The following is a 143639-nucleotide window of genomic DNA, read 5'->3' on the forward strand; positions in this document are numbered from 1 at the left end:
ACAGCAAAGTTTGCATAAATGACAACACCTGAAAACCTTCTATGTTATTACAAAAATGCAACCCAGAAAAGTCCTTGCTTTGCCCAGTGACCATTTCAGAGCATAAAGCACCACTTCAAGCTTGTTAATCATTCCCCCTACACAGTCAAAACTGACATGATCATTTGATGCATTACTGTGTAATGCTCCAGTAATTATTCTTTCCTTTAACAAGGCAGGCGAGTGAAGGCAGGCTGCCCTCCTTCCATCCCATGTATCAGTCATTTATTTCTTCATTTTCTCTCAGCTTAGCACAATCTCAGTTGTACTGGAGCATTGAGAAAATGTGACCAAGGGAATGGTGCTCTTTAGCCTATGTAGGCTAATCAAACTTCCAGCAGCCAGCTATATTTTACTAATACACCTAATTGTTTTTACTGTTCATATGTTCAGGTAAACTCGAGATGGCACCATTCTTGTTCTGGGCAAACAGTTCTGTATTCAAACATACACCCACATGTGTGAGCTGTCAAGTCAAAAATATCTCTTACTGTTGCTCCACAGGTAAAGGTAGGGGTTAAGGGGCCTGGTAGCTTTTGACAAAGGTCAGAGAGTTATGCATTCACTTCCTAAGCAGCTTTTTTTTCCTGGAAACCTGGGGATTCGAACTAGATGACCTCAAGGTTGCACGTTAGTTTTTATTTCTGTGATCTCAGGTTCCCTCAGAGATTAACTGTAGACTTACAGGTTAAAGCATAAGATTCATAAGTGCAGTGTGTTAACATTTGATTGTTAGATTTTGGTAAGCTCTTAGCGCCTTAACCATCTGATTTCCTTACTTTCCAGTACTTGTATTGGTACTCACTTCTGCTGTGCTACCAGGTTTATTTGGGGTAAGATTTCTGAAAATAACAGTCCAATAGTAGGAGAAGTCCTGTTTATTGTTGTCCTGTTTATTGTCTGCATAGTTCATATTGGGTGGCAACAGCTGGAACACTTTCCTAACTGTGGATAGACACAAAACACTCCCGACTGATTCACCAGAAGTAAAGATTAGCAACTGCATTTTAAATATTCTGGTTTCTTCATAAAAAGTCAAAAGTACAAGCTTGTGTATGTAAAAAAAGGTAAGTCAACTACAACTTCCACAGTGCACTTCAATAAGAAACATCCAATCACTGTCGCTGAAATACTGCTGCGTGTGTGTGTGCTACTAATGGCAACCACAAGCAAAAGATCAGGCTTTGAAGAAACATTCTGCAGCTTCAATTAGTCCACTAAGTAGTTTTGCATTATGGGCAAGATTAGCCAGAATATTGGACATACTGAATTCAGGGCCACAAAACACAAAGCAAAGTCTCTAAAATAAATGAATTACTTGGACTTGTATTATTTTTTTCAGTTACCTGCTTACCCCTGAATGCCTGGGTTCTAAAACATTCCTACACACCTCTTATCCTCAGCAACCCAGCACTTATATAATAGCTTTAGGGTATGTATTATATAGCACACACATTAGTTTTGACTGCGATTTTTTTCCTTGGCCACACTGGTGCACCCAACTTTTTTGGCATGTTTGTCTATGTGTCTTGTCTATGTCTTTTAACCCCAGAAAAAAAAGGGCAGGTTCTCGCCTCTGATTGGTTCTGATCTTGTGATTCCTCTGTTCCATGTTCAAGGGCTAGGCAACCTGAAGGGACAAATCAAACGTGGTGCTAAGCGAAGCAAAGACAGAGAAGTAAGCCTATAGAAAATGTTTTCATTCCCATCTCCCCCAGACCGTGATAAAGTGACAGATAATAGATCATAGAGATGAATAACCTGCATAGCCTGCACTTCTTATTTCTTTTCACAATCAATTACAAAACTATCAATGGGCATGAGAAATGACAAAGACGTACCACATTGATTGTATTTATGTTAATGTTTTTGATCTACCTAAATTTGTGCTAGTGCACCTAAATGGAAAAAATGTGGCACGCCACTGCAACCAAAACAAAAAGTTAGTCTGGACCCCTGGAATAACAGCCACTCAATGTCACGATAGCATCCAAAATGAACAGTTATAAGATTCTCATTAGCAACAAAGGCAGTAAAACCAATAATGAGCATCAACAGCAGGTGATCATGTTTGGATTGTCACAATAAATACAGAGCCTCTGGTGTGTGTACATGTGTGCTCTTGAGAGATTAAGAAAGGGCGAAAGTCAGTGAAAAATAAAGAGGGAGGAACAAGTATAAATGAAGTAGAGGAGGTGAGCCATCGAGAAACACATCCTACATGGTTCAGGAGACTAATTATACAAGAAGGCCAAGCTAAGTCGACCACTTCAGAGAGTCTGCAGGCTACACAGGGACCAAGCGACATGGATACCCCATTCAGAAGAGGGAACAGCTTCTCATGCATGCCTTATTACCCCAAAGACCTACGTCTGTGGCAGATAAGTCACCTACTCCTTCTACCCTTGCTCCTCCACGGACACAGATCCAGTAATGATACATTTCACTTCTGGCAATTTCCAGTTTGATAGGTAGAAATGTGAAAACAAAAAAATGAAAACGTGTGCAATATGGGACATCATCTCTGACCCCCATCAAATAGTTCTCTCTTCACATCGCGTGGTAACACGACACAGTGCCAACCCCTCATTTTCCTGTAGTCCATCTCTAATGGGATTTGGGTTTTATATTAAGTCCAGCTTCTCCTTCCCACTCTCCCCTTGTCCTTACACTGTGGTGTGAGTGATTTGAATTTAAAAAGTGGATAAAATCCACAGAGCAGACTTCAAATAGGATTGTGTGCCGCTTTCACTGTTAAGCATGGCCTTCCAGGTAAACCTGTCCTGTAAAATGACAGAAAAGGTGAAGGGTGCTCTTATGTAGGTCATCACTTATGCACATGCTCACTCATAAGAGGAAGCCCTCGTTGGATCAACCTGTACAACTTGGCAAGGCAGATTTTCTGTCTCTGAAATAAAACAAGCAGGATGTGACTAGAGATGTTCCATTGTGTGCATTGTGCACTGTTTGTGTACATGGCTTCCACTATCTTCCACTATCCACAATAATCAAGGGGGACAAGACTTTATAAAAATAAAAAGAAAAAAAAAGGACTAAAGGTGAGTACTAACTAACATGCTGATATATAGTAGGTAAAACTCACCATGAACACATTTTAGTTTGGTGTTATCATGTTAAACCATCCAATGATTGTCGAAGACGTTAAAAGCCCACACTGTCAAGTCAAAATGTTACACAGCATCTCAACACACAAAGTGGCAACAGGCTGCAGGCTTAGTTAGACTAGAATGATTGGCTTTTGTGTTCTTTACAACAGGGAGCTACTACAAATATTTACCCATTTATAATAAATTATTACCTCCTAACAGTCTGATAGAAAAACCTATTAAACTTAAATTCAGGCTAACTGATTTTAGACTAATCTCTGCAGATAACTAAACCCACACTAGAATATCAGATAAATATATATTAATTTATAATTAAACAGAAATAATACCAAAAATGAAACAATTTAAGTCCCTTTAACACAAACACTGATCATGCCTAAGACTTGTTCTGAACTCCTCTGGAGCCAGGAGATAATGGCGGTATGGGCTCATATGAAAGTTCCCCTTAGTCATCATATAGTCTATACAGATATTCAGTAGGCCTGCACCTATCGATCATTTTTGGAGTCGAGTATTCTACTGAATATTTCAGCGATTACTCGAGTAATCGGATAAATACACTATTGCATTTTTATTGCATAACAGAACCGACAGGTTACCTTTAAATGACCTTACCTTGTGTCGGTTCCACTCGGTGAGCTGGTCTGGTTCACCACTGCAGTCAGCTTATTTGGTGCATTGCTTACTTGTAGTTTAACACGAATTATTCCTTTAGTTCACCACTTCGTTTCCAACCGGATGTCTTCTGTTCAGATGTTGAATCATTGACAAAGTGCTGCTGTGGTTCTCCCGTTCTACTTTATAATTCACGCATTGCACCGTGTCGTCATCTTTTTTAAGTTTGAAATGATCCCAGACTTTGGACATTTCCTGCCTTTTACAGACAATTTCGCTCTCTGCCATAGCGCCAACTTTGTATACTGAAATGGATTGCGCAACAGTGATTACGGTCCGTATGGAACAATGGTCACTAGGCGGAGCAGGTCCGATAACGCAAGTGAAAGTTATTAAGCAAACTCTTAAGGCAAAGAATTTGCTTTCAGGATTTTTTTTGTAATCGATTTCCTCGATTTATTTGAGTAATCACTGCAGCCGTAATATTCAGTAGTCGATCTTAACTGCAGTGTCACAGCTGGTGAATCCATAAAAAATAGTGAGAATTGTTGCCATCACTCCTATAAAATACTCGGAGGTTTGTTGAATGTTCTAGTAAACGGAGATAAAGCTGAAATCTGCAGCTGTGAGTACAGAAAAGGATGCAACACAAAAACAAAAAGTCTTTGGAGGTGGACAGTTCAAAGTGCACAAAAATAATGGAGGTCTTGAAGCAATCTAACATTTGAAAGGACAGGCGCATCAGAGTGGCGGCTAAAGCTTTGACGGGTACATTCTGATCTGGCCTTAGCCTAAATATCAATGTCTGTTATTCACAATTATTCTATGTATAAAATGGCCTAGACCTGCAAGCATCGTCTTTCCAGCTGAGCGTTTTCAACAACTCTACAGATTAGTCTGTAATGTTTAATGATTAATATCCTAATTACGCTTATCCAAAATTGCCTATTTACATCCTGCGTTTAGTTCAGTTGCTTCAGTTTTATTGCTCTAAAACAATCCTTCTCTAGCATTAAGTCCATGACAAAAAAATCAGTGTTCCATTTAAAACTGTTGTTTTTAATGTTCATATGTTCAGGTAAGCTTAACATGGTACAAAGATTCTTGTTTTGGGCAAACAGTTCTGTATTCAAACATACACCCACATGTGTGAACTGTCAAGTCAAAAATATCTCTTACTGTTGCTCCACAGGTAAAGGTAGGGGTTAAAGGGCCTGGTAGCTTTTGACAAAGGTCAGAGAGTTATGCATTCACTTCCTAAGCAGCTTTTTTTTCCTGGCAACCTGGGGATTCGAACTAGATGACCTCAAGGTTGCATGTTAGTTTTCATTTCTCTGCTCTCAGGTGCCTTCAGAGATTAACTGTAGACTCGTAGAAAAGGTTAAAGCATAAGATTCATAAGTGCAGTGTGTTAACATTTGATTGTTAGATTTTGGTAAGCTCTTAGCACCTTAACCATCTGATTTCCTTACCTTCCAGTACTTGTATTGGTACTCACTTCTGCTGTGCTACCAGGTTTATTTGGGGTAAGATTTCTGAAAATAACAGTCCAATAGTAGGAGAAGTTCTGTTTATTGTCTGCGTAGTCCGTATTGGGTGGCAACAACTAGAGCAAAAATAACAGAGCTCTTTAAGCAATCTGACATTTGAAAAAGCAGGCACATCAGAGAGGAGAAGCCAGGGAGCAGGTGGTGTGTTGCTGGTAGGCTTTTTATACGTTTGATTATTTTAGAGCTACTTGACCTACCATTGTCTTAATCACAGTGTAGTCAGTGCAGGAACATTTCAAGAAGGTTTAGGGTAATGCTACATTTCTGCAAAGAAAATCCAAAAAAATTGACTTTGCTCAACTGTAAATGGGTCAAAAACACTAGAAATTTTTCATATCCCCTTTATGAAAAAATAAGAAGGGGCTGCTGATTTCTCTCTCAGCACATTTTAAACACATTAATTTCTTTCAAAACACTCTATATAGCCTAAGAGGCAAAATCATACTCTGCCATCTATAGCCAGTTCAGCAGTAAAAATGATGTCTGGTAAGACTGTAAACATACAAGTGAACATTGCACTGAAAAAGAGGCAAAAGATGGAGGAGACAGGAGAAAGATCCAGCAAGATGGTGAAGTGAATCAGAGGTTCAGTAATGAATGTTAGTATGTGAATAAAGCAAATGAATGCATTATCAATGAATGAATGTGTTCAATGAATATGATTAAGCTGGGCTGCTCTTTAAAACTGCTCAACTGTTCATATTTTTTTTCAAGTGTGACTGTAATATAGCATTCAACTCTGACCAAGAAAAACAGTCTGTCCCTGATTTGCTGGCGCATATCTGTCAGTGTTCAGTCATTGACATGCATTTAATCTTACTGTGGTTGACATGTTCAGTGTTACAGCTAATTACAGAAGTAATACATCGCTCAATTAGTAGCTTTAGATTCATTTCTACAATAATTAGTTGAGACATACAAAATGTGTAGAACCATGATTTCAGGCAAGAATGCTTTCAGGTTTTCCTTGGAATTTGTGCTTTTTCAGTGTTCAGACCAGTATTATGAAACTGTAAACACTATTGAGATTCCTATCTGCCTTCTCCCTGCCCACTCAGTTTAGGAATTTTGTATGTGGTGGGCAGATCAAAACAGTGCCAGAAGTGATGATGATTTTCATGAAAAATCTTTTTTTCTTTTTTTTTTTTTGATACTATTAAAATATGAACACTGCAGTGTCGTTGTTTTGTGTTGCGCACAGAATACGGCATATTGCAACCACACCACAACGTCATTGCCAAAAAATTGATTAACTTGGCTCCAATCCCCATTCTTCAGTGCCCACAATGTTTTGGTGGAACATTCCAGTATTCTCAGGAAAGATCTCCATATTTGAGTTCTGCAGCTCATATTTAAGTCTAATGCTAATATTCACTGGCAATGCAGAAGTAAAGTGCCATATATCTAGCAAGGTGGATAATTAATGATGTAGAAGTCAGGGTGGTGGATGGGTGTATAGCGAGTCTTTCATGCAAGAGATAAAGGTTCACCATCCATCAAAGACATGCAACCAAGGTTTGTTAGGTTTATTAACCTAAACTGTGAAATTTACCTAAACTTAAACCTACCCTAGATTTAAAACGATGGCATTGCACTTAAAATTTTCATTACTATCTTGCAATAGAAGGAGAAATTACAATCTTTACTGTTTTAATAAAAGTACATTCAAATTTTACTTACACTGAAAAAGTTTAATATTAATGATAACTGTATACATATATGGCACACATCAGACATAAACCTACCCTTCTACCCTCCAATCTCTCTTTAGAGTGTAATCACACCTGCCTCATCGTGACAGAATGTAACATGTAGTGCTGGTCATGATGGTGTGGTTTCTGTTTTGGTGAGAGAACTGCACAAACAGATGAAGTTGTGTCCTTCCGTATAAACCATAAAATCCTCCTCCTCACCTACAAAGCCCTCCACTCTATTGCCCCACCATACATCACTGATCTACTTCATATCTATTCTCCGCCTCGTACTCTCCGCTCCTCCAGGTCCACTCTCCTCTGCACCCCTACAGTGCGCCTGGCCACCATGGGCGCTAGATCCTTCAGCCACACTGCGCCCCGCCTTTGGAACATTCTCCCTCATCGCATCCGGTCGTCTCCGGACTTATCAACTTTTAAATCATCACTCAAAACGTATCTGTTCCGTATAGCGTTTTCCACCTAACTCTCTTAACTTCTCAAAGCAGCCCGTGATGTCCTACCACCCTCTGCCTATTTCATATTGTCTCATATTGTTTCATATTTGTTGTTCTGTCATCTGGGTTTTTGTGTTTCAGTTTGCTTTTGCTGTACATCGCCCACTTCCTGGATGCTCTGCACTTTTGCCTTTACATTCTGGCCCTCTGTTTATGTATTGTTGTTATTGTTGTTTTAATGCACTCTATGTATTTCATGCTGTATGCTTCCTTTTTCTCTCTGTAAGGTGACCTTGAGAGTTTGAAAGGCGCCATGAAATAAAATTTATTATTATTATTATTATTATTATTATTATTAAGTTAGTTAGTAGTTGAAGATGAAGCTGATAGTGCCACTGAAGAGACTGCTCCTCATAATTCCTCAGAGGTAACCTTGTCTTGCAGCATTGAGCACTCCAGTGTATCTTGTGTTTAACATGCCTGGTTAAGCACCTAAAGAAATCTATGTGGGTTATGACACACACAAGGAATTGCTGCCACTAGCTTACCAATGAAATGTGGTGAAAGTCTCTTTGAGGTTCTCCCATCACTTCTTTGACAATCCCTAAATCAGACTGAACAATCATATCAACCAATTTACTAAAACTGGGATAGAATCAGAAGAGACACATTACACAGGCTGACCACATGAACAAAATTATTTTTATTTAGAGTTAGGGTTACTTACATTTGCATTCAACATTTTTAAACCTTAACGTATTAAAATTAAAGATGCAGTGAATTCTGTGTTGCACATTAACAAACATTGCTGTAACATTCCACAGTGACTTAGATATTTATTTTTCTGTGGTGTTTCATCGTTCATGGAGAGATGGAACAATGTCCCCCATACAATCACATTTATAACATCATGTAGTATATACAATGTATGATTAAATGTTCGTATCTTCTACAATGCACACCATTTTTTTGTCCTATTTGTTAAATAAATTATAAAACCAGCCCATTCTTCTTTTCCTGATTTTCAAAAAGGTATTAAACTACAAGTCTTTGCCACCATATTCAAGGTCCAACATCTCAGTAAAAAGACCTTACTTTTGCTTGAATCCCTGTAAAGGGTGTTTGCATCTAAGGTCGTAAACAGTGGCAGTTCTGGTCCATTTACAGGGGTCAGACTGGAGCCAGCTTTTCTTTTTAAGAGCCTCTAACTCTAAGAGCTACACACCTGTTTTGTCAGTGAGGCGAGTTAGAAAAACCAGTTTAATCATTTTTAAGATATTCACATCAAAAAAAAAACTGATATAATAATAAAGCATTTATGCACAAAGACATTGCACACAGAACTATTCCAACTATTACAAAGCTTATACTCTGATACAGAAAACTAGTATTAGATACTAAAATGTTGCACAGTCAAACATTCACAAATACAAAAGCTTTAATGTCTCAGAACGTTTAGATGCCTGTATCAAATACGTGACTTATGTACGCTTTCAGGCTAATCAATCATGCAGTACAGTTTGAAAACAATACACAAATGAAGAAATTCTCAGATAGCAGCAGACACTCTGCATAGGCTCATTCACAAATCAGTCAACATAGGGCCTGTAATACCCTGAAGGCTTTGTCCTTATGATTATGTCCATGTAGACAGCACACACTGTTTAAGTGTATATTTGTTTGACTTCAGTCCTGCTTTCTTGCTGTGTTAACACAGACATGCACATGGGAACATTTAACCATTAGGAAAAATACAAAAATACACACACACACACACACACACACACACACACACACACATTATTTCAGGCAGTTCTCCTTTCTTTCATGTACGTCAAGTATAACCATATAGTGCCAAACTGTCTCTCTAACTGTGACAAATCCTAAAATCTGAAATGAAATACAAAATCTGCCAGCAAGTCAGATTGAATTGCTCCAACCTCAAAACCTTCACAGTTTATACTTGCCTGCATTTTCAGCCTAAAAATTGAGCTCTCAAAAAAATACTCTGTCTATGGTATATCTTTTAACAGAAGTATGACAGTTATCAAAGAGTAAGAAGAAGCACATTTAAATTCTACTAGAAGGTCAGCTTTAAATCACAGTCTGTTAACATTATATGGTTGTTTGTAGTATAAAGGCTATGCATAAAAGCATATAAAATGCACAAAAACATTTAATTAAAAGCAAAATAATGTATCAGAAAAGATAGTGTTCCCTGTAGAAGGAAACTACTTTTACTAGGGGCATCTTTTGGAAAGGAGAGGGGCAGATCAAAGTTGAGGTTCAGAAGCACAGAGCAGGGGGGTCTCTTTGGGATCCATGAATGCCCTCTCCCGTCTTTACCATAGGTAAGTTTGGTTTTATTGGTAGCAGTGAGAAAAAGGAGAGATTTTTTTCACAAAAAAAAAAAACAAAAACAAAAAAAACAATACCAGCCCACCAGGGCCAAAAACATCCTTAACTGCCAGCTGAGTTTATGTCCCACCCTCTAGTTGGTTCCAACTTTCAACTTTCATGAAAAAACTTTCTGGATTTATGGTGAGATCTGACAGTTTGATCTTTTGCAAGATGTCCTCCATGTGAATGAGGGCTCTTGCCATGAGTTTCTGAAAATGACAGCATCAGCCAGGAAAGCTGCTGTAATTGATTCTGTGCTTGGAAGAACTTTGTCTATCAAGGTTGTCGAAACACTTTGGCCCTTCCTGAGACAGGTGTGGTGGTATGATGGCCTGTAACTGTGGTGTGTCAGTGAAATCCTCTGGAGGGATGTTATTTTTCTCACCCAACCCTAAACTGTTTAGGGGTGGGGTAAGGTTGAGGTCAGGTGAAACATCATAAGGCATGACTAAAAAGGGTTAGGATGATGGAAATAGGCTTCGCTTCCCTAGAATCTACTCCTGAATCTTTCAATCAATGTTTGAATGGTTTCTTATACAATTTTTGGAAAATCCAAGTTCTCAGAAAGTAACACATCGACCCATTTTGCTAACCAGCAGCTTGCCATGATAGCAAATATAGGGAGATCTGGGAACACAGCATACCTGAAATGACACTACATTATCTTAACAATGGTAAATGACATTATAAAGTTAGCTAGATTACCGTAATTCCTACTCCAAACTACAGCCCACACAGGTCAGCACCTACGCAGATGAATAATCGTCTTTACATGAAATACCGAGACCTGTTCCTTTATCAATGCGCACGTACAAAGAGCTCGTTTTGTTCCACCTAACCTGAATCTGAAATACACTCTTAGGGCCTCAAGACTTTACTCTGACTCCATTGAGTTTCAATTGGGTCTTAGAGAGGAAAATCTTTGTTTCATGTTCTGCTTCTGTCTGTGCCAGTTTGTGTTTTGTGAGCCATTTCCTGTTCCTTGACCCATATTCTGACCTCTGAGAGCAAGTAGCAGAAATGTTCAACAATGACAATCCTACCAACCTCCTCTGTGGTTCTGCTTGGTCACTTCTACTTGTGGAGGAATTCCTTTTATGACAGATCTCCCAGGGGGTCTCATCCTTGGTGTCAAGAAATGTGTGAAGATTGATAAATGTGCTTCTAATTTTGAATTCTACTCTTCTTTTACACATGTGCATTGGTGGTGCGCTTGCTGAGCTGCTTAGGAGTGACCACTGTTACCTGCGATTCTTGTGTATTTTAAATGTTTCATGTTTCTGTGTTTGCAGACCCTTTACCTCAAACTGCTCCTTGAGGCACAAATAAAGTCAGCCACCTAGAATTGAAGTGAACTAAATAGAAAAACAATTGTGGGCCTCAGTCTGCAGAGCTCTAAAGTGATTTCACACTTGGTTAACTGGGCTGTGCAACATATAGAATATATAACATTTTTCCTAAATTACAAAGTGTGACTATATGTGGTGGTATTTGGCATTTTTCCCCAAATAACACTAATGTGATGTCATTTTCTGTATTTCCTTGGAATAAAACCAACGACAGCATGAGAAAAATACAACCATAGTGCAAAATGATCATCAACATACTGTACCTCATGTTTCCAACACTGAAGATAAGGATGGATTATTTCAACTTTTAGCAGTCAAGGTGTCCTAAAAAGCCATGCCAACTTGTGGTGTTGTGAGGCCTTTTCAACGGAGAAATGTGGGGAAATTGAAAATGGTGATTAACTTTACTTAAAGTTGCCCATAAGGTAATGGTAAGTGTAACTGAAAAATCAAGGTATTTAAGTGAAAAACAAAAAACAACTAATGCATGAAGTAAATCTGACATATTGGTCACTTCTGTGTGATAGTCTTAGATTGCTGTTGGTATGTGGCACAATATCTAAGAGTTAGCCAAGTAATTAGCAAATGAAATAACTATAAATTTTATTTCTAGGTCACTGTAGTATTCCTGGGAACTCCATTCATACGTCAAGATTCTGCATGCCACTATTTATATTACAATTACACCAAACTTCAGTGCTAATGCAGGGAATAATGTGCCATATAGGACGTAGTGAGGCAGAAAATGCTGGTGTGGAAGTCAGGCTGATAGATGAACATGAAGTATATCTTGGAGATTTTAATATTCATGTGTGTTGCCCTGATAAACCCTTGGTGAAGGACTTCTTAAATATTGCTGATTCTTTTAATTTGGTGCAGTCTGTTATTGGCCCTACACACAAACAAGGCCACACGTTGGACCTTGTTTTTTCTTTTGGCCTGCCCGTACTCAACTTGGAGATTGGCGACCCAGCATTTTCCGATCATATGCCGGTTTTATTTGAGGTGGGGTTTTCCACCCGCACCGTCAAAATCCCTGCTCCTGCTCGACGCTGCCGGGCATTGAACTCCTCTTCTGCTGGTTGCTTTTCTGCTGCTTTCGAGTGCCTTGGTCCCCCACCTGCCTCCATCTCAGCTCACTGTGACGACTTAACTACCTGGTTTTATTCTTCCTGTCTCTCTGTCCTGGATTCTGTGGCCCCATTTATGACCAAGCGGCCAAAAGCAAAATCTGACCCGTGGCTCAACGATGGAACCCGAGCTCTCAGGCGGCAGTGTCGCAAGGCTGAGCGTACGTGGAGAAGGGACAAACTGCAAGTTTCTCTCCAAATATGGAAGGACTGCTGGAATAATTACCAGAACACTGTTAAAGAGGCCAGAAGGCTACATTTCTCAAATCTCATTTCCTCAAACTGTCACAACTTACGAGTGCTTTTTAACACTATTGATTCTGTTTTTCATGTTCCACAGTCTACTTGCTTAGAAGCTTCTGTTGAGTTGTGTAATGACTTCCTTCAGTTTTTTGTGGATAAGGTTGCCACTATTAGGTCTCTTATCTCATTGCCTGTTTCTGCTCCTTCGGTGTCTGTTCCTTGTTGTGCTGTCTTTTTTGTTCAATTCCAACCAATATCTATGTCACAACTAAAGGATGTGGTTGGCTCTCTGAATCCCTCAGGCTCCCCACATGATCCAGCTCCCCCGTGGTTTTTTAAAGAAGTTTTTCCCTGTGTAGGCAAATTGGTCCTTAACATTATTAACAGTAGTTTATCGTTTGGTGTTGTTCCTTCTAATTTTAAGCATGCGGTAGTGCAACCGCTTATAAAGAAACCTAGTCTGGATCCATCTGTGTTGGCAAATTATAGACCTATTTCCAGACTACCGTTTTTTTCAAAGGTTTTAGAAAAAGTTGTTTATGCTCAACTGAAAGCGTTTTTGGATGAGCATGAGATTCTAGAGATCTTTCAGTCCGGTTTTAAACCACACCACAGCACAGAGTCAGCTTTAATTAAAGTTTTTAATGATATTTTTACTTGTTCTGATACTGGCGATTTCGTGGTTCTTATTCTTCTTGACTTATCTGCTGCCTTTGACACAGTTGACCACAATATTTTGATTTCCCGCCTGCATGACGTTGTGGGAATCCGTGGTCTTGCATTGGAGTGGTTTAGATCCTATCTGGTAGCTAGAACTTTCTCTGTGGGTCTTGCCAGCTTTGAATCCTCCTCTGCTCCCCTGTCCTCCGGGGTTCCCCAGGGTTCCGTTTTGGGTCCTTTACTTTTTTCCCTCTACTTGCTTCCTCTGGGTCACATCTTTAGACAACATGGCATATCATTCCATTTTTATGCAGATGATACCCAGGTCTATTTTCCATTGAAGAAAAAGGAGGGTTTCTCAATTGCACGTTTGCTCGCATGTCTTGATGACATTAAAGCCTGGATGGCGTTAAATTTTCTTCATTTTAATGAGGCAAAGACAGAAGTAATGTTGGTTGGCTCTAGTGCCTCTAGTGTATCTTCCGGTGTTAATCTAGGTCCCTTGACATCATATCTTACACCACTGGTCACTAATTTAGGTTTCAAAATGGATAGGGATCTTAAATTCGATAAGCAAATCGGTGCAGTGGTAAAATCCGGTTTTTTTCACTTAAGGCGTTTGGCAAAACTACGACCTCTAGTGTCAAAGCAGCACTTTGAGCTAGTAATTCATGCCTTTGTTACATCACGCCTTGATTACTGTAATGCTCTGTATCTTGGGGTCAGTCAGGCATCCCTTTTACGTCTCCAGCTGGTCCAAAATGCGGCGGCGCGTCTTTTAACTGGAACGCGAAAATACAAGCACATCACACCAATCCTGGCTGCACTCCACTGGCTGCCAGTGTCTTTTAGGGTTCATTTTAAGGTTTTATTATTTGTTTTTAAATCTTTAAATGGTCTTGCCCCTCCTTATCTTACTGAACTCCTTCACCCTTATACTCCTAGCCGCTCCCTTAGATCAGCCGACCTCCAGCTTCTTGAGGTACCAAAAACGAGGAGGAAGCTCCGTGGAGATAGATCTTTCTCTGTTGCTGCCCCAAGGCTGTGGAACAATTTGCCTTTGAACATAAGACAAGCCCCTACATTAGCTATGTTCAAAGTACAACTTAAAACCTATTTGTATACTCAAGCCTTTCGACCGGCGTGATGGAATGATCATGGACTGTTTTTATTGTTTTTATTTTTTTAAAAACTTTTAACTTACTCTTAAAATTCTTATTCATGTATGTGTGTGTAAGTGTGTATATATGTATGTATATATATATATATATATATGTAAATTCTTTGTTTTGGTGTACGGCACTTTGTGTCAGCTCTTGCTGTTCTTAAAGCGCCTTATAAATAAAAAGTATTATTATTATTATTATTATTACTTTACTGAGGTAGAGCAGTGTTTGTATTTTATCAAAAATCTGCAATAAAGATTATCTAAACACAATCATTCTCTAATCTTAGCTGTGTTAAAATTGTCCAAAAAAAAAAAAGAAAAGAAAAAATATTGTGTACAAATGCTTACCTTATGACCAGAAATGTGTCCGGAAATGAGTAATGATTAGCTCCATAAATGCTGGATGTGGAAGTAAAAACATTGTTAAATAACAGTAATAATAATAACAAGACCATTATAATAATAATAATAATAATAATTCTTATTATTATTATTACATTTGCCATACCAATATAAACTGCCTGAAAATGGCCAAAAACATAAACTTGCCATGATGACATCTATGGGTGTGTTTATTATATTTTTATAGTTTAAATTGTAGAGTCAGCAGACACTTTGAGCTAAATTCTTGGCTTACGTGTTGTTAATACAATGTGAGCGTGTGTGTGTGTGTGTGTGTGTGTGTGTGTGTGTGTGTGTGTGTGTGCGTGTGTGTGACAGAAAGAGGAGAGAAGTTGAGGTTGTTTTGAGTGACAGTGCCTTTGAGTTCACAGAGGTACAGATGAGCAGAGAATAAATGACAGCCTGCAGAGAAGGAAATGAAGAAAATGGCACCTTAATTTACTTAATACCACAGTGATAGGGGGCATGAGATGATGTGACATGAAATGATGATGACAACCAGCCTTCCTCTACCTGGCTGCTGCTCAGCTAAACAAAGCTAAAGCATAGGTCTGCCTTGCATCCATAGCACTGGACAACAGAGTTTGCTTCTTGAAGAGTTTATCTCACAAAATTTTAGCTGCTGATCACGAAAACCACTTAAATTTACATATCACACAGTCATTTATTAAAATCTTCTATTTTTTCAGTTTCTCTCTTATTTTACATTTAATAATTTCACTACACATAGTATGGTGATTTTTTCATGATAACATAAAACAAATGTTTTGTCCTATAGAATCTAGTGTTTTTTTAAATATCCACAAACACATCCCTTAGAAAGAAATAGATTCACAGCACCACCTTCAAGTCGAAGTCAGTGGGTGAGTGCATGAACTGGTGCCATATTGCTGTCAGTATGGACAGCCCTCGTGCAATATCAAATGCTTCAAAGCAATTTCCCACTTTTGTAGGACATTTTTACTTGTTTGAACACATGCCTCATCTACTGATATTACCTGAGGTATATCTGCATGCAGCTCCAACACTATTATTAGGAATCTATAATGCCTAATTTGCTTTCAGTTTAAACAATCACATTTCATATTCCGCTATTGTTCCACATACCTTACAGCAAAACGAGGATTTACTTTCCCTGGACTGCAAACTTTAAAATGAATAAATTTGTGCAGACAGTAGTCAAATATTTTTTGAAACTGCTAAGGCTCATGCGAAAACAGTATGAACACTTGGAGGAAATTTATATTTAAATACTTACATATCAATTGGATATGTGTCAACACTGGACATCTTATTAAGAAACCAGTTTACAAGCGTTACATTAAGTTCAGCCTTAAGTATGTGGACCGAGTTTTGCTTTTCACAGTCTTTCCATTTTAACTGATCTACTAAGCAATGGCATCAGCTCGTGCCAGTTTGGAAAGCCTGAATCTGTGTGATGAGCAGAGTGGCTGAATAACAACCAGCATGAAAGCTGCAATTAATCTTAAAGCATAAAGCAAGCACCATTATGAGAATATTTAGTCTAACACCAACACACTATCTTTTTCAATCGTGTTGCCCCATGAGGATGAATTGTTTAATACAAAGGTATTTTAGAAGTATAGAGTCATAAACTATATGAAAGAAAGATTTCAGGTCTGTTATTGGGATATTCTACGATAAAACTGACTAACATATGAGCACAGTTCACATTTTAAGTAACTTACCAATCTTTTTTAGAGCCTTTTAGCATATTTGTAATTGTCATATATTGTATCTGTTATATTCAGGCTTTTTTATCTTATTTTATTATTGGACATTTTAATCTATTTTATTTTCAATGGATACAGTTTTTGCCTGATATTATTTTAATGTAGCACTCATCTTGATTTACCTCTGTGAAGCATTTTCTAATTTGGCTTTGAGAGTTGCTGCATAAAATAAAGTTTATCACTGTTATTATTTATATGCTACTGTAAAAATCATTGTAACATTAGAGAAATATTATGAATATATTATCATAAGACCACTAAAATTAGGACCACAGCCAAACTGCACCAACTTATAGATAACTGCATTTCAATATAAATTAAAAAAATCACAGCAAGAGAAATTGTCATCCCAGCTTCATCAGGCCAGCAAATATGACAACAGCCTACCAGCATCCTTTTCATTAGCTGAGATGAGACATGATCATTCTTGAAGTGTGAGGACATGTCGGCACTGGTGAATTAATTGTTATAAGGCTGGCTGGGACATACGTTGGCAATGACAGCCATGGGGTTCTCTTCTGAAGCCAGTGTGGATTTTCAGCCGTCAGGCCATTACGCTCCAGAGACTTGCTCTGGCACTCACCTAGATTCACATCTGCTCTGATTAATCGCCTACTTCACCCAGTGCATACATTTCATTATCAGCTTTAAGTGGGCGAAAACAACAGGGATCAGGGCATCGAGCAGAGCTGTGACAAGAGGAAAGATGAAAGGGAGAAATATGAGTGGAATATACAGTGAAAGAAGGGGATTTTATAATCGCCCTCCTATTTTTCCTCTGTGACATTAAATACTGTTTGACCTTTATCAGCCTCTATTGACAACCAGTTGCAACTGCAATAGTGTTGCTCTTATCTGCCCATACACAAGTCCCTCAACCCTTTTATCTGCCTGAGCTACGGTGCCTTGCTTTTATCTTAATAATCAATAGAGCAACAAAAACATTGAGTAAAAAAACATAAACATTGCTTAGCCATGTGAACTTATTATCATCTGTGGGGGAAATCTTTGATGGTACAGGTTGCTCCCTGTGTGATCTATAGTGGACAGGGGTCTTGTTAGCACCAAGCAAAGTGATGGTAGAGCCACAAGTAAGATCAAACTCCCTATAAAGCACCTACTGATGTATTCACTGCAGCAGCTCAGGGTTAAGAGTGTTGCTCAAGGGCAACTTGAAATAAGGTTTTGGTTTTGAATGCTACACACTACAAGTCTTCAAAGGTGGGAAAATGGCATTCCGCAGTTGAAAGCAGTTTAGATGAGATTCCTTTACCCTTTGCTACATACCTGATGAATGATGAACACTTACACAGGCTACAGCCAAAAGTAATTCATAAAGATTCTCTTGTCCATCTACTCCTTCATTGATTTTATGATTGTTTGTGTCCTTGCTTGCCAAGACCAAAGCTCATATGAGTTTGGTTTCAAAATGTAAGAAATCATTCTTATTCAGACAGACTTTGTGTAGCTTGTCGAGTCTTTTCACAAATTTAACACAGAGCGATACTGCCATCCCTTGGCAGCCTCTGTCCATTACCCTGGCTTGTACCTCACACAGACTGTGCTGCAGAGGGCACAAAACGTGGAAGAAAGAGCAGAAATATGCAGGCTGGACACCCACCCTTCATTGTGCAATGGAACTTGTAATGAAATGGGTCAAGGAGATTTAGATCTAGGCCATTATTGTCAAAGAGAACAATGAGCAAAGACTTGGGAGTAATTGGTAGAAAAGGGTAAGCATTTGTCATATGAGATCAGACTAGGTGTTGTGAATACCTAATGACTTTTCATATAATTTACAAAGTTCTGTTTTCTTTATTACAGCTGCCATATTTCCTTTCCCCATGTGAAATGAATATGTGTCACATTTCAGATTCTTGATAAAATGCCACACACTGTAACTATACTATACAGTAACACATGAGTAATGCATTATACCAAAATGTGAATTATATTATGTAATCAGATTTTTACTGTAACAGTGGTGGTTTTATATATAACAGCATGACTCTGTATCTTTTAAATAGAATGATTTGTACATTGATTCAGTTAAACCTCAAACTGTGAAGCGAGATACTGTGAAATGAAACATGTTCCAGTATTTTAGAAAAGCTAAAAACAAACTAAAGTAAATCTAAAATGTAAATAGCAGCATTTCATTTCATTACATCACGTTAAAGTGATTGACATTTCAATTCAATTACAGCTAGTCTGACACTCTACAAACACACCCCCATGGCTTTGTGAGGCTTTTCATAGTCACAGAAGTAGCTTTAGCTAAATGCTAACAGGTTGAAATATTGACTTGTTAATGGTGTTATTGAGAAAGTTAAGAAATCACCCAAGTTCTTATAGTTCGTCCTGAGGAAGACACTGATGTTTGTACTGGATAGCAGTCTATCCAATAATTGTTGAGACAAATGTCAGTCTCATTGTGGTAGGAAAATCAGCGGATCAACAATACAATTAGTCTTCATCCTAATGGGTAATGGAAATCTATTTCAGAGTTGCTGAGGCATCCCAGTCTGGACCAAACCAGTGAACTATCAGACTGACACTGCCATTCCTGGAGCCATGCCACCAGCATGACAAACATAATAATAAAAGTAATAATAATAATAATAATAATAATAATACTAACAGCAGCATTGTTAATGTTCCCATATTTGTAGCAGTGATTGCTAGTCAAAGTTGAAAACGTTACAAAAATGAAACCAAAATCACATTAAATGCAGCTACAGTTATATGAAGAGTTTCAGATACATCACTTCTGTGTGATGATCAATGTAGGACAGTACAGAGAGAAACTCCCTGTGATTCAGGAGCTCAGATAAGGATGATGTAAAAAGACACAGATGACCGGAGATTGTCCTTCTGTGTCTCTGTCTGCCTCACTATCTGGTGGACTGCCTGTCAGTTTGTCTTCATCTATTTCTTTCATTCACTTTGTTAACTCTCAAAGACACACACACACACACACACACACACACACACACACACACACACACACACACACACACACACACACACACACACACACACACACACACACACACACACACACACACACACACACACACAGACTCCTTTTCAGAATAGATAAAACTCTAAATTGGATGAATTTGCTACACGGTCAGACACTGCAGATTGACCTTATTGCAGGAGTTTTTCTGGAGGCAGAAACAATCATATATTTGAGTTAAACCTCACTGACTAAAGCCCAAGATCTTCAAGTTTTTGTCTGTCTGTCTACATAGCAAAGGACTGAAGCTCCAGGGAAGAGGCTAGAGTTCAGAGAGCAGGTAGCTAAAATTATAAACCAAATGCAGGATTCGTTCATGAGACTTGTCATCTCATGAATGAAACAAAATAAAAGGGTTCCTTGCCTTACACTACTTTCATTTTGTTTCCAGGGCATCTTCTATTATTCATTTCTTTGTTAAGGTAGTGTCAACATCTATAAACATTTCTTCTTTCATTACCCATTTTACACAACAAAACAATGAGCATAAATATAAAAAAACAAGAAGCACAAAGCACAATGGTATACCGATGGTAGGTATACTGATGTGATTGTGATTATTAGAATTACAGTAATTTTTGCTAGATTCCATTTACCTATATAGCAGCTTTATTACCCCCTAATGTCACTCATGACTATAGTGGCAACTGTTCAATAAATAGTTAGACAATCTTACTTTAATGTTTAACTCTAATAGGCCTTTTTCACTAAAGACATCACAGAATGTCACATTAGGAAAAGTACAGGTATAAATAATAAAATTCAGGATACACTCTGGACAGATCATCAATCACAGAGATGTGACAGAGACAACCACTAACACCTATGGACTTACAGACAAATTAGAGTCACCAGCAAACCACAAACTGCATGTCTTTGGACTGTGGGAGGAGGTGGAGTACCTGACGAAAACCCACAAGGGGGAGCATGTAGACTCCACGCAGAAAGGTCGAATGGGGTTCAAACCCAGAACCATCTTTCTGCGACAGTGTTAACTACTTTACCACTGGGTAAATATGAACCTACAGCCAGAAAACAGCTAGTTTATCATACACTAACTCTGCCCCTGTGTAACAAAATTTCTAAAATTACCAGCACATTTTAAAATTCACTTATCAACAATAAATGTTTTGTTTAATTTGTACAAAAGCAATAAAAATTATAAAGTCAGATCTATTTCCTGGCTAGTAGAACTTATATCATCCATCCATCCATCATCTGCCACTTATCTTGGAACATCCAGGAACTGGAGCCAGTTCCAGCTGATGTTGGGGGAGAGGTGGGATATAACCTGGGTTAATTAATGAGTGTTAAAAGTGTTAGGTGACAGATTTTGTTGCATTTGCACTCCCTCAAAAGATGTAAATAGAAATTCAAGATTTAACCAAAGAAACAAAGAAATGTACGTCAGAATTAGACGTTCCCTTTTCAGTTTGTTTTGCAGTTTTTCCTGCTGGTTTCGAGCAGGCAGTTCACGAGATAGACCCTGGAAGAAAAACATATATTACAATAAAACTCAAACCAGCTGGTTCGTCATGATCTGGCTGGGAGCTATTAAACCAGTTCACTCATTTGGTATTACACTGATTCCAAAAAGAAGTGATGATACAATATTCTTGGCTTGCCTCTATGCTTCCACACTATGTGCCATTATAAACACAGGCATGCAAACGCATTGCTTCAGGCAGGCCTCCAACTTTGTTCATGTATCTGTGTGAGGTTCATATTTCTTCACTCTGTACGTAGGTCACAGAAATAGCCTCCAGTGGACATACACAGCCCAGTGTGGTTACTGCCCTGCATTGTATCATCGTCTGCTTCATGCTGGCAAGTGGGATCCATTCCTCTGTGTGTGGATCGAAGTGTTAATCAAAGCTGGTCTGGCCCGCTACCAGGTACAGACTGCAGTTCAAAGAAACCAGCCACATCCATTTCCCTGCAGGGAGCAACAACATGACAATATCTAGAAACACATTCAAACATTTTATGTAAATACAGATTTATTGATTTATAATGGCAAAATTGGAAAGATCAGATTTGACATCTGCATCTACAATAATGTTTTTATTTAGGCCTTAAGAAGCAGTTTTTAAATCCCTGGTTATTTTAATCATCAGATCTGATGTCAGAGCAACACAGATGAGGGTGAGTTGTTAGAATACTCCAATTTTTTAGATTCTTAATTAGATGAGAAGATTGATGCCACTTATAGTTGCCCAGTGAGTAAAAGGCTGTAAACAATCATAAACATATGAAAACAGCTAGTCTGGCTCCATCCAAAGGTAAAAAAAAAAAAAAAATCAGCTTATCAGCACCTCTACAGCTGTTCTTCAAGCTGTACATAAACAGGCGTGTTAAAATGACAAGTTGTTGACAGGTTTATAGGGATAATTTTGTGGGCACATTTTGGGGCAACTCCCTGGAGTCTTGTCATTGTTAGACAGAGCAGCCTAGCTGTTGTCTTTATGCTAAGGTATGAGAGTGGTATTGATCTTCTTACCCAAAATCTTGGCAGCAAAGAAAATAAATCAATTTCCTAAGATGCTGAACTATTCCTTTGATTTTGTTTGGCTTTTTTAAACCATTTCTATTGTGACATTTGGCATCAAAAGTCATTCAAAGTCAAATCTCAAATAGTAATTGGGGTATTTTTGGACTTGGACAGTATTAACTGCAAACACTAGTGTAACAACTAGATATCAAATGTACATAAAACATGATGTGGTTATAAAAGTAAAGTGACACTCCTGTAGAAAGACACCTTCCACTATGCATTAAAGAGTTGAGTTTGTGGCATTGCTCAGCCAATTTGACTGTTGTCATGCTATTAAATAATAGCTTCCCAGCCACATCAGGCCAGAAACAGTGGTAATACCTGCAGGGAGGTCATTATGATTATTACCATTTTATTAATCATAGTGAAACATTTTTAAGTAAGAGCCAAGCTTTTTGTCTGCATACATTAACTCATGTAAAATCCTTTATAGTCTTACCTTAAATGACTGGCACTGGAAAAATACTCACTGACATGAAAAGCAAATGTGAAAGTATCAATCCAAGGACTACCTAGCTGAGAAGGAACCCTCCCTTTCCTCACTGCTAGACCATGTCAAATTTGAATGGGATTAATGTGGATTTAAGATGCGAGACTGACAGGTGATGTAACAAGTGCATGAAAGGAACATCTGCCAGCAGCAGTTACAGCAGCCTATATTAAAAATTCTCTAGAACCTTTTGTACATTGACTCAATGACTCAAGTGTAATTGGTATTTTCAGAAATGTTAACAATTTAGCCAGACCTGCATGCATTTTGATATTTTGATTTGATTTTTGAGACGTGAACAATACAACACGCAAATCTTTCCATTGATAATTTCATAATATAAGCATACACATATCATACAGGGTGTCCTACGGTATTTTGTTAAAAAAAATCTGTAAATGGCTTCCACACATATAAGGGCCATCAACAACACAATACACTTGCATCACATGTATTTGTTTATTTGATTTCACCAATCATATTAACAAAGGAAATTATCAGACACTTACGGTGCTCTGTTTATTTTTTTTTCATTGGTTATCAGTCATGCACCCACTTCTCAGGAAACTTTGCCCCTTCACCTTTTCCATTTTAATAAACTTTAGACTTACCTCCAAATCATAAATTTTAAGAAAAGCTTTAGAGAAGACTGTTGATTTAAAGTTGTTGTTTTAAAGGCTCCATCATTTGCACTTTCCTGTTTAGTATACACATACAACTATTGAAACCTATCATTCATACACACAGTATTCAATATACTGATGGCACACAAATGTATGTCCCATTAAAGATAAGTGAAAAGGCAAATTTCAATAATTATTAATAATCTGCCATGAACAAAGGTGTTCACTTGAACTGTTCTCCATTGAGAAACAAATGTCAGTAAGATGTGTATGACGCTATAAGCTGCAACATGAACCTGTACACTCCTGTCTATGCTGTTATTGTTTTGTTATGATTACATATTTTTTATTCACACATTTAACACTACCTTAAGTTCTCTGTAGCCAGTCACCTGCATAAATCTGCATGCAAGAGTGTCCTTTAATATTTAGTATTGCTTACACAATGTGATGAGGCACTTGACTGGTCCTTGATTAGACTGATGCTGATGCACAAAGTGAGTCAAAGCTGATTGCCTAGAGATGGCTGTGGGGCATCGACTACAAATGCTCTAGTTTCTTAAATTGGCATAATTTATCTATGATGACCCCTTCATCCCCTTTTCTCTCACATACTCATACATACCTGACAATGTTATTGGTCCTCTTCATCGTAGTTAAGGGTTTGGATTGCTATTAGCATTTTCATAATGACAAATTAAATTTAAAATTGCAATTATTCTACATGTAAAATACAATGAGGACATCTTTGGGGAATTCTGTGATATCATTTTGTGTTTTGGAAAATGCATAATGCATCAGAAAAGAGGGATGTAAATTATTGTTGTGTCATATAAGATCTCTTACCCCATTCTTCAGCTTTGTGTGCAAATGAGACAACTCCATGCTGAAATCCACTATTGCTCCTTTAAATATTTATCAACAATTCATGCATAAAAAATGGTGTTATGGTGATATAATACATACACATGCACCATTTGTAGTGTTAAATTGTGATGTTTCTCCTATAGGTCTGCTTTCCATCAAGTAGCTCCTACTGTAACACAAATGGCAAAGATATATTAAAAAAATATGAATATAACTTTAGGTAAGCTCTAAAGTCACCCTCACTACACTGTCTACTAAAATTACACTATTGCCACTTGTATTTTGATAGCTAGTGTAGCTATTTCTTCCTGTTAATAAACTGAATATGTGGTAAAATTCAACCTGATGTAAAAGAGCTCACTTTTTTTTTTTTTTTTTTTTAAAAAGTGTATTTTCTTTTGTTCTAATAATTACACTATAAAAAGGTCAAATAATATCACTTACTTGCTTAGTTACTACTTACAGGGTGACTTTGCAAAAGTTTTATACACAAAATATTTGATTTGTTATTAAAATGTGTTGGTTGAAGGACAAAATGTACATACATAAAGAAAATGATAATTATATCCACCTGGACCAATTACAACATCAAGTACTGCTTAGTAATGCATCAATAATAATGGCCATATTATATGATAATATAACAGTGATGGAGCAATTTAAACTGGATTTGATTAGCAAAAACTGTTGCAGGTTATTTTTTTCTTTTGGACTAATTAACAAGCAGCCAGTAATCCTTTCTGAAAACTACAGTGATCTATTGCACACAGTTGAGCCACATAAAGCAAACTATTGTAGATGCTCTATTATATATTTTAAATGCTGTATTCTAACTTTAAACAATCTTGTGAGAATGTGGAGAAAATGTGATGTTTTGCACTCAGCTTTTGTTTGGTAACTAACCCAAACTTTGAAGACTTGTATCCCAGTTTGTCAGCCTTAGTGTTGAGCCTGGCTGTTACCTATGCAACTAAGCATCTTCTTTTAATGCAGCAAGCGTCATCTAAACCTTCTTCCCACTGAAAAGAGAATACAGAATGTCAACAAAGCCTGCTGAGTTTTGGCCCATAATACCAGGTTGGATCATATAAGAGCAAGAGCTGTTTCAGTGAGTTGTTGGCCTTCATTCCTCTCTAAAGCTCTTTTCAAATCCCTATCCACATGTGCCCATCTAGTGATGTGTTGTGGTTTTTTTTTTCCTGTCAGTGCTGGGAAGGAATATCTTTGCATCGTCACATAGCCACCTGAACAAAGGACACCACTTGAAGTTTGGATGACAACAGCATACAAATAATTTAAAGCAATAATGAAGCTTCAATAACCTTTGCTGTTTCATATATTTTTCATTTCTCAGAATTTTCACAGGATTAAGTGCACTGTTGTAATCCCTTGAACTGTTCTTTAGATCATATGTGGTATACATTTTCACTATTGTAAATTAGATAATATTATTATATATTATATTATTATGTTATAATTGTCCTTGTTAACATGCAGATGGTTGTATTTAGGTGAAGGTACAGCCTCAGAGAGCCACTAGCATAGTTGCAGACTCACTTTACATGTTAATTGTAGCAGTGTATTTCAAAACAGTTATATATTTTTTCTATTTGCCAACTCCAGTTATAGCCTGCTCACATACAAACAGATAAAATATCTTACAATATTATGCAATGCAACTGGTCACTCAGCAGAGAGGGAAAAAAAATGGTTTTAATTGCATTACCAGAATTAAAAGAATACACAAATAATATTTTAGCATGTTGCATTAGGCCATGGTCATCAAAAAAAGTTCTCTGTAAACATTTATGTTTTCCTGTAAAGTTTTGTCATTGAAGTTGCACAACACTCATCCCTGGTAATATATATACTGGCTATTAGAAACCTGGGCAAAATCCTAGGACTATATCAATATTATCTTGAAGAGGCAGACAGAAAAACAGCAATTTTGAGTTTGAATGTATGTCTGGATCTCTTTATTGGGAAAGTTATCTATATAACTCAGTAAACCAGGGAGGTAATGTAGAAAAATTACATTTGTTCATTTAGCTTAAACGATCGCGTGAAGTTAAAGCCATTCAACAGCTCTCTGTGTAATGCAGCACAATTCAACAGCAGCACAAATTACATCTTCCAGCTCATACAGCTGAATCAATACTTATACTAAATGGTTTTTTAAAAAAACTGAACATTACTACCTTCATGGAGGAGGGTTTATAGTATTAGACTGCAATAACTTTAGCATAATGTAGCTAATAAACTGAGTGTATGGCTTAAAACCTCAGATCTGAGATGTAAACCAGATAAAATCACTGCGCACAGTGATGTTCACACCTACACAGCAGTGAATATTACATACACTATATAAAGAACAAAACTTTAATAGACTAATAAATTCAAATAAATCAATGTGCAGTTAATATGTAACTAGCTAAATATGTTTGTTGGGTGCATGGTCTTAAAATCAAGAATATCAGCAGTGTGGAACATGTGTTTCCACAGCTTCAGTGGTAGGACTGTTACAACTGGCATATTATGAACAATTTAGATTTTATAGATTTTTCTAAAGGCTAGAAAAATGTTCCCACTGTGAAAATAACGTTTATTTCTTTAATCTTAATTAGCCTATAGAAACAATAATCACATGAAAAACATTAGCTACATCCTTGATCTAAAACGGCCTGTAATGCCACAGGAGGAAAATGAATGAATGATGGTGATTTTCCATCTAACAGACCTCTTATTGTGTATGCTGGCTTACTGTCACACTGTCATGGCTTACTGGAAAACTTGTATAGGACAAAGAAACTGTTACTGTTATTAGTATCACAATTCAAAATGTCTGTTCTTACAATTAATCATCACAATATACCAGTTATACATAAATAAATTGTATGTGGATGTTTTATAGTGTTTTAAAAGTGTGTAAATGTTTTGTTACATAAAGCACCTTTTGTCATGCACTACCCACATGCTACTCTGAATCAAAGAGAAATCCTTGATTATAACTGAGAATCCTACATTTTTTCAGGTTGAGGTTGCTGTTTTTAAAGATTAAGAAAAAACTTTCAGTAGATAAATCATCCACTTAAAGGATTTCAACATGAAAACAGTTTATCATCAAAATTGTGCTTTAAAAATGATAAATATTTTCTTGAAAATGTGACAAAAATGTTAACATTTATAGAGAGCAGTAAGTGCCCCCTCCAGTGCAGACTCAATATTTGCCATAAGTGCAATGTTTCAGCTACAACTGAGAAGTCAATCAAGTGTGGTATTCCATGGGCCCTGGCTACAGCTGCAAACTTGCTTTCAGCTCCTGGAGGATGTCAGTGCCGCTGCTCCAGGCAAGGACTCTAGCTCTGAAAGAAGTGCTATTATCTTCCTGACCTTCCACTTTGGCCAGCAGTTTCTCCAGGGTGTACCCCTTCCGGGGCATTACAACATCATTCCCTCTCAGACAGAAAGTAGGACAGAGATCATTCCCACCGTCTCCCACATAAAATATACGCTCATACTCCACACCTCTGTCAGACTGCTCTGACAGGTAAAGCTCAAGCACCTTTTTCTTACAGAGGTTGATGGGGCATTGATTACAATCATGAGAGTGGTAGCACTGTACCTCCATGTACCCAAGGCCATTGAACTTTGCAGGGTTGGTGAAAACCTGGTCAACAGCTTCTTGGAGCCCAGCAGCACGGAGGATCCATTCTATGAACATGGTGTTGGAGTCAGAAATGACTATGCAGTCAATAGTTCTTTTATTCTCTGATATGAATGTCAGCAGGTCTGTCATTCCATCTGTGAAGGGGATGGTCTCCATCACGCTTTGGACCCTGTCAGGACTAACCTCCTGGCCTCCTGAACAATCAGACAGAAAAGAGTCACAGGACTGAGGCATGAGCAGGTTGTAAGTAAGCAATAAAATGTTAAGCTACAACTATTGTGTGCAGCACAGGTATGAATGAAGGCTTCAGGATACAGGATAATTCATCCTCACCTATGTAGTTCATCACTCTGCCCATGAACTCTGTCCAGTGGCCTTTTCTGTAGGTATTCTTCACAGAGTCAGGAAGAGTCTGACCTGGAAGACATCTGAGAACACAGAAAATGAAAAGATCCACTGTGGATAAAACAATGATGTAGTTTCTAATTAACATGTATACAACTTTCCTACACCTACCTTAAAAATCTATTGGCCTATATTACTTACAGCTTGCACCTGATTTTATACTGACTAATTAATTGATTCAATCAATATGTTATTTACCTGACCACCCAGGTATCACTGTTGGCATCGACCACTGTGTGGTCAAAATCAAACACCATTAGAGTCTTCATTTCTCACCTGGAACAAACAGTTTCAAATCAAACAGAATGTACAGCAAGAACTATTTTTATTTTGGACACAAACTATAAAAAAGATATATATATATATATATATATATATATATATATATATATTCTCTAAATAAAGTTGTATCATGTTTTAGGTTTCTATAAAATTATGCATAATCAGTTTATCGGTCAACCAACTTTAACATGCACACCGCTCACTTCCACAAGCTACAGTATATTAAACAACCTATGTTTAAAAAAAATCACTTTCTTTATATGCCGATTATATCATAATATTTGAATTCATCCTGGAAAAGATAAAGTGATTTTCTGTCCAACATGACGTTTAAGTTTAAGCTGTCAATGTTTTAAACTACGTTGTTTTTCTAAAGACTCTGGTGTAGCTTCGTCTTCTTACAAATAAACAACCCACACCGGCAAATACTTCCATACTAATCCTGCTTCAACGGCTCAAAAGAAAGAACAACACATATTTTAGCCATTTGTACCTAAACTATACCCCAAACTGAAAAGACAATAAATGCATGACATTTTATAAAACTGCGATAAAAGAGAAACTAACCCCAGTTGGCTTCACGTCAACACCCCGGTCTTTTCTTCTTCTTCTTCTTCTTTGTCTTTTTTATGTTACAACAGATGCAACAACTCCCGAGCCCTACCGCCACCTGCTGTTTGTATTTGTGATAAACAGCACATTTAGTAACACTAATTAAAGTTACAGTGGTCATCAAATGCCCCACATAAACACACACTTCACAGACATGACATGTTTGATAGACTATGAGTAGTTTGTTATAGTTGATATTCTTAAAATAACATATATTGATATTTTATGAGACTGACAATCTATGGCACCCAGCGCAACCTGAAGGCATCATTCAGGTTTGATCGCTGGGTGGCACTAAAGCAACCCAAGCTACACAAAAGTGACGAGGGAAGAAGAAATCTATCGCTGTAGTTCCTGGTTACATAAAATTAAGACTGTTCAGGTTGTTATTTTCATCTTTAAGCTGAACGACCATTTTCTTTTAGCAGCATGTTCAAAGGTTTAGGGACGTGGTTGGGTTTGGAGAACCCGACGCACACAAAGACGTCGGGTGACAACGAAGACGTGACCGTGGAGCAGGAAGAAAAGGTGGTGGCAGCACAAAACGAGGTAAACAAACAGCAAACAGCTGAGCGGGATGGAGAGCCAGAAGAAAACCCCGAGAAGAGCAAAGGGCTGGGTGGTGAGAAAGTCTTTCCTATAACTCTGCATGCTGCTCTGCTTCAATTTACATGTTAACTCCCCATGCACACATCCAGTCAGCTGGATGCACCGTGGCTTAGTTGTTGGTGAAGTGTTTTCACAGCTTTTGAAATGTGTTGTTGTAGCAGTGTTTTAACAACCCCAGGGTGTGAAGCTGTTGTTAACCTCAGCATCGTCTCCTCAATCTGCAGATTACATCTTCAGTTTTGCCTCCAGTGCCACCAAGAAGATCTCAGAGTCCGTGGTGGAGACGGCCCAGACCATCAAGAAGAGTGTGGAAGAAGGAAAAATCGACGGGATCATAGATAAGGCATGTTTCTCCTTTGACTTGTTGGACTGTGTTTATAAAACACGTGGAAGTGCAGAGCAATTTGGTTAACATGACATAACACTGACATCACAATAAAACACTGTCAACTTTTGTCACCTGCCCGATAAGTTTTCTCCTCCATATAACTTATAGTGTGTGTGTGTGTGTGTGTGTCTGTGTGTGTGTCACATTTATGTACTTGCAGACCTTTATAGGAGACTTCCAGAAGGAGCAGGAGAAATTTGTCCAGGAGAAGAAATCAAAGAAATCAGGTAAAGTAAGAATGTAACAAAAATCTTGTTACAGTGAAAAAAAAAAGAAAAAAAAAAGAAATAATCTTTAGTCCATTCATCACTTGTTTTTATTGTGGGAAAAGCTACTGAGTATTCCAAATGTGTCAGTACTGTAGTTTTTTCAGTTGTTTCAGTGTCTTGGAGAATTTGCCACAGTTCTTCTGTGGATTTAATCCGTCTCAGTGCCTCTTCGTGTAATCCAAGACTGTCTCCATGATGTTGGGATCAGGGCTGTGTGGGGGGCCCCTTTTTCTTGTCTCTGAAAATAGTCCTCTCTGATTGTGTGTTTGGGACTGAATTTGGGACTTAGCAGACTTAAAAAATATTTCCAATATGAATGCATTGTAAAATCTGTTGAAGAGTGCAGTGCTAAAGTTAATAGTGTGCATATTTATGGCAAAATAAATATGTACAAAGTGTTTCTGTGAGAAGTAAACTCACAACAGAAGGATAATATCAGGATTCTATCAGATCATATTACTAAGTGGCCAAAGAGCTTAAATTACTGTGTGTGTGTGCGTGCGTGTGCACATGCACATGCTCATGTCTGTGTTCAGAAGCAGCAGTGCCTCCCTGGGTCGGCTACAATGAGGAGGAGACAATCCAGCAACAGATCCTTGCTCTATCAGCAGTAAGCAAACACGTCATAAACTATATACATGTGTCAACATGATTGTGACTTCATTGCCTGTTGTTCAATAAAAACTCCTCCTAAAATAATTGGCTCTTTTTTTGGAAACTAAGCTGCTCAATTTCTGCCTGATGAATCTAGGACAAGAGAAACTTCTTGCGTGACCCTCCCGCTGGTGTTCAGTTCCAGTTTGACATGGAGCAGATGTATCCTCTGGCTGCAGTGATGCTGGAGGAAGACCACCTCCTTAACCGCATGCGCTTTGATCTGGTTCCCAAACAGTCAGTAATCCTCCAGCATTGTGTGTGTGGTTGTTTGTCAAAGCTGTAATTGTTAGAACATTTCAGCATGATGACAGCATTTTAGTGGGTCCTCACACCTTCAAAAGGCTATTGAGGGTTTAGACTTGGATTTAGGTTTAAGGTTAGAATTAGTTTAAGTTAGAGTCAGTGTCAGGGTTAGACATTTAGTTGTAAAGGGGAACATTAGTGTGAGAGGCTAGGGAAAAGGTGTCCTCACAACTATAGTAAAACGGATCACTTTGTGTGCATGTATGTACACTATGCATTTTATGCTCTATCCCTGATGATGCTTGACAGTGTGAAAGAGGAGGTGTTTTGGAGGAATTACTTCTACCGGGTGTCTCTGATCAAGCAGTCAGCTCAGCTCACAGCACTTGCAGCCCAGCAGCAGAAGGGCGGAGAGGACAGAGGGGCCAGTGTTTTGTCTCAAGATGTCGTCTCAACAGGTCAGACTTTTATCTGTGCATCAATAACAGCACACGTGCTGTGCAGGGCAATTTCACCTGTTGCTCACATCAACACTGAGGCGACAGTATTTGTTTCATTCCTGTTCCTCAAAATTGTGTATACTTGTATTCCAGCTGGGGAACTTCAGCGTCCAGATGCATAAAACAGTCATAGAAGACACAACCTTAAGTACATTTTTGCATGTCAGTAGCTCTGCCTACTCCACAATTTGTTAGACCTGTCTGTGTTTACAGCACATGTACCTGTAAATACCGACCCACTGCTCAGTCTCGTTGTCCGCCATTAATGGTGGTGGTACTGCAGTCATCATTGGTTGATGTTGGAAAGATAATAATAATAATAATCATGTTTGAAATGTGCTTCACAATTGAGGATAGAATGAAGTAGAATGATGAAAATTTCAGTTGCCCTGCTCTTCAAGTTTTGAAGACCTGGATTGGACAATTTATCTCATTCTTCCTGCCAGATGCTTTGTCTGATTGGATGGGAAGTAGCTGAGAACTGTCATAAAGGCCTGATTGATGGTCATTCTTTCAGCAGGTTCCACTTCTCTGTAGAGCACTAGTAAGGCTCTGTTTCACAGTGACCACTGGGTTCTTGATCACCTGCTTGGATGTAGAAGAACTTGCAGTTGAATTTGGGGTATGACTGTGTGTATGGTGTAGAATCGAAGGCTATCCATTATGAAAGGATGTTAGTAAGTTTTTTTCTTTGCTGTTAAAAAGTAACAAGAATCAAGTGTTTAGCTCTTGTTAGCCACCTCATTATTATTCAGCTTGCCAATAGGGTTAACGAAACTTCTATGAACTGCTCATAAGCTTTAATACAAACCAAAGACCTAGATTGCATCGGAGGTTGAGGTTCTGGAGGGAATCAGTGGGTCAGCATGCAAACATCACCTTGTGATAATTACATATGTAAAACTAACAGCATTGTATTACTTCTTTATAGACAATGTCAGACCAAAAACTCCACCAGTTTCCATCAGCAACATACAGAAAGTAAGGGTTTGTAGGTTTTATTTGCATATCTTGATTTCATACTTCATCTCAATTTTTTCATAGCACATAGCATAAGACTTTAGAAAGAGTCATGCCGTGAATTGACTTTTCAATCCTGTGTCATTGGCAGCCACCTCAGGAGGAAGAGGAGGACATGTCAACAAGTCCAGGAGTGTCCGAATTTGTGAGCGATGCTTTCGACTCAACAGCCATCAACCATGAGGACCTGAGGAAAGAGATGGAGCAGCTGGTGCTGGATAAGAAGGAGGGTGTCTCATCTCCTGATGGTTAGTTTAATGGCAGCATTCCTTGATTGTATTCTGTATTACTGAATTGCATTTGCAATTGTAATTGTCCGACTCATAACCTTCTCTCCTTTACATCCAGATGAATCAGCAGACTGGGAGAAGGAGCTGCAGCAGGAACTTCAAGAGTATGAAGTGGTGACTGAGGCAGACAACAAAGATGATCAGTGGGATCAAGAGATCGAGAAGATGCTCCAGGCAGATGACAGCTAGGCAGCAACTGCGTGTCTGTGTCCTGTACAGGCAGTGATCTGGCCCCAGCTGAATGAATACCGACCCGTAATGCACAAAATGAATGAACTTCCACATCCTCTGCTCCACCCAACTATGATTACTGTCTTATAAACATTATCCTGTGCCTGATGAATAATAGCAAGATTTTGTCACTTATGTTATATTCAGGCATATTAATGAAGTATTACTTCATTGATCCTTCCCAAATTATTATCTACTTGGTTTCCGTTTTCTCTTTTTTTTTGATGATGAAAGGCCAATAGAGGGCGCTCCAATACAAATACCATGAATTTGTAATAGAGGGGACCTGTTTAAAATGACAGATCGGCATCAAATTGTAACTTACTTTCTACTGCTGCTTTCTGGTGGGCTGTACAGTAAAGTCTTAGTATAGTTATAGTACAGTAATGTTAAGTGTAAAATTACACAAATGTAAATAAAGATTCTAACACTATAGTTAACTTCAAGTTGCATTCCTGATATATTACATCTTTTTCCTCGTCCGATTACATTTTGTACCATGCTATGACTTCTTGACTCTGGTGTACATATGTATCTGGGGTTATGGACAAAAGATATCATGTTTGGACCTCATAGTCCATGGGAGCCAGATTTACAAGCAATAATGTTTAAAGATTGCTTTAAAACCTTTTTGTGAACCTATAACACATGGCACATTTTTCAAAATACCAGACTTGCATCCAAGTAGAATGAATACAGCGTTTTACATAATACATATAAATGTGAGGATTTGTTTTATGTTTCACCCAAATCAAAATGATAAAAGCTGTATTTTACAAAGAAATGTAATATGGGTTGCCTACAGTTACAAAAGGGATGTGAGCTATGTTCTGAGAAAGAAATCAGCAGCAATTGACATAATGTACCTGTTTGTTTTAGCATATCAAGACACTGGTCTAGCAGGAAGGACCATGATATACAGTAAGGACAAAGACATGCAAGAGGAATTATACCATCAAGATACAAAGCTTTTCAAAGCGCAAACATAAGCTCCAAGTTTAAACCCATCACATTTGCATTAGACTATCAGCGCTGTAGAATAATCTGACTATACATATGAATACATTATTCCTGTGTACGTTTTATAATATATGCTTTCACAGGTGTAGTTATTTTGCTTATTGAATGTATTTCACACCATTGACCATAAATAAGGAAACACCAAAAAATGGGCAGTCCCAATTTTTTCATTCATCCATCCAAAAAAACAACCACACACACTCACACTCACTCATATGGGCAATTTAGAGTCACCAATCAACCTGACATACATGTTTTTGGACTGTGGGAGGAAACCGGAGTACCCACAGTAAACCCACGCAAGCACAGGGAGAACATGCAAACTCCACACAGAAAGGAATTCATATACTCCAAGTTGGCAGTCAACCACCTAAGTTTTCCTCTAGGTGTTCACCACAGGTGAAGAACTACACCTGTGTCAGTGTCATCCAACTATGCAGCTTCTCCCACTAAACACCATGGATTGGATTTTAATCAAGATGAGTAATTCAGCTGCAGGATCACTCGCTGCTCTACAGAGCAGGTTGACACGGTGTTCCTCACTTCAGGGGCCACATCCTTTAAAGGATGTGGTCCCGCTACAAAGGAACAATGTTTGTAAGTGTTATAAATCTCATAAGCTGAACATGCGGTGACTCGCAATGAGTGTCAAAAATAAATCAAAATCAGGTGCCAAAATTAATACTAGTTGGAACAAGATATTACATTACTTTTTTAAAAACACATGGGAACAAGATTGTATTTTATGGCCACACACTGATAACATGTGGGAACTTTTTGGAAACAGATGTATTCAAGTTTATAGTAGTTATTCAATAGTTTTGTATTTGTTTGGACTGCAGTGTATTTGTGAACACCATAAGTGACCAACAAGTTATAACAGAAATTTGTAAATCTCACTTCCATTTGTCCATCATGTGTGGTGACAAATGTGTAGCACACATAGTGAGACTAAATTCTCTCCATACAAACATGAGGTTGAATGAAGGCATAGGTGGGAGAGAGTGAGTAATTAGGTGCAGAATAATTGATGGATGTTTTGGTTGCAGAAAGTCTATAATCATGTTATGTGAGACAGATGCATAGTTTTGTTTGTACAAGTCAGATAGCCAGGCTTGTCTGTGCATGCTCCTTACATTTCTGTTGGAGAGTGGTGGAAGACACAGTACACTGTCAAAACTATTCCCACCATAATGCAGGTACAACAATTCACTGGAGAATTAATACTCATTTGCAAGTGGCAATCAATACCAGAATCAATATGCTAATGTCTGCTAATGTGCTTTCTTTCACTTTCATAGGCTGCAGGTGTTCGTCCAGGCATGTAAAAAACAGACATCTAGTCCTCAGTGCTGCTCTCTTTGTTTTGTCTCTCTTTCTCATTTACAACATCCTAGCCAGGGTCCACCAGCTGGTCTCTAGCAGGACACAGTTGTCACCATGGTGACAAAGCCTGGCAGATGAGGACCCATGTGTGTGGTTTATTGTTTGTGTGTGATGTTGGTTTAACAATCTTTTAATAATGCATAAAGGAGTAAGTGTGTGTGTGTGTGTGTGTGTGTGTGTGTGTGTGTGTGTGTGGAGGGGGTGTGAATGTCTAGCCCACGTAGTAGATTTCCATGTCTGTATCACAGACAAAGACAGAATAAACAGGAAGGAGAGAAAATTCAGACTGTCTGACATAAAGAGGCAAATTTTTTTTAAAAAAGTGTTAATATGCTTTTAGGCACAAATTCTCAGTAAATAATCAACCAGCTGCTTTCACATTTTTAGCATTTTATTCTGACAGTCAATACAGTAATACAATACAACACCGTTCAGCAAGGAAAATAAAAGGAAAGAATGTTCCCAAAATGGGGGAGTTTTAAAGAAATGTGGGAATAAAGGGTGAAAAAGAAAAACAGAACAGACAAAAGGTATTAGACTGGAGGAGTGAGGGATTAAAAAAGAGAGAAGGGAGGAGTCGAGGCTTAAAAGAAGCCGCATGGTTGCTCAGACTATACCTGCCATTCACACCACTGCCTCATTTAAAATCTGATTTGACCAGTAAACCTGAGGAAAAAAACTCAAAAAAATCCCCTAACCTTTCAGCACTGTTACGGTATTTTTCACAATACCAGGTGAAATGCATTAGTATTGATATAAAATTCTATATAAAAAGAGACATCAAGTAAGATGCCCTACTTCCAAGAGTAGAGCTTACATAAACTATGAGGTTATTGCTCACTGTCATGTTTGCATGTTTGCATTTCTTCTACTGAGTGGAAAGAAAGATTTGTACCAAATCCAGGACAAACATAATAAATGGGTAAGCCAAGAGAGACCATGATCATGTGAATTTTATAAGCACTTTAATTCCTGCTTGTATTTCCAGTCTCTCTCTTGGATGACATAACTCACCTAATGAGACTGAGGTCTAATGGATCCATTCAGGACTGACTGCTTATCAGCCTAGATACTCAAGTTAGTATTCATATCATATTTCATATTTTAATTACTATATTTTAGTAGTTCCATGTAAACAATAACATTTCATTTTACATGAGTTGACTTTTAAATTTGAAAATAATAAATAATAATCAATCCTCCACTATAGCAGCTGATGTAGGAATTTGGTGAAGTGCAGCCAGCACACAGACATTATATGAATTTGTTTACTGAATGTATGTCAAAACAATGAAGATTAGTTATTGACGTTATAAGGCCAAAAGGGAACTATGTGGCTAATTCTTAGCCAACACAGAGAACATCAACTGTGACTAATTCTACATGCAACTAGTCATGTTACTCTTTTCAGTTTTCAGAATGGCAAAACATGAAGCATGTGAATAGAAACTTAAAAGACGGGAAGTGAAATCACATAAATTCAGATGGATTGGATTGTAAGTGTTAGTGGTATTTGTATTACATTTTCTGACTATATTTCACAATAGGTATTCATTTTCTTATAAGATTCAAGATCTAATGGCCTGTCTCTGCTTCAGTGATAAACCGACGTCATGAACTTATGTGCTAAACTTGGTGAACTGCCTACTAAACAAACCCACTCTGGGACTCTGCGACACCCACGGGACTTCAGTGGTTAGGCGTACTTCTTTTTTTGCCAACTGAAGGGTTTCTTTTCAGTCATCAGCTTCAGAACATACAGTCACTCTTTCTACAAAGTTTGAGTTGATTACTAATGTCTCTCTACATTTGTATGAATCATAGGAAGCACTTAGCTTGGAATATCACATTTTATTGTTCTGTTCTGGAGTTTAAAATTGGTTCTGTATGGTTTCAGATGTTTGTGACTCAATTCACTACCTGCCCAAAACCAGATAATACAACCTTTATACTGACACTTGAAATAAAAGTACAACACAAAAACTTACAGATAGAAAATGTTCATATGTGTCAGAAAATAATGTGAATAATATAACAAGTGAAGGCACATTATCTTTAGAGTGATGTTTACAACATTACTATGTGAAATCTACATAAATACAGATGAATGGCTGAACCCATGAAAGGTGTACAACTGATTCACCTCCTGTTTCATAGAGAATGCTTTTACTGGATTACTGGATTTTTATGACAATACTATAAAGACATTTAATCAAGATGAGTAATTCAGCCATAAAAACAAAGGCATGTGTGTTTAGAAAAGTCCTCAGTAAAAAGTTTTCTACTTTTGGGGGTCGAAGGTTTGAGAATATTACATGAGAATGTGGATTATGGTAAAAGGTAAAAATACCTTTGTTGTATTATTCTATGAAGGCGCATACTGCCTCCACACTGTGGCTTGTTCTGGGTACACTGAAAGCAGAGAACCTTTCATTTAAATTAATCCCAAATTAGACATGTGACTTTGGCAGGTTTGCTTTTGGATATTGTCCTTTCATGGTTGCTGGTGGGAAACATCATAACAGCACATCAGCTACTAGTCGGCTGAATCGGAGAGTGTAGTGTTTTGTTTCCTGCCAAGGTGACATTCATGCATCTTGATTGCTGATAGACCACAGAAATATTTTTAAGTAGAATCTAACCTCACCTAATAGCTGATCTATTAAGGAGGAACCTCAGTTACCTGCAGAGTCTGCTATGGTTTTTACACAGAGATGGATGACAAGATAATAATCTTGTATATGGACTTAAGATTGTCTGTTGTCGCCCACTCTGTCTTATGCCGCTTTCATCTGCTTTTTCCTTCGCTCTGTTCTCGGTCTCTCAACTTTTCATCAACCTGGGTCACGAATGTATCGTCACTTTTGTCTCCGATCTTAGTCATTGTGTGTGAGTGTACTTCTTAGCGCAGCTGTCAGCGCAGAAACAGTGAACCCTTTATTACCCAAACCCACGCAGTGACAAATGTACAGACATGCTCCTGCTCCAGACATACACACACACACACACGCACACACACACACACACACACACACACATGCACACACGCACGTGCGCACACACACTCACACTCAACCACTCACGTACAGTTGACAGTTAAAACAAAAGAGAAGCACCAGGTGTTGAATCTAGCCAGTTTTTTGTTCCTTCTCCTTCTTCACTGCCTCTCTCTGCAGTTGTTTTTTTTTTCCCATCAGAAGAAGAAGAAGCAATAAACATAAGCCCAAACTTGTGTGGTAATGGTTAGGTCTTTACTTCGAAAAATGCACTTTACATTGTCACCTAGGCATGAAAAATGAGATCAGATAATGCTGCAGGTTTAAACATTAACCAACATTAACACACATATTTGTGCACAGCAGCACAACATTTAGAGGTGAAACTTTATGTCAGGTCTAATGTCAAACTCTGTGTAAAGTGCAAACCTCCTGAAAAAGTTGCCATGGTGAAGGGTGGCCTTGTTTGATCGGTTTGTAACAAAGAAACTCACAAGTTTTGCATCTACAGTAAAAGGAAATGTTTGCCATACTGACTTGGTGGTGGTTAGAGAGTTTCATGATAGGAACAAAAAGCAAGGTGTGCAACTTCTTCTGGTTTAGGGTGATGAATCCTCCCAAAATGCAAACATTTTAAGAAGGAGAAGTAGATGTGAATGATTTACAGTATTGGGTGGGGGTGGGGGTGGGGGGTGATCCACCGTATATCTTTGTGTTTTCAGACAATTCATATTATACAGAAGCAGTTTTTATCAAATTTTTTGTTTGTTTGTTTTTCCCCCAAGGTTCAAAGCCTCCTCGTGGTGCAGCTGCGGTCTGTGGTAACATTTGAAACCTGTGAGTGTACCAGCTGCCTGTGAAATTAAGCTGGTGCTGTTCTAACACTACCTAACTTGTTGACCTCAGTGTCACAGAAAAATATAAAATACATTGAATTTAGCTCTAATTTAACCCAAGGTCTTATGGAAGAAACCTTCCCAATATAAATAATCCAGTGATGCATTTTAGATTAGGAAAAACCTAATATAATGAAGGATAATAGGGAAATAGGCAGCATGGTGGCTGAGTGGTTAGCACTGTTGCCTCACAGCAAGAAGGTCCTAGGTTTGCAACCCGGCCTTTCTGTGTGGAGTTTGCATGTTCTCCCTGTGCTTGCGCGGGTTTACTGTGGGTACTCTGGTTTCCTCCCACAGTCCATAAACATGTATGTCAGGTTGATTGGTGAATCTAAATTGCCCATAGGAGTGAGTGTGAGTGTGTGTGGTTGTTTGTCTTTGTTTGTCTCTATGTGGCCCTGAGATGGACTGGTGACCTGTCCAGGGTGTACCCCTTCCTTTCATCCAAAGAGAGCTGGGATAGGCTCCAGCAGATCCCTGGGACCCTGGTTAGGAATGAGTGGGTATAGAAAATGGATGGATGGATAATGGGGAAATAACAATGAGATTAGTAAACACTAAGTGATATGTAATCTAGATGTTTGTCTACTTGTTGACCTGTGAGTGGTTTTGGAAAGCGGAAAGACAGATTGTACTCTCACCCCCAGTAGCTCCTCTGTTTTCCCAGACACAGCTTCCTTGTCTGGCTTCTCCGTTTAACACCTGGCTGATCTGACAGCTGTCAAGTCAGACACAGACAGTGGAATAAAATACGAAAATAAATCTGCCTTCAAAATAAAAGCAAAAAAAAAAAGTGTCGGAAAAGACTTCACTGAGTAGCATAGTGAAGGCGTGATTAGCATTATTTCTTCACAGCAAAAAGGTTCCATGTTCGAATCCTTATTAAAACTGAGAACATTACATTGTTAATAACAACAATACAAATGCTACTACTACTACTAGTAATAATAATAAAAACAACAACAACAACAATAATAATAACTATTATCGTTATAATTATTACTATTGTAAAAATAAAAGTATAACAGCACAAATGAGTCTAGTAAACAAATGGACTGCGGGAATGGAAAGAAAGAAAAACAGCAGCAGAGGTGTTGTATTGTGAAAGTCCTGTGCGGAAAAAGCCTCGTCACAGTGACTGACTGTCCGGTAGACGCTGCATGTGAGGGCGCACTTAACGCTGCGGCGTCGTCTCCTGCGTCTTCATCAGACTTTCCTTTTTAAAAAATATATTCACCGTCTCTGGTGTGTTGAAGCGGACTGAAATAATCTGGACAACAGCAAAAGAACACGACTGAAGTTTTTTTCTCCGTCTGGTCAATGTGAATCGTCTTACAGTGCGTGACTGAATTTGGAAGTGGCACTGGGCTACTTTCTCATTTCTTACTGGGACCAGTTTGTGTGGAGCACCGGGTGGAAGTTTTCGCTGGAGGCTTTGAGCATCAGAATTTGAGCAGACAGGAGAACTACTAAAGGTAAGAGAAACCTGCTGGGTTAAATAACTAAATAAGCTGTTAGGCCATATAGTGTCTGAAACGTGTTGGCACCTCTTTGCACTTTTAAAACGTGTCTTATGCTGGCACTGTCAAAATCTACTGTTGTTTACATCGTTTCATTTGAAATGTAAATATCGTTGAAAGATTTTATTTTAGCATCTTCAGCAGAATAATGCGATAGAAAAAATAAAAACATCTGTTTGGTCTTTTCGTCATGTTAAATTACACCATCGCATGGTTATTTAGTTTACACATACTCTTCCTGTGTGATGTTTGCGGTTTTCTTCAGTGCAATCTTATCTTCATTTACAATGACAAGAGTCCTGTAAAGCCATATGTGTTATTTCTGTCAGCCTGCCAAGCTACCTTGCATTAAGGGATGTGTAGAGTCAAACTGGTGCTGGAGCACACCAAACGCAGTGAGCAGCAGCTTTACAGCTCTCAGATGCTCCTTACACAGCTGTACAGTGTGGTTTCCTGACTGTGCTTAGCAAAATCAAAAGATTTCACTCTGTAAAAAAAAAAAAAAAAAAAAAAAAGAAAAGCAAAACAAAAGTGGGTATTGCCCCAGTTTTAACATTTGTGCGGCGGCACAGGTGGATCAGAGAAGCATATGATGTTTGAAACTGAAAATGAAGAAATGACAAACGAGGAGGGATTTTTTTTTTTTCATGCTCCATCCTTTAAAATGCAAATATCACATTGGATCTGTGAGTCATTGCAGACCTCATTCTCCTTTGTGCTGACTTCATTTTTTTATAATGAGAAAAAGAAACCTCCTGATGGCAAACTGAACCTCGTGACCAACACCTAGGGCCCCGCTGGGGGGTGATTTAGGCTTAATAATATGCTGCTTTTTGTCTGTGTGTGTGTTGTTTTATTGATTTTATTCATAGCCCCGAAGGAGATATCTGCAGCATTCCACCTGCTACTCCTATTTCCTCACCAAGCACGTCAAGATCCAGATAAAAGAACACATAAACACACACACGCTTGTGGAAATGCACACCAAATCACTATGGTGCTAGCACAAAGAATGCAAGGTCCTAATACAAATGTAGCCTAGGGAGAATTCCACGTCAGCCATATTAGGACACATCTTGACCTCCACTTCAGCGTGAGAAACGCTTCTGTGCAGAGGAGTTTGAGGTTTTGTCACCACTTTGACTTTCACTTCAGTTGTTGTTGGACATAATGAGACAAAGAAAGTCAAGTTGTTATAAGCGCTTTCAGTTAGTTCTCGAGTCTCACTTTCAGACGCTTCCTCTCTAGCTGTGCAATGTATGACTAACTGAACTGCTTGTACTAAGTGCTGTAAATCAACATGCCAAAAATCACCTATAGCATGCCAGCTGCTTTTTGTGTTGTGACAGAGAAAAACAAACCCACATTTTATCTGTAACCATGTCCGCAGCAGTGCACAACATTGTAGCACCTTGCTGTTTTCTCACAAGAGCACATTTGTCAAAAAGCCAAATGAACAACAAAAATGAGCTCAGTGTAAGTTAGGTTTACTCTGGAAAACAGAAGCTATGTCCTAAACAGCTTTCTGAGTGTGTGTGTGTGTGTTTATGTGTCTGTTGTGCCTTCCTCTATCAAAAAAAGTTAAACTCTGGGAAATAAACCCTGCAGAATCAACATGCAGACCTTTTCACCTCCGTGCACTCGTGTCAAAAAACAGTCTTAAGAACTGTACTTTTCTTCTCTTTTGGCTGAATGTTGTGTTACAGGGAGCAAGAGCTGGTTGCGTGTGTGTGCATGTCTTTTACCCACTGCTTTAAACAGCCTTCGAAACAGCCAGTGATCTCTGACCCTTATTCACACTCACTGTCATTTCAGCTCTAAAGCTTGACAACAAAGAGCAGCTTTTGTTCCCCGAATTACTCTTCCATGCACATTCTTTGCGCCTTCACTCTCCTGCTTGTAGGGGAGTGGAGTAAATGCAGTCTGAGATGCTTGAAGGGCAAAATCCAAACTGAAAATTCAGTCTACTGTAAATGCAGGTGCAAGATAGTGATTTCAACTTTCCATTGTGCCAAACTTTGGTCTAAGCTGTACATAAAATGTGCCGCAGTTCTTATTCCGTGAGAAAACTAAGACTCAGACAGTAAATCAAATTTTAATTATATATCTCAATAAATCATATATTAGCCTCCAGGAGGTTAGTCGCAAATTACTGATACAACTGATAATATTCTGAGAAAACTGATGATGAAGTGAAATTTCTCATTCAGGTGAATGCAGCAACATAGAAGGGCACACATGAAAAGGTGTTGCAGAAGATATGACATTCAGAAGAAGGAGAGAAGAAAAGGAAGTGGTATTTTCAAGATACCTTACTGCATTACAGTTCCTCAATATCAAACAGTTTGAAATGAAGGTCTGAGGTGTGACTCTAGCTTTAAAGCCATATCTGATACTTATTGTGTGCAGTAAAACACAAGTTTGGCCAAGTACAGCTCGCAACATCGTATGAGAAAACGTGCCATGCCAGCAGTTCTGTTCTCTCAGCTAAATGCTAATATCAGCATCCCAACATGTGCATAATGACAAATACCAACATACTGATCTTCAGCAGGTGTTATGTTTACCATGTTCACCATTAACCACGTATTAATGTTATCCAGGTTTTTGGTCATACTAACTCATACTTTAACTCAGTGATGATGATCACCCAATGTGTGGGCACGAATGAATGTGTGGGCACAATGGAAACTAAATGTCATGGTAATCTGTCCAGTAACTGTTCATGTTAGGTGCCAGAAGTGTTTGTAATGGATTTGTCTCAATACATCCAATAGTTAGTAAGGTATTTTTGGAGCAATGTATTATAGCAACACAGCTGCTAGAATGGCTAAAGATGAAGATAAAAGACACTTAAGAAAGGAATTGATTTGTTGCCTCCCCTATCTCTTGAAGTCTTCTTTATCAGATATCTGCAACAAACAAGACTTGTGTAGACACTACATTTAGGTATGTGAGTCAGACCCGTATATGATGCAGGGAGGGGAAAACACAGGGAAATTGACTGGAAAGCACAAAGTGCCAGCCTAGGGGACAGGGGGTGTTATTGGGCCTTTCTCATTCACTCATGCGTGGATTGGTCGAAGATACGCACACATTCATGCATAAGCAAATGATGAACTGCGTTAGTATATCTTTATTCATGTGTGGGAGCAGTAAAGCGAACTAGGTTTCATGATGACTAATGATGACTATAATGTATTTTTGTAGTTCATAGGTGTGAAATGTTAAATCTACAGTCTAATACTTGTGTAACCTTACACTTAACACGTCATCTCTTTAAAATTCAGTGAATTACATGCTGGGGACCAGGATTTGGTCCCCAGCACTTGGTCCCCAAGTGTAAACAGGTTTCAGCCCCCACAATGCAGTAAAAACCTGTACATCATTTTCATTGTTAAGTGCCTCCTGTTCACATGCACACACATGTAAGAAATCTAGGAAGTGAAAGACAAAGGGAAGTTTCTGTGTTCAATTGATGCCTGAGCACTGTGCAGGAACAATAGAAAGGGTGTGGAGGTAGAGAGGGAGTTAGTTTACGTGTCATGCTAATTCAGTCAATTGAAACACTGTGTTAGAGTTTGAGCTGAGAAAGAGTAAATAATTGTGCATTAACATTATGCAGAATATTTCTGCATAGTGTTAATGTATTGACAATGTTACATTGCAGACATGCAAATTTCCACTCATGCACAGGACTTGTTTTGATGGTTGGGGCCATTTTTGCCTCCTCTCAAGCATTTCTAGAGAACTAAGCCTTCCACTGTGTGTTCACACTTGTAGCTAAATGCATGTGGGTGGGTGACACTGGTTTACTGTTTCTCCCAGTCCAAGTGGAGGCCTTCTTTATCAATATACCATCTATAGTGAATGGAGTCTGGTCGAGGTTGACGTGAGTCACACATTAATGTCGAATGACTTGTTGAGTTCTAGCGAATTACGTGTCATCACATCGTCCCAAAATACAGCCATTACTACCATATGGATGCTTGACTCTGTACTCTGACTAGACCTAACTACAGCCATGTGTGATATTATATATATGTATATGTATATATGTGTGTATATATATATATATATATATATATATATATATATAATATAGAATATGCATATAGAATATCTGCAAATTCTATATGCAGGGCATATAGAAATTTGCTGTGGTTGCAGTTTGGTCTACACAAATTAGCCCTAGCCTTCTCATTGTGTAAAAGTGGGCAGTGTTGATTTATTCATATTGTGAGTAGTGTTATAGTGCCGTTTCAATAGTTATGGCCTGATAAAAAAAAAAGTGCAGTTTATTTGAGTTTATTCTTGAACTAGGAAATAGGTATTTAACCAAATTTTAAAAAAAAATTATTTTGGGCAGATATATATATATATCTGCCCAAAATAATTTTTTTTTTTAATTTGGTTAAATACCTATTACCAAAAATTATTTTGGGCAGATATATATATATATATATATATATATTTCCTATATATATATATATATCTGCCCAAAATAATTTTTTTTTTAAATTTGGTTAAATACCTATTTCCTAGTTCAAGAATAAACTCGAATAAACTGCACTTTTTTTTTTATCAGGCCATAACTATTGAAACGGCACTATAACACTACTCACAATATGAATAAATCAACACTGCCCACTTTTACACAATGAGAAGGCTAGGGCTAATTTGTGTAGACCAAACTGCAACCACAGCAAATTTCTATATGCCCTGGGATGGACTGGTGACCTTACGTCAGTCACATTTTAAATCACTGATCACATTTGAAAACCTTTCACCTTTTCAGAAACATGACGTACCAAGTTTAAAGATTACAGGTAAAGTCAATAGTACTGTAGCTTGCTAAACCATATGACAATACTGGGGCTCTCTGCAAGAGGTTCTGTGTCTGTGAGTATATATGTCATATTAGTGATTATCAGAAACCACTGACTTCACACATTTACGCCTTTTCCTCAAACGTCACACTAACATCTTCAAAAAGGCAAAACCACAAAGGTATGTTATGTAAAATATATTGTAGTTGCAGTTTCACATGATCTTTGTGCACTTAGACTTAAGTGAAAGCTTTGTTGTAGAATAGTACATTATAGTAGAGTAGTATAGTTAAGACTTAACGTGCCCAGAATACATACAGTCATATTTCTGAGCTCAGTTGTACTGGTTTGCTCTAAACAAGTCATAAATAAGTATTAATGAAAAATATAAAAATAATAGAAAAAGCAATATTTCAGCTGGAGATATCTGAGAGAAAACAGTTAGTAAAACCCTAGTATACAATTACTTTGATACTTTGGAGCAACTGTGAGATCAGACTTGACTTGTCATAACAAAGAACTCACCCTTATTATTGCTGTCTGCTTTTCCTTTTAGTGTAAATACAAAATGCACCTTCTGGAGAAAAGCAAATGAATAAATGGAGCTCAATCCAAACTAGCTTTTCACTAATCAAAGGGCGTACTTATCAGGAAATCAGAAAGCTGGGTTTTAAGTTATCTATTTTTGATAATTGAATTATTGAAAGAGACTAAAAATTGCCAGCTGATGGACGAAATGCGGCTATTGTCAAACCCTGGCGTCAATGGGCCTGACAAATTGGATCAATGCTGAAATAGAATTTATTTATTTATTTATTCTCAACCAGAAACAGACCAATGTAAGCCTGGTTTAAAAACTCCATGTTTAAAATGCACATTAAATCATAAAATGAAAGCATAATGAAAACTGAATATTCTCTATCTTTTGACCACAAATTCAATTTAGATGGAAAGTTTGTTGTCATGGTATGTCACAGCATATTTGTAATTTTAAACATTATTTACATTATTTTAATTAAAGTTAAATAAAGACACACTGTATCTTGGTATCGCATATTTGTGCAGCTTCACAAACTCTTCCATATCAAACAAACCTCAAAAATGATTTCATCACAGTCTTTGAAGGAGAATCTCCAAATACAGCCATGTTTGTATGGTGTTGTACAATACTGGGGCTGTGCAGATAATAATTCCAGGGAATTACCAGACATCTTTTTTAAAACATTTTATTAGCTATGTGTTTAGCTAACTTTAAAGGTGCAATGTGTAATAGCAGCATCTAGTGATGAGCTTGTAGAATGCAACCTAGTAGGCACCTTTTACACCCCACTCATCCTTTTTCCAGGTGTGATGGAGGGTGCATTGGCCTTGAAGACAAACCCTGATTCCCTGTCTAGAGCCACTGTCTAGTTTGTTCTGGGCTATTGTAGAAACATGGTGATGCTAGATGGCTGCCTCTGTGAAAGTGGACCCACTCCCTGTCTAGATTTAAAACGCTCATTCTAAGATTAAGAAAATGCAGCTATTGGTATTTTCTGCTGATTACACACTAATGAAAACACATTTATGAAAACTATATTCTATTACATATTGGAACTTTAATACTTTATTAGCTGAAGGTTAGCAGAGCCAAATATCTCTCCAGTAGATTAATGTTAGCACAGCTGACTTAAAAGCAACACAATACTTTGATCCCTGAACTGGTTTATTTATAGTAAACATGCAGTACCAGAGAATCATGATGTTGACATATTAAACAGTGAAATTATATGCAGGCTACAAACAGTTAGTTTAAAAGTGGGAGAATCACATATTTCATCATAACCTTTTTGCTCTGAACAGCCTTCCCTGTGTGTGTGTGTGTGTGTGTGTGTGTGTGTGTGTGTGTGTGTGTGTGTGTGTGTGTGTGTGTGTGTGTGTGTGTGTGTGTGTGTGTGTGTGTGTGTGTGTGTGTGTTTGTCCCAGGCTTAGGTCTATCTTGAGTATCAGGTGTGTGTTTCAGTGTATATAGTTATAAATACTCAACTGACCCCCACAGGCTATGCAGCTTGACATGTTTCTGTCTTTGTTTCTTTTTGTGTCTTCTTTTCCTATTGCTGTCTGTTTGCTTTGTCTGTGGTTCAACTGGTTCCTGTCTGTCTTGTGACATTGAGGACAACCACGACTGCTCTTGTTTCCCCCACAAAATCAGCATCTGCTCATTTAATCACACTGTGTAGCATACTGAACAGTAAATCCATACAGTCACAGAGTGTTTATTTGATGTGTGTTTTCAATTGCAAGGTGAGGTTGTGGGTGTATGTGTTAGTGCTGTGACAACGCTGGAAAGTGGGTTGTTATGAGAGAAAGTTATAAATCAATCTTATGATGAAAACTGGGATGACTGTGCATATTAGTGGTTAGCTGACGTCTGGTAACACTCACATGATTCTTAGTAAGTCTAATATGATGCAAAGTGTTTTTTTTTCTGGGAATTTTATTTATGGTATTGTCTACTACTCTGAACAGCCTTCCTCTGAAAAATATACAATATATCGACAGTGAAAGAATCAGTGTTAATTACATAATGAATTTTCCTTGGAACGAGAAAAAACAAATTTGTGTAGAGTGCTGTAAAGCACAAACTGTTGGTGCGTGTGTGCCAGTTAGAGGATGACTGCTAACCACTGATAACAGCATAGAAAGGCCTGTGTATTTTGAGCCTGAACTCATTTGTATACATTGATAAGACAGTATAGATAACAGAGCAATGTCTGGATAAGAATAGTATCATTAAAAAAATGTTTTACTATGTCAAACATGTTGCCTCTAGATAGGGACTTACCGTTTTATATAGGATGTGTGCACATAGAAAGAAAGTAAGAGAATGTAGGAACCTTTGACCAGATATAAACTAGTAAATGCAAACTTGGCATTTTCATTTAATCTGGTGTTTTCTCAGCTGAGGGTGTCTGGTCAGGAGTGGGATTTCTAATTTTCTGAATGACTGGACTCCCTGTCCATACAGAATGCAATTACCAAACAGCTTCTCTTTTAAAACTGTATTTCACTTTCTGTACTTCTCTATGGCAGATGTACGTTAAGGTGCCCCGACTGACAGCTGGTCTGATTGTGTTCCTCTTGATCATTGTCCTCTCCACAGGTAAGAAAAGTGCACTGGAGAAAGAAAAACATCCTTATCTTTATTAGCCTCATCTCACAATTGTGTTGTGTTGTGAACTGTCACTCCTCTGTGCCTCCTTCTGTAGAAAGATGAGTACCACACAGGGCTGTGATGTTGATGATTTGATTAGATTTTAGAGCATTTGCTCTATAAAATAGTATGTTTCTGATGAAAACCCATAAAGAATGATATAGCTTCTCTTCATGAGTATTAGGCAACTCAAGAGCCTCTTAAATCAAGGAGGAATAAATGACCCCAGTGAGGGTAGAAAAGAGAATTTCAAACAGTAGTGATAGTAGTATAGTTGTGATGATAATTCACAACTACACTAGTGTGTGCTGGCAAACTGCATTTTCTCACCAGTAAGGGTTTGCTATTTTCACACACGTGCCTTGATTAGTGTTCTGCTCATCTATTTGTTGCATGTTGTTAACCAGCTGAAATGTGATCACACAAAAGTTATAGTCCAAACATGGCATAAATTGCCAGCTAGACAGAATTCCATGTACAACAAACTTGTTGGATGAGATGCATGGTGTCTAAATAAATAACTCTTACCAATATTTTCTGTATGGATTATTGCAATTGAATTAAATAAATTAAATAAAATTTAGATTTACCACAAAAAGCATTGTTACCACTGGATCTTCAGCATTCCCTGAAAAAGGATAGGATTGTTTTCTAAACACCATTTCCCCACCATAAAATCTTTGATCGCAAAACACTTAATAAAGAAGCTGATTGTTCTTATTTTTAGAAAAATATCAGTCAGAGCTGGATGAAACGATTTTTTTTGTATTATGTGTGTGTGTTTGTATTGCACTCTTATTTAGACTGTATACATATTTTAAATACTTAGTAACAAAACATCCATCTACCTCTTGTTGGTGTCTGTGCCTGTTTGCCTCCTTTAGGTTCAAGTGAAAATGACTGGGACTTGAATTTCTGTGGCACTTGGCGCCATGCCAAAGGCAACCTGAACCTGATCGTCAGCCTCTCTACAGGCTGTGAAAGGATCTCGATCTCAGCCGGGAAGAATACTCTGTCCATCAAGGGGAAGATCACAGCTCATTGCAAGCGGTCTGATTTGATTCCCCTCGACTCTTTTGGACTTAGTTTAGAGGAGGAAAGTAAATTCTGTCTGTACTGGGAGCCACTGTTGGACCAGTTAAAATTGCAGGTAAATTTCATGCCTTTCACATTTAAACGTTACTATAACCAAGTTTTTTATGACATTATTACCCATCATGTCATTCAGTAACACTGAAATAAGAGTGAAGTGCATTTTTCTGCTTTCTCAGTGTGAGGGGATAGGATAACTATGGCTTAGAAGGTGTGAAAACAAAACTAACATCTTGTCATTTTCTTGACAGCTGCAGTATCAGGTCTGAAAAAGAAATAGTAATGTGGTATGCAAAAATGCACATAGAGAATATGTTTACTGCTAATAATATTACTAAGTAAAAAGCAGAGAACAAACAGAAACTGTGTACCGTTTACATTGCATATGCTACAGTAGCCTAATTGCATTTCTTGTCGAAGAGCTGAATAAGGGTTGTGTGTTTTTGTTTGGTTTTTTTTATTTTGATATACAGGTCGGAGAAAAGAACCTTACTCTGTGCTGGCCTTCTAGCCTGCATGGTTCCTGCTGTACTGATCTCTCTTACGGTGCCAACGAACCTGAAGCAACATATGGCATCACCAATGGAACAATTAAAACCGATGTCATCACCGGCAAAACATACACAGGCTACAATTTCAGTGGACAATCCATCGAATGCAGTAAGAAAGGATGAATGTTATCCACAGTACATCAGTGAATAGAATACAGTGTATTTAGCAAGATAAATGTTTTGCCTATTGTGCATATTCAGTAAGTCAGTTTTTCCAAACATGACTGTAATGTACTTTAGGTTGTGGTTTTCTATTTGTTACAGTTCAGTCAACCATGTCAAACTCTACACTGTAATGTCTTATATTTTTACAGAAACTCTATGTGATCAAGCGAGCAACTTCAACGGCAACATGTAATTCCTTCTTTTTTCTCAGTTGCATCATTTCCTATCAACATATGAACAGAATGGTATTTCTTTGAATTTATCATATTTATGTGTGTTAATGTGTGTGTCCAGGAATATTCAGTATCCCTGTGCTCGCAGCACTGAGGTGGAGATGAAGGCAGATTTCAGAGGCTACAACATCAAATCACCTGTAAGACAAAAAAAAACTTTAATTTTCACTTATTTTCACTTTATTTTCAAAATTATACCCAAACCTAAAACAATATGGAAGGTAAAACGTCAAACCTAGTGCCTTTTTGCTGTGCTGCAATACAGTGTTATACAGTGCTATACAGCAGCAAGACAGTGTATGTTCAATGTAATGAATCATTATGTCTGCCAACATTGTGGCAACAACATGTTATATGTTTTTGAACACAGGTAAACTTTACATTACAGAGGAATAAGATATGATACATGGACAATAGTTGTTAGTTAAATCTGTTTACTGTTGGTTTTTGTCTGTGCTGACAATGACGAATATAAACCCAAAGCGTTGTCTATACAGGCCAATCAGCAGTATTGTGACCACACAGATTTGGTCTTAGCTGTGTTTTAGCCACATATTCAAAAGAAATTCCTCTGAGACAGAAAATGAAACTAAAATACAGCTGTAAAATACATCTTATCTCTAACATCAGCCTATTTTAAGTCTCAACTTCAGTACACCCTCCTCTACATAAAATATTATTTCAGTTATTGTTGGCTTGTTTTACAAAATGCATAGGAGGTGATCTATAAACATAGTAGATATAGTAGTAATGACTTGATCATACTTCTTAGTGATTAGGCTGTTTCACTTCTGAGACTGTCTGCATCCATTTTTAATCAGCAGGTTTCAAATACACCAGTGAGTATTCATTCAAGTTTAGGGTGGTGGTGGTTTAGTTCAGAAAATAGGTGAGAGAGTAGCCACATGAAAGTGAATGATAATGGCATTTCACTGACAAGTAGAGGGTGGACGTTGAAAGCTAACATTTTTCCTCCACAGTTTCTTAAAATAGGGGCATTTTTGTATGAACCCAATAATCTACGTGCAGATCTATTCGTTACAGTTGTGTATACCACAGGGCTGTGATGCACGCTCACAAGCAGAACAGCAAGTCCTGTGTTCACTTTCTGAAAGTGAACTTGACCCAAGCCCTGCTGGACTGTCTCTAACTGCACCATGTCCATACACTGTATTCTGTTTTCCAGGTCACTAAGGGTGTATCTGCGGAGCCCACTGCCATTGTCCATCTCCCCCGTGCTCTTAAACAAGCTGCAAAAAACACTAGCAAAGTTGTCGTCACTTTCTTCACAAATAATGTCCTGTTCCAGGTGAGGCACTGTTTGTCTTTAGTCAACATAGTCAGCAAGACGTGTCAGCATGACCTCACACACCTGCCTTTCTACCTGTTTCTTGCTTTGTTCCTACTGATAAGAATGTTAAAAGCCTGACACTTTTGTTACTCTGTGTGCATTCTGCATATAGACTATTATGTGAGTGGGAGGTAAAGCTGTGTGTTTTTCTTCTAGGAGGGTCACAAGGAGGTCAGGATTCTCAATAATGTGGTGGGAATCACCATCGAGAATGAGATCATTGCTGGTCTGTCTGAGCAAATCAAGATTGACTTTCACCATGATGCCATATCTGTAAGTTTATGTGCCTCTGTCTTTTTTCTGGATTAGTGGGAATCACATGTACATATATTTCCTAAATCTTTTTTTTTTTTTAATTTCTGAATTCAAAATCAGCATGCATTTGGTGTTGAATACGGTGAAATTAATTATTTAGGTTAACTAATTGATGGAACATGTTTGGTGGTCCACATCTTTTTCTTTGATGGTGGCTGCAGAAATGTATTACTTTTATGAACTGTATAGTTAGATATTCTTCCTGTAATGCTGCAGATACCAGACTGCCTAAAACATAAGCTAAAACTAGTGCAGATGCTATGTTGTGACTGTAATGTGGATGCGTTATGTGTCAATTATCACACCTACTTCGAAAATGTGGTTATTGAAAAAAACTAAATACCTTCTATTCAGCTCCAGGATGTCTGCTTCAAGCTGTTTTGCTTGTCAATGTGGAGGACACACAGAAACCACTTGAAGGTTTCTTGTCTTGCCTCACTTGCAAAAGCAGATGGTGCTTTTTAGACGCTTTAACTAGCCTGTTCTTTATTCACTGTAGTGTGCACACACATGCAAACCTATAGTTTAGTGCTATACTATAAATATATATAAATGAATGCAACTCTTTACATTGGCAGCTGTTTTGCTCACAACTAAATCAAAGAAGTAGTTCAGGTATCTGAAACTTTGAATGAATGAATGAATGAATAAAATTGTTCAGCATCTTAATGTGAAATGATTACAGCTTGTTATCTTCTCTTTATTTCAGAAAATGCATTCAAGGAAATGTGTTTCATGGGATACCAGGAAAGGTTGGACCCTTTTGGTGCTAAGCTTATAGACGATATATTCATTCAACATACAATATAACTATATCCATTTTATTCACTTTAACTCCATGTATTCTACATATGATAATGAAGTGTATTTAAGTGGGTGTTGTCTTTTTGCAGATCCGTTGTCTGTCACTTGGACGGTGGATGGATGTGAGACAAAACAGAGAGGATCCGAGCACACTGAGTGCTCCTGCAACCATCTCACTTATTTCGCTGTACTGGTGGTGAGGCCTGCAACAAATATACTGCTATTTTTTTAATATAAAGACAAACAGAGAAATATAATGTAGAAAAACATACATTTTCTACTCATGAATATTACAACATACATGATTTTACACACAATCAGACACTATCCACCTTATCAATTCATCAGGAAGAAAAACACCAAATACATTGGAATACATTTCTATTTGGATGGTTCAGAATGACATTGCTATTCATTTCATTGTTCTCTGGCCCGTGATAGCAACTGCAGCCTAAACCGGTGCGCCACCTCCTGGCACTGTCTGTCATTACATCTCTGGGCTGTGCTGTGTCTGTGATCAGCTGTGTGGCCCTCATCGTTTTTCTCTGCAGGAAGAGGTAATGCTCATAAGGGCTTAAGTGGTCTATCAGCAAATATAAATCTTTTTAACAGTTAAGTGATAATTCCTAATAAATTAATAATTTCAATTCCTTTGTCCTTCTAGCAGACGATCCAAGGAGCACTCCATCCCCATCCACTTGGGCTTAGCTCTATCTCTTGTTTTCCTCAATCTGCTCTTCTTCTTTACTGGAGTCCTGGCAAATGTAGGGGGACATAGTGTGTGCACCTGGGTGGGGGCCGCCCTCCACTACAGTCTGCTCAGCTCCTTCACCTGGATGGGCATACAAGTTTTCCACACATTCTGGCTGGTCTACATAGTTTTCAGACCTTCACCCAAGCCCTATGTGTGGAACCTGGTCGGCTTCGGTTAGTGCCTGAAATAATATTTTTATAATTGTACTGTAATTGTACAAACATGTACAAACATGTTTTTGTAGGTAAACATGCCGTTAACATATGATCTTTGAATATTACTTTATAGTTCTCCCTGCGGTTCCTGTTATCATCCTGGCTGGAGTAGGTGGCATTTATGGAGTAAGAGAGGTGGTGCAGAGCACCAATGACTCCAGCCCTTATCTGATGTAAGCTAGTTTACTTTAGACATATGTAGTAATTCTTTGATACTCACATGTCCCAATATTTAAGATAAGACTTCATTAGAGGAATGGTGAAAGTCTGTTTTAAAAAACAGCTAAATTAATTTGAACATAATTCTGGCATTGTATTCATCATCTGTTTGTTTGATTATTTATTTTTCATTCTATTATTGTATTTGGTGTTTCCAGGTGCTGGATGGAAAAGACCGATACAGCCTTGCTGGCTCACTATTTCACCAACATTATGATTCTTATCGTGCTGGTGTTCTCGGGTATTGTGATGCTCTTCCTGGTCTACCGCGAGATCCGCACCAGGGATGAATGGAGGAATAACCGTGTGGCTTTTCTCAGCATCTGGGGCCTCAGCTGCCTCTTTGGGACAACTTGGAGTCTCACCTTTCTGGACTTTGGACCCCTCTCTGACTTTGTCCTCTTCCTCTCCTGCATCCTCAACTCTTTTCAAGGTGTGTGCTTCTAAAATACCATTCCAGCTAGAATACATGTGGACTTAAATCAGTCCAGATTAAAATAAGATTGATACTATGTTTCAGCGTTACAAGGAGCATGTGTGGAGAAACCATGCCACACTATTATATAGTTACACCAGAATTTAAATTTTACATTGTTGTATATAATATTCTCATCCCTACGGGTATGTGGGTATGTGTGCTGTCTTCCTCAATCTCAGGTCCTCTACCAGAGGCCTGGGAGTTTGAGGGTTCTTCGCAGTATCTTAGCTGTTCCTAGCACTGCTCTCTTCTGAACTGAGAGCTCTGACATTGTTCCTGGGATCTGTTGGAGTCACTCTCCCAGTTTGGAGGTCACAGCCCCGAGGGTGCTGATTACCATGGGGACCAGTGTTGCCTTCACCTTCCACATTTTTTCTAGCTCTTCTTTCAGCCCCAGGTATTTTTCAAGCTTCTCATGTTCCTTCTTTCTGATGTTGCCATCACTTGGGATTGCTACATCTACCACTATGGTCGTCTTCTGTGGTTTGTCCACCACTACTATGTCCGGTTGGTTAGCCATCACCTGTTTGTCGGTCTGTATCTGGAAGTCCCACAGGATCTTAGCTCGGTCATTCTCCACCACTTTTGGAGGTGTCCCATTTTGACCTTGGGACCTCCAGCCCACACTCGGCACAGATGTTCCTGTACACTATGCCAGCCACTTGGTTATGGCGTTCCATGTATGCCCTGCCTGCTAGCATCTTACAACCTGCTGTTATGTGCTGGATTGTCTCAGGGGCATCTTTGCACAGCCTGCAACTGGGGTCCTGCCTGGTGTGGCAGACCCCAGCCTCTATCGTTCTTGTGCTCAGGGCCTGTTCTTGTGCTGCTACGATCAGTGCCTCTGTGCTGTCTTTCAGTCCAGCTTTTTCCGGCCACTGGTAGGACTTTTCTATATCAACCACTTCTTCTATCTGTCGGTGGTAGATACCGTGCAGTGGTTTGTCCTGCCATGGTGGTTCTTCCTCCTCTTCCTTTGCATCGGGCTTCTGTTGCCTGAGATATTCACTCACACAAGTATTCCATCGCTCGAGGCAATATTCCTGATGTACTCATGGATCTTTGGGGTGAAGTCCTCCATGCATTGTGAGGAGCTTCTTTGTCTATACATCAGTTTCTTCTATGTCCTCTTTTGCCCAGCTTATTATACCAGTGGGGTATCTGATGTCCGGCAGGGTGTAGGTGTTGATGGCTTGGACATTCAGCTGACTTCTTAGGACTTGTCTTACTCTCTGCAGGTATTTAGCTGTGGCTGCTTTCCTTGTGGCTTCTTCTTGGTTCCCATTTGCCTGTGGGATTCCAAGGTACTTGTAGCTTCCCTCAACATCTGCTATGCTGCCTTCTGGAAGTTCAAATCCTTCAGTCCTGACAACCTTCCCTCTCTTTGTTATCATTCGACCACACTTGTCCAGTCTGAATGACATTCCAATGTCGTTGCTGTATATCCTGGTGGTGTGGATCAGTGAGTCGATGTGTTGCTCACTCCTGGCGTACAGCCTGATGTCATCCATGTACAGCGGGTGGCTGATGGTTGCTCCATTTCGTAGTCGGTATCCGAAGCCTGTCTTAGTGATGATCTGGCTTTGGGGGTTCAGGCCTATACAGTAGCGGGGACAGAGCATCTCCTTGGTAGATGCTACACTTGAAGACTTGTGCAATCAGTTTGAGGTTGGCCACTAGAGTTGTTATCTGTCCGTATGTCCGTCTGTCCGTCTGTCCGTCTGTCCGTCTGTCCGTCCGTCCGTCCGTCCGTCTGTCTGTCTGTCCATTCTATCTATGTGTGTGTAATTTATTTCCAACCACTACACAAAAAGTTGAACTATATGCAGTCTGTCTTTGGTCAAGGATATTTTCATTGTTGGCTAAGAGATTGATGGCCTATTTGGAGCCAGTGGTTCATTGTGTCAGTGTGGGAAAGAGACAATGGCCATGGTTAATCAAGGCCTTGGGTTACTGGTACCTATCACAAGAAAGGCTGTTTCCTCTCACATGCAGTAAGCTTGTTTTTGATTCAAGTCCAAATAACTTATTAACCCTATTGTTGCTGCACACTGGTAGTTCAGGTTTATTTACTAACTTAATAACCTGTTACAGTTTAATGAACTGCTGCTTAGACCTATATCTTCAGCATTCATGATCCTATGCATAGGGGTTATATTAAAATGTCAATAGAGAAAATGATGGTATGTTAAATTTATACATACATAAGCTTTATCATAACATTTCTATTAATGAACTCATCCTCTTGGTTAAACACAGTAAATTCTTTCCAAAACTCTTTGATAAGAAAATACATTGTTTTTAGGAAAAGAAAAATTTTTTTTTGGATCAGATTAATGAGAGATTCTAGGTCAATGGATGTAAATCAGATTAGAAATACATTATCATCTCTCGGAAAGGAAAATAAAATAATGGTGATCAACCAACTACATCACTAACACAAAGCAAATAAATAGAAATTAAAATGCAATGTACAATGATCAACTTTAATGTGTCATTAATTTTTATATACAGTGGGTACGGAAAGTATTCAGACCCCTTTAAATTTTTCACTTTTTGTGTCATTGCAGCCATTTGCCAAAATCAAAAAAGTTCATTTTATTTCTCATTAATGTACACTCAGCACCCCATCTTGACAGAAAAAAACAGAAATTTAGAAATTTTTGCAAATTTATTAAAAAAGAAAAACTGAAATATCACATGGTCATAAGTATTCAGACCCTGTGCTCAGTATTGAGTAGAAGCACCCTTTTGAGCTAGTACACCCATGAGTCTTCTTGGGAATGATGCAACAAGTTTTTCACACCTGGATTTGGGGATCCTCTGCCATTCTTCTTTGCAGATCCTCTCCAGTTCTGTCAGGTTGGATGGTGAACGTTGGTGGACAGCCATTTTCAGGTCTCTCCAGAGATGCTCAATTGGGTTTAGGTCAGGGCTCTGGCTGGGCCAGTCAAGAACGGTCACAGAGTTGTTCCGAAGCCACTCCTTTGTTATTTTAGCTGTGTGCTTAGGGTCATTGTCCTGTTGAAAGGTGAACCTTCGGCCCAGTCTGAGGTCCTGAGCACTCTGGAAGAGGTTTTCTTCCAGGATATCTCTGTACTTGGCTGCATTCATCTTTCCTTCAATTGCAACCAGTCATCCTGTCCCTGCAGCTGAAAAACACCACGACAACATGATGCTCCCACCACCATGTTTCACTGTAGGGATTGTATTGGGCAGGTGATGAGCAGTGCCTGGTTTTCTCCACACATACCGCTTAGAATTAACACCAAAAAGTTCAATCTTGGTCTCATCAGACCAGAGAATCTTATTTCTCATAGTCTGGGAGTCCTTCATGTGTCTTTTGGCAAACTCTATGTGGGCTTTCATGTGTCTTGCACTGAGGAGAGGCTTCCGTCAGGCCACTCTGCCATAAAGCCCCGACTGGTGGAGGGCTGCAGTGATAGTTGACTTTGTGGAACTTTCTCCCATCTCCCTACTGCATCTCTGGAGCTCAGCCACAGTGATCTTTGGGTTCTTCTTTACCTCTCTCACCAAGGCTCTTCTCCCACGATTGCTCAGTTTGACTGGACGGCCAGGTCTAGGAAGAATTCTGGTCATCCCAAACTTTTTCCATTTGAGGATTATGGAGGCCACCGTGCTCCTAGGAACCTTGAGTGCTGCAGAAATTCTTTTGTAACCTTGGCCAGATCTGTGCCTTGCCACAATTCTGTCTCTGAGCTCCTTGGGCAGTTCCTTCGACCTCATGATTCTCATTTGCTCTGACATGCACTGTGAGCTGTAAGGTCTTATATAGACAGGTGTGTGCCTTTCCTAATCAAGTCCAATCAGTTTAATTAAACACAGCTGGACTCCAATGAAGGAGCAGAACCATCTTAAGGAGGATCAGAAGAAATGGACAGCATGTGAGTTAAATATGAGTGTCACTGCAAAGGGTCTGAATACTTATGACCATGTGATATTTCAGTTTTTGTTTTTTAATAAATTTGCAAAAATTTCTACATTTCTGTTTTTTTCTGTCAAGATGGGGTGCTGAGTGTACATTAATGAGAAATAAAATGAACTTTTTTGATTTTGGCAAATGGCTGCAATGACACAAAAAGTGACAAATTTAAAGGGGTCTGAATACTTTCCGTACCCACTGTAAAACCAACTATTAGGTAATGAGTTGCCAAACTGATAATAACCTGAATCATTCAGAAATAATTCGTCAGAGACAGGCTTTCTGCCCCAGTGAAATTAAAGGTCAAATCGATTAGAGAAAATAAATGAATGACCCTCCCATGGTTCTGGTCTGTTCCCCTAGGCTTCCTTCTGATGCTGAGGTACTGTATGCTGGACTGGATGCGGAAACAGGCTGGTGGCTCTGCTCTTGGTAGCAGCAGCACCGGATCAACCAGACAACAAATGCTACAGACCCATGAGAAGAGTTAGATGAACTAAAAACTGTTATAGATAATACAGTGGAAAAGTCAAAGCTGCTGCATTCAAGCTTCTTAGGTAAAAATGCTCCTTTAAATGTATGGTAAGGAGAAGGTGCTGAATCTGTAGGAGACACTGTAGGTTCACAATTGAAGTTGTGTTATTGAAATTCTGTGGTAACTGGTGGAGAAACTGTATTGCGATAACCCATTACTATAGAGTGACTCCAAAAATTAGTGATATATTCATACACCCTACAAAGTATTATCTACAGCAGGTGCAGTACTTCGGTATCGACTGGTACCTGCTCATATCCATTAGTGTTATCACAAATTTGCTGTGGAAACTCCAACATCACTGCACTGGATTTTCAGAATTTGTGCAGCTTTAAGTGATGGTATTTCAGTAGTTGTGCTGAAGTAATGATAATGACATGGTAAGTCAGCACTTAGTCAACAGACACTCTATAGGAACCAGTTTCACAGGCTAAATGTGCTAAAATCCACCTGTCTGTTCTTCTAGTGTTTTGTAAATTTTCACATGAGGTGAGGAGTTAAAATTTGGCCAAAAGCATTTTGCAAGTCATCCTTTTGTTTGGCACTCACAGATATGAAACATGTGGATGTAAATTACTTAAATATAATTGTAACCTTGTTGAAAGTATTTAAATTACCCTGGTGTGGCACATGTATTCCACATGGTAGTCAAAGCCAAAAAAGATACTTATTTGATTTTTTTTTTTTTTCCTCTGGGAAGAGGAAGCAATGACCCCATCTCTCAGGAACGCCTAATATGGGCCTGGAGCCTGTATTTATAGAAACTTTAGACTGGTTCTACATACTAAAGGGAAAAACTTTGAGATTTTAAATTTTAAGGATAAAGTTGAGCCTTATTTTCAGGCAGGGGAAAATGTTTGCCTGTGCTCTGCTTTCAATGTCTGTAAAATAAAAAAAATATGAGATGCAAATTATTATTGAAGCTCTCCTTGAACCTTACATAAGCTTTTTATTTTCCTTTTTTTTTTTACTGTATATGCTTTTGTTTTATAACTAAATATTGTAAAGTAGCACTTTAGATGGTCAGTCTTAAAAAATTCTTATAGAACCTCAGCGAGTTGTTTGTATTGTTGTAATGTATATAAAGTCATTTCCTGTGCTGTATGTATGGACTGTATAACAATCCCTGAATGTCTTACAAAACCTCCAATCAGACCAATGTACTCAAAATATAAAATATTGCGAATGGACAAAAGTGCATATAATGTAAACATGGTTTTCTGCCAGAATATGGTCCAATTTGAGATATAAATAAATATCCCTGCATATACTGCACATTTTTGTATGACATTTCCAGCAGAACCCACAATGGAGTTTTTAGATACTGTGATGTTTGCACTGCTTTATTTTCTAAAGTTGATGCCATTTGAAATATATACATGTATATTTGAGTTTAGGTGGAAGCATATGGAGTATTAATAAAACCTCCTTTTGTGAAAAAGAACACATGGCTGTGTTTTTGTCTTGATGTGCATATGTGTGCTTCATTGCTCAGCAAGCACATTCAAGGCTTGTTGTTTTCCTGCTCTGTCGTCCCTCCTCCTTATCTCTGCCTGTGTGTTTCCTCCCTGGAGGCTTTCAATTTGTTCCCTTCACGACTATGATGCTTGTTTGTAACTAAAATTCTTAGTGTATCTCTGCTACAGCATGTGCCTACAGTATTTTCCCAACAAAATCATAACAGTGCTATCGTAAAAGAAGTTGACTTAAGAGCCCTCTGGAAAAACAACCCATGATTATACTCTTAGTTTATTTCTCATCACCAAAATACATTCTGACTGAAGATGGGAAACTGGGATGCCTTTCCAGCACATCCTTGCTCTTTACCTGGTATGAGTTAAAGTTTATGAATGGGGTCCTATATCTCATCAAACCCATGACAGCTCAGTGATGTGTTTGTGTTGCCATTTGGAAAACCCCAGGTTGTCACTTTTCTGTGTGTACGCTCATGTATAAATCTGTTGGACCATCCCTGACACTTTACTAACATTGCTCACACTCTCTGTTCCATGTTCCTAGCACAGCCTCTCTAATTATGTGTCCAATCTTCACACACACACTCTCTCAAGCATCATGTGTAATGGTCATTTTATGCAACTAACTATAATGAGAGGAACAGAATAGGGAAAAGGCGAATAAGCCAATAACAATAAAACAGTAATCAGAAGCTAATTACATTAACTGAAATCAGTATAATGTTGATGTATTTGTACTTATCTCCATTTAATGTTACTTTCTACTTCAGCTCTGTCACAAGCCAAGCCTGATATATGGTACTTTTTTTATCTTTCTACATGTATTTGATAAGTTTAGTTGCAAGTTGCTTTGCAGATGCAGGTTCTTAATATAAAATATAGACTAAGCAATGATAATGATACATTATTATGGATTAAGCCTCTTGATACTACATAAATGAGTTAAATATGTCTCCACCATTATAAGCTGCAACATTTTTAATGTACTTTCCCAAAAATTTCAAGATTATTATTGTGACAAAAGACTTCCTTTATATTACAGTTCAGTCAATCATGGAAATCTATTTCATAAAGTACCAAAGTATATTTACTCACGTGCTGTAATTGTGAGATAGACTATTTGTACTTTAATGAGTATTTCCATTTCCTGCTACTGCATACTTTGGCTTCACTACATTTCAGAGGAAAACAGAGCTGTAGTTAGTAGTTTACATGTTGGAATCACATGTGTAAAAGAAAATACAGAATAATCATAAACCTTTAGCTCCACCTTCAATGGCTGCAAAACTACACTGCATCAGTATAAAATACTTAACAGTGAGATGTGCCATTGAGCACTTTTACTTCTGGTACTTCTGGTATATTTGAATGCTAATAGTGTACTTTTGTACTTTAGTACATTTTGGAATGCATGCTTTGACTTGTAATTGAATATTACTACGTTGTGGTAGTTATACTACTTCTTCCCCCACAGTCATGCTGCACCTTTACGGTGCTGCGCCAGTGCAGCAGCGTCATGACGCCTCCTCTGAACCGCAGCAGCTGCAGGAGCAGCAGCCAGTTGTTTACCGCTGCTCATGTGTTTGTTCCAGCGGACACCGTGTCACCAGGCTGCCCAGAGCACCAGGGAGGAGACAACCCGGCACAGGTGAGCCTGAAAACGCCCGGACTGTTACCGCCGAGGAGGAATTTCTTCTCTTTAACCAGAACACTGGTCTGCGGATGCGGTAAACCTCTGACAACCTTAATTCAGATAACACACAGCACCGGGACAAAAAGGAAATTCCGTCTGTTTTCTTATCCGGGGTTTACAGCTGCGACCAGCTGACCGCAGATAGTCGAGATCGAGCCAACAATGAAAGCTACCGTGGACTGATTTACGCTTTCAAATGGTGTCTTTAGAAATACGGCCTGTCACTGGATGAAGGCGAAGTGAGCGCAGATGTATTTTTGTCAGATTTGTCCCTTTAGGATCCAGAGCCCTGATGTGTAATTAATCATGGTCAAGACTAAACACTCTTTCCACTTTCAACTTATACTAGACTCTAGGTTCACCGTTTTGTAACAGGTGCTGAAATATGTATTATTAATATTATTATTGTTGTTGTTGTTGTTGTTGTTGCTGCTGTGAGGTACTTTTGTACTGCCCCTGCTGAATCTCCCTTTTGCCTTGTGGACTGTGAGGTTTTGGTCTGTACAAATGATGTGACATTCAGTTTAGAGGCCGTTTGAGAGAGAGAGAGAAAATACTTCCACTTAGGCTTTGACAGACATATTTGTGGCTTTATTTTGAAAGTGGTAAGTTTTGTAATTCAGAGGCTGTTGACCTCATGACCTCACGTTAAAACTGAAGCTATTGGTTTAAATCACCCTCTAAGAAGGTTTCATTCATTTTGAGCCTGAGCGTTTGTAAAGGGTCATGACTATCAGAATTGGATTTGTTTTGTAAGTGTTCACCTGTTTTCACCACATATAACACAGGTTGGACTAAGTCTGAAGCTTGCTGACTTTCTGACCAAAGTAATGTGCCATGGCCCTGCTGAACTAGACAGAGCTGCACTTTAATCTTGAGTTTAATTGTGAAATGTCAAATATCAGGAGCTTCCTGTTATGTTGCAGCTGCAGCTCCTACACTGGGCCCAGAGATGAAAATGATTTCAAATGGCAGCAAGGCCTAAGAGATGATAATCTTCCTCAGACATGTAGCCTACATACTGCACATACTGTATCCACTGAGCTGATGAAAATGAAGAAAACTACAGTGTAAATGCCTGTCATGAGTCCCTAAAGCCAATAGTTACACAATGCAGTGTCTTATTTTGTCAGATTAACAATCCAAACCCCAAAGAAACTGAGTTTACAATGAAAAAAAAAAAAGAAAAGCAGCAAATCTTTGCATTTGAGTGTGTTTGGAATTTTTGTTTGTACATTACTTCAAAAACTGTTGAGCAACTAATCGATTAATCGTGTCTGCTAGATAAAGATAAACTGTAGCTTTGAGCTGAGCTGAGCCAACCAGCACAGCAGCCAGTAAAAGTGTGGAGAGAAGACGCTGCAGCTCTGTCTGTCTCACACAGCATGGACACCTGTCTCCCCCCCAGTGCTGACCCTTCTCTCAATGCTAGAAAATGGTTTACTCTGCATTATATTAAGCTATTTAATAAAAGCCCAGGAGGGAGGTGTGTCAGACGCCCTACAACAAATTCAGCTCCTGTACAATCACACAAGCAGGTTTGTCTGTTTACTTTTGTCTTTTGAAAGTTTGCTAATGAAACAAGTGATGAGTTTAATTATTATTGTGTTGAATGTGTTTCCAACTATAAGACTAGACAACACACCTGTGTTGTTTTCTTCTGAATTACTGAAGGACTAGCGTAATGCTTGGCATGACAGACTCCTGTTTGATTTGGGCTTCATTCAAGCAGCTTGCAGCTAAGGTGCTGCTGTTTTTTCTGTCTGTTTCTGAGTGATGTGTTTCAAGTTAACAGTGAGTCACTGACTGGTGTGTTATCACCAGATAAACAGGTGGTGCAGCGGGGAGTTGGCGTGTGAGGAGCAGATGCATAATGTTTGAACTGAAGCATGCACATCACATGCACAGACACAAGCAGCAGCTCATGGTTCAGTACCATTTAATGTTATTTTGTCTTCTACACTGTACAACACAAACATACTACACACATACTGCTATTCTAAGCTGCTCTGCTGTGTGGTCGGTTAGTGAAAGATAAATAATAATCTTTCACTAACTCTTCTCTAATAAAATTTTCAGGTATTGTTTTTTATTTTTATTTTTTATTTTTGTTGAAGCCACATTGTCATGACATGTTTTGACAATTGTTTCTTGTTTGGCATTTGGAGCAGTGGCCCTGAGCACATGAACCCAGCCTACAGCGGAGTGTCCACCTCAGGGCATCGCACATGATGGCTCTCCTGACTCACTCTCTGCTGTTGTGTTTGTTCCACACCTCTTTCCTGTTTCAAGATCCTGCTTTCTCAGTGTTCGACACATTAAAGATCAACATGTTACATCTGACTCTATTGGACAGGTTGCTCCAGGGGTTGCCAGATAAGGTCCTCCGTTCGCCTTGGCGCAGGACAGAGACGACGGCACCATGGCCGACCGTGACGAACCCAAGCAGAAGAGCGGCAGCGCTGCCAGCTGTCTCCGTCCTGTGCAGCCTCCCAAAGACAACATGCAGCTGAGGAAGGAGATCTCGCTGCTCAACGGTGTCAGCCTGATCGTGGGGAACATGATCGGCTCTGGCATCTTCGTCTCGCCCAAGGGTGTGCTCATCTACAGCGCTTCCTACGGGCTGTCCCTGATCCTCTGGGTGATCGGGGGGCTATTTTCAGTGGTGGGGGCCCTGTGCTACGCTGAGCTTGGCACCACCATCACCAAATCAGGTGCGTCTTACGCCTACATCCTAGAGTCATTCGGCGGCTTCATCGCATTCATTCGTCTGTGGACGTCATTGTTGATTATTGAGCCCACCAGCCAGGCGGTCATCGCCATTACATTCGCAAACTACCTGGTGCAGCCGCTGTTCCCAACATGTGATCCACCATATGCAGCAGCTAGGCTCATCGCTGCAGCGTGCGTGTGTAAGTACATGTGAGCTCCTGTGTGTCCCGCTGCTGTCTGCCTGCCTGCCTGCTTGCCCGGTGCGCGTGCATGAAAACCTCCCTGTCTCCTCAGGCTTGCTCACATTCATCAACTCTGCCTACGTCAAGTGGGGCACCCGCGTGCAAGACGTTTTCACCTACGCCAAGGTGCTGGCCCTCATCGTCATCATCGTGACTGGCGTGGTCAAGCTGTGCCAGGGTGAGTGGGGCCTTGACTGGGATAAGACCCCGTGCATGTCCACACATTACACAGCCACAACGTTATGACCACAGACAGGTGAGGGGAATCACATTGATTAGCTCTTTTAAATCACATGGCATAGATGGATTACTGATCTGGCCTACAGAGCACAGGCTCTGGGGCCCAAGGGGTCAGGGGGCCATAAACAAGGACCATGAAGGGAAAGTCAACAAACAGCAAAGCAATACAGGCAAAAGTTGATGCCCAACAGATACAAAGAGATACAAACTGTGACAACCAAAATATGAAAAGTCTCCAAAAATAGTCACAGAACAAGTACATGGGACTGTAGGTTTAAAATGGCTATCAAGAGATGCAAAACAAGCTACAATAGGCACTAAATGGCTAGAAAAGACACACATCAACCACACAAACTGATTACAAGTCATGTGGTTGCTCCTACAAATGTTGGAGATATAGGGCCTTTTACATATTTGCGCCCAGGGGCCCAGTTTCTCATTACCCTTCAATGCCTGTCAGTGTGTGGGTATATTAGGCATCAGGTGAACACTCAGTCCTTTAAACTGATGTATTGGGAGCAGGAAAAAACGCGCGACTGTAAAGGTCTGAGTGACACTAGAAATTGTGAAGGTTAGATGACTGGGTCAGAACAGTTCCCACACTGGAGGCCTGGCTGTTTTCAAATTCCACTGTGCTTTTAAAAAGATTAAAATTAGTTTGAGCCCTGGTTAAAATCAGAAACATTCAGCAGACTGATTGATGGTCTTACAGACTGTAACTATAGGAGCAAACAGATTTACAAAAGCTGTGAGTTACTGTGTGTTAGGGCTGATAGGTGTATGTGTGCATCTGTGTTTGTCTGTGTAAGCAGCAGGTTGACAGAGTGCAACTATGTCACAGCTGAAAACCGGTTGCACTACAGATCAGACAGCATTTCTTCACTTATTGAAAGCTCAGCACACATTTAACATCAGCAACAACTATAAACAGCTCCCAATATGCTGATTATTATTTGAATAGATGCAAAATCATTTCACTTCATGCTTTAAGTGCTGTACCTACATCTTAGGTTACACAGCCAACTTTGAATCATCCTTTGAAGGCTCATCGACAGATCCTGGTGACATTGCACTGGCACTTTACTCTGCTCTCTTCTCGTACTCTGGCTGGGACACTCTCAACTTTGTTACCGAGGAGATCAAAAACCCAGAAAGGTAACCTGTTGTTACGTTTTCTGTAGAAAGTAGGTTTAGTGGTGGATTTGAATACTTACATCACACCTACTGCTCTTGTTCCAGGAACCTGCCCTTGGCCATCGGCATCTCTATGCCCATTGTTACCATAATCTACATCCTCACCAATGTGGCCTACTATGCTGTTCTGGATGTTAGTTCTATACTGGCCAGTGATGCAGTAGCAGTGGTGAGTTAACAAACTGTAAAGTGCGTGAAACAAACAGATGCCATTTGTGGTGTATGTGTGTGAGCTGAAACTGCAGCTGCTAAAATAAAATGTGTGTGTATTTCAGACATTTGCAGATAACACGCTTGGTGTGATCAGCTGGACCATCCCCATTGCTGTGGCTCTGTCCTGCTATGGAGGCCTCAATGCCTCCATTATAGCTGCATCCAGGTAGAAGACACATACCAGACAGTTCTGCAAAAATCTGCAAAAGATATTTTATACTAATTTATTCATTCTGCCTTTCATGTTCATTTTTATGTGACGACTATAAGAGACCAGTACTTTTCATGAACCTCTGTTTGAACGTCTGTTTTTCAATTCATGTGTATTGTGTCCAGGTTGTTCTTTGTGGGCTCTCGTGAGGGTCATCTTCCAGACGCTCTGTCCATGATCCACATAGAGCGATACACTCCAATCCCTGCTCTGATATTCAATGTACGGATATGGATCGATTAAATACTGGTGGCTTTGTTTTGCATTGTATTAGCTGATCTGAGGTTGTAAAAATAAAAATAATTGTTACATATTTTCATCCTATGCTAAATTTAGGTTCCACTGTAGAAATGAGTAAATAAATGATGATGATGTTATATTTTGCAGCTCTTTACCCACTGACATTTTCTTTTACCTCAGGTACATGAGAAGAAAAGAAGACTCCTAATTTTGTAGTGAAAACTGTAATATTGCCATGTCTAATAGTTTTCATCCTCCTATTCTTCCACTGTGCAGTGTGTGATGTCGCTGATCTACCTGACAGTGAAGGATGTCTTCCAGCTGATCAACTACTACAGCTTTAGCTACTGGTTCTTCATGGGTCTGTCCATCGCTGGCCAGATCTATCTGCGCTGGAAGGAGCCTGACAGACCCAGACCTCTCAAAGTAAGACCCATTAACCATACCTGTGTAATTCCACACATGCATGCATTCATTTGCATATCTGAATCTAAGAAAATGACCTATATTATCTATGTATATTACCTAAATTACCTATATTGTGATACTCTTAATGTTAACAGAGGAGATCATAGCCAAATAACTAATACTTTGTCTGCCATTGCCCCTGTTTCATAGAGTTTCTTTTTTCTTATTGGGATTGATTTTATGTTTCACATATAAATATATTTACTACTGCAAACCCTGACTTATCTTACAGGCTTGTCCGTATAGATCGGAAATTAACACGCTGAATTAAGGGGGTGAATTGTAATAAAAAGTAACTGCATCATAGTTATCACATGAAAGCAAAGATTTTCTAATAAGAATACAGTGTTTTTAGCTCATGACCTCCCTCCTGATTTCTCCCTCTGCAGCTGTCTTTATTGTACCCGCTGGTGTTCTGTCTGTGTGCTGTTTTCCTGGTGGCAGTGCCTCTCTACAGCGACACAATCAACTCCCTGATTGGCATTGCTATTGCCCTGTCTGGCGTTCCTGTGTACTTCCTGGGTGTCTATTTACCAGAGTCCAAACGGCCACCTATCATCATCAAGCTACTGCGTGAGTTTAGCACACACCCAGCACCCTAAGGAAACAGGCACACTTCTCACTGGAGCCGTATCGATGTAGGCTCAGCTAACATGTTGTCTTTTACTGCAGGTTCTTTGACTCACTTCACCCAGAACACCTGCTACTGCGTACTGACACAGATGGACAAAAGTGAATAGTACCCACCTCATTTTAAAACCTGTGAGGTCTCAGCACCCTCACAGTCATCAGGGGACAAGGTGAGGGGTTCTGCTGTGAAAAATGGATTAATGCCTTTTGTTTTGTACTGTACACTACTCTGAAGGTCAGACTTCAATGACTTGTTTACAAACTGAAAATGCTGTCACAGATGCACAAATTCACTTGCAAGTTTACCCCGGAAATCAGAGACATTTAAGGATTTCAACCTTAAGTATAGCCAATACTGTTATATCGCATAGTATTGTTTAATTTAGTCATTACACTATTTAATGACACCTTAAATATTATAAAAGACTTGCCTTATTAGTTCTACAGATAATTGTAGAGATGCTGTTTGTATTCATGACCACAGGCAACTGATAATGATGCAAGTACATTTTTATATTAATTTAACTTAAAGATATTCTGTGCAGTGTATGTGAATGGGTTTATTCTCACCTGAGAATTAAGGTATAAATTGTCTAGGATGAAAATAGGGAAGTACTGTTTTGTCTGCTGCTATGAGAAGATGTTAAGTCATACGTCATGACCTTTATATACTTTTGGTGTCATCATGTGGTAGTTTTTCACATTTTAACTCATGTCACATGGTGAAATAGAACGCTGGGTTTTGTTTTCCATTTTCTGTATTAATGACTTGTTTGGGCTGAGGAGGGGTAAACCGTCTCTATCCAGTACTGTAAAATCACATGTCTCAAGTTACCCATAGTTCCAACTGTTTTTCAGAATCTATAGTTTATCCTAAATGGCACCTCTTGGGTTCAAGACACTGCTTCATCTTGTCCCATTAATAAGTAATGGCATATGGAACTTTAATGTGCAGTAATGCAACTACAACTGCTGATTATTCCATTGTGTATGACTTGAGAGAGACATGAGAAAACTTGTTCACTGTAGCTCTGGTTCATTTTAAGCTTTTATTCTTAAGCCTAAAACCCTTTTACATAACTCAAAACTTCAGACCAGTTTGTCTGATTGTAGACTGATTGTCTACATACATCTGCCATCATAAGCCTACCTCAAAAATAGCACCACAATGCCTCAGAAAAACAACTTAAGAGATCACAGCTTCCAGAAATAATTAGAATGTCTCACACCTCCTTTCAGGAACCCTTTCTTCACATGTCAAAAAACAAAAACACTTTTACTGAAAATTGTAGCTACATACTGTTTAGATTTCTTCCACCTCCAAATTGATATGAGTTGATTTTGTGATTCTCAAATTCTTAAATTAATCCATTTATTTTTGTCCTGTAGGAAAAAAATGACAAGCGTTTTATTTTGAAAGCTTTCTTTTTATACACATCTACATATTTACAAAATTAATTCAACAAGCATCCAAGAGAAACAATCTGAATTTCTCAGGTAATTTCTGAGCCAGACTCACATATCACCACGCTTTCACATTATGCAATAACTAACGCTCACAATTAAACACACATACACATTCTACCATGCACAAAATGCAAACACCCTAAAATGCAACCACACGTGACCCGAGGCATCTCACTAACAGAAGTGTTAACAGCACAAAGCATACAAGGCATATCACACTAATGTGCAGCATTTCTAACACACATCCACTGTAAAGAAACACCCACACACAATTTCACGCCACCACAGAAAGTAAAAAGACACTGGACCCTTCCGTAAATAACACCTACTCTTTCAAAATCTGTGGGATCAGGAGAGAGATGGATTTCAGCCTAAAAGATTTATGTATGCAATAGCTGGAACAATTAGTGGTCAACAAGCTTTGTGACTGGTATTTTAACACTGTGGCATGTAAAAATTTTACTTTTTGAAAAAAGCATGTTGATAGTGTTAATGTGATGTTTGTCAGATCTACTTGAGATTAGGAACTTAACAGACTGAGTGCTACGCAAACCGCTACACTTTCATGTGGGAATTCTTGATTATTTCCGATATGTTCCAGCAGTGGTTTTCCTCCACTCTCACCTACACAGGTCTGCTGAGTATGGTGTTATCTGTGGAGATGGCATTAGGAAGCTCCACTGACAGGTGTGGATTAAGGGGCAGATCAATCAGAATCATATTTATCTCCATCATTGTCCTCGTCATCTTCACCGTGGCAGCCCAGCTCATGGAGCACCTCCCTCTGGTAGCTATCCCAGCTTCTGCGGCTGTACGAGTGCTCCTCCTCCCAGTAATCTGCATACATGAGGCAGAAATCGCCCAATGAATGAGAGTAAAGACTTTTTCAGCTGAAATGAGGATAAATCCAGTGTAAGAAGCCTTCATATGAACTAAAATGTGATGATGCAGGAAATGATAACTAAGGAAAATCTGATTCCATGTGTAGTTATTTGTTACTTTAATGCATACCACCATAGCGCTCCTCTCTGTCACTGTCTGTGTTGCTCTCCTCATCAGGGTAGTCGTTCCTCCAGTTGCCTTCCTCATTTTCATCATCCTCATCTTCATACACCTCCTCTTCATGAACCACAAGATCAGGCACCTGAGATAAGCAACAACCCATTTACCTGAGAGCTCCATTTTCTCGATTCATTATTTCAAAATTCAAATCAGCATGATTTACACCTGTAATAAAACTACAGTGATTTTCTTCCACTGCTTCAATTTCAGTCACCTGCAATGAACTTAGTCCATTTTTAATGCTACTTCCTACATGCTTACAACATTACTAAGGCACAAACAATAAGAGACCTCATTATACCTTATTTGTCTCAGTGTATAACAGAATGACATGAGTCACCCAAATATTAAGTAGCATGTAACAATGTGAAAACCTGTTATCCCCCATTTTTCTGCTCTCTATTTCATCCATGTCTTCATTCACTCACTCCGATTTCAGCACTCATCATTCATCTGTCCGTCCATCCATCCACACACACCAGTTCTCCCTCATCGGCGTAGGCCCTAACAGACAAAATGTCCTGGATCCACCCTGGTGTAGCCGTTTCCTGGTAGTACAGATCATAGACGTAGTCATCGTCCTGCTCCCGGTGTTCTTCCCCAAGTCTCTCTCCAGATATGCTCAAACGCTCCCGCAGCATCTTTGTGTTATTACACAAGATCACTTCCGGGTCTGAGGACAGCATCTTTACAGATACACAGCAAGATCACAGCTGAGGTTATTCACATTAGCAATGTTGACAATTTAACACACAATACAATGTGGAGCTAAAAAACTCAATTATGTGCCAAAACCACAGATAACTTTTGTATTTAATCAGCTAACTAAATGGCTATTAAATATTTGCTGTTGATCTTGAGTAAGCATGTGGTGTCAGGAGAGAAGCCCTGTGGCTGCAAACTAATTGTTTTGATCAGACTAAACATCAGTTTTTCTTTAACCAAGATTAAACTAAAACATCTCTCAGATGTATTATAGCTGACTGAAAATGGAAAGGAACAGGGTTGACTAAATACGACTAAAACAAACCTCAAGTTGTGATCTCAAAACACACACCTAATGTTAAAATCTACACAGGAAGGAAAAAGTATAAACACTGCTCAAGTTAGTCTGCATTGGTTCGTTTGTTGATAAGAATGTGCCATCTGCCTAACAAGCGTCTGGCAGGTATTGTTACACATGGAAATAAGCATTGTAAAGTAAAGTGCAACCACACTTTCCTGATTCTTCTCACCATGGCCTCCACTCCTATGTCCTGTGTGTGTGGTAACATCAGCCTTTTCATCTATGAACTATGTTCTTTCTTTTCTTAATACATTTTAACACTTTCTCTTATCTTGTGCATCCATGCACAACATATATAACATGCTTCACTAAGTCACACTTAACTTACCTTTCCAGACGACTTGTCCTGACCCTCCACATCCTCGTGTATAAGATCAACCACCTGGATTTCATCAAGTCTCCAACTTTTTTTCCCCTCTTTCTCAGTTTTCTCTACGATCTCTGGCTCATCTGTGTGGGGAGGTTGTAGCTCAGCTGTGCCTGGCAGCCCTGTACGGTGGGTAGAGAGGATTCTGTAGCGTTCTTCCCGTCTAGTGCTCCACTTTGTGCTTCGTAGGTCCCCGATTAAACGCTGTGAACTGGCAGCAGAGGGACGCAGTGCATGGGCCACGCGGGGCCGAGCCAAAGCTTGTCGGACCTGTGTCTGCACAGGAGCATCCTGGAGATGACAAAGGTGAGAATCTGCCTTTAATGCCTGACCCTTCTAAGTTAGCAGGAACTCTATTAAGTAACATTAGACAATGCTTGAAACAACATTTCATCGTCCATGCTGTCATTTGACGCGATCTTCAGTCAGAAACACGACAATGTGGCTTAAACAGAAGTCTGCCCCTGTGTATTTAGCTATTCCGCAATATTACAGCAGCGCAGCTTTGAATGTGCGTGAAGACACGTTATTTTTTTACGCCTGCAACACTTTAACTACGTCAAGACACGCTACAACACGGTTTGGCTCACCCGTGATGCTTTGCTAACGTGGGCTAGCAGCGTAGAATAGCCTGCTATGCTAACAACAACTAGCACTGAAGGCGTGTTTTCCAACAACAGTCACGGTAACTATCTGAACTGACAAGAAGCAGCCACACTCAGTGAACTGTTAGGTCTGTGCCGACGTTAATCCTTAAACTTTGCACCGCCCGCAGCGGCTAACATTAGCCAGCAGCGGCTAGCAGCGGAAGGCCGCTCACCTGTGTCGCCACGGTCGCAACGAGTTTGAAGACAGAGTTTTCCACGTCGGCTTCATTGGGCTCCGGTACCGTTTCGCCGGAGGTCTGGGCCGTTTCTGGCCTGATACGTTTGCAGGCCAGCAACAACGCATCGGCGGGGTCAGTCCCTCTTTTTCGCTTGACTCGCAGAATCGTCGTATTAGGATCCATGTTGTCCGTTTGTCTGGCAGTCAGACTCCCCCCGCCTTTATTTCCGGGTCCCACAAACGTCACAGCCTTGTTTTTCTTCTTCTCTGGGTATTATAAGTGAATATTATTCCACAGAAATTATATAATATAATAACTGTTAGCTCAATCTATTAAAGTTTTTTCCTAAAATGATAATTTCATGGCCTCAAGTGATGCCTTCAGTTTCTATACGATCACCAAGCTGTTTTACTGCAGTCTGGAGTCTATCAGCTTTATTTATTGTTTTTAAAGGAATTTATTCTAAGCAATAAAAGTGACAATGACAAAAAAGTTAAGTCATTAAAAGTACAAATTACTGGATCATCTTACAGAAGTTTGTAGTCTTTTAAGATGAACAGAAAAACAGATTTTATAAATCCAGCATACAATATCAGTTATAAATGAATGTAATTTAAAGTTACTTTAATCAAGTAGAATTACGATGTTGCTCATCCATTCATTTTCTATACCCGCTTTTCCTGAAGGCCAGGGTCACGGGGAGTGTTGCTCATGTTTTAGCCATTTTATAACACTTCAAATACCCTATTTTCAATGTAGTGTACATTTATTTTCAATCAATTAAGTGACTGTGCTAACTATACAGCCATAAAGCTGTATAACCAACAACATGGTGCTTGTCCTCAGTGAGTAGTCATATGATGTTTAAGCATGTGCCTGAGGTGGTGCAGCACTGAAAAGCCACTGGAGTTTTATTCCCCTCGGGTCAGCAGAGCTTTTGTGAAGTGGCTGCTGGGCTTCAAGCAACAAACCTGTCTATAAAGGCAAGGCAAGTTTATTTATCTAGCACAATTCATACACAGAGTAATTCAAAGTGCTTTACAGAAATAAAAGACAAGTTAAAAGTACATAGGCAAGAATCAAAATAAGAAACAGCAAATAGTGAAATTACAATTAAAGGAAACTGAGTGCAGATAAATCACTGTCACTTGTCATATGTTATATGCCACACTAAAAATAAAGGTTTTTAGCTTGGACTTAAACATTGCCAGAGATGAGGCTTGTCTAACATAATCAGGAAGCCTATTCCAGGTTTTAGCTGCATAGAACTGAAACGCTGCTTCTCCTTGTTTAGTCCTGACTCTGGGCACGAGCAGAAGGCCTGTCCCTGATGTTCTCAGAGTTCGAGATGGTTCATATGGCATCAACATGTCAGAGATCTAATGCAGTGCTGAGCCATGAAGAGACTTTTTACACAAGCGGTGCTGTTTTGAAGTCTATTCTCTGAGAGACAGGAAGCCAGTGCAGAAATCTGAGAACAGGATTAATGTGGTTGTACTTCCTAGTTCTAGTCAGGACCCGAGCAGCAGCGTTCTGAATGTACTGCAGCTGCCTTACAGCTCTTTTTGAGAGCCCTGTGAACAGGCCGTTACACTAATCTCACCTGCCAGTGATAAATGAGTCTTTCCAAGTCTGGTTTAGACATGATCCCTTTGATTCTGGCAATGTTTTTGAGATGATAAAATGCTGACGATGTTATCAATTTAATGTGGCTGTTAAAATTAATGTCTGAGTCCATGATTACCCCTAGATTACCCCTAGATCTTGATTTTTAAATTTTAGAGAAAGAGACTCCAGGTGACTGCTGACATTTTCTCTTTGTTTCTGTGGCCCAAAGATGATTACTTCAGTCTTGTCACTGTTTATTTGGAGAGAGTTGTTTTGCATCCAAACAGTGATCTGTTTAATAGTGACACAATGAATCCACTAGTCCATATTCACCAGCTGTGAGTGAAATGTAAATCTGAGTGTCATCTGCATAGTTATGGTAGGACACATTATTGCTGCGTATGAACTGGCCTAAAGGAAACATGTAAAAATTGAACAACAAAAGGGGTCCCCCACATGTCAACACTATTTGGTCTGAGTCACAGTTACCAACTTCAATGAAATACTTCCTGTCTTCAAGATAGAACTTAAACCATTTAAGGGCAGTACCAGAGATGCCTATCCAGTCCTCTAACCTTTGTAACAGGATCACATGGTCCACTGTGTCAAAAGCAGCACTTAGATCCAGCAGTACTTAGACAGAGACTCTGCCAGCGTTGGTGTTCGGACGAATGTCATTTGTCACCATGATGAGGGCAGTTTCAGTGCTGTGATGGGGCCTAGAACCTGACTGAAAATCATCAAAGCAGTCGTTTAGCATGAGAAAGTCAGTAAGTTGTTGGTAAACAACCTTTTTCAAGGATTTTGCCTAAAAACGGAAGGTTTGATATGGGCCGGTAGTTGTTCAGTACCATAGCATCAAGACTGCTCTTCTTCAGGAGAGGCTTGATGACAGGGTTTGTTAACCTACTCACTGTAGCAAACAGGACACGTGAGTTGTTACTGCTGTTGTTGATGATTTCAGAAAAATACATTTCTCTCTTTCTATGTAGAGTTTCATTGAGTTTTATTAACATCTTTATTTTTATTCTTAGTATCTGCAACAGGCACATCATGGAAAACTGGAGAATATAAAGAAAATGCAAGTGTGTAAAAAGTTTTGACAGAAGACCTAAGCTATTTGTCAGTATTTCCGATAGTCTGGTTTAAAAAAGTAACCAAATAAAGCAGTAATGTCTGTACTTACATCAAAATTAAATGTGTGTCTGTTCTAATGAGTCAAACCACAAGACACAATAATGTTTTCCTCTAAAAGAAGAATGAGTGCAGCTCTGACAGTTTGTGAGAAAGGCCTAACTGAAGTCACTGAACATGTCAAAAACAAAAAAAAAAAGGACAGGAAGTGGTCCTTTCTTTTCTTTTTCTTTTTTCTTTTTTTGTTAAATTCAGTCTGACTGACAATGGAAAACAAGTAAGTGACAATTTTGAGAGATTTCTATATTGCGTCATCATTCTGGGAAAGCAGAGTTTCTTTTAATGTATATTCTACTATGAATTTGAAGGCAAAACTAGTAGTAATGATATTTCTGTTGCATTTGACTATTTGATTAAGGTGCGACAGAGTATAAATCTCCATCTCTCACTTAACAAAAAGACAAAATCAACAACCCAAACAAAAAAGTTAATTTCACAAAACAATAATGGAGAACAACTGAACTGTACTGGATCTGTACATTTGAATGTCACTCAGCATTTGTGTCCATTTTGGTGACTTCAGTATGTGAATTTGAACCACTGATCAATAGGAGACTGGCCCTTTCTTCCTTTTCAGCAACTGAATGAATAAATAAATAAATCAATGTACAATCCAGAGTAAATGGCACAGTACAGTAGAAACAGCTTAGAGAGAGATTTTGACAGATAGTTTTGGTGAATATAGTTGTATCACCTTCTTGTGTGTCATTATAGCAAAATATATTGTACAATGAAGTATGCAATGTAATGTAATTGTGTTGGATTGATATGCTTCTAGGTAACACTGCCTTACCAAAAAAAAAAATGTCAGATACAAAATGAATTTTGCTGCTTTGAGCAAAGTTGTTTTTCTGATCGTATGTATTATACTGCTCAGTTTTACAGAAAAGACTAAGATTTTTTTATTTAGTGATTTATCAGTAAATTATTCACATTTATCTGTCTAAGTCAAATATAACAATAACCATGGGATTCATAACAAAAGAAACAGTAAGTAATAAGAAGTGGTTACAGTTCATGATGCACTATTATCTATCTAATCCTATATTAACAAGTCAATTAAGTTATTGTTAGTTATCATTTAACTGCATAAGCCTGTATTACAAAGGCCAATATACACCTAATATAGGCAGGGGCTAATACACTAGTGATAATATCAGTTATTGAAACTGGTAGTCATCATTTTCTGACAGGAATCGTCTTTGCCTGAAGAGTTGGTATCAGATCGAGACTTGCAGGTCAAAGCCAAAGACCAGAGGAACATAAATACACCTGAAAAAAGAAAAGAAAGGCTGTGACCTCTTCTCCTGAATTATAAAAGCACATAGCATGCTCTATCATACACAGAATCATACTCAGACTGACCCTGCAAAGAGTTGATTATAGTGAATATGTAGATCCCAGGGACGCTGATGTAGGTGAAAGTTGCTAGTACCCAGGATAACCCCAGCACACAGCTGAGGCCCAGCACTGTGACACTGTCCTTCCATAAGTCTTTCTCTCGCTTCATCTTCCAGCTACTGCCCGTTTCAATGCTGTTTTTTCTTATGCTCTGCAGTTTAAACACAACCAGCCCCAGCATGCAGGAATTGTACAGTATCATCACCACGCATGGCAAAGCCACAGTAGTGATGAAGCTGACAAGAGGCCTCTGTGGAACCTGGTTGTTCATCCAGCACCTATGGGTTATTAAAATACAAAACAGTAAAAAAAGTGAAAAATATAAAGTTAACTTTGAATTCCTGCACTGACATGAAACAAAGCTAGAATCAGTTTTGCACTTGCTTAAGAATCCAAACCTTTTGTGCTGTTCAATATTTAAAATCATCACAGTGAATCTATTTCTTACATCTGTGCTGTTGAATTGCGGTTGTTTGCATCCTTTATTTCCAAAGTGTATTTGCCATAAACACCTGAAATCCCACAAACCACTGCAATCAGTGTAGGAAGACCTGCAGAAAGATCCAGATTTTAATTCAACAAGCTCAAACTATGGTCAAATGTTGCTGAGCATTGTTCTATGCACTTTTGAAAATTATCTATATTAAAAAAAAAAAACATTTAAATTCACACATATCTGGCAGCTAACCAGCTTTTACCCACCCCATCCCACCAAGCTGAGTTTGAGCAGGTATCTCTGAACATAGATGTTAAAAACTCGGATGAGGAGAAGATAGACGTGGAATCCCTCCAGAACTGCCCAGCTGAACGTGGCCAGCAGGGCCCAGTGTAAAAGTAGACCCAGAACTTTACAAACCCAGCCCTCATCATTATTCAGCAGCTGCACCCAGAAGCAGGACAGTAGGAAGCTGAGGTGGAGGCAGAGCAGTGCCGCTGTTAGCTGTATGTGCACGCTAATGACTTTCTGTGAGCGCCTCTGGCTGCAAGACAGTAAACAGAATAGTGTGACCATTTTTGTATAACCTATTTAGCAGATACAGTAATATGTCTTTCTATTTCTGCTTTCTCCGATATCTATGCCACATAAAGCAATTCTATAATAATGAGGACTATACCCTCAAACTCTGTGTGTGTCACTAGCTTGTGCAAATTATCTATTACAGATATTTTATATTTTATTTGATTCACCCTATAGGTCAAATGGAGAACTCACTGTAGGCATGAATAAATGATCAAGCTGATGACTGTGAAGATGACAGACAATCCTGATCCAGTATAGGTTAAATAGGTAAGGATGGCAGAATTTCTTTCATCCAGTGATAATACTGGGTTCTGAAACAGAAAAAGATGCAACAGAAATTAAGAGGCTTCTTCAAGTCTGTATTAGTTAACTTGAATGTGTCTTGCAGTTCTGCTCTATGCCTTTGTTGCCTTTAATGTAGCATAAAAAATGGAGTGCTTTGCTGAGTTGGCATGCATTAAATTCATATTTTCTTTTGTAAACTTTCTGAAGATTTGGTTAAATTTTGTGGAAACTTAAATGTACACCAAGTAGGTACGCAAAATGATTTTGGGTAAAATATATTTTAAAATTACAGAAATTTATAACAATAATTAACTAATGTGTTGTTAATACTAATTATAATAGCAATTTAATGTTAACGGTTTTGTCTAATGTTATATTGTTACTAATACTGGACTGTAAAAAGGCCAAGGGTACTATCTGACTGACTTTCATACAATGGGTCAATTCAAAGTGGATGTGCAATAGGGTGTTTTTTTTTTTTGCATAACCTACTGGCTACCCCACAAACTAATGGAGTCAGTTAATGATATATGACTTGGTTTGCAAAGTAACCCACTGTTACTATTTTCAGAAGTAAGGGGGGGTAGTCAGGCATGCTAACATTTGCAGTCTTTGCATGTACACACATTTTCTCTTGTGTTTGTGGTTTTGAAACTGATATTTATGTGAAGTGTTAGGTTACATACTATTGAATGCCAATTATCAGTCTTTCTATAGTTTTGTAGTTGGAGTATACAGTAGTTACACTTTTGGGGGCAGTCGTGGCATAATGGATAGGTAGTCGGATTTGCAATCCGAAAGTTGCAGGTTTGAGACTCAGGACCAGCAGGAATTGTTGGTGGGGGCGGAGTGAATAGCCACCTTCAATATGACTGAGGTGAAACCCTTGAGCAAAGCAACTGCTCCCACACACGCACAGAGTGGGCAGTTGCAGCAATGGCTGCCCACTGCTACACGTGTGTGTGGGTTAAATGCGCAGATATTAAATACTTATCCACAAATGTCAAGATGTGACTGAATAATTGCAAAGATCTAATCATTTTACCACTAGCACAGCAAAGAAGCTGAGGTGGTTGCAGCTGCAAATAAATTCAGTTCCAATGTCACTGGTATCACATCCATCTGTGCTCCAGTAACCTAAAAAAACACATATTGCACAAAACTTAGTCTTTTTACAAAAGAGTGAAAATACTTGGATTGGGCCGTGTATGTGTCTTACCTGTTCCATTGACCAGGGTTGACTCTTTCCAAAAAACACAAGTCCCATTTTCCACCTGAAACATATTCAAATTCAAAAGTCAGGAAAAAGCAGATGGCAGGTTTAAGCATATGCACAGCTAGTTTTGTTATTTTACCTGTGTGTTATATTTGAATGTTAGTTTGACAGGTTGTGAGAGGTTTGTGACAGAATGGTTTCCTGCCTTCACTGCCAGTACTAGCCCCCCTAAAACAATACCATTTCTGTGGGCAGGTTGGTTAAATGTAGACAGTTTTCTTCCTTTTCTTTGAGGGGGTGTCAGCTACAATGGAAAACAGAGGCAGGAAACAGGGCACATGACATCAGTACTGAGATGAGGATCATTTGAGGTAAATCAGTACAACAAAAATAGCATCAAAGGTAGTAAACGTTTTTCAGTTTTCATAGTACTATGTATACCCATATAGGTTACTGCCATCAGATTTCCCAAAGCTCAAAAAATGTCCTTAATTCATCTACTTCTCCTTATCTAGAAATTGCTAAGTGTTAATATTTATTTAAGGAGGCATTAATTAGTCTCAAGTAAGAGGTCTCCTGTGGCTCCAGTTTCATGGCTACTGACCTTAAAGTAAGTGCTGTTGATCACAGTGGCCACCAACACTACCTCATCCTTAAACTCAGCTGTACTGCTTTTCTGGAGAGCTGAGGATGGGATGTAAACTTTGTGATGAGGAGTGACATTTTCTTCAGCCTAAAAAGCACAATGTTAACACATTGGACATTGGACACCAAAGACAACACACAGTTTATATGATGAATAATTAATAAACAATTAATGAAAAATCATTTTGGATGATTTTAAAAAAGAATGTGCATGTGCATAATGAAGTCCACAAAACAGTTTTTTTCATGTCATAAAAAACTTGAGATTACTGTACCACCTCAAAACCAGATAAGAGCTGTGAGCCCGTTACCCTAAATACAGCCTCACCTCTTTATGCATGTTCACCCTATGATGAATGAAGTCTTTCGGGATATTTCTTCCTAATGTACAGCTTACAATTCTCCTCTCGTAACAGCTGCCAACACATAACTCTCAGATTTCAGCAATCACAGTTATACAACATATAAACCATATTAAACTTTACTAATTTACAGACACTTATGGACTGGCCAAACTTTACACCTCTTTAGCTGATGAAGCCATTTTAAAACACCCATGGGTGAAATCACAGTCATTTCATTTTGTTCCTAAAATATATGTTAATATCTAATATGTTTAGTCAAATTCATGCACTTATTTTGTTTCAGGTTTTTATGTCATCACGTCAAAGCTATCAGCATTTATTAGATAGTAGAAAACAGCCATATATATTCATTACTCTAGGGGAAAATACATTATCCCTCAAAAAGAGGAGTGTAAGAGCATTAGTATCAGCTTAGTGTCCAATGAGTTACCTGGTCCAGGGCTCTTCACCATTCATACAATCCTGAAGAACATTTCGACAGAACCTTGCCCCAGTGACCGACACTAAGGAAAAAGGAGAAATACAAATAGATATAAGAGTTAAAGATAAAACATATGATCAAAAAGATGTCAGATGTCACTTCAGAGAATCATGAGACATGGTTTTCTATCATGACTTCTATCATAATCAGGGAAACTGTGGGTTTTAACATTTCACAACTGGTTGGCTAAGAGTTCCTAATGTCAGGGAATATTAAGTTTGCTCTTAGTTTGACAGTTATCTTCTTTGATATCAATATATGTATATTATCATTCACCCCACAAGCACACAAGCATAAACACAACAAATGTGAAAAACTCACCAGCTAGGGTTACATAAAACAAGATGGGTATGCTAATCCACATTGTGTCTCGCTGTTCCTCAAACACACGTATACTGGTACACTTCTGTATCCTGTGTTGTTCTGCTTGTGAGTTTTGATGAAGTGAGCAGGGAGTTTCACATCTACATCACATGGTAGTGTCAGAGTGGTAAAGCCATGACAGGAAGTGATTCAAGTTTGTTCAAAGCATTTGCGGATGTTTCTTTCAATACAAATTCCTAATAGTTCATTAAGGCTAATTAAATAGTAAAAATATATTGTGTTTTTTCGATCAACATGGGTCTTTCATTTGATACCAAGTTGTCATCATTTATTTCTTTGAAAAAAATCATTACTGAAACAATAATGTGACTGTTGTGCAGATCATAATGGTCACTATGTACTGACAGCTGCAATTTTATAGGGAAGCAAAACTACCAAATGTTTTTACATTAAGTCTTCTCAGGACCTGAATTTAAATCGGAAATAAAGAAACCTTAACAAAAACAAACTTAGTAAAGGGGTATAAGAATTTTAACAAATATAGGTCTAAGTAAGTTTTAAAAAATACCACTTTAAACTCAGTTATTCAAAAACTCCTACTGATCCAAACCACTCCTTCTGTTCTTCACAATATGAAGTCTACAAAAACCTTTCTGGTGTACTTGCCAGTACACACAGTAAAACTCTGCAATTGGCCCACAGTGCATCACCTCCGGTCTTTAAGCCAAAGGTAGGTCATGAGACTCTACTGAGTTCCTTCACTCACATTTAAGAAGTTTAACATCTTGGCCACAAGCAATGGTTGGTGCAGAAAGTATATTCTAAAAATGAGCAGGTGTCACACTCAGGGAGAACTCAAAACCAAATTCTTTTGCTCATGTCCTAGTGTGAGTCTGATATGTTTTCATGAATAATATAGTCACATTCAGAAATGTGTAAGTTTTAAAATAATATTAAAACATTTTAAGTATTTATGTCTGTAGCAAATACTTTTCTAGTAAAATTTCCATTTCTCCATCCAAATCACGACAAGGGCACAACAGCAAATCTTACTCATCACAACGGTCGATTTTATTTACATTATTTCATTATTTAAAAAGTTTCCCATTGTTGAGCTATTTGAACAGGAACCAGTAGAGGGCAGAATTAGCCTTGTGATATACTGAGATCCAGTGACATGGATTTCTATTTCATTAGAGTTAGCTAAAATAAATTTTCAGACATTTAGGTAAAATCTAGATTTCATCTTGTAGAGAAATGAAACATGCAATAATAATGAAGCTGCTCTCTATATTATCACTCAAACTAATTGCACAGAAGGGGATCTAATCAGATTTTGTTCCTGCAGTGGTCATGGGAGTTGAAATCGTCCTGTTCTCCAGCTCTCTTTTCCTCTGCTTCTTGTCTGACTGACAGATCCACAGGAATATAAATAAACCTTTAGAGAGACACACATGTTAGGGGCTGCTACAAACAAGGTAAATCAATAAATCTGACACAAATGCTTATGAATTGAAGCATCATTCAATCAAGGGATTTAAGATACAAACTGGCAGCAGACCTTGTGTGGAGTTGAGGATGCTGAAAAGATATAGGAGGGGGTAGTTAACGTATCCTGAGCCCAGGAAGGCCAGGCCCCAGGTGGTCCCCATCAGGCAAGTAAGACCGAGCACAGTAATGCCATTTCTGCAGGACTCCTTGAGCATCTCTCTCCAAGTGTTTCTCATAGTCTCGGCTCCAAGCTTCACGTTTCTCCTGAACACTTGTTTCATCTTAACAATACTAGAGGCCACTGCCACCAATATGCCAGAGTTGAAAATGAATATAAGGCTGAAATACGCTAAGTTCAAGGAGTAGAAGAAAGTGTCATCTGTGATCCAGCAGCTGTAGGACAGTCAAGTAACCCAAAAAAACTGTCACAGAAACAGAGACTGAATACAGATCATCTATATACAAGTTACATAAACTAAGTCAGCTCTTTATTAGGGACAACATGCTAAAGCTAATGGAGTGGAATCCAGCAGTCCTGCAATAAATCCTTGATTCATGAAAGTAATAATGTTTTTTTTTATATATCTTTGGATTAATATTGCTAAATTCAATTAAAATTGACTTACATTGCATTAGTTTGGTTAGTGTCAGCCATGGTCATTTTTGTAACTCCATAAAGCTGTTTTAAGTCGTTCAGTCCCAAAGAGACTGCCACAATTACACCAGGAATCCCTGTGAGTCAAACACACACCCACACACATACAGTTTAATATCATGTTAATTAGTAGTTAAGGTGGTGAACATAACAGGAGGGCCTACTCCTGATGGACTTTCTATATAGCAAGAATACACAAAACATCATCACCATCAAGACATTTCTAATGATGCTATAGTGGAATAGGATGGCAAGAAACACAGGCTTTCTTTTATTCAAATTATCCATTGGTTTTTTGTTGGAATCTCATGTATGCATCCTTACAGGCACATTCGAGAGGTTGCAGTCATTTACCAGTTGCCTCTGGTTTGTGCTACTTTCTGTGAAACAGGGAAGTGAGTTTTTTCACGATAAGTTTTCTTTTTACAAACACTGAAACATGTTCCTGGCATTTCCTGCTCATGTTCTACTTTAACTGTATGACTTCATGTTCACTTCATGGTACACCACATCAGCATGTGATAAATACAGTAGGTGAACACTCACCCCATCCAGCAAGAGACAGCTTAACCAGGTAGTGTTTGTAGTAGGTGTTGAACACCTTTATCAGCAGCAGATAGAGGTGAAGTGCCTCAATAGCCATCCAGGTGAAACAGGAGAGTAAAGAGTAATGCATGAACACGGCAATAAACACACACACCCAGTTTGGCTTCACTGTGGCCCCCCACTCGGTCAGCAGGAAGGTTGAATTGAGCAGAAACAAGGCCCCACTTAGCGACACATGAATAGAAATGGAATAATCTTTTCTGTGTTTCCTGAGGAAGAGAAAGCAGGAGAATGACCAGAGGCACATGTGACATATCCACAGGAAAAAGTAAGGGGGCTTTTGATAAGGAGAAAGGATTTTGGTTGTGCTTTTTATTGCAGTAAGATGTTACAGCATCGCCGTGATATAAAAAAGTTCCAAATACATGAACTGCTGAATCCTCATTAAATTAATATTTATTTGTCTATTTATTGTGTTTTATTGCAGTGTTATCACAATGTTGTGACACTTAGAAGTTAGAAGAGATATTTATCAGCGGCACATCTGATCAGATAGACAGACAGACAGATAGATAGATAGATAGATAGATAGATAGATAGATAGATAGAAAGAATTACACTTACTGACTGAAGACATACACTAAGATGGACAAAGCACTGAAGAAAGCAGACAGGCCGCAGCCTATGTAACTGATGTAGGACAGTATTTTCCAGTGGACTTCTGCAATTGGTTCTCTTATCTGTAGACAAGATAGAATTCAGATCTTAACTTTTATAAACATCTAAAAATAAGTCAGAGACACGAGTAACAAGATTCTCATATATACTGTGTCAATACCAGCATTATACCAGACCTGTATAAAAGTGATGGACTTTAATTATTAATTACAAATCACTACATAAACAGGAACACACATGTCAGTTCCAAATTTGTCTGATTACCAGTAGGACAGTAAAAGGTGTTGCATGGTTGCAATTGCAAACAATGTCAGTTTGGTTATCAAGGGTTCTGGTGGAGGTCTCACATCCATTTGTTTTCCAGAGTCCCTCTAGGAACATAAACCATACAACTTCAGTTAGTTCAAATGCTTACAACGTTAGTGATTTGTTGCTGCAAGTTTAAAATGTACAGCTTTATTTTCTCCAGTTTGTCAGTGAGTTAATGAATATGAACTACACTAATAAGGGCTTTACTGTTTATTATGGAATATACATACCTTGCTCATCAAAGTAGTGACACTGTAACCTTGAGTCATTCTGTAAAAATATGAAAATATAGCACCTCCTTAAAGTTACCACATACCACCCAGTCAAAGAAAGTTACAGAATTGAATAAAATGAACAAAATATAAAACAACCCCCAAAGCACAATACTGTGAAAAATGAGAACAATTTAGTTTGATGTTGCCATTAAAAGGACAATATATCCTCACTGAGGTAGCCCAGAACAGCCATAAATGAATATGTGACACTGAGTTTGTTTTTGTTTTTTTGCTTGGTTACACAAGCTACACAATAATCAGAAAGACCGATGTTAATATTTTAAAACATGCAATCAAGAACAGACTTACATCCATATTTCTGTGCACATCAACTTTGAAAATCATCTGAATTGATGTTTTCAGATTATAAAGGTGTTGTTCCTCCAGTAGTTCTATTCTGAGAACCATTGATGAGATGTCCTCGTGCTTGATCTAATGAGGAGACAGTTTTAGTGCAGTCGCTGAAGAAACACTAAACACTGACCACTATAACACAGACCAGTGTACTCTTCCTCTTATCAACTTTTTTTATAATAAAGTTATATATGTATATAATGCAAAATATACAGTTGTGCTCATATATATATATATATATATATATATATATATGTAATATTTATATTATATATATAATATTTATAAAAAATGTTGATAATAGGAAGAGATGAATTTTACTGTTCATGACAATGAGTAACTGCAAATTATATGTTGAGATATGATGGTGTGAGGATGGATAATACAAGAGTACACAAGATAATGAAAATGTACTTCAAACTGGCTGTGCTGCATGTAGCTGACCAAACCAATAACCCTCCTCTCCTTTGGGATGGTGTGCAGAGCGTTCACTGGCAGCCAAATCTCAGGGATATATGATTTATTTTGAGGCAGCAGCTATAGTGAATATAGTAAGAAAACACACATAAAGTCTTCAGTGTTAATCATAACATACAAATATAATATTTATTTTAATTGAGCACTGCTTAAAATCACCACATCACAAATACCATATTCACAGTCAGCCTGCATACCTGTGGAGCTTCTATCTGGATCCTTAATTTGTTTCCTGCAGAGTTGAGATCAGTCTCAGTGATGTTGAATACATTCAGCGACAAAGCCTTCAGCCTGTAGTTCATGGGGCCATTCATAAGCCAGGATGTATTCATGATTGTATGGATCATCCTTCTTTCCACACTGTAAAAAGACAATAGGCCTTATAAGAACCTAAAGAAGAACTGAGCAATGTGACATGAGCATTTGTGACCTTCACAGAACTTCATGTCAATTTATTTCCAAAAATATGTATGAGTTATTTAGTTTTCTGTGATATGTTGACTTGGCAGTAGACCTCAGTATTGGAACAACAGTCATTAGGTGCCATAAATGTATGTTTTAAACTATTTTCCTATTGCATCACCACTGGTGACGGTTGTATTCACACAGAGATGACGTGGTATACTACCATCGCTACTTCTTTTACTACTTGCACTAGTTGTTTTAAATGCAACTAGTAAGATGTTGCATTCAAAACGACAAATGTCAACTTGATGGAAATGCCATGGGATCACTAAAGTTCATCAGGGTTAATCACATAGGAATTGTCAATGTCTAGACTAAACTTTGTGACAGGTGATCCAATAGTTTTTTGAAACCAGAATTGTGGACCAACAAAAATGCATTTCCTTCTACTCAGAGGATTAGCTGCAGCAGGCCTGACACTTACTTTATATAGGCCATCTTGACTACAGGGTTGCTACTGAAGAGCTGGAGACATGATTCTCTTATGTAGAAGAGTTGTGTTATTGCCTTAAGGTCAGAGCTGTCACTATACAGAGAATATATCAGTGGCAAGATGACAGTTTCGTTGCATATGTATAAAGAGCAAGTCAACTCTGAGAAGTGAGAGAGAAATCAGAGTTACAGAGAAGCTAGAGGTGCAAATGAATCACCTGCGCCACTGAATAATTTCTGACCCCATTATAAATAATGTGATATATTTTAATGTATAAAGTTAGGTCGAGACACAGCGTATACTTACTTTGTTGTACTGTATATGTAAAAGTGGCAGAAGTAGAAATTAAGTTAGTGTCTAAGCAAAAAGATGATCCATTGAACCATGTCATGTTGCTGGCTGTGCACAGAAAGACACATGGAAATTCATCCAGCTTGCACTTCACAGTATTAATCCGTTCATCTAGGATGACGGCATGTGGTGTAGTAATATTAATGTCACTTCTTGAAATGCTGAAACAAACTGAACCCAGAAAAAGATAACAAAAAACAAATATAATTAATTGTATCTTAAGTACATGGAGTCACAATAATATAAAAAATTTGAATTGAAAGCACAAAAACAATTAAAGCATTTTTAGATTAATGTTACACCTGTAAAAGATCAGGCCAGTTTTATGGTATACAATATTGAGTAGTATTTCCCCTTAAGAATCAAAAAACTTCTAGTAACCTCAAATAACATGTCATAATAGTTTATTGATTATATTTTGTATTACTTATATAAATCTACAAAGAAATTAGTGATACCAGTTTTCAGATGAATGTAGCAGCATAAAAAGTAATATTTACCACTAAAACAATAAAATAGCATTAAAATGGAAATAGAAGTAAAGTACAAGTACCTTTTTGGATCAACATAAAAATCACACACTGACTCAATCTAGTTTCTAATGTAATCCCTAGAACTCTATTATGAGGTCATTTTTGTTTTCTGAAACCAAATGTGTAAGAATTACTGATGTACTTCAGCTTTGGAGAAGTTTGAAAAGCACAAGAGTTGAAATATATGTTGAAATACATTTGAATTTTAGCAGCTTCATGTAAGTGCAGTTATTGGATTTTAAATATTCCTATTTCTCATATTCAGGTTCCTGTAACATTTATACCTTTGTCAGCCAGTGAACTGGGCAGCAGCATTAACAGAAGTAGGGAAACCATTGTACTTCATCAGACCATAACTGATGGAATAAATAAAGCTGCATTTAGTTCAGACATATTATATTATATCCAATATGTCAAGTCAGACAAAAGAATCCAAACACAACAGGTTTAATACTCACCAAATAGCGACTTATTCTCCAGTGTTCAGCTGTGGTATGAATGCACAAAGCAAATTTTAAAAAATTTTTTTAAAGTAAACTGGGGGAAATCTTTCTTGCAGTTCTTTTGTCGGACAGATTGAAATATTCGGACAGATTGAAATATTCAAATTTTCAACTTTTCTAGTTAGATGTCAATAATCAAAAATGAGCTCTGACAGATTCATCATAAAAATAAAACTAAAATAAAAACCCCAAACTTTTTTCGTTAATAGTCAATAGACATGGAGTAGTTCTCCTCTTACCTCGAAAGTGAACAGGATGAGACAAAGGCCAGTGAACTGTGCTGGTTTGGTTTAGCTCATGACTCTGCAGTTAATAAAATACAGTAGTAGCTTGTGTACGGTCAGATGGAGAAATTTGTTTTATGCAAATATTAGTGCAACAAACTGACTGCAGGTGAGCTTGTTTCATTTTTATATGTTGAGAACTGATATCACTGTCTAAATTTTAGTGCTGCAGTGACCCATGTCACACAGATATGACAGTATGCACAACAACATTATGGTATGGAAAACCAAACACAACCAAAATGTTTCCAGCTGTTAATGTTTATATTAGTTATACTGACATTATGCAAGGTATACAGACTTTAATGAAATAGCAAATACCACAATATTAAAACCAGGTGTGCAGATTCAATACACAGCTTGATGCTTTCTCTCTTACATAAAGGTTACTAGACCACATCCCCTTAAAACCTTCACTAAAAGGTGTGAGATGTTAAAAACCTGTGCCAATCCTCTCTATCTACAAATGAAAAAAAGGGAAAATATATAAATATCTGAGTTTAAATGCATTGAAATGTGTTTTAATGATGGCGATAGTCAAATATGTGTAAATGAACACTTTTCTGTTGGCTAGTTTAGCTTTTTTAATTTTTTTTTTAATGATTTTACTGTGGGAGCTCCCATGTGCTGAAAGCACTAGGATCTCAATGCATAACTGTATATTTCCACAGCATGAAAAAAAAACTAAGTTGCTCACGATGTCACAATCACAACTAGATAGTCCTTGGTTCAAGCCTCAGTTCCTGCTTTTCTGGAGGGAGTTTCCATGATCTTCTCATGTTCACACAGTTGAGAATAGAGTGGATGTCCATGTTTTGTTTTCCTGCTGTTTGCCATGTGGAAGTGTGGATAAAAGCCTCACTACCAAGTCTTTCTAATAATATAGAGCTTAATAGAGCAAAATAGAACTTTGCATTCAATATTTAATTTCCTTACATTAGTTGACATCTTAGCCTCTGTGTTACAATGAATTACATGAAATACCTGAATTTCCCTAATGGATGACTAAAGTGTATTGTATTTTATCTTATGAAAACATTAAAGTAAAGTGGAAATAATATTTCAAGTGTTAAGCGCCCTGAAGAAACACACACAATCACAAATTGAAATGTCTCGGTATGTTGGTTAGTTGTGCTTAATGTTAGTTATTAGTGCCACTTGTTTCAGTGCTCATCTGAACATCTGATTTTCTGTTCTTTCTTAAAGACATCACAAACCACAGGAAGATGAAGAAACCTGTGTGTGAGAAATAGAGAAGCAGAAGTGTTAGAAAGAGCACAGGAGGCGATAATCATGTAAATCATGCAAATTCCACTGAAAAACCCTTTATGTCATACCACTGTTTATCAGTATTCAAATAATCAGGACAATATCGACTGCAAGCAAATGCATTTATTTTAATACTGCGTACCTTTCACTATTGACAAAAAAGTATCATTCTTCCTGATATTTAGAATGACCTGCATTACTTGGAAGTAAAATGTGGATTCTGCAGTGACATTAGGCCGTTGGGGCCACCGGTACTTCATATGTTTACCATATATAATCCTTTCCGTCATATTTAGTGTGACAACACCACATAATACAGCTCAATGCGTGAAGGCAGGTTGTGCTGACCTTGCAGTGGGTTCAGAATGCAGAAAAGGTAAAGAGCTGGAGTGGCCACTGCACCAAAACTGAAGAAGATCAGGCCCCAGGTGATGCCAAGCAGAGCAGTGACTCCCACTACCACACAAATGGCTCGCTTGGCTCCGTCACGGTCACACTGTCCAAACTGACTTGCCGAATGTGGTGTAAAAACAGTGACACATTATTAGGACACTGCCAATCAGTAACTACTATTTAAAGACCATGAAACATACAGTATATAGTCTGGTAGAGTGAATAGCAAAACTGTTTTTGAGGACAATGCTCTGGTCTAGAAAATTCATCCTGAGAAGATGCACATTTATTACATTCTGATATTTTTAATAGTGGTTCTGGAATACATACAGTATTAATACACACACATATAAAAAGCCCAATGATATGTACCTCGTTATCATTGCTGAGTATCACAATACGTCTGATGGTCACCCCTAACATGACGATGTTAAAAATGAAGATTAAGCCAAAAAATCCCACTGTAGTGACCACTCTCACCGTGTCATTCTTTATGTAGCATCTACATAAAGACAGAATATGAATAATGATTTGAGCTCATTTACTTAAAAATCACATTTTCTTCTAAAAATCTTATTTCAGGAGAATAAAGTTTCATCTGTATGCATGAAAAACAGCACTACACGTATCTCAACTTTAGTAAATGACATCCTTCGTAATGGGGGCTTTGCTGCCCATGAACTGAAATACATGTACAGCAGTTACTGTGGATAGTGTTCAAACTGTAAAAATTGTAAAGCACATGCAAAACACTTGACAAGCACAGGTTAATTATTAGTGTGTTTTTCAAATTTGTCACAGCTCTTTCCGTACATTGAAGTGTCATTGGATTTAGATGCGTCCAGAGACACAGAACCATATGGGTCTTTGCCTATGATGACCACCAGGGACACAATGACTGCAGGAATGCCTACAGGAAACACAAGTATTAGGCATTTTGACCTTTCATTTAAAAGTACTGTCACTCAAGTTTGCTGACTGATACACTTTGCACTGTAGGTCCCAGGCCATGGCAACTATACTCACCCCATCCGACTAAACTGAGTTTGAGCAGGTACCTCTTGATATAGATATTGAAGACTCTGACTAAGAGGAGGTAGAGGTGAAACCCTTCCAAGGCCATCCAGCTGAAACTGGCCAGTAGTGAGTAGTGAAGAGAAAGACCCATGTAAAAGCAAAGCCCAGCAGAGGGCAGTGCTGCTACTCTCTGACTGGGGAGAAAGTATATGTTGAGCAAAATGAGGGCCATGGCAAGATTGATGTGGATCTTCATAGAGACATCTGCTCTGAGTTTTCTGTTAGACAGAAGAGAATTGGTCCATGTTAAACTGTGAAAGGGCATATCGCAATAGCAATAACAGGTTATGTAAAGTGGGGCAAGGGAGGGCAGTATTTACTTTAAGAAGGAGAAGGAACGAAATAGTGAAAAGAAGGATGGAGAAAGCGTTGAAGAAAGAAAAAAACAAATAAGGCAACAAATATATAAATAAAAAAGCTAGCAAGAAAAAGTAATGTATGGGAAGAAGAAGAGTGCTGATGAACTAAAGATGTTATTGTAATTATGAATAAGGGCAGGGGGGAGGAAGGTACATGGGAAAACAGGGCAATGACAGGTGAGGACAAACATCCACCAAGAAAGCTTAAATTACTTATTTGTGATGAAGAGCATAACAGAGATGACCAAGGTGACAAGAGAAAGACTGCAGCCAATCAAAGTGATATATGTCAAAATCTCAGTGTCTTTAGGTGAGAGGGAAGAAGGGACCTGCAAAAAAACAAAATAAATAAATAAATAACAAATTACACAGGAGATTTCTCTTTCACCTGTATGCTTACTGTCTTTCTATTATCACATTTAGTCTGCTAGAAAAAATCAAACCAGAGATTTAAACTTATGATTTTATACACATTGAAAATAAACTAGCACATTTATTCAAGTAATTATGAAGTTTTCAGGTTGTACTTCTTAAGGTGTTTTCTATTTACATTTCTTTATACTTCTACTCTACTCCGTTGGAGAAAAAAAGGAAGTATTTTTTTACTATCCTATTTTTTTAATGACATTTGGAAGCTTAACAGTTAGAAAATACAAAATCTACAATACAAAATCTACAAAATCTACTAATCTACAATAGTTTGTTTTAGATTAGAACGCATAATTAGAGATTAACGTCCTTAAAATGCCTAACATCACTAAATCAGCTCCACAGCCAGTCAGTTCATCCAACTGTTGCTACTAACATGTTAGAGCAACAGTAATGAAGGCAGCAACATATAATAAATAGAATAGATTGTAAAGACAGTATAAAGAGTGTAACTTTTGTGCCATCTAGAGTAGCATCAAGAATGACATTGTCGGACCCATAATTTACACGATGACACAACAATACACAGTTTTCTTGAAGAACAAATATTAAATCATAAATAATTACTTTTGAAAAAAATGTTTGGCAAGTGATCATTGGCTATATATAATATACAAAATCATCTGCACATAGCTCTCTATGTATTACAGTGCAGCACGAACAATATGCAATAATGTAAAATATACTTTTTCACTGCCATAATTTTGAATGACCATCTAGACTTAATACATTTATCAGACTAACATATGTTTATTTGGGCATTCTGCCATGCAGTCTTGCACTAGCTGTGACATAACATTGCATATACAGTTTAAAATGATACTCGCATCCATAAACTGTATATATAATTTGTTGTCCACCTCTTATTTTGGTTGGTATAGTAAAGTTTGGCCACTGGATGGAAATATGGAGTTTTTTTCTGCTATGCAGCTAAATTGCCTCTGCAATTCTGCTCTGTATGCTGAGAAAGAGCAGTCCTACCATGAGCACACAGAAGACTGACAGGTGGTCACAGGAACAGGTGATGTGACTCTGACCACATTCCCACAAGGTTAGGCAGCCGTCACTACTAAACTCTGATAATTCAAACAAACAGATTTATTACATCACAGCTGAATTATATGAGCTCATTTTGCTGGTAATAAGAGAAACTCTAACTTGTCAACCTCAAAACAAGAGAAACACTTATTATTCATGATAAATGTGATGCTTAGTTACTCACCACTTGTGGAAAAGTTCAGGAACATACATGTGGGGATTTGGGCCTCCTGTGACACAATAAAAAGGTTAATATTTTATATATTAATGATGTTTTGTAAAATTTCAAGCAAAACACACAAATTTATACAGTATTCAATATAAGACTAGAGTAAATGAAGTGGTAGTTACACTTATGTTCGTAGTGAGATTCATGGTGATGTTGACACGCTCCTTCAGTCCTGATATATTCTTTCCACTCACACTCATGCCAACCAGTCTGTTCTCATACAGTACACCTCTGCTTGGCAGCATGGTCTGCAGTACAACATACATTCAGTCAGTCAGTTTATGCAAGACAACTACAACTACTGCAAAATGTCATGACTATCACTACAGTACCTTTATAGTAGAAAAGGAAAAGGCACCAGGAGATCAAAAAGTCATAAACTCCTTGACATCATCTCTCACTTTCATATCTATGAAAAATTGCCATTTTTCTTCGCTGGTGTACACACAGTGCACAAAGAGTGATCCAACTTTATAATCATATATATTTTGTAAGTTACTGCAGAGAGCTACAGTGACAAACAAAAAAGCAGCCATGCATACATCAGAAAAAAGTGACAGTTGTTTGTTCCCTTTAATAGAAACACCATGTCTGAGTGTAATGAGTTTGTTTTGTCACAAACTGAAATGTTTTCTTTCCTCTTCTCCTTTTTGTCCTCTTTTCTGATATACCTTTAATTTTTGACAGTATGGTACAAACAAAATCAGATCTAGTTTATGTTCCAAATCACTACATTTATGTTCTTATTATAAATGTGATCATTGTTTTACTGTCTCAATTATTTTAATTTAGCCAGATAGTATAATATTATTACCAGTAGATGTTCCAGGATTGTTGCTCTTAGTACCATAGGTCTTCTAAACTATTAATAAATTTAATAAATGAATGAATGAAATACAGCAGTGTTGGTCAGCAGTTTGAGATAACTGAACCGCTGACCTTTTTATCTCATTTAATTTGACACAAATGTCCAGTGGTGAAACTGAGTAGCTGGTGGTCTGTTGGTAGATCTATGAGTTATTTATCTTCAGAAATGATCACACGCCAGATATAAAGGCAGGTATGTGACATTTCACATAGTTCCTCTTTCTATCAACCCAGCCCAAATTATGATCATTACTTCATTAGCCACAACCAATTTAATTACTAGATCTCACAGGCACTGAAAACAAAATGCAAAATTGAAGGCCTGTCTAAAAAAACAATCGAAAAAAATAGGAATTGGACTGATGCAAAACCAAATGAGTGTAGTGTCTGACCGCCATAGTTTCAGGACAGGTGATCATGTAGAAACAAATCGTGTTATTTGGTCCAGCATCCACCTCTTCTGGGATTTCAACACTCGCTTTGTAGTTGGGGACAGTTTCCTGTGGCTTTGCCTATATCAGATGCATTGTGCAAAAACAGGAAGAAAAACATTGCATGTAAATACACGTAATTGTAAAATGCATTCACACAGCAACATCTGAGATATCAGCACCAGGGAAATCATTTGAATTTGCAAAGAAGGCTGACTCAGGAGCCAAAATTAAATACATGGTCAATCAGAAAGCCTTTGTCAGAAATTCAGCTGGCTAGGTATTCTTTGAGGGTTCCCTTTTGCTACGCTGCTCAACATGTACCATAAAAAGAAGAATTTCTTGGAATATTTAAGAAGATGTCTTGTAAGAAGTGTTGTACATTATACATTATACATTAAATGAGAGTAAGCATCTTCAGCCAGTTAATTGGTTTAAGTGCTAAATGCTAATGTCAGCATGCATGGCCACAATGAAAATGGTAACATCCTCATCATAGACAAGTGTTATGTTTATTCTGGTTATTGTCTTAACTAGATCCTTACCACAGTCTCATTGGCAGAAATGATAAGCTTTTTGAATGGTTGTTTGGGTTTGTATAGGACAGCTATCACATTGGTGACTGACATTGATGTAGTCTCCATCTCGTTTGCGTCATTTAGATCCTCTTCTAAGTTCTTTAGGAGGCTTTTGGCAAAGGACAAGAAATTATAAGTCATTCAGATTTAAAATTGTTGTCCTATGAGAAATTGTGGGCCACAAAATGCCTTAAACCTGATTTTAGCCTCAACCCTCAGCAAATTATTTATGCAGTTGTATTTTATCAATATTTATATATATATATACACTACATATAATTGGAATTATTACTTGACAAAATGCTGCTTGGTTCCGTTTTCCTTAATGACGTCCATACTGTTTTTGGTATCTGCAAGTGCTGTAGAGTAAATTAATGACTTATTAATGTTTAATATATAACCCCCCTCTCCAAAAATACACATACAAAACCCATGTGATGTCTCACCATCTTTTAGCTTCTTCTTTTTACTTGCACCTTGACTATTTCCATTGTTTCCTATGGGTTTAGGCAAAGGACAAGAAATTAAAAGTCATTCTGATTAATGTCTTAAACTATTTTGGTAATGACATTTAAATCTGGAACATTTCCTGATTTGCAAAAATAATAAATAATAAAATGAATTTGCTTTATGTGTTTATATATATATATATAACTGTATATATAACTATAGCTCATCAGAGCTCACAGGTCAGAAGACTGCAGTGCTAAGAACAGCATATTCTAACTACACACTAATCTCAAGTATTATTTGGGCTTTAAATAAATAAAAGAAGGATCTCTTTAATTTTAATCATTACTTGACAACTCCTGTCTGGTTCCAGATGGCATATGGTATCCAAAACTGCTGTAGAACCTCCATCCACAAACACAAAGCAACAACAAAATGAAAATCTCAAAAACAAAGAAAAAAGGCAATATGTCTCACCTGGCTTGTCCTTCTTGGGGGTGCTATTTTTTGGACATTCAGTTTGTCCATTACAAAAGTTATGAAACACAGAAAACAGAACCATCCACCAGAGCAGCCATGACATTAACCTGTGAAGTAGTGTTAACATTGAATTATATATATATAAAGGATATACCTTATAAAATATTCAGGGCAAAGACCTTTTTCAACATGACATAGAGTAGATCACTCCCTAAACCAGTGTAAACACAACCAAATTTAACAAATTAAATAACAGAAACAGATATCCAGGCTTAGTAATTCCTCCAAAATATAATATGATACAGAGTCCAAAAATACAAGAATACAATAAGTGTCACGTATCACCATTAAAATGTGTCTTGAAAAACAAAGAAACAGACATTTACTGTTGAAAAAAGTGTGTCCTATAGCCTTACTAGAGAGACACCATACAATACAAGAAGCATCAATATAAATGACCTAAAGAGAATAAAATTATAGCCTACCTTTGCATGTTTCTGAGTTCCTGTAGAAATTGTATTGTCTGATACAGAACACAGCTGATGTGACAACTGGACAAAAGCAAGTGAGGAAGCCTGCAGGACTAAAAATACTGCATGGGAAGAATTTTAAAAAGTTGAAAAAAAGAGGAAGCAGTAACAGGTAAATAGTTAAATATCGGCATCTCTTCATCCTAGAAACTAGTTTTTCCTGTACTAGCAGTTTATTTCATTATGGCTGCATGACACTTTTCCTACCAACAGAGGGGAGTATCACATCAATAAATGTTCATTGCTTTGACACACACACACACACACACACACACACACAGATAATGCATTCGTAGGTCAGATCTATATCCATTTTTTTGATTCTTCAATTGATGAGAAATGCAAAAAATGGATAAAGATGGATATTTATTGTCCATGTCTGTTAACTCTACAATTTACAGTATTGAACCAGTAATCAGTAACACCCATTCTGCAGGTAGTTACTTTTGCCTTACACATTAAATCCACTGCAAGGGATCTAATTAACTTTCATGAAGCCATCACAAAAGTGGGTGCAAACCAGGAGTTAAAAATTTTCAGTTTACTATCAATCTAACTGAAGATCTTTGCTTTGTCACATAGACAACAAGTTTGCTTGTTTTTCTTATCAGAAAAATTGTGGTTTTAAATCTCATAGCTTATCAGCACTTTCCTGTTATATTCAAAAAGTGTGTGTGTGTGTGTGTGTGTGTGTGTGCACACCTGATATTACTCTCACTGTGGGGACCACATTTCGTTTAAGGCTGGGTTTAGGTTATGGTAAGGTTTAGGGTTAGTAGTGGTTATGACTAATGTTCGGGAAAGTCTCCAGGAAGTACATGCAAGTCAATATGAAGGCCCCATGAGGAATGGAAATAAATGTGAACGTTCTTTAGGTTCTCTTTGTGCTTCTTCACCCTCCACCTCCATACATTATTGTAGTTGTCAGCCCATCAAGTTAGTCACTAAAAGACAACACCAGACATGACTTCCCCTCAAAGTAAAAGGCAAAAAGTGATTTTTAAACAAGGTTGGAAAGTACCTAATTACATTTACCGAAGCACTGCAATAAAGTACATTGCAGAAGTATCTGCAATTTACTTGAGAATTTTCATCTTCTCCTGCTTTATTTATTTATTCACTACCTGTCAGAGGCAAATATTTTACTGTTTACTCCTCTACATTTATATAGCAACTGTAGTCCAGAGTTATTTTTCAGATTTGGACAAACTTTTTAAAATAAAGTATAAGCATTAGATTTTACTCTTTCAGGAGGAAAGTATACAAAATATCCAGCAATATATGGTGTACTATGGTGCAACATTAAAGTGATAAACACAATAATGCATCAGTAATTAAAATTTCACGTTTAACATTAACAATAAATATCAGTGTGCCTAAATGTGCCTTCTGCTTAATGTCTACTTTAGATTTTACTACTATAGTTAGTTATCAGTGTTTAATTGATGGTAATAATTTGTACTTAAATGCATTTGGAATGCAGGACACTTTTTTACACTGTGGTATTTCTACTTTAACGGAATTAAAGGATCTGTTAACTTCTTCCACCGCCACGGCTTTCAAATACGCTTCATTTGCAGTTGCAGTGGAAACTATTCACGGCCACAATAGGAAAGCATTAACTTTCTATACTGGTTTTGAAAAGGCCCCCTTTAAGGTCTACAGCCTTCATTTTAACGATGAATCCGTCAGAACGATTCTTCTCACTTAGATTTTATTTTGAAAGTCCCGACAGGAACACATAGACCCCGTGCTTCTGGGCTTGACTTTGGCTCCTCCACGTTAGGCACCGAAACACCACCAACAGCGACCACTGTCCGTCCTGCTCCGGTAGAGACAGCGCGAACCACCGACTCGGGACAGGGCCGACAGCAGCTGTCCAAGTACCGGCTTCCGAGGAGATTTCCTCTGGGAAACGGGAAGAAAACTGGATTTATAGTCCGCGTCAGATCCGTTTTTGTTTTACAAGAGGTCGCGATCTAAACAACCGTGCTCGTTTTTAGCTACGACACTGCTGAAGGAGTCGGTGAAGTGCGGTGAACTTTGTGCTCGTCGTTTGGTTGTTTTTCATACTTGTCAACTTTCTCAGGGTAAATCCAACACAACTTCATTTTCCGGCTGCTGGTCCAGTGGATTTGAACATGTTAGCGGTAAATGATTTACTAAAGCTTTGTTGATAGTAGGTAGAGCTGGAGAGGCTGCGGCTCGTTTCTAAAGTGCATGTTCGAGGTTAGAAATCAGACTTGGATGTTTTTAAACGAGACACACTGCAGATCACAGAGCACAAGACGTTCGTTCCCTCACCAGTGTCAAAAAAAACTTTAAGGATAAAGCTGTATGGACTCGTAGGATCACGTATGAGTGAAAACAACTCATCGGCTTTTATGGCACTTTGACCGTAAATCTGGAACTGGGCTCTTTTCCACAATGCAAGTGCACTGTTGAAGACCGCGCTTTTACCTTAATCTAGCAACACTGCGAATAACAGCTTAAAAACTCGGTAGGACTTTACAGCCGCAACCAACGACGACTGGTTTGTCTCGCGCCGGGACCATGGCCTCCACCTCGCGGGAAAGGTGCTTCTGGTTGCTGTGGAGACGGATCCTCCTCGCGCTTTGGCTGTGTGCGCTCGTGGCGCGTGGAGCAGAGGATGAGGGCACTTTCAGCGCAGAGGTAAATAACAACAGCAGCAACAATATGATAATAATAATAATATTAATCATCACAATAACACAAGCAGCGGTTTGACTGTCTTAGACTCACTAAATAACGCTCATTACTGACGAACTGCAGTGAAACAAGAAGCAGCAGAGATTAGACTAGACTTTATAATACTTCCTTAAACACTTATAGCATTGCACACTGTGAAAATGTCAAAAAAATAAAAGGTCAAAAGCTGCATTTGCTTAGACAGAATCAGAGATTTCGCCACAGCACTACAATGAGTACGATTTGACATGTCATTTCTTAAGTAATTACATAATTATATAAATTAACCACATTATAACAGAGCAATTTAAATATTACGCGTTTGGCCAGGATGCAATGTAACATTACTTTATGGTTTTAAAAGGGGTGGAAAATTTAACTTCCCTCATTTTATTCAGTTCATATGAAAATATGATTTTTACTTGTGTTATAAAGTTGTTATAAAGTGAGACAAGGCATGTTGTTTAATATTAATGACACTATTTAGGCTATATAATATGCTCAGCACACTTATTTCCCATGTGGGTCGTTTGGTCAGCAAAATTGACAGGCAGGTGTACACTCCATGGCACATGATCATTTAACAGACATAACAGGACTTGTATATTACAGTCAGTTATAAACATTGCAAGGGCGCAAGCAATATCCTGTCATGGACCCACCATTCAAATCTTTAATGTATTATATTTCCACTGTAGGACCCACATTTTGTCTCGCCTATCTCAAAGACACTATCTGGTCTCTGGACTAATCAGTATACTAGCATTTGGGAGTACTAACCCTAAAATGTATTTGAATCACTAAACACAATAGAAAAGCATTAAACTCATGGTCATAGACACTTATACTGTCTTTTAAGGAGCTATGGTTCATTTATCTATTGAGAATCAAACCTGATCAGTAATTATCACAGAGTGACAAAACTGCCCCACTCACATCTTCATCACGATATTAAGTGTGGTCTTTCCTCTTGGCCTGCTATTTTATGTGCTCCTCATATTACCTCTTCTTCTGACCTATTAACCAGTAGGGAAACCAGATCACATTTATTCCATGTTTATTTATGTGTGTTACTAGACACCAAGCTGCAGCCAAGTGCCAAGTTTGGATCTGAACCAATTCGTCTTACATTCCTGCACCATCAGTCCAGCAACTATCCAGCACACATTTGTTTTTAGAGGCAGCTGACTATAAGAGATAAGATTTGACTTTATACCTATTAAAAGGTAATTAGGGGTGGAGCTCTTCTTCCTGTTGTAGCGTGTTGTTTGACAGAGAGGGAGACCGACAGCGAGACTAACAGGCCATTAGAGGTGAGTTTGCATTACCAAAAGAGCTACCAGGGTCTGGTTGTCAGTCAGGTTACAACACATTCTTGTAGGGGATTATCATAGCTGGTGTGTGTGTACAGGTGTGTTTGCTAAAATGTCTTAATGAGACACAAGATGGACGGTTAACAGAATGTGTAGACAAACGAGAAGTTGACTGCGAAAATTACTTATCTTACTAATCTTGTAGTTTTATGAGCAGTGGACTTTGCCCATAGAGGCTGATTTCATGCAGTGTTCTTTGAACTGTCTGATCAGTCACTGAAACACCAGTTTCCACACAAGTTCTTTTATAACTTTGTTCATGCTGTTAGCTTTTATCGGAAATCACAGGTGTACTCATTTTTGTGCAGTGATCACAGGTAAACTCACTTCTGTTGCACTGAGATTGTACTTTGTAGATTGTATTTATGTCATCCATCTCTCCTGTTTGCTTTATACAAAAGATAAGCCGAGGCTTGTTGGGCCAGCAGCTACTTCATATATGGCTTCAAACCCGGATCAGGCTTGCTATGTCCACCCATTCTACAGTCATTGGTCTATGCCTTTTGGATAAATAGAAGTTAAACCTTATTGATGATTACTGTCTATCAAAGTAAAGTAAGGCTGCACCACTGATTTGAGAAGACACGACTGCCTTAAAAACAGAATATTCTTGTGCAGAGTGTTGTGAAAGGAACTGAATGTCTATGAAAATCAAGCCAATAATAAATATTGTTTTTCTCCTGTCCATTTTTTTCATTTACATTTTTTAAAGGAGTGTTAGGTCTGCTTTAAGTTTGCAAGCAAAACAGTTTTCAGCTACTTTTTTTATAAGATTCATATCCTCCTGAGAACCAAGGAAAATAAGTGTCTTCCAATTTCTTGTTTTTGTAATTTCCTACCTATTTCTGGTTAAAAAAACATGTTACAATTTAGACTTTTTTAAAAATTTATTTTTATTTTTAATTTTATAGCATGTCCACTGTAGTGGACCATAGGACCATTTGGATGTGAACAAACTGTCCACTACAAGGGACACAAGTCAGTGGGCTGGGTCTCAGGAGGATATGAAGATATACATACGTAGACTTACACACAAGGTGGTTTGAGAAACTGTGACACAAAGTCACAGTACAGAGTTGTTAGTTTGGTGGAAATTGTGATAAGCACCTGCCACTTGTGGCTCCCTGTCTAACAAGTTTAGATTGTTATTTTGTATAGCAGCAGAAGTGTTTGCTTTAAAGGCTGAGTTTAAAAGTCAGCAGTGGTTCAGCACATGTGGTAAGGAGTGGACACTTATAGGCGCTAGATAGATAGTATAACTTTAACTGTTACTTGGAAGATGTAAAGAAGTCATGCTATTCTTTTGCTGACAGTTCTGCTGCTCACAGATTTACTTTTATAAATGTACGAATGGCCATGATTTGCCTTGTTTGGATTATTTCAAAGTAGCCAGTAGCTTTACAGTCTGTATTGGATTGTGTGGAAACAACATTATACACCCACTCTACAGATAATTCATATACTGGAATACCTCATCTGAAGCTGAATCTGAGTATCACTTGAAATGTAGTTGAAGCCATATGTTTAGGAATTGGTTTGAGACCTCACCTCCTACTCTGTCTGGACAAAAAGGATGGAGTGGGAGGTTAGAAAAAAGAGGGAAAGGAAAGGGACTATCAAATGACCAGAATCAGATCATTTTTGATTGGAAAAATAGAAATGCCACTGCAACAACCAAGGGAAACATGTGATAGAGTTATTTATAAAAAAGGGAATGAGAGACGAAGATGGCCAGAGAAAGTTGACAGTGAGAGTAGTGGTCACTCTCAGCTGTGCAGCATGTGATGGCTGAATGTGACAGCTGTTCTCTAACAGGGACACACACATACACACTCCATGCACAGGCATACTGGGCCTGGGAGTCCAAAGCATCTCTGCAAATACAATGGAGTCTGTTGTCTGAAGAGGGAGAGCTGTGAGAGAAAACTTGTGAATAGGAATGGAAGAGGCTGAGTGGATGAGCACAGGGAGAGACACAGCCATGATTAGACAGGCTGTATAGACACAGTGGTGAGGAGAGAAGTAATCATGGCTTATTATTGCACCACATAAGTAGACAACTTCCTCAGTTCGTATCCTCTTTATATCCCTGTAATTTGCAACGTGCCGTCTCTTCACATTCCAGCTACTTCCCCCCTATTCCCCTGTGATTGGTTTTCATAATCTCCACAAAGCCTCACATTGCTACAGTGATGGGACAGGGCAGGGGCACACCATGAGATGGGAATTATCTCTGGGCAATTGCACATTTATGTTTTATGCTTGGCTCTTTAATGTGAAAGTGCTTCAGGAAATCTTCAAACTGAACAAATCAAATTCTGTTCCTCCTCTCTGTTTGTGTCTCCCACTGTTCCATTTACTTATCCATCCCTTTGGTAGGACTTTGGGGGGTAAGAGATGGCAGCAGATCAAGCCTCAGAATAAAAGCTCTGTTAGTATCTTGGCTGACATTGTGGTGGACACACACACTGAAACACACACACTTTTGGCAGGTTTTACAGCTCCTTGTATATTGCTAGGCCTGGTTTTGGCAGGTAAGCCCAAGGACTCTGTGAAAGACCATTTAATAGACGAGGCCCAGCGTTCACATGCACACACACGAGCACTCCCCTATTCCTCCTGTTGTCTAAGACTTGTTTTGTATTCAACCCAGCCGATGAGGCAAGGTGAGCGGCCAGACTGAAGTGCTTTACTGTTTTAGACGTTGGAGGTGAGGGGTGGCATGGGCTCATATGCCTCCATACATCTTCCCAACAGCACTGCAGCTCTGCCCTTGTACTTGACTAGAGCATGTTGTAAATACTTATTGGGGAGGGACAGTGTAGACACAAAAACACACAGCACAAAGACACTAACATCAACAGGCATAAAGGTATTTCCTGGCCTCATCAACTACTGTTACTGCAGCAAGACAACCTTGTAGAGATGTTGGTCACAAACAGCTGGAATGTGATATATCAAGATATGCGTGTTGGAGATCACACAGGGCAACACCTTGGGTTTTTCTTTAAATGACTTTTATTGGAATTCAGATGGGAATTGCAACGTTACCCCCACTCTTTCTCCCCAGTGCCTTTTGTGGTTGGGCGACCATTACTTGGCGCATTACAGCATTGCAAAGTGCTTTTATCTTTAGACAGTATGAAATATGAACAGCATTAGCTGACATGAACCAACAATCAATACTGTTCATTACTAATCAGCTCATGAAAGATTTTCTGTCTTTTGTGGAAATGTTTTTTGTCATTTAGAAATTTTGCTTAAATCAATCTAGCGAATCTTACCCTTTCAGAATTAACAGTTTGCCTAAAAGATTGATAATTGAATGCAGATGCAGGAGTTATGATTAACACAAACCTGTTGGAAAGGTGCATTCTAAATATTTGATACTTAACATATGGCAATTAACTAAAACCCTACCACACACAGTGATTGTTCAACTCCTATGTGCATTTAAACTGTGTAATCACATTTGCAAAACCAAACACATAAGAGGAAAAGCATCGGAAATGTAGGAAACAATACTTTTTTGACTCTGACATAAGTCACAATCATTACCCAAGATAGTGTTATGTTTGATTTACCATGTTGCAACCACGAGATGCAACTCTCATGGTTGATCTGCCTAATGTGTACTGGCTTCTTATCTTAAAACAAGTCAGTGTGTTATTGTGTAATTATTACTCACTTCATTATACAGTGTTGTTGGTGTCTTTGTTGTTAATATGTAACTGTAGAAGTATGCTAAAATTTTTAAAGATTAAATGTTTTTCCTCCCTTTGAACTGTGTGTTTGTATGTGAGCAAATGAAAGAGAGTATTTAGATAGTGTTTCAGGAAGTGCATATTTGCTTTTAAGTGTGTGTATGTGTGTGTGCGTGTATGCATGTTTTAAACCTCCTTATCTAAAGGCAGAGGTGGGTCCGGGTCATGTCCAGTTCATCCCCACTTTACGCCTCTTCCTGCTCCCACCCACACATGAACATGCACACACATATACACAGAGTTGACATGGTCAGTGCATCCACTAAAAGAAAGCGAAAACGAAGGTTGAGACACAACTAGGGAATAACAAATAATATTTAGAGTTCTAACAGGCAGTCTAACTTTCAGGCAGTTAGATCATTAATATGCATCAGTCAAAAACTGCTATACTGAAATAAAACAGCAAAAACTGTTGGTACCACATATGTAAAAACTTCACCACATAGCACCGTGTCTCTACAAATGTGTTGGGGCATAAAGATGAAAATAGTTTTTCAAAGTTTGAGCTTCTTTGGCCACATGTTCCAAAGCCTAAGGGCTCAAATTCTTGTGGTTTTCATCCGTGACCTCCTGTTAGCCAAGAGATCAAGGAGGTCTCAGGTGCAGAGGGCCAGAGAGTTTAGCCTCACTGCACTGTAACTTTAACTTACATGGATGTTTACATCCAAAGAAATGTTCTGCATTGACTTCATTACATTTTAAAAATGTGAACAAATAGTTCAGTTAAATGTTAAAATCTTGTTTTCTTTAACATCTGAAAATTCATTTTAGTGCCTTTTTTTGGCAAATGAATATACTGTGTAATTTATTGTTGTACAGTTTTCTACTGCTGCCAGAAAAACACCTTCAAGGAAGGAGAGGTGCTACTTAACCAAGGCTATATATTAATAGTGGCAGCAATCATCAACTATCTTTAATTAATCACAAAGCATACGAATCCATGAGGATCTGTTTGACCCTGCTTGAGCATTTGGCAATGACTGATCAGGCATTATGTGTTCACTTCATGATTATTAATCGCAGCTGCACTGTAAGGACTGATCTAATGAAGGAGAAAGGATACATGCTTTTGCCTGCATGTATCCTTTCTCCTTCTCTTTCATGTTAGTTTTGGACAGTTTTTGTCCAATGAAGGATGTAGGAGGAAATGTACTGTGGTTGTGGAAAGCACCTGTCAGTTGCTTTGTACTGATAATATCAATTCCTCTCATCAGTAGGTGACCAAAGTGGGGCGTAGGTCCACAGGTCTGCTTTTTGACCTCTTTAATATAAGTTATATTGTTCTTGAGTAGACAGTGCAGGGCACTCAGGCAGACGGTAAACAGAGTAAATCAAGGTAGGTCAGGGAGACACTTTGTAATTTGTTTTCATTGGACTGTGGGGACATTTTGTTTGTTCGAGATGCACATACACAGAATAAACGTTTTGTCTGGGTCTGGAATTACCACTTCCATTAACCAATTTGGTGGGCAGTAGGCTATATGCCTAGAGGGCTTATTATATACAGTATTTCATATTTATAAGATGTGTTTGCTGTATGTGTATGTGAGTGATGGAAACATTGAAAGAGATAAGTTAATTTTTATGGCTTTAAAGGATTGGATAAGTCAATAAAAAGCTTTATCAAGTAGATTTTAGCATTGTGAAAGATGGGCATAAACTAGAGAGCAGCACACACAGCTACACTACAAGCATGAGCACAGATATGCACACCCTGCCATCAGGAGTGTGTCCATGTGTAAGTGTATCTAATGTCTCAGACTACCCGATATGAAAGTGCTAGTTTGTGTGTGCGTGTGATATTAAGTTTCTGCATAACAGGTGGGATAGACTTTGCGTCATCTGTGATTGGGTCAAGTATCACATTTTCTCCCTCAAGTCTGTCATTAACACCCATCCCCCAGCCCTCCCAACATACTCCCAAAATACAGTCAGATACAGCAAACCCTACACTGTTCTCATTCAGGCTGATCCTCCCTGCTTTCTCTCTTTTATATACAAAACAATCATGCAGCCTATCACATCTTAGAGAAACTACAATCTCCTGTAAAACAGGACATTCAACATACAAGATTAAATTGGGTGTAATTTCAGTCAGAGAACCAAGGCGAATCTCTGTCGTCATCATGTTACAGAAGTTGAAGTTGAGGAGGAGACAAACTTCAGAATACCCAGGGCTTCAGATCATTCCTCTCAGCTGTAAACAACACAAATTGCCCAGCTGTTTTGTCTCCATAATTTCTTTTTTGTTGTTCTTCGTATAGTTCACTTCTTAATTACATAAAAATGTCATGTTTTTAAGATTTTATCATGTTTATCATGGAGAAAAATATTGTGGTATTCTGATTTAGGGCATAGTTTTATTTTGTCATGCTGGCAACATCAGTAAAATTTGATATAAACCCATTGACTATTTTTTTTACCTAGTGTACTTTTTTGTAATAGCCTTCTATATGTTTTTCTTCCTGTGTGCAGGCATGGCTGAGGATGTACGGTTACCTGCCCCAGGCAAGCAGACAGATGTCAACCATGCGATCGGCTCAGATCCTGTCCAATGCCATTAGCGACATGCAGCGGTTCTATGGCCTGGAGGTCACTGGACAGATGGACCCTCAAACCGTCAGGTCAGCACGGTTTAACTAGGATGCTTTTGTACATTTACACTTACATCTACCCAGATCCCTAAACATCTGCTAAATTGCTAATTTTAAGTTTTACAAAGTCCTTGAAAGGTTTTTAGTGGAATGATTTGACCTAGAATTTGGAAATATGGACTTTAAATCATATTGGGCATTTTAACATCATACTCCCCTTCATCTCTTCACTTGGATGCTTCTTCATTTCAACATACACACAAATTACTTTTGCCTTTTCTTGACTTCTTTCAATTCCTCCAGTGCGATGAAGAGACCCCGCTGCGGTGTGCCTGACAAGTTTGGAGGCCAGATTAAAACCAATGTGCGGCGGAAACGCTATGCCCTCACCGGACATAAATGGAACAAGAACCACCTCACTTACAGGTAACATAAGGAACATAAGGAAATTTTTTGTATAAAGAAAGACCAACCTGCCACAAATGCACAACAGAACATGCATGGTTTACGTTATTGTGGTTTATTACTTATTCCGGATAGGATTTTAATTTATTCAGTGTTTATGTTTGTTTCAAATCGATATGCAGGCTTGACTGCACTCAACTCAACATTTAAACATTTTTAAACATTTAGACATAATTAATGTTCTCTTCCCCAAATTTGACAAATATCTCAAATTGCCAATGGTGGAATAAAGAAAAAAGTTTAACAAATTGCTTATGAATCCATACAGAGATATTTTACATGCAGCTAATAACAAACTCTGGCCTGTGTAATATGTAATATGTTTTTCCTTTTTCCCTTCTTCATCCCATAGTATCCAGAACTACACTCCCAAGATTGGAGAGTATAACTCGTATGAGGCCATCCGGCGAGCCTTTAAAGTGTGGGAGAGTGTCACCCCACTTACCTTTGACGAAATCCCCTTCCAGGAGATCAAATATGGACGCCGGAAGGAGCCCGACATCATGATCTTCTTCGCTTCGGGTTTTCATGGAGACAGTTCTCCTTTTGATGGGGAGGGGGGCTTCCTAGCTCATGCCTACTTTCCTGGACCTGGAATGGGTGGGGACACACACTTTGACTCCGATGAACCATGGACCATAGGAAACCAGAACATACAAGGTAACTGGAAACTATCACTATAATAGTAATTATATGTGAGTGTACATGTGTTTTATGGATTTTAGGGACAGCGGCCATTTTTTATTGGACAACCAAATACTACGGATAAAAATTATTAAAAAGCATGAAAAGCATCAGAAAAGAAAGTGATGTTCCAAGCATAGAAGAAGTTTTTAGAACTCTGAAAAGAAATAGTCTTTAGTGGCTTCAGGTGGGTGGCTTGTTTACAGCACTAGTTGAGTCTGTGTATAGTAGATCTGTGTTTATGTTTATTCAGCAGTACAGAGAGTTTTTTGTGTTCTGAAGCTTTTTCTTGAGGACTTGGATATTGCAAGGGAATCATTAGCTTAACTTTCTGGTGGAAGTGGAGGATTGAGGGGTTATTAGGTCTTTGATCAATTCTGTAGGCGTTCAGCTGATGAGCAGTGCGCAGTGCCAGAGTCATGTCAGGTTGAATAGGTTGTAATGAATCTATATAATAGATTGTACAGCTGTCCCCATCACTTTCCTCCACACCTATCTAGAGTTGGCATGCTTCACCTAACCGTTTCATCTCTCATTTGTCAGGCACTGCTACGCCATTTATCCCAGTAAAAGTTCAAAGCGGAAACTTGGTGACATCATGCAATCTTTGCCCCAAATGGACCTCCTTGTGGTTCTCAAATTTACTCCTGATTATATTGCTCAGAACTATTACTGACATGCACTAATCCTTAAACCCTGTGGTCCATGCATCATGTTCTGTGCACTCTCTACTGGGCACACATGTTTTGTGAGGTTAGTTGCTGGCAATGGCAAAATGTGCTTTTTGAGGACTACAGTTTAATAAAATCATTGCCAAAATCTAACCTCATCTCTAAATACTTTAGGTTTAACCTTAAGATGCATCTTACAATTTCTAACTTAAAACTAATCATATACAGAACTGAGGATTACAAAAATATCTTTCTCTTATTCTGTGCACCCATTAACCCTGATTACCAGAAAATGATTTTTATGTGACAATGGGCTTTCCTACCCTGTTATCTACATACACACAGCAGATGCAGACAGACAATCTTTGTGTGTACTTGCATGATGAGTCTTTATGTGTTTATCTTTGTGATCAGCTGTCTGTGGGATGTGTTGCAGGACAGATCACAGGGATGGTGGAATGCCACAGTAAGTGGGAGTGTGTTCCAGCCGGGGAGCTCTGTAGTCTGGTCCCTTTGTTGCACTCCACTCCTTAAATGCAAAGTTTCAAAGTACAACCAAATTACTATCTTTTCTGGCTTAATGTAAACACACGTCTAGCGTGTACAACCTTTCACAGATGTGGTCTTAATTGAACATTTTTACAGCTGTCCAGTTGCATTACTGCTGAATTGTAGCCCGTACCCTTGGTGGAATTTATATTTTGTCATTCAAACTTGCTGTCCAGCACTCATGCAGATTGATCTGGCAGCTGGCTATTGGAGTCATAGTTTATATTATGGTCAGGAGTATCTTTTCCTCTATTATTACAGAAACAATATAAACACCAAAAATGTTTTGGTTGATTCAGGTAATTGTTTGTTAATTAATGATTAATATTAATGAATTATTTATTCAAAAATTCTAAATTTCTGGTGGTTAAGTCTTCTCAAATATAAAGATGTGCTTATTTTCAATGTTTTCTATCATTGTAAATGATCCATCATATTATCTGTCTGTCTGGTCTAGCCTATTTCAAATAAGATATTTGCTGGTAAATATGATTTTTTTCTAGTACTAGCGCAATATAGAGATATTAATTCAATTCAGTTTATTTGTACAGCACCAAATCACAATGAAATCATCTCAAGGCACTTTACATAGAACCCACCAAATCCCTTATGAGCAAGCACTTGGTGACTGTGGAGAGAAAAAAAGCTCCCTTTAACAGACGAAACCTCCAGCAGAACTGGGCTCATTTTGGGCGGCCACCTATCTTTTTTAAAATGGCTTTCTGAAAGATCTACCACTGTTAATATGCTGGAACAAACAGAGGTAGAGGACATTGCTCCTTGACTGGAAGAGCCATGTTTAAATCTGTGTAAGCAACTGTCCTGCTGCGGTGTCCTGGAACATGAAAGAGAAGCATTTCAGACCTTTGTTCTCCTTTTCTGGTGGGGTCAAACAAAAAAAGACTTTAGCTTAAGGATCAAACACATAAAAAAGAAAAATCTGACAGCAATTGACAATAAAAGCACAAATACATGTCGTTCATTCTTTGTATTCAGTGCATTCCCTCATTTGTCAATGACTAACAATTGTATTGGATGAAAAATGATTGGTGTGTACCTTGTGATGCACAATGATAAGTCAGTCTTTCTTCGCAGATGGTCTAACAAAAACAGCTTTTACACTTTGCTGACATGCACACTCAGACATACCTTACGCAGCTGAAACACTGTCAGCCATTAGCAGTAAAAGGTCAGAAGCCTTTATGGTTCTTTGTGGTCAGATGAGGTTAATGTGACTAAGTCAGTCACTGGCAAAAAACAGAGTGCACTTGGAGAGTAACTTTTGGTTGTCTGGGTGCTGCTTTAGAGTGTTTCACACTCTAGTTTTTATACTAGTTGTCCCTTCCCTTTGGTTGCTGATGACCTGGTGTGGGTGTGAAATGTGGTGAACAAGTGAACAAAACTTCAGAGAGCTGAAATAGGACTTGAATGAAAATGCCTGCCTAGGGTAGCCAGAATTAGATGCAATGACTGAACATGTACTTTTGTGAAGAAGTTTACTCTAGCTTTTCTCAGTCAAACTGAATAGTTGTCACGGTTACCTCACAAAGGCCTCTTTATTTGCTCTTATTGCTCTCTCTCTCTCACTGTCTCTTTGTTCATTCTCAGCTATCTCTAGCATTCTGTCTTACCCCTTTGCTGTTTCCTCTCCTTGGAGTGTTAGCATGCCATGATGACATTCATGTGACTCTGAAATTATAGATGGTGGGGAAGATGAACTGCGTGTATGGTTTTATGTGTGTGTGTGTGTGTGTGTGTGTGTGTGTGTGTGTGTGTGTGCGTGTGTGTGTGTGTGTGTGTGTGGGGAAGAGGAAATGAGGAGATGCACAAGGGCAGAAAGCCAGAGCATCTCCCCTTCCCTTGCATGCACAGCAGTGACATCACCAAGTCCCACTCCCCCAGCGGCATGATGTCAGTGGCACAGATCTGACCAATCAGCATGTGCCAGACATAATGCCTGCAAGTTCAAAGTTCACGGAGAGCAGGGCTGTGCAACAAAGAGGTTTTGACTGAAGGGAAGTACCTCACTGTGTCCTGGCTTCACCTCAGACCGACCATATAAGAATATTTTAGTCAGTCCTAAACCAGGTTTTCTTTGGCTTTACTTTTGTGCACAGACGAAGTTGATCCTGTCAGTGTGTCACAGCTGTGTGGTGGTCTTGTCAGTATGTAATTACTGTGGTGACAGTTGACAACAGCATTCCTTGATTGGTTAGAAATGTTAGAAATATGTGCTGATTCAAATCAGCAATCAAATCTGGGTGTCAGAGGTAATCTCACACATGAACTGCATGGATATATAAGGACTTTTTTCTCTCTGTTGTCCTACGCATGTGTTTTTTTAATTCATTTTTTTATTAGTCACACATCAATGTCTGAGAACAGGAGGACATGTATATTCTCTCTTACTCCTGTACAGAAATTGTCCTTTAAGTGATTATGTTAAAAATTGAATGTATATTGTCTAACTTTCTTCTCTTTCCATTTCTTTGCTCCATTATATCCATACAGGCAATGACCTCTTCCTGGTAGCAGTGCATGAGCTGGGACACGCCCTTGGTTTAGAGCACTCCAATAACCCACTGGCCATCATGGCTCCATTTTACCAGTGGATGGAGACTGAGAATTTCCAACTGCCTGATGATGACCGGCGAGGCATACAGCAGATCTATGGTAGGATTTCTGTTTGATGACACTCTCGGTGCCCAGTGGATATAATACTAAGGGTGTGTTAAATTATGAAGACATGAACTGGTGATTTGCACATTTTTTTCTGCATGTTTTGAATAACAATGTAATCAAAGATTTTTATTCTAAATCACCATCCTAGAGGGTTGCCTTAATTTTAGAAATCATTTACCAGCTTTAAATACATCAATTAACATTGAAGAAGTAGAATTTTAAAATAATTAAATTATATCTTGATAAATGTCTTTCTTGCCAAGAAAGACTGGAAGCAGCGATTTAAAAATTCTGCTTAGCAGCACCTGTAGGACTCACTAATTAAGACATCTTGTTTGTTTAATCTGTACCAACATCAAGTGTAAAAACAACACAGTATGGTTGTGTGAAGCAATGTGAAATTGTATCACCATCACAAAGTCATCAGAGAAATGTGTTACTTGAAGGTGCTTCTAAACACCTTTTCTGTCTTCATTTGAGCCATAGTTTGCTGTTTTTCCATGTTTTCATTTTTATGCTAGGCTAAGTCATCTTAAAGTCATCTTCTCTCTTTTTTTCAGCCATATATCCTGTCATCATGCATAATGTGGTAAAATAGGTGTTTGTTTCTCCCTGCAGGTCAACCAGACAGTGGACCCACACAGGCCCTGCCCACAGTGACAGCCCGCCGCCCAGAGCCTAGGCCACCTCAAACACCTCCTCGGCATCCCGATCGCCCCAGAACCACGGAAAGACCAGATCACTACGGACCCAATATCTGTGAAGGGAACTTTGACACAGTTGCTATGCTCCGAGGAGAGATGTTTGTTTTCAAGGTAAGTGGTTTGAGCATTGGGTGGCCCCAAATATCCAATGCTCAAACCTGTTTCACTTAACAGTCGCTTGATGAGCAAGTGTTAAGTATAAAACATCAGAAGAGGTATGCTTATCTTCACAATGGTTTATTATATGTCTTTTCTTGGAAAATCAGATGGCTTCCATCAGAGGAGCTGTTCTGTCAAGTTAACTGCATTAATAAATTTGTTATTTTTTTCTGGAGAATCAGTTTAAAACAAATGGTGTGTGCAGAGTCTGTTTTCAACGAGGTCCTTGTGGATTGTAAACCAACAGGACTGGTGTTTTTTATGAGATGGAACACTGTTTAAGGGGTGTGGTGTGGTCAGGTGTTTGCTTTAAAGAGCCTCTGGACCCACATGCAAAACATTAATAAGAGCTAAAGCAGCCGTGAGCTATTAGCTGGGTTTTTACCTTTAAGAGATATGTCTTAGAACGCTCTGCTGTTGGATGTATTTGTGTTTGCTGGGTTTTATAACTCCTTTCATATTTAAGGTCTTTTGATGTTATGCATCCCAGCCCTGTAGTTATTACATGTGTTTTCATAGACTGTGGTCAGAGTTGACAATGTTAAATATTTATGTGGTCATTTAAATTCAGTGAAATATCAGCAGCAAACAGAACAAAATTTTTCCACTGTATTTTCTCCTTTTCAGGATTAGTTCAGTGATAGTCTTTAGACAGTGCAGCTCTACAAAGATAAGGAATGAAGTGTTTCAGTGGGAGAGGCGGTGTACAGTGTTGGCAGCACTGAACCATGAAGAGGTCTGCTGATATTATAGAGAGCTGGACAGAGAATAAATGTACTTTGTTGTAAAGAAGACTCAGGTTCATGCCGAGAAATGTAGTCATGATATCTGAAATCTTGACATTTGACAGAGAACTGCAGCCATAAGGGTGTCAAACAACTGAAGATATCCAACAGTGCTACACTGAACTGGATCCCAGAAAACGTTTGACATGTCTCTGTCAAAGGAGAAATACAAACAATTGTGTGCTTCTGCATGACAACTGTTGATGATGATGACAATACAGAATAGCATAGGGTACAGTATTTAGACATCAAGGTGGCATTCAAAACCAACAGCACTCTTTCAAAGGTCTACTCTATAACAGAGTCCTGTCTCTCCAAACACACACAGAGTTCAGTCTATGAATATCTTTTATCTTGGAATGTAAGTGTGTCTGACACTGACCAGTAGTTATAAGACTTGGCGTCCATCCACCTGGTCATGTGCTGCACATGTCCAACAGTTATATCTGTGTTCTCAGCCAGTAATATCTATGCTTATGTTTCATCCACAGACATGAAGCTAGTCTGAATAGCATTAAACAGTTCCCAAAATGAATGATTTCCATCCCTGCCAGTGGCTCTTAACCTGATGTAAATGATCTGATCTGAGTTAATACAAAGCATAAGCAATTTATATGTTTAACTCGTTAGATTAGCTTTGTGAATATTATTGTGTTACCATTTTTATGTGCAAAAGTTATATTAGAAACAACCATCTACCAACTGCTCAACAGTAAAATTCATCATTGGTGGCTAAGCCAAGGGTTTTACTATTAATCTGCCATCTGAAAGTTAATGGCAATACAGAAGGCTGAAACATTCACATTTATGTCCTCTTCTGGATGCATTGCAATTTTGGTTTTATCTAATGCCCTGTTTTGATTTGTTCATTGCTTTGGTTCCTAACCAATACCTGCAAAATTAATGACATTACCATGAGCCTGAGCTGTGCTTATTAGCAATTATGGTAAACATGGTTAACAATTAACAAATTGCTAAGCATAAGCAAGCTGACATTAAGTTTTAGTTCAGAACACAACTTTGCCTAAAGTTTGCATTCAATCATACAGATACCCTTTAGCTAGTAGTATCTGTCCTCTCATGTATCTGTAGTCCTGCGGGTGTTTTTTTGTTTGGTACATAATTCAGTTTTTTTTTTTCTGATGTATCTGCTGCCTCCAGATAAACCAGCATTGGCAGCATTTTTTTCCATGTGTCGTTCCTCTTTTTTATATCCCAGTAACTTCTTAAAGACATGTCGTACAGAATTGGAAAGCCTGAGACTGCGACGGTCAGCTTTTTGACTCTAAATTGCTTTAAATTTTCTTCACATAGGGTAGTTACCACCTCTGTACGTCAATTCCCTCTGGAATCAAGATTCTTGTAATTGGCTCTAACCTTACTGTTCCTCACACTGTGTCAGAGGATATTTGCATAAAGTTAATCCTTATTCAACTTTTTCCTTACAAAGGGGGGAGAAGCAGGGCAAAGCCTGGAAATGCTTCAGCTTTGTGTCTTTTTTTATGTCTTTCTTCTTTTGCATTAAAAAGGAGGAAGATTGACAAGTGACTTCACACTACAATTATTAGTGTTGTCAGCCAACATTAACTGATTTTAAGTTGTGTGTTTTATTGTCATATAGCACTTGATTTGGGATTTATTTATGGCCGGTGTCCAAAATTCAACTCATTCCTCATTCCTATTCCTCATGCCTATTTGCCTCCATTGTTCTGAAATTGAACTTAAAGGTAGGCATTGTCCTTGTGTTACCCTGCATAGGTAAAATTGCTTACATTACAGTATGCACTGTAATGATTGGGAGTAATCTGTAACACATCAGTACCACTCTGTTCTCCACAAAGTCATGTCCATTAAAAGAAGAAAGGAGCTGTCATTCTGTAGGAAAATTACTTCTTTCTTTCATTCATTTCTAGTATTTGTTCTCAACAGAGTGTCACACATACAGACAACCAGAAGAGCGCACTGAGCTGCTTTCAATATTGAAATTTTTTTCACTGACATCTGGTCCACTCTGCCGAGGACTAATATGGTCAATTCAGTCTGAATCTGGCCAATGCAAGAAGCTGTCAGACCACACAAATCGAACAGGACACGGTCTGTTTGTTCTCTCTCACCTCTCGCTAACGCATCTCCATTCTGTTACATTTCATACTGTGCTGTGCCGTCCTGTCTGCCAATGTGTCCTGCGTGAAGGACAAAACTAGTTGTGCTTGCCAGAAAGAAGCAGTGCTGAGCATTTTAGCGTTACATTATCCAGGACAAGCAGGGCCCACTGACTCACCACTAATGAATGAGTCTGAAGACTTCTAGTGTAAATCTTTCTGGTTGCTTGTCTGCACAGCAAACCCAGCAAATACGAATGTTCACAAGCATAAGTTTCTTTCTCTGCTTGGGTTCAAATATGCTGTGCTGCTGAATTGACAATGAAATTACTCAGTTCTTTGTGAACACAGGCTGTAGTCAACAGAGGGAGTGCAATATGGTGATGTGATAAAGCCACCAGAGGCGGACTATTATTAGTCTGCTAAATGTTCTGCTATTCTTAGTTTATTGTATGTTCTGTTCGAGTTATCCCGCAGAATTCAGCTTGCTTGGCATAAACACCATGACACTGCTATCTGACCTCAGTGGAACAAATAGGTAAAACAACTTAACTAAAGAAAAAACACCTCGAGTATAACTTCTTTTACAGGTTTTTACATCTTTGCATCCTGTGCATACAGTGCATGTTCTTGTGCACAAATGACACACAGTTAAACACACTTCTTAATTTTGTCTTGTCAGGGCCGTTGGTTCTGGCGGGTACGTAGAAACAGGGTTCTGGATAACTACCCCATGCCCATTGGTCACTTCTGGCGGGGCCTGCCTGGAGACATTGATGCTGCCTATGAGAGACATGATGGCAGGTTCGTCTTTTTTAAAGGTTAGTGGCAAATACTCACAAACAACTTACATGCTCCTCAGCACTTCCGGAACATGATGATATCCTCAGTTATGCTGACAGTATTCTGCATTAAAGAAAATTGCACTGCTGCTAATCTTCTTCTATGTACTTGTAATTTTGTACCTCATAGCCCAATAGAGAAAATCAAATAATTTAGCATTTATCACTGTAAAAACAAGAGCAGAGAAAATACAGGTTACTACTGTACTGTGCAGTTTTTATATTTTTGGATGATACGTGTAATAACACAAAATCTAACATTGATACTTGTTTAATGTAGAATACAGAGAATGCAAAGAAGTAACACTTATTTTGTATCACAGTAATATTGTGATTTATTAACACCAGTGTTATTTATTTAGTTATTTATTTTAATGACACTATTTTCTCTGTCATGCCAAGACATATTTATATTTGGATTCAACAGCCAGGTTTTATCATGTGAGTTTGTCTTATATGTGTTTTAGCACGTCAGCTCCTCAAGATGAAAATATTAATTTCTTTTTTTTTTGTAATTCTTTTTTTTAATTGAATTTTCTCTTAATCGTTGGTACACTTCACACATCGGTTAACTTTCAACAAAATACGTGCATAAGTATGCACACATACGTCTGTTAGACTTATGCGTACCCACAGCACTACACCTTTATGTGCCCGCTAGGGCCTACTCTGTACATTCAGAAGCAAAGGAATTAAAGAAAAACTGAGTACAAGAAAATTATTAATAATAAAGAAAACATAATCAAAGTAAAACTATGTACAGACAGGGAGTGATCAGCCAAAGTAAGGAGTTATCTAAAAAATTAGGTCAGCTCTATGGGATGCTATATATTTAGTCCATTTGTCCCAGAAAATATTCATTTCTTTTATATTATATTCTTTAATAATATTCTTTTCATCGTAATAGATAAGATATAGCATTTTATGATAGTACAGGGTTTTGTATCACAAGCATATGTAAGACAAGTATACCTTTATACAACTATACTCTTCCTGCATAGAAAACCATCCACCATCTGGCTTATTCTTTACAGCCCAAATGCAGTTATATTGCCTTATTGTAATTTTAATTTTTTTTTTATTGTCTTTATGTTATCATACTTTAGCTGTAGAAAAGATTCTCAACCTTTTTTCATCTGAAAATAAAGGTGAAGATATACAGTACAGTGGTTCACAATGTACAGTATTCTGCATGCAGTATATAAATCTCTTTGAGCACAGCTCATTATTTATACTGTGAGTCTGAGAACAGCTTGTCTTTTACAACAGTGGATAAAGTTGTTGAAAGAAAAAGAAAGAACTCAGTCTTTAATGCAGCTTGAACTGGGGAGCCGCAGGCTTTGAAGAAGCTGTTGATGATGAGGAGGATGATGTCATTGGCAAGTCTCTCAGTGTGACACTTGGCTGTAAGCCATTAGCAAAGAAAGAACAAGAGAAAGGAAGAGGAAGGAAAGAAAAAGTAAGGTCTGGCAAAGCTGGGAGCACAAGAGAAAGAGAGACAACAACAGCAGGACCAGTCAGATCTACACAAAGGTCTTTATTTTGTATGTGCTTGTGTTCTTGGAGACTTATGAAACATCATCAGTCATGGTCAAAGGTTTGTGGGACTGCTGTGAGAGTTCACATTTGTAATTTGGTGGTAGTATCACAGCATACACTTCACATCAGTCAGCAGGAGTGGACAATGAAATTGAGAACTACTACTGTGTTCCCCTGTGGGGGACCTTATTATTGTCACTTCCCACTCCCTGCTGTGCCGAGCTTGGTGTTTCCAAATGAGGAGTGTCAAACCCAGAGATAAGATGTCAATATGAACACCATACAAACATATTCTACATCGACATTAAAAATCATTCCATGTGTCTTGAGTGACTGAAATGTTATTCATTTGGAGATTTTTTTTATGCCGTACTTACATATACATTCATACACATATTTGGAAATGCCTAAGGAGTTACATGTAGTTGGGATGTATGGAAGGATAGATTTTAGACAAATTAGACATAAAATATGTGGAATATGTAGGATTTTGAAAAGTGTAGTGCAGAAGATCAGAGAACATTACAAAGAATCAGTACAGTAACGTTGAGAAATGTATTCATCCACTTGTCTTGCACAGCTGGTGCATTTCATCAGAGGTTTCACAGCTGTTTTTATCCCTAATGAGTCCAGTTGTAATAGAAACCACACTGTTTATCCCTTCAGAAAAGCAACAGCCGCACAGCAGGAAAGAATAAAGTCTTTTGGTCACTAAAGTGCTCTGCTGTAGTTATGGAAAGACATGGAATAAGTCATGGGATTTTACATCAGGGCTGTGCACCACAGGAACCCTGGGAAGCATTGCGTCAACCTCTTGGTCTCTCCAGATGCTGAGTATAGGGCTTTCATTTTAAATGAGGAGCAAGGGGCTGAGGGTGGGTGGATGGATGAGTGGATGGGTGGCTGGGGGAGAAGGAAGGAGAGAAAAGCATCTTGAAGCCAAGAGGAGAGATGTAATAGTGCCAGGAAGAATGGAGTCCCCCTGTCTGACAGTGAAAAATAACAAAACTTTCCCTTTAGTGAAAAATCTGCTTTAGCTGCTCCTAATGGATAATTACCAGCAAAACCCAAACCCGTTAGTCAATGATGTTGTACTCACTTCTGCTGTGTTTTTTGACTGCTGGCCAACAAATCATTATTACATTCATATAATTTACAAGTGTTTATAAACGCTGGTTTGGTGTCTTGGAAACATTTTACGCTCTTTTTATTCCTCATTCAATTTCAATTATTTAACATATTCTGTGCCAGCAAATAAAATGTATGTGCATGAGCAAAATTTTTATGTACGTATATCTGTTCTCCTATGTGCTTGTGTGTGTAACCAATTGTACATGCCATATATAGTACTATATGATTCTGTGTCTCCCAGACAGAATCTCCCAGAGTCCTAAGAATTATGAGTGGAGTGAATAGGGAATGTCCTGATGAGTGTGTCTAAAAGGATCATCAAACAATATTTCTCTCCTTTTTTTACTGTCTCTTGTCAGGAAACAGATTCTGGCTTTTTAGGGAGGCTAACCTGGAACCCGGATATCCACTGGAGCTGTCCGATTATGGCCAAGATATTCCCTACGACCGAATAGACACAGCAATCTGGTGGGAGCCATCCGGCTACACTTATTTCTTTCAAGGAGACTGGTAATATAGCCTACAACCACTCAGTGTCATATGAAACTCTTCTAATTCAATATATTAATTTAGTATATAAAATTGTCATTAATTTAAAAATTTTGGACCGCATTTTACATATTGAGTTTGATCTGAACCCAAATTATTCTATAAAATAATTTCAACGTGTTGCATGTTGTATGCTCAAATACAACCACTCTAGGGTGGCACTATGGGGGGCAATGACAGTCAGCCAGTCAGTCAGACTCTTTGGTCCAGGCTGAAGCATCTCAGAAACCACATGATTGGTAGCCTTTCAGTTTTTACAGCACAATGTGACCTACTGCTTTGTTTCTCAAGTTACTCAAGTTTGACTGTTCTGTGGAAACTGTACTACACCGTGTAGGCCCAAATATGTACTGTACTGTGTAAGGAGTCTGGAGTTTGCTCTTCTTTAGACAGATGATAAACAGTAACAACTGTGTTCCCCGCTGCTGTTTGCAGGTACTGGCGCTTCAACGAGCAGTCACGCTCAGCTGACAGAGGCTACCCAAAACCAATCAGTGTCTGGGGAACGTCAGTGCCCTCTAATCCAAAAGGAGCCTTCCTCAGTGATGATGGAGGTGAGACAAGTCAAATGGTTTCTGTGTGTGTGTGTGTGTGTGTGTGTGTGTGTGTGTGTGTGTGTGTGTGTGTGTGTGCGTGCGTGCGTGCGTGCGTGCGTGTGCACATCTGAAAAATGGGCAAGGAGGGGCTGGGGCAGAAAGAGACATGCTGGACACAAAGAATCAGGGAGTGGTCATGTAATCCTTGAGAGAGAGGAGTTTGTGTGTTGTTTTTGCTTTGCTGTGTTTAGTAAGAGTGAAGTGGAGAAGAGAGATCCCCAAGCAGAGTGTGTGTTCAATACAGTAGACATTTCTACATTGATAAATAATTAAATGACAGTTTTGATTGAAATTTTGAAGTTCAAATGTTTTAACTTTTGGGAATTATTTCTTTCTTACAAAGAGTTAGATGAGATGAATGACACCAGTGGTCTAAAGGTAGAGCCAGCAGTTGTTGAGCTTAGTTAAGGAGTCTGGAAACACAGACAAAAACTTCACCGTAGGCCCAATGTCAGGCTGTAAGTGAGCAGATGAATACAGACTACTTCCACCTGCTCCAGAACAATTGTGCTAGTTTGCTGTTAGCTGTAGACTATGTGCTGTGTTCAAGTGTCACTTTTTGGCCCAGATGAAATTATAGAGCTAGGTTAGCTCTTTTCTTATGTTTTCAGTTTTTCTGCTAAGCAAAGGTAACTAGCTGCTGGATCAAACTATTATGATCATGGTATTAATTTTTGCATGTTACACCTTCTGATCTCGTTGCTGTCTCCAGCTTATACATTTTTCTACAAGGGTTCCAAATACTGGAAGTTTGACAACCACCGCATGAAGAGCGAACCAGGCTACCCCAAGTCCATCCTAAGAGACTTCATGGGCTGTAATGTGGACCTGGATCCTGACAGGGATGCAGACATAGACCCAGGACGCAAGTACCCAGATGTGAACCATCCACCATTCAACCCAAACGCAGGACGTGATGATGACAAGGGCAAAGACCAGGATGGAACAGACCGTGGTGGAACAGACAAAGATGAAGACTACCGTGAGGGTCGTGAGGAAGACACCAACGAGGTAGACGTGGTCCTGAAGGTGGATGACAGTGAGGAGCGGACCATGAACATCCTGATGGTGACCATCCCACTGGTCCTGGTGCTGTGCATCCTGGGATTGATCTATGCCATTATCAACACACTTCAGAGTAAAGGTGCCCCACGACTGCTGGTGCACTGCAAGCGCTCACTGCAAGACTGGGTTTGACCCTTGACATTAGGGGACACTAAACTTTGAACTTAAATTGGGCCTTAGACACCCTTCCTCTAATCCAACCCTCCCCCAATGATCCATCTGTCTCAAGTCTGTGTTCAGTGGCTCCTGCAAATCTTAGTAAATGTGGTAGTAGATCCATGGAAATACTGTACTGATCCATACACACATACAAACTAGAAGCAAGCATAAATTATGTCTTACAAACACACGTAGGCACACAACCCTAAACTCTTCTGGTCTCCCATGGTGCTCTACAATGAGTTGACTGTAGTCTATTTATGTGAGAGAAGTTTGCACATTGTTTTTTTTTCTTGTTTTTGTTTTGGTTCATTTTGTGTAACTTTGTGTTGTTGTTATTATAATTTCTAAACCAGGAAGGCCGCTCCATTCTCTCTCCCCTCTATGCACCGCCCTCCTCCTTCCCCTAATCTCAGTAGGGGCTTTTTTTCCTTGCTGATAACTTGACATCTGCTTATGCTCTCACAGTTTCCACAAAAGAAAACAAATTGAAAGAAATGAAAGTGTGATTTTTAACTACTTTAAGTAGGGTTGCTTATTGTTCCTTCCTCCTCTCATCTTCATTTTGCGATATCTCTTCCATTTTCTACACAAGTACTGTGTTTCGTGGGCTTGGGGGTGTGTTATAGGGAAACAAGCTCTTTTCATAGTTTATATTAAGTGGTATTTTGAGGATATAAATGAAATTAACTATGAAAAAAAGACCCAAGCATTAGCCTGTTAAATTTGGACTTGTTTTCCTTCTTCATTTTGTGCTCACTCAGGTGAACAATATGTCTACCTTCTTTCTTTTCCTTATTTGGAAGAGCTTTTTTGGCTGAAAAGGTAAACACACTGTAAATGGGGGGCCACTTCCCGTAACGTTCATTTATGTGGCTAATTCTCAGAATGCTCTCTTTTCTGTCAACAATGAGACCCATTTCTTTGTGTAGCAACACAGACAGACAAATGGTTCATTTAAAAAAAACAGCTCCCTGTGAAATAAGACAGGAGAGGGAGCATTCATGGCATCTGTGTTTGTGACATAAAACAAGAGGGAAACAAAGAAAGCCATGGCCTTTATCTTGAGAACAGGATGCAACACAGCAGTCGTGGGGTGCAACTAATGTGCCATGCAGTTTATAATGGGCTTTTTACTGCTGGTGTTTTTAAACAAACAATTAATGAAACCTCACCGATGACCTGTGCTCTTTCTGTTGTAAAGGTAGTGTAGCACAGCTCCGGTGCCAGGGTGGGCTTGGGCCATACAGGCTCATGTGAGCACAGACTAATCCTCTTCATTAAAAAACAGCAGGTGTGTGCAAATGCTGTTAACCCCTGTGACCCCTAAACTAAACTTTGAACTCCCAGAAGTCAAACACTCTGCACTCCTTTTTCATCTCATAAAAACAGAGATAGAGCGAAGACACAGAATACTCTCCGTCTTAACTACTGATTATATCAGTATTAAAGGACTACTACTTCCAGGTTTTTGAAATTCTTAGCTGCATTACTACAACCACTGGTTTTCCAGTGTGTGAAAGTCAACTAGCACACTATTTAAACCAAATAATAACACAACTGGAAAAAAACGCGCAGACTTTAAATGTTTATTTTGATGGATGATAGAACTCAAGTAATCTGCTGACTGATTTGTATGTATACTGTTAAAAACAAAAGGAAGCTATTGGTTATGGAAACATACGCTGCAAAATTTTAAGATAACAGCATGGTTCATGAAATGGTTAGTGTGAAATTGTTATTACATTGTTAAAAAATAGTAAAGGGGGTACAAAACTGGAAGACCCCGATAACCGTGTGGTTTTGGTGGAGCACCATATACAAATGCACATACAGCAATGCACAACAGTCTTCTCTCCCCCCTCTATATATCTCTGTCTCCCCCGTTTCCTTTTTGCCTTTGACCCACTGAATAATAAAAAAATTCACCCTCTCCCAAAACAAAAACAAAAACCAAAACAATGATATTGCCCTTTTTTTTTTACAGAATAGAAAGAGCAGAGATAATTTCCCGCAACCCATTTAAAAGTACAGTAACAACACACTTGTGGAATCTAGAGCATTGTTTCAAGGTATTCATAAGAATTTAGCATTAGTTTAGTGGAAAACAAAGATCAGGCTAAAGTGGGAGAGAAAGATCAGGGGTGGGCATAGATTGGATAACATAAGAGTGTGACTTCGAATAATAAATTGGTGGAAGGCTTATCTGGAGTAGCATTAATAAGTGCACTGCCACTCTGACCAGACCCAGCTCAGCTCACTTGGCTCAGGTTACACAGATGTGGAAGCATAGGGTGAGGACAGACTGAATATCCTGCAGCTGAGGCAAGGAAGGGGGGGAAGGAGAAGGAAGCCTGACCTCGTCTCCCGGAGCTTGCAAAGTTTGTATCTCAGGAATAAGGAGGGGTGGGAAGAGAGAGGAAAAAAGAGAGAAGGCTTTGATGGCTCTATCCTATTGGCAACAGCCCATGTGACCCAAATTCTCCTGCTAACTCAACAACAGTGCTGGCCAAAGAGGAAACTTTAGCTTATAGTGGGTGGTGGGCCTTTTTAGGAAGGTTTGCTGAAACTGCTTTGCTTGTAACTGTGGTACGTACAACCTGCATACTGATTCCACCCCTGACTTTGAAGCAGTAGCAGTTGTGGTTTATCTGTCTTTCTTTTGTTCCAGTCAGACTGTAACTTGTATTTTTAGAGTAGATACATAACCTTGCTGTTCTGTTAATCTTTTAGGCCTCAAGTTTGGTGAAGACATAATAACATGTGACAGTGAAAGTTACCAGGACACTTGCAGTGAAAAGGAAGAAAAGGAAGCGTATGATCTGCCATCACCAGTAGTCTGGAGATTGATGTATGGTCAATCGATAGTGGTTGCCAGGAAACGGTGTCCTGTGTCCATCGCTCACCTCCTCATCATCAGGGCTGGGGGTTGGCGGGCACAGCTAATCAGCGTTAAAAGCACCCCCACCCTCCTCTCCTGTTCTGCTCTTCCATTGGTCCTAGAGACACATCAATGAGTGCTTAGACATCCGAGCATCTGGATAGGCTCAGAAAACGCAGACTCATTGCTCTAGACAAAGCACTATGTTTGGAGTTCTTCTGTATCAACCTTCCTTTTCTCCTCTGTAACCTTCATACAGTGAGCCCGCAGGGAGTTAACTACTCGAGAGCTAAAGCAACCACTTCAAAGTTGAAAACGTCAAGTGCACCTGAGTTTGCTTTACTTGAAATCACAGTTTCAGTGATTCAGCAGTTTAAAGCAATCCACACTGTGAGTGTGGATTAGTATAGCTCGTTGTCTCAGGACACCAAGCAGAGGAGAAATATTGAAAAGTTGGGAAAGAAATCTGTCAGGGCTGATTGATGAATGCTTGTGTGTGTGTTTTGAGGTGTTTACTTAATCAGCTCTACTCTCCATAAGTGAGGCCTGTTCTCTGACTGTAAATCTCCCACACTCTCTTTATCCCCACTCCTCCGCATACTCAGCCCAGCCCTCTAAGCCCGAGGGGATCGTAATAACAACAATGGCCTTCTCTCTCTCTCTTTCACTCATTTTCTCCTCCCCCTACTTTCTCTCTTCCTAATACACACACACAAACATATTATTGTCTTTCCCAATCTCACCTTCCCTCCCTCTCCTCCCCTTTTAGGATAAAACTCCAGGCCAAGGTCCAGCCTCACAAAGCAGAGCCTTTTTTTTTTTTTTTTTTCAGCTCCACCTCCTTGTTCAGTAACATTTAATACTGTGTAAGGTTTCAGATTTGGCAGCAGGATGTCACATTGAAATATCACGTTGCAAAGCATGAAGTTCTTCCTTGTTAATGCCTTGTTCCTTTTGAAGCACAGGTCCTTGATGCAAAGTTTAAAGTAAGGTTAGCACATTGCTGAGCTTGTCAGAGCTTTCATCTCTCTTCGGATGTCTTTCTCCAAACATTGCATGTAAAGTGCTCCTGACTGAGGCCAGCTTTTTCATCTATGAGCAAACCAATTCTTTGTGTCATTTATTTGAATGAATACCTGTGTTAAAATCTCCAAAAACTCTTCAGAAGACAGGTGTTTTTTCTAGCTGTTTTTGTGCTTTCCATTTTGGGATTTTTCCATTTCAGCTTCCTGTGGACAGCGTGTATCCCTGCACTGGCTAATAACGACCAGCTTCAAAAACCCAATGCATCAGTCCTGTATAACGTTCAGATCAATAAATATCAGACTGAAAATATCAAAGAAAAAAATTCCTGTTCAGTGTGACATGCAGCAAGATTGAGTTTTATTTCAGTTTCTGGTCGACCGTGGGCTGTTCAGATGCTTCTCTCTTTGCCTACGGTGCATCTCAACTTGCTCTTAGGGTCCATCCACTCTGAAACCACTCATTTTAAATCACCACTCGGCTCACTCATCCAATAACCGCGGGAATGAAACAGAAAAGAGGGCTGGCAAATGACTATCAGCACCTGTGTCATCTCTTAGCCCTGGATGAGTCCTGTGGATCAGCTCTCATTGTGTTTCACACACATGGACCGAAAAAGTTGTGTAGCCCACTTAAGAAAACTGTTTCCATCCACTAACTGCAGCTACAGTAGTAGAGAGTAGATCTTGCTGGATTCAGTCAATTCTGCACTGAACATTAATAGAATGTGGCATTTCACACTAGGCCCTCTTGAACTTCTCTTCATTACTGTCTGGGTAATGGTTCAGTGACTTTCTAAAAAAAAAAAAAAAAAAAAAAAAAAACATCACCATCGTCCCAAACTGGGATGAGCTTGGGAAAAAAAATACACAAAAAAAGAAAGCAGCAGTCAATCAAAACAGATGAAGTTGTTGTTTGTCTTTAATAATTTGTCTTATTTTGATTTTTATTTTGTGCATTTTTCTTCTCCAAACTTGATATTATATTTTTGTTAATAACATTCCAATTAATTTTTTCGATTGGTTGTTAATGTTTGTTTTTTCTGTAGAAAATGTTAAGATTTTATACATTTGTGTTGTTGTGTGTCACCTCTAGTTGAGTGTGTTAACAAGCCATGCTGGACATGTACACATTAAAAATTGCTCTAAAAATATTCAAATGAGTGTTTTTGTAAGACTTTCATATTGTCACTGGAGTAGTACAATGCTTTCTGAGGGATTTCTGCACACACTTTTACACACACACACGTCACACACAGCCTCTGCTCTCTTCCTGCAGTGATGTCACTGCCCATAGTGCCTAATTTCCTCTCACATGGGACATGCTACACCGATTCCAAACAGAAAGGAGAGAGAGCTCTGACCGATTGCTAGGAAGCCACATGAGCATGAAGGAAGTTACCAGTGTACTGTAGAACCCATAAAAAACCAGCCAGCCAATAGTGTCATCATACTGAAAGGAAATTCATTGTTCACAGCATCAAGATTTAGTTTTATATAATTTTTATGATAGATTTTGTCCAAACACCAAAATTACAGACTAGACATTGGTGGCAGAATTGAATGGGATGTTTTTGAGACTTGGAGTAAATCATTTCGAAGACTGAAAATGAAGACACCTACCCTCAGTCCACTGCAAACATAATTGGCCAAAATTGGTGTCAAATGATAATTATTTTGTTTTCATCTGTGATCAATTATTGGCAAAGCCTAGCTGTGAGCTGCACACTGCACAAAAGAAAAGGTGTTTATCATTGGGATGAGAAAAAGAAAAACAAGACATGTTTTAAGAGCTGACTGTCTGACACATTGATTCATTCACATTGGAAATTTGGAACAGATAACAGTAGCTTACCTGAGATGAACTAACTTAAAGGATAAAAATATCAAAACCAATCTTGAATAAGTCGACCTCTAAATATTTCCCAGCCAAATTTCCTTTCCCTGTTTCTCATCCCCCATATATATATATATATATATATATATATATATATATATATATATATATATATATATTGTTAGAAAATATGAGTCAAGCAGGAGCAGTACAATACATTAATTGCCAATACATTAATTGCAGACAGTTTTCAGATACAAATATATAAGCACTGGCAGGGATTTACAAGAAGATGTATATAACAGGGTTGGCTCAAAAGGAGCTCCAATCTCATGTTTGTCACACTACCCCCACACCATAATCCACATATCCATAATCTATTGTTAATATTAAACATTGATTCATTTAGACTTGAAGGTATCTGAGAAAAGTTTTGTATTGTAGGAATAGTAGACTACCCCATAATGACCTATGACCTATTCAACCATTACAAGTATTTCTTTGGTTTTGAAAGCCAGACATACCTCTGTACACTTACATAAATTAACACATTTAATGGTGTATGTCGTGTGTGTACGTGGTGTTTGAGTACACTGACCTCCTTGGCACTGTGTTTACATGCTTTTAATGTTTTCCTGCTGTGCATGTGTTTGTATGTGAAATCTGACTTTGGCCAGGATCATTGCTTGTTAAATCTATCTGCTGTAGTTATCACTAGTTACACCCTGTGGAGTACTGTAATTACTTGCAGTCATCTCTTTCCACAAGGTAGAAAATTAACTCACTTTCAGTCCCAATACAGACATACAGGATGTGGGCATGCACATGCACACGGAGGTACCTAATCACTAGCAGATACAGCTAATGACTCTGCTGCAAATGCCTGAACATGGTGAAGTTAAACCACCTGTCTTAAGAATTTGTACGCAATAATACACCTGATGGGAATCTAGACTGCTGTATACAAACAGTTAAGAATTTAAATATAAATGATTGGGCTTCATTATATATTTTTTATTTTGTTTATCTGTCTTCAAAAAGTTATTCCTGTGTAAATAAGGTTTATAATATCATCTAGTCAATGATTGCTAGTTTTTAGCCACACTAGACATTTGACTCAAGGGATGGCAATGTTACTGGAACATGTTGGTCCACACAGAAAATCTGAACAAGTTGGACTGCCATGAAATTTTGTACTGACATTCATGGTCCCTAGAAGGTGAAGTCTGTAACAATACAATGTTGGTATTTATTGTCATGAGGCGGCAGTACCGGTCCTCCTAATTACCTTGTGTCTCCATCGCCTTTCTACCTCAGTGTGTGTTGTGCCGTCTCCCTGTGTGTATTGTCTGCAGGTGTGCCACAAGAGAACAGTTGCTGCTGATGAGCATCACCTGGGCCCAATTACTCACCATCGTCAATAAAGGTTCCGGTTCACCTTGCCAGCGTCGCCAGTTCTTTCCATTATCTACAGGCAGTAGTCTCTCGCCAGCTTCACTCAGTGAGAAAATCAGCTCAGCCGAATACTTACCTGTTTTCTGTTTCTCCAGGTCCCTGCATGTCAGCAGTTCCTGTGGTGTGCCTTCCCCTGTCACCTTCGAGCCACGCAGTCTGATCAAGGCATTCGTCGCCCTGCACTTCCAGGAAAGACTGTCCTGAACACCTGGAGAGTTTTATGTGTGGACTGACCTCCAGTGATTTTGTGTTAGAATAAACTGACTCTGTTTTTTTGAATCTGCCTTTGGGTCCTCTCCGTTTTCGTCATTAGTGACGTAACATTTATGGTTTTTAGTAAACTGTCTCAGCCCAGGAAATTAGTCAAACAATTATCTCCCCCTCATGATCACTGGAACTGAGTTTTGATCTGGTGCTGTTATTTCAATACCTTAATTATTGACCAAATACCAGCAAAACAAATTATAATTCCCATCAAACTAAACTATGGTGAACATAGAAACATTATGTATTATGTGTATGGCATGGTGGCTATGAAGGTATAAAGTTTCATGACATTTTTTTAGTAACATAAATTAAGTTGCTTTTACCTCCACTTTGAGGCTATCAAACATTTCACAGATGGACATAACAAAACCTAGTGTGATGGAGCTTATTCTTTATTTAATTACATCAGCATGCATTGTAAAGCACTTTACTAGCTGCAGTCCAGAGTAAATGTGAAATAAATTTTATTTTGTCTTTAGGTGTAACATAACTTATTTAGGTTAGCTGATTAGATTAGATGAAACTTTAATGAGTGGCACTGTTAATTTGACTCAGCAGATAATGGGATACAGCATAGAAAAATAAGAATGGAGCAGATGAGCATCAGTCAGTTCAATAAACCTATTTAAGAACACTATGGCATCTTAAAAGCAAAAACAACTTGTAAACCATTCTAAGACCAATAATAGAAAATATGACAAATATGTAAAGAAATAAATAATTGTATATTGTAGAAGTATACTGAATGCAATAAAAATAAGAAAACAGAAATGTGGTATCCCTGTTGCCATGTGCTGGGGATCTCTGGACAGGTCTTTTGTCAGACCAACCACAATTCACTAAATCCATCTTGGGTTTTCTCTACATATGCAGCTGTGATGAAGTATAAAAACAGTTTCCATTTTCCAAGCCTTTGTCACATCCCACTTCTCTCCTTTGGTTTTATTGTTTCACATTGAGGTTGAGGTAACATCTGGCGCTTTAAATCCAGCTTGATCCAGTGTGTGTTGATGCTAGCTTTGGCACAAATCACTAATGCAGAGGGTGTGGACATGTTGCCCAAGAGTAGTGGCTTGTCTAGTGTGATAGCCAGTGTTTGGGACACTGCCACAACAGTCCTGCTTGTAAAATGTTGATGGTGGCCAATAGGTTATAGCTAAAACACAGTACAACCCTATCTTCTATAATTTAATTTTATATACAACTAAACTGCAAAAACAAAAATGTCTTGGAGGAAACCTAATCACTGGTTGCGTTTAGCAAAACTATTGTAGAATAATTTACTAAAACAGAAATAAATAGAATAGAAACACGGATTGCGCCTTTAGTTTCAAGTGCGTTGATTTAATTGGTCTGTCAGTGGGTCAGTCAGAGATCTGTGCTGTGATTGGCTGGAAGAACCTCAGAGGGGCGGGGAAACAGGCGGCTGAAAAAAAAAAAAAAAGCTAACCGGAGAGAGAGTGAGAACTGTTGGTTGGAGAATATTCGAGTAATTAGAGATAAAAGTAGTTTCAGTCGGTTTTAACAGGTCAAATCATTTCAGTTCCTTAGTATAACGTCGAGATGGTGTGTGTGTTTTGGACAAAAGTCTGTAGATTTGTTAAAGACGTTCAGCTGTTAGCCGCTAAGCTAGCAGGAAAAACGATGCTAGCAGGTCTAGGCGGTTAATTAGCTCATCGCATTAGCACCATCGGTTAGCGTCAGTTCCTCTTGTTAGTTTGGGAGCTGTATGGATAAGTCAACAAGACGCCAGTGAATGTAGACCCAGAGCTGGATTCAAGGTCAGGTAGACAACACGGTGAGCAGGAAACCGATGTTGGCCTCTGATGAAGATTCGTGTTGGGATGGTACAAGGTCAGAAGCGCCACTGGGGACAGGAAAAACCTCAGGAAAACCTGGGCTCCACTGCAGGTCATCTCTCAGGACTTTAACCTGTAAGTGAGCTTTCTTCCTTTTTATTGGGAGTGAAGGGGATTTTAGCGACTAGATATATACAGACCTGGGTGTGATCCATATTTTTGCATAACGAAACATGTTTTCTGGATAAGAGCCAACGCAATTAGGTGTGAAAGCAATTTACAACGTCAAAGTAAAGTTTGGTAGAAATTTGTGGTGTTTAATTTTTAATGAAGCCAAACTGTTTGTAACTAATTTATATTTTTTCATATTAAATCAAAATGTATTTATAAAACGCCATATCGGCATTACTGCTTTTATTTGGGTGGTTTTCTATCAGGTAGTAATTTCACAAATCCGTGTAAAACTCTGTGGTTGCTTAAGAAGCCCAAAACCTAACACAGCATGTTAGATATTGCTCAATGTACTGGAGACTAAACTACACAAATTGAAGAACAGAAATTCATGAGGATGATGCATATTATTCTTGTAGAGAAACTCAAAGTACACGAAGAATGTGAGCAATAACACTGGTGTTGCAGCACTTGTCTGCAGGTACACATTGGTGAAAGCAAGTATATCGGTGCTTTGCGTTCATACCAACCCATTTTTTTTTGAATGAATAACTTTGTGCTGTAAGATCTGAAATTTTTACGGAAAACAAATATGTTGGCTGTAAACACTTTACAAATGTATTCACTGTATTTTCAAATGTTAGCAACATATCATTACATTAACAGAAAGTATAATGTTGTTCCTGAGAAAACATACCGTTTCCTGTTGCAACTTGTATAAAAATGTAAGTTCTAGTAGGGATTTGTATGATAACACTGCACTTACAGAAAAGTGAACATATATCTAAAGGAAACTCACATATTTTCACTGTTCCCATTGAAAGTGATTGTGTGCGTGTGTGTGCGTGTGTGTGTGTGTGTGTGTGTGTGTGTGTGTGTGTGTGTCTGTGTCTGTAGTGATAAACACTATCAAAGACCAGACTACTTGTCAGCATTGCAACTTTTTTCATTAAATTTCCTGTTGATTAGTTTTCTGTTGGTGCCTCTTTGTTTTTGTCTGTTCAGCTGTCAGTGTTCATGATACTCTTTTCTGGGAAAGAACTGCCAGACACTAAGTGAATTGGCGTAATTAATCTTTCCAGGGTCCTGATACAGGTTTTTTTTGTGTGTCCTCCAACCAATTGCTGCAAATTGACCCTTCACCAATGTGTTTTTTTTTTTGTTTGTTTTGTTTGTTTTTTTTTAATTTTACGTTAAACCGAATGTTGAATTTCTTTCTTGCAGAACATTAGGCTAGAAACCTGGTGGTAAACTTTCACCTTGAATATGAACTTCTAATTCATGAAAAACATTTTTCTCCCAAAAAAGCAGGAAATATGAATTTATTTTATTTAGAAGTGCAGAGCCCCCTGGAGGTCAGGAGCCTCTTAGAAGTTTCACAACCTGCACCGCTGATTATTCTGCTAGAAAACATGATATTTAGTGCATAAAATTTAAAAAAACAATCTCTGAATTGCATATGTTAAGATGGTCCTGGATTGAATGACATACCTCATAGTTCATAGTTCTGATGTTAGTGTCACTGTTTATGCTGTAATTTAGTTTTAACTTTTAAGTGAAAATAGACTTTTACTCAGGTTGCATATAAAAATATTCATCAAATCCTTCTGCACTTGATCTTTGTAGAGATCTGTAGTTCACTCATCTGCTAAGGAAGCCCAGGTGGAAGGAAGCTCAGCTGGAACCCACAAATAACACCTGGATTTACTCCCAAATTCCATCTGGACCCCTAAACGGACAGGGAATGCACACATTAACATGCACAGACACAGGTGCATGCAAACCTCAGAAATACACAGTTAATAGGTTGGTTATATTTAGTGCAACACACAATCTTTGGACATGTCTAAAATGTGTAAAACTAATTAGTGAGCATTGCACTATGCATATGTGTTGTTATTCAGGATTTGTACAGTGATGTGGTTGCTCTGGAAATTCCTCAATAAAACTTTGATAGTTGTTCCATCTCCTTTTCCTGAGAGAAAGCTCTGACCTTATCTCCACAGCAGCTGAATTTAAAAGACTAAAGGCTCTTCACTTCCCACAGCCCCTTGTGTTATGAGCCTTTGACCTCCCCAGACCCAGGAGAGAATGAGACACAATAGCAGGAGATAAATTCTCAAGATGAATCTTCTCCAATATTTGTAAAGCTACTGTGTCAGCACTATATAAGTGCAGAAATATTATCTAATTCATAATTTGCCAACACAACCTTATAACCTTTTAATTTGTTAATGTAATAATCATTATATAATCAAACATATTATTATTATTATTATTATTATTATTTACAAAAGGGGAAGGGGGAAAATAGTCTTTGCAAAAAGTGTTTTCAATTTTATGCTCCTGCATCATTGTATCCTAGATACCCAAATATTCCAAACTCCCTTCCCCTCTGTGGGGAACATTTGGTGCCTTAAAAGACGAGCTATCAATCTTAACATTCAGCTCATACATCAAATCTACAGAGAAACTGCACAACAGTCCCAGGAAGATGTACCTAGTCATGACATCCTTCTGACTTTATATTAACGTCTCTAAAATTTTATTACATCCTACATCAACTCTGCACTGGTTGATGTGTAGCACTGTGCAGTGATGTGCACTACAGAGAGACTACAAAGAGCACCCAGATGACGTGATGAGATTTAATCCAAACCTGCTGTTTTCACGTTTTAATATATTTAGCTCCCCCATTTTAGACCTGTATCTGTGCAAATATGTGTGTGTTTACCATCTTAAGTGCATGAATTAGATCACGTATGCAGATAAAATCTGCACAAAGTCTAGTTTCACGTTGATGTTAAACCTATTATCATAACAACTGGCAAGCATGCTCATAAAATTAAGGGAAGTAATAAAGTTAATGAGCAAACCATCACAAGGGACACATGTGGAGCATGTGTGTATGAGTGTTTTTGTGTTGGACAACAATAACAATGTACTGTGTCTGTTTATATCAGATACTGGTCCTCAGAGCCTGGATTACTGTGTAATATTTTGTAGTAATAAGGTAATGGATCACAATTTTAAAATCAGTAATTATTCTAAAGTTGCAGTACATATCCCAGATAATGGGATTCTTATTCATACAGAGTCGAGATGTAACCCGCAATTCTGCTTTTCATTCACTGAATCAGTTATCCTGCATCTATTCTAAATATAACACAGGATGTGCTCACACCTACCTTTGTGCACTTTGTTTACTGTCTTACCAGGACATATATAAGTTCTGTCTCTGCATTGAATGAATAGATTAGACTGAGACATGTTATCTAGCCACCATCTTAAGGTGCTATACTACAATACATATAGTAAATAACGTTGGAGCTGCTCTAAAATAATGTTGTCCACAGGGCATCTCCAGTCTATGTCTGACCTCTTTAACATTTCTTTTCAACCTTTATTAGTGTTTATTGTTCAATTACTTTCAAGGTTTAGACATATAAATGTTGGTGTGTTTGTTGTGGGAGTGTGTATAATAGGTGTGTTTTTTGCAGGTTAATCAGCTGATATTACAGAAAACACAAACACATAGATCAACTGAGCACATGGATTCAAGTTTAGACAAACATTCTCTAACCATGATGTCTGGCAGTCTAACAGCTGTTAGGCTGGTGCACACACACATGCATCCAGATACATGCACAGTTAGTTTGAGTTCAATAAGGCCAGGACCATCTGGAGTGGTGGGCCACACAGCGGGAGGAAAGCCCCAGGTTCTGAAGAGACGCAGGAGATGCTGTCATGTTTTCCACGCAGCTGGGGCAGGAATTTTGAGGTGGGCTACTAACCAACACGAAGCAAACATGCCAAATGGAGAAAGGAATGAAAGATTAACAAGTGCAGGTGTCTGTTAGTGTGATTGAGTGTGTGTGAGGAAGTGAGAAACTTTTATGAATTAGTTGGCTTCCCATGTCTTCTTGTCCTAAAAAAGCTTCAGGGAAAAAAAAAATCCTATTTATGTAGGAGATTTGCCTGTAATGGATAGAAATCATTTATATCCAGAATGAACAAAAAGATTCCTGATCACTGATGACATTTTGAACAAGAATTAAGTGTACTTCAATTTGACAATTGCTTTGAGGATACATTTATATTCAGCACAGCTTTTTTTAATTTAAAAATACATATATAATCAGGGGCAGCATGGTGGCTGAGTGGTTGGCACTGTTGCCTCACAGCAAGAAGGTCGTGGGTTCGCATCTCGGCCTTTCTGTGTGGAGTTTGCATGTTCTCCCTGTGCTTGTGTGGGTTTTCTCCAGGTACTCTGGTTTCCTCCCACAGTCCAAAAACATGCATGTCAGGTTGATTGGTGACTCTAAAATTGCCCGTAGGAGTGAGTGTGAGCGGTTGTCTGTCTTTGTGTGTCTATATGTGGCCCTGTGATGGACTGGTGACCTGTCCAGGGTGTACCCCTGCCTTCCACCCGAGAGAGAGCTGGGATAGGCTCCAGCAGATCCCTGTGACCCTGGCTTTCAGGAAAAAGCGGGTATAGAAGATGGATGGATGGATATATAATCAGATGTTTAACATTTGATTTTCTTGCTCACAGTTGTTAAGTCTACAGCTGTTGATTTGCTTTGTTGAGCTTAGCATAAACAAGCGGGTGGAAACAGCCTGTACAAATTGAAAAGAGCACAGGAGAGAGCCAAAAATCTGTAATTATCCGCTGTATCTCGTTTGTTTAATTCATACAGAAATGGAAACAAAAGCAACATTTATGGAGTCCTTAAAACTGCAATGTGTCACATTACATTTGTATGGATTTAATAAAAAAATAGATTGTCACTTAAGCTTTAGACAGAGTCTTGCATGTATTTTGGAATTTGGAGTGTAAGAGTGTAATTTGGCAATCTTATTTTCAGTAACAGTCTAATTTCTTTATGGTACTCACCAGAGATGATAACTCTTTTCAGGATTGGCCTCCATATCTCAGCACCCATTCTCCTCATATTTTCATCTTTTATATGACAGAATCACATCTTGGCCTACTTCATCTCCCTCTATCTCTCCAGCTCATTCATCGTGCTGTTGAGGCGAGTCTGTTCTGTCTGGGTTTCAGCTTTTTCAGATCCTGCTGGGGGACAGAAGGATCCCTGCGATACTATCCTCAAAGTTGCGATATCCCTGCACACTGCACACTACATGAAAAAGACAGGAGTTGCTGAAAGTCAGTGAGAGAGTGAGAATGAGGTCTTTGTTGGCAGTTTCAAATTTCCTTGATTTAAAATGGTAAATTTATCAAATAGCACTGAAAATTTTCACTTAGTGATGATATATTTATAGATTGAAATAAGTATGGTTTAACTTTTGAATGTCAATTTTATGCATGTTAATTGAATGAAAAACATACTAAGCCTATACCCAGCTTCAGAGATGTCCGTCACTGCTCTTTTTTAAAAAAATCTGCATCTTTACTCATCTTCTGCAGACAGCTGGTTATCAATCTTTTCTCACCCTCACTTCCATTGGTCTAATAACTGTTATGCCTTTTTCTTATGTCTGCCTCAGAGCAAAGGATTCTTGTGCAGTCTGGCCTGGCTTTCACCTCTACATGCATTCCAGCCCAAGTCTCATCTCAGCCCAGGGCAATGGCTTCAGCCTTGATGCACTCCTGACTGGCTGAATGGGCTGAGTAGGTGGCTTCTTGTCTAGAGTGCCTGCATGACTTTCTCACAGACTGACAGTGTTGATAACCAGCTAAGTGTGGGTGTTATATGGAGTTCAGTTTTTTGCTTGCCAAGTGTCTGACCCTAGCTTAGATACGAAGAAATAACTAAGACCTCTGCTGGTTTATGTCACATTGTTCAGATTTTGCCTTTAATCATTTGGGATCATTTTACATGCCTCTGTAGCAGTTTGACATATCAGTATCCAAGAGAATGGGGAAGTGGATTATGTAGCAGGGGCAATTTTAGAAGTCCTTTTTGGTTTTGATAGTTTGTAAAATTGAAAGCTTTTATCACAGTTATATACACTTGTATAGTGTACTGTCCCTCTATGCTGTGTTGTTACAAAAAGGTTCCACATCAACAATGCATCCATCCATTCATTTTCTATATAACTTATCCTGGAACACTGGGAGGGAGGTGGGGTACATCCTGGGCAGATCACTAGTCTGTCACAGATGGAAGATTCAACAAAAGGAAATCTTAGATGAGAGCACATCACACAAGCCAACATTTGAAATAGGTAAAGCAGCATTTGGAAAAGACAGAGTAATTTTAGAAAATGCTTTGTATAGATGTAGTTAAAATTAAGCTCCTTTGGCCACAGCCAAAATATGAAAAATAAAAGGGAAGAAAGCAAATGTCACACAGTCAGTTAGGACAACGAAGCTGAAAAAGTCTCTACAATATGATGCCTCAAATTTCACCATGATCTACTTCACTAAATGCAAACTGAAACTTTTGGAACAGCACACAGAGTCCCCTGACTCAGTGAAAGTATGTGGGTAGATCTTAAACATGCCGTGTGTGCAAGACAGCCTAATCTCTCAGAACCTGAAGTGATATGGAAGGAGGAATGGATGAATATTCCTGAATAGAATACAAAAACCTAGCTGTCTTAAAAAGCATTTGCATGTTGTCTACAAAAGAGGGGTTAGTACTGTACATATTGACTTAGTTGTAATTAGTTTTTAACAGTGCATTAAAAAGGTTTATTTTTAATACCTGTTTGCTAAAGGGGGCATGAATTTAAACCCCTTCAAGCTGTTTCTAGCCACCAACACCATTCTGCCTTTGTTTTCTCCTTTGTTGGTTGCGGAGTAGCAGACAGGAAACATAGGAGATAGAGGAGGGAGATGACAAATGTCGGACTGCCAACACTGCAACACTCATGATGCTTCTCTATGTGGTGTACTGATTTTAACTTTTTAGCTCTTTCTGGTGATCTAAAATGTTCCTTTTATCATGTGGCTACAAAATTACCTGTCATGCTAAAAAAAATAAAAAATAATGGTGGCATAGAAGATTATCTGGTTTTGAGCAAATGTGTAATACTAACATTTTATTCAGGAGACATGGTTGCAATAACCAAATTACTTGATGTACCACCAAAGGCATGATCAAATGTCCACTGTTCAAATACCTTAAATTTGAATATCTTCTTTCACAGAAGGAGCACATGAATTTATACATTCTGAATTAGGCCCTTGCTGACATGACTAACTGTTTCATGTGACTGATGTCTATTCCGCCCTCTGGTTGCTGGCTGTCTGACTGGCAGCATTGTTCTTAGACTGTGAACTCTCCACATTGCATCCTTTAGCTCCCCAGACCACATTGCCAACAGAGCCAGAGGACAGATATAGGGGAATACCATTCTTTATAAGATGTGCAGTATATTAAATATGTGTGGCAGCATAAACGAGTATGTCCAAAAACTGTTAGGAGTGAAATAACATTGTAAAGTTCACTTTGGAAAAATACCTATGTGCAATTATGAATTATGCAGACAGGCAGTTTGGCCTATGTTTAACATAAAAAATGGGCCCTAATAGCCAACAGTAACAAGTCTTTGTGGTTTCTCTAGTTGTGTTGCACAATGCAATACTTATATAAAAACATGACAGCTAATTAAAACTTGGAGTTATTATATTTTGTTATTATTAACAGTGGCTTGTGTGTGAAACATAATGAAATCACAGCATCATAATAGACGGGTAAGATGAATATTTAGAGCTGAGATTTTTCAAAAGCACTAAGGAAACAGACATGAACAAATGTGTAACTGTAGACAGTTACAGTAAATATTGTGACAATCAAGTTGCCTTTTGTTATCAGATTTTTTGGATATATTTGGGCTCCTGAGTTGCATTCTTTTCATTTTGTTCCCATCTCAGGTTGTCAGATAGAGCGAGGATCAGATGTAGCAGAAAGTCAAAACTGGGGAATGTATCAGCAGCAAGGGAGATAAGAATGTATGCTGAGTGAAATTTAAATGAGACGTCACTTATTTGCTATCTGTGCCACCCCAGTTATTCTCTGTGGCATTGAATGTTTTTGCATTGGTATTTGTATTGTGCTGTCTTGTTATCATCTGTCTGAGGAATGCAGACAGATAGTACGTTAGTAATCACCTTTGATCTGACCACTAACTTACATCCCTGGGGTGATGCAGATGCACACACACACATAGAGACAGACAGACAGACAGTAGGCAACACCATAGATTTATAGGTCTATTTATTGTGCCCAGACGGCTGCCTGTCTAGTCCTCATCTATTATTGGCGTGCAACTGTTTATGTGTGCATTAACCCTCTTCCTGGATGATGCAAACCACAAGTACATCTCACTTAATGAGAATAGATGCTATTTAAATGTTACTCGGCTAGACCTGGCCGGAAATATTAGGACTTCCCAACTCATGGGAAATTGTCTTTCTTGGGTTTCCTGAGGGCGTAGCGGCCTATATGAGGCATATCACAGTGTCTGGTTTATGACCTTTGTTCTGTGTCATCTTCTCCAGCACTCTCCTTTTTTTGTTTCCTCCCTCTGTCTGCAGTCTCGCACAGTGACAGCGTAATTATCCAAAAATAGTGTTTGCAACCTTTGAGGTTTATGCCATTGGTGTGGCAGGTGTAGCTGTTTTCAGTAAAAGCAGCAAGAAGGATGCTAAAATGTAAACATGTCATGTTGTTTCAGAAAATCTTCACACACTTCTACTCCAGTAACAAGCATAAGGTTTGTGGTTTTAACTACAGCAAAACAGCATTATGTTTACAATGAGAGCACAAGTTAAGAATGGGTTAAGAATGGCAAGAATGAATGCCTTAGGGTGTAATGAAGTTAAGACCTCAACCACAAGCAGACAGAAGGTGGGGAGGAGTTGGTGGGGTGCATTCAAACAAGGCTAGTTATAGGCCTCCAGCCTCATCAGGGAATTACAGTGAAGGTTATATCCCCTAGGACATAACATGTTGGGCATGTATACAATAGTTTGTGGGACTATCTGTTTGTGTGGGGATGTGTATTGGTTTGAGCTCATGTAATTTTATTTTTTTTCCCTGCTGACAAGTTTTATTTGTCTAACTGTGACAGATATAGCATGGTGTATACCAGACACTACACTGTCTGTCTTTACTGTGAAACAAACCTCTTTAAGGCAATCTTGCCAGTGTGAAGAATCTTCTACATGAATAATTCTGCCTGATTTCTGCTGCTTCTCAGTCTAAGGTAACTTGCACTGACAAATACATGACATATCAGAAATGTAGCTTTGTAGCTTTTTGCAGTTTGTGTGCGGCCAGAGAGACCACTCTGATGTCATGCTCACTTAATGTGTATTCAGTAGTTTTAAGACGGTTGAAATACTTGTTCTGCTTCATTTGTTCAGTTGTCACAAATGGGATATTGATAATAAAAAAATTGATGCTGTTACAAACAGGCTGACAGAAATGATATCCTCTTGAATTATGTGCTCACACTTTTTCGCCCCTTTTCCCCTCATTTTCCGGGCTATAAGTCTCACCAGAGTATTAGTTGCTTTTAGCAAAAACAGCCTTTTTTAAAGAGGAAAAAAACATATGTAACATCAGTCACATTTCTAATTATAGCCTAAATTGGCCTTTGAGGAACATAGGCATAAGCAAAAGCAGAAGTGCATTATGAAATTCATTCATTCATGCTACGTAACATTGAACAATTCCGCCAACACTGGGATGGGGGGGAGATGATACAGCGTATGCTCTCTCAGGTTGCCTGAATGCCGACACTCACACCAAGCTGTGCTTCAGCTGCATACATTATTACCTACACTTGGAAGTCTGCACTATAGCTTTCTTTTGGTCAGCATATTCACTTGTATTACACTGGAAGTCAACATAAACATTTTTACTTTCTTAGTAGTGAAGTGTTATCTTCAATTGAGTCAAAACTGCCAACAGTGTAACGCTGGATGATGCAAACCACAAGTACATCTCACTACAGTACGACAAAATTACTGTAGGAATACACATCTAAGTCTAAGTCAAGCCAGAGGAATAAAAAAGTGTGGCAAATACGGTAATAGACAGAAAGGGATTTTTGTATTGAGGACGTTTGTTCCCTGAGCTGAGGCATTCTAATATGAATCAAAAATACAACGCGTGGATTTTGGAACACAACCTAGGAGGACGTTTTGCCTGAGAAGTTGGTGGCAAACTTGTATGACCTCGTGTGTGAGGTTAAATACAAGTTCAATTTTTTTTCCAGATTCTTTCCAGATTGTAATATAGCCATCACCTGTTCATGTACACATTTATAGTTAATGCTTGTAATCATCTTTGCTTCCCTCTGCAGGGAAGGGAACTGTGAATGGCACCTTTGATGGTGCACAGCCACATTACAGTAACGTTAGCTTTAGGGTTATGTTATGTTATGTATGTTATGTTATGTAGTGTCCAATTTTGGTGAATGCACTGTTCTCTGGATGGACTGCAGCTCTGTGCTTTTGAACAAGCAGTTCAGATTTTAATTTTATTTTTTTCACTTTTCCTGAGCAATGAACATTTCCCTCAAACACCACAATTTAATTTGAGCAAACAGTGAAGTGATATAGTTGGAATTGGGTGATCTTCTGAATTTCAACCCCATTTCCTGATTTAGGCAGACAAGAAGGGTGTATTTTATTTAAAACTCTTGCCTGGTGTATCCTCAAGATGTATTAGCTTCATGCAGGATTGGTCTGTTTTCAGTTAGCTATTTTAATGGAAGATCACATGCCAGTGGCAATATTTTTGTCTGTGCAATTGGATATTTGATAAAGCTTTCTGAATTAGACAGATGGCTATGGGTAAGTACACATCCCATCTGTAACCAGATGCTCCATGGTTTGCATCAGGAAGAAAAGCCAAATAACTAGTGAGGATCATTTAATCTGTACACCTTCTGTGGTTGCAGACAACCAGCCGCTGGACACTTTAGGCTCTATGGTCCCAACCCATCTGGCCACCTTTTTAAAAACCCTTGTAATTCCATTACAGAGCCTTCGCAAATACCATCTCCTGACCACACACACAGATATTATTTCCATTTCCCAGTTCTTTGCTCCCTGGTTTGTTTTGTCACTTTCTGTCAGCCTTCTCATTCCAGTTATAGTGAAAATATTGAGCTTATGTTGCTTTTATTTAAACTGTGCCTCTGTTTTTATGTGCTCC

The 143639-nt window shown here is 38.6% G+C and overlaps 9 protein-coding genes across 18 annotated transcripts; 4 read left to right on the forward strand and 5 right to left on the reverse strand.

Moving 5' to 3' along the window:
• Positions 1 to 25838: 25838 nt before the first annotated feature.
• phospho2 (phosphatase, orphan 2) lies at positions 25839 to 29119 on the reverse strand. Its single transcript, XM_026294491.1, has 4 exons — positions 29065 to 29119; positions 28414 to 28491; positions 28144 to 28238; positions 25839 to 28004 (listed from the first exon to the last, which is right to left on the reverse strand). Exons 2-4 carry the CDS (start codon positions 28482 to 28484, stop codon positions 27436 to 27438), a joined length of 735 nt encoding a protein of 244 aa, XP_026150276.1. The 5' UTR covers positions 28485 to 28491; positions 29065 to 29119; the 3' UTR covers positions 25839 to 27435.
• A 308-nt stretch (positions 29120 to 29427) lies between these two features.
• syap1 (synapse associated protein 1) lies at positions 29428 to 33762 on the forward strand. Its single transcript, XM_026294398.1, has 9 exons — positions 29428 to 29731; positions 29943 to 30061; positions 30267 to 30333; positions 30912 to 30985; positions 31127 to 31266; positions 31585 to 31733; positions 32707 to 32756; positions 32887 to 33043; positions 33144 to 33762. The coding sequence occupies exons 1-9, from the start codon at positions 29539 to 29541 to the stop codon at positions 33272 to 33274; spliced, it is 1080 nt and encodes a 359-aa protein (XP_026150183.1). The 5' UTR covers positions 29428 to 29538; the 3' UTR covers positions 33275 to 33762.
• A 7006-nt stretch (positions 33763 to 40768) lies between these two features.
• Positions 40769 to 61255, forward strand: LOC113122747 (adhesion G-protein coupled receptor G5-like). 2 transcript variants are annotated; one of them, XM_026294283.1, is made up of 15 exons: positions 40769 to 41089; positions 49036 to 49105; positions 50041 to 50306; positions 50722 to 50908; positions 51114 to 51153; positions 51259 to 51337; positions 52384 to 52506; positions 52705 to 52821; positions 53573 to 53615; positions 53757 to 53863; positions 54109 to 54224; positions 54332 to 54594; positions 54710 to 54809; positions 55014 to 55288; positions 59640 to 61255. In XM_026294283.1, the coding sequence occupies exons 2-15, from the start codon at positions 49036 to 49038 to the stop codon at positions 59765 to 59767; spliced, it is 1914 nt and encodes a 637-aa protein (XP_026150068.1). In that variant the 5' UTR covers positions 40769 to 41089; the 3' UTR covers positions 59768 to 61255. The 2 variants fall into 2 exon arrangements, with proteins under 2 accessions (XP_026150068.1, XP_026150069.1); XM_026294284.1 differs by having other exon boundaries at positions 54335 to 54594.
• A 1311-nt stretch (positions 61256 to 62566) lies between these two features.
• On the forward strand, positions 62567 to 71056 carry slc7a6 (solute carrier family 7 member 6). Of its 4 annotated transcripts, none has more exons than XM_026294351.2 (11): positions 62567 to 62603; positions 62761 to 64517; positions 65336 to 65891; positions 65986 to 66111; positions 67184 to 67328; positions 67413 to 67536; positions 67643 to 67746; positions 67917 to 68013; positions 68308 to 68457; positions 68889 to 69072; positions 69172 to 71056. In XM_026294351.2, the coding sequence occupies exons 3-11, from the start codon at positions 65402 to 65404 to the stop codon at positions 69237 to 69239; spliced, it is 1488 nt and encodes a 495-aa protein (XP_026150136.1). In that variant the 5' UTR covers positions 62567 to 62603; positions 62761 to 64517; positions 65336 to 65401; the 3' UTR covers positions 69240 to 71056. The 4 variants fall into 4 exon arrangements, with proteins under 4 accessions (XP_026150136.1, XP_026150138.1, XP_026150137.1 ...); XM_026294353.2 differs by having other exon boundaries at positions 62761 to 63013; XM_026294352.2 differs by having other exon boundaries at positions 62761 to 62934.
• Positions 70536 to 74148, reverse strand: slc7a6os (solute carrier family 7 member 6 opposite strand). The gene is made up of 5 exons (XM_026294356.1): positions 73912 to 74148; positions 73053 to 73382; positions 72138 to 72344; positions 71608 to 71740; positions 70536 to 71433 (listed from the first exon to the last, which is right to left on the reverse strand). The coding sequence occupies exons 1-5, from the start codon at positions 74098 to 74100 to the stop codon at positions 71303 to 71305; spliced, it is 990 nt and encodes a 329-aa protein (XP_026150141.1). The 5' UTR covers positions 74101 to 74148; the 3' UTR covers positions 70536 to 71302.
• Positions 74149 to 77596: 3448 nt separating this feature from the next.
• Positions 77597 to 82597, reverse strand: adgrg3 (adhesion G protein-coupled receptor G3). The gene is made up of 13 exons (XM_033325706.1): positions 82455 to 82597; positions 82083 to 82155; positions 81616 to 81703; positions 81247 to 81375; positions 80782 to 80946; positions 80646 to 80700; positions 80472 to 80563; positions 79334 to 79452; positions 78823 to 79100; positions 78569 to 78671; positions 78085 to 78398; positions 77829 to 77991; positions 77597 to 77755 (listed from the first exon to the last, which is right to left on the reverse strand). Exons 1-12 carry the CDS (start codon positions 82495 to 82497, stop codon positions 77876 to 77878), a joined length of 1575 nt encoding a protein of 524 aa, XP_033181597.1. The 5' UTR covers positions 82498 to 82597; the 3' UTR covers positions 77597 to 77755; positions 77829 to 77875.
• A 571-nt stretch (positions 82598 to 83168) lies between these two features.
• LOC113122671 (adhesion G-protein coupled receptor G2-like) lies at positions 83169 to 89823 on the reverse strand. Of its 5 annotated transcripts, none has more exons than XM_033325128.1 (15): positions 89767 to 89822; positions 89483 to 89511; positions 89309 to 89380; positions 88447 to 88662; positions 88132 to 88300; positions 87440 to 87602; positions 87180 to 87302; positions 86721 to 86843; positions 86367 to 86406; positions 86092 to 86198; positions 85774 to 85889; positions 85150 to 85418; positions 84575 to 84680; positions 84019 to 84341; positions 83169 to 83895 (listed from the first exon to the last, which is right to left on the reverse strand). In XM_033325128.1, the coding sequence occupies exons 3-15, from the start codon at positions 89358 to 89360 to the stop codon at positions 83783 to 83785; spliced, it is 1920 nt and encodes a 639-aa protein (XP_033181019.1). In that variant the 5' UTR covers positions 89361 to 89380; positions 89483 to 89511; positions 89767 to 89822; the 3' UTR covers positions 83169 to 83782. The 5 variants fall into 5 exon arrangements, with proteins under 5 accessions (XP_033181019.1, XP_033181020.1, XP_033181021.1 ...); XM_033325129.1 differs by having other exon boundaries at positions 88447 to 88539; positions 89767 to 89819; XM_033325130.1 differs by lacking the exon at positions 84019 to 84341 and having other exon boundaries at positions 89767 to 89823.
• A 1084-nt stretch (positions 89824 to 90907) lies between these two features.
• Positions 90908 to 97980, reverse strand: LOC113122787 (adhesion G-protein coupled receptor G5-like). Its single transcript, XM_026294350.2, has 15 exons — positions 97897 to 97980; positions 97409 to 97518; positions 96928 to 96978; positions 96774 to 96840; positions 96449 to 96590; positions 95865 to 95984; positions 94728 to 94853; positions 94561 to 94606; positions 94320 to 94414; positions 93123 to 93238; positions 92500 to 92768; positions 92287 to 92383; positions 91846 to 91975; positions 91429 to 91585; positions 90908 to 91047 (listed from the first exon to the last, which is right to left on the reverse strand). The coding sequence occupies exons 1-15, from the start codon at positions 97902 to 97904 to the stop codon at positions 90953 to 90955; spliced, it is 1629 nt and encodes a 542-aa protein (XP_026150135.1). The 5' UTR covers positions 97905 to 97980; the 3' UTR covers positions 90908 to 90952.
• A 2514-nt stretch (positions 97981 to 100494) lies between these two features.
• On the forward strand, positions 100495 to 127793 carry mmp15b (matrix metallopeptidase 15b). Of its 2 annotated transcripts, XM_026293622.1 has the most exons (11): positions 100524 to 100614; positions 101728 to 101963; positions 108263 to 108411; positions 108685 to 108807; positions 109199 to 109506; positions 113262 to 113423; positions 114051 to 114247; positions 117865 to 118003; positions 121054 to 121204; positions 121679 to 121797; positions 122552 to 127793. In XM_026293622.1, the coding sequence occupies exons 3-11, from the start codon at positions 108275 to 108277 to the stop codon at positions 123034 to 123036; spliced, it is 1821 nt and encodes a 606-aa protein (XP_026149407.1). In that variant the 5' UTR covers positions 100524 to 100614; positions 101728 to 101963; positions 108263 to 108274; the 3' UTR covers positions 123037 to 127793. The 2 variants fall into 2 exon arrangements, with proteins under 2 accessions (XP_026149406.1, XP_026149407.1); XM_026293621.1 differs by lacking the exon at positions 101728 to 101963 and having other exon boundaries at positions 100495 to 100614.
• The last annotated feature ends 15846 nt before the right edge of the window (positions 127794 to 143639 follow it).

The sequence above is a fragment of the Mastacembelus armatus genome, chromosome 3 (genome assembly GCF_900324485.2).
Source record: "Mastacembelus armatus chromosome 3, fMasArm1.2, whole genome shotgun sequence".
NCBI lineage: Eukaryota > Metazoa > Chordata > Actinopteri > Synbranchiformes > Mastacembelidae > Mastacembelus > Mastacembelus armatus.

Coding starts and splice junctions, on each gene's coding strand:
- phospho2 (XM_026294491.1), bottom strand. CDS start 28,484: ATGAAGACTCTAATGGTGTTTGATTTTGACCACACAGTGGTCGATGCC. Junction 28,239..28,413: donor AGTGATACCTGGGTGGTCAG/GTAAATAACATA, acceptor CTGTGTTCTCAG/ATGTCTTCCAGGTCAGACTC. Junction 28,005..28,143: donor CAGAGTGATGAACTACATAG/GTGAGGATGAAT, acceptor CTGATTGTTCAG/GAGGCCAGGAGGTTAGTCCT.
- LOC113122747 (XM_026294283.1), top strand. CDS start 49,036: ATGTACGTTAAGGTGCCCCGACTGACAGCTGGTCTGATTGTGTTCCTC. Junction 51,338..52,383: donor GCTACAACATCAAATCACCT/GTAAGACAAAAA, acceptor TCTGTTTTCCAG/GTCACTAAGGGTGTATCTGC. Junction 54,810..55,013: donor GACTCCAGCCCTTATCTGAT/GTAAGCTAGTTT, acceptor TGGTGTTTCCAG/GTGCTGGATGGAAAAGACCG.
- adgrg3 (XM_033325706.1), bottom strand. CDS start 82,497: ATGTGGATTAGCATACCCATCTTGTTTTATGTAACCCTAGCTG. Junction 81,376..81,615: donor GGGTGAACATGCATAAAGAG/GTGAGGCTGTAT, acceptor TGTGCTTTTTAG/GCTGAAGAAAATGTCACTCC. Junction 80,564..80,645: donor AACCCTGGTCAATGGAACAG/GTAAGACACATA, acceptor GTGTTTTTTTAG/GTTACTGGAGCACAGATGGA.
- syap1 (XM_026294398.1), top strand. CDS start 29,539: ATGTTCAAAGGTTTAGGGACGTGGTTGGGTTTGGAGAACCCGACGCAC. Junction 32,757..32,886: donor CCATCAGCAACATACAGAAA/GTAAGGGTTTGT, acceptor TGTCATTGGCAG/CCACCTCAGGAGGAAGAGGA. Junction 33,044..33,143: donor GGGTGTCTCATCTCCTGATG/GTTAGTTTAATG, acceptor CTTTACATCCAG/ATGAATCAGCAGACTGGGAG.
- slc7a6 (XM_026294351.2), top strand. CDS start 65,402: ATGGCCGACCGTGACGAACCCAAGCAGAAGAGCGGCAGCGCTGCCAGC. Junction 65,892..65,985: donor CATCGCTGCAGCGTGCGTGT/GTAAGTACATGT, acceptor CTGTCTCCTCAG/GCTTGCTCACATTCATCAAC. Junction 67,537..67,642: donor CCAGTGATGCAGTAGCAGTG/GTGAGTTAACAA, acceptor TGTGTATTTCAG/ACATTTGCAGATAACACGCT.
- slc7a6os (XM_026294356.1), bottom strand. CDS start 74,100: ATGGATCCTAATACGACGATTCTGCGAGTCAAGCGAAAAAGAGGGACT. Junction 73,383..73,911: donor TTGCGACCGTGGCGACACAG/GTGAGCGGCCTT, acceptor TGTCATCTCCAG/GATGCTCCTGTGCAGACACA. Junction 71,434..71,607: donor CAGAGAGGAGCGCTATGGTG/GTATGCATTAAA, acceptor TCATGTATGCAG/ATTACTGGGAGGAGGAGCAC.
- LOC113122787 (XM_026294350.2), bottom strand. Junction 95,985..96,448: donor TTTCTGCCAATGAGACTGTG/GTAAGGATCTAG, acceptor CATCTGATATAG/GCAAAGCCACAGGAAACTGT. Junction 94,607..94,727: donor ATCTCACTACGAACATAAGT/GTAACTACCACT, acceptor ATTGTGTCACAG/GAGGCCCAAATCCCCACATG.
- LOC113122671 (XM_033325128.1), bottom strand. CDS start 89,360: ATGGTTTCCCTACTTCTGTTAATGCTGCTGCCCAGTTCACTGGCTGAC. Junction 87,303..87,439: donor TCCAGATAGAAGCTCCACAG/GTATGCAGGCTG, acceptor TATTCACTATAG/CTGCTGCCTCAAAATAAATC. Junction 86,199..86,366: donor TCACTACTTTGATGAGCAAG/GTATGTATATTC, acceptor TTATGTTCCTAG/AGGGACTCTGGAAAACAAAT.
- mmp15b (XM_026293621.1), top strand. CDS start 100,495: ATGGCCTCCACCTCGCGGGAAAGGTGCTTCTGGTTGCTGTGGAGACGG. Junction 108,412..108,684: donor ATGGACCCTCAAACCGTCAG/GTCAGCACGGTT, acceptor CAATTCCTCCAG/TGCGATGAAGAGACCCCGCT. Junction 108,808..109,198: donor AAGAACCACCTCACTTACAG/GTAACATAAGGA, acceptor TTCATCCCATAG/TATCCAGAACTACACTCCCA.